Consider the following 144,179-nt stretch of genomic DNA (forward strand, 5'->3'; position numbering starts at 1 on the left):
TCAAGATAAATAGCAGAGCATAAGCTCAACCTGTTCTTCATGATGTGATTCTGTTGAACGTCTGGTTTGGATGATCTTTGCAACAAAGCTTCCAGATGGTCGTTAATGATACTCTGACTCTACTGTGTCTGACTTTGCTGCAATAATAAACCTACTGATATGAACATTCTCAAAGTCCTCACCTTCTTCTCTCAGCTCACTCCCTTTTTAAATGCACCTAAATTGTCTTGTGCAATTAAGCTGCATTAAGAAGTTGCATTTTAGAGTTTTTCCCTTAAACATTCAGAAGTCTGATTTTCAGAATCACAGAGTATTCAAGCATAAATCAAGTCAGTAGGTGTCGCAGATATAAATCTCCATTAATTTAAGTCTCAGTTTTGTGTAGATAATGATAGAAAAGGTCACTTTCCCCTCCAGCTTAAGAAAGAATTAAATGTAATTTGAGGAAATTCCACTAGAAAGGAAAAACACTTCTGTTAAGTCTAGCAACAATCACTTAAATATATTCTTTCCACTAGCTACACTGGCCATGGCCCAAATGGAAAGATATGTGATTTCTTTAACTACAAGGCAGGCTTTGTCTTATTTTATTGGGAGCTTGGTTTATTTTTTGTATTCTCAATACTTAAAGGGTTATGGAAAAATATGTTTGTGAGTTTGAGTTAGATGTATAGCTTTCACATCTAGCAAAGATGTTCCGATTCTAACTTGTCAAGGAATTTGATGGAGGAGGTAAAAAAAGCATACATGAAGAACACTCATCTGACCTAAAGAAAGATAAAGCTTATCTGTTTCATTTCCAGCCAGTGACTGATCTTGAGTTTGGGAAGTGACACAGATGTGTACTAATAGGGCATTTTATTTCATAGATATAACTCACTATGTCTTGACAGATCTTTCTTTTCAAGCCTAGTGTCTGTATCCTACAGAAAATCTTCTGGTACCTTCTGATGGAATAACAGTATGCTATTTATATGTTCATACTATTTTACCTTTTATTCCTTTGTTTTAAAGGATTATATTTCTCAATCAAGTGAAAGATTGATAAGAATGAAGAGATTGCATTGTGGTATGTGTAGTTACCAAACACATAGTAATTTCTGCACCTCTCTTATATTACAGAAAAAAATATGTACATGTTAATTATATAGTTAAAAGTCAGAGCAGAGCTTACAACCTATGAATACTGTTGGTGTACTCCCACAGTATTGTGACATAATTGATCAAAATAATGCTTAGGGTCCTCTCATTGCAGATTCATTTTGTATTCATTAGAGTATCACTGATCATAATGATTTCATTTGGTATTCAGAAATGTCATATGTTTCTCCATAGGTGTTCATGGACACTTAAAATAAATTACTTCTTTCCTCTCTTGAACTCTTTGATGATATGTTAATGCAAAATGCTTTTACACTAACACAGTCTCTCCCAGCCCACCTGGCACTACAGGGGCAGATCTTCTTCTATAGCATCTGAATTAGTAAAATAAAGATTTTCCCCTCCTGATAAAATGGAAGGTTGTACTATTTAAAAAGCATATGCAAAGGTACACAATATAAGAACAATTTCATTTTTCTATTTAAATAACAAAGATGTGAAAGAATTTGGGATTTTAAGAGGGATGTAGAAAATGCTAACTTTTCAGTACTACCTTTAAGAAATAATTTTATGTCAGAGGGGACCTATAGTTAAGACATATCAGAAGAAGAGCATTTTGGATTAAAAAAAAAAAATAGAATCAGAATTTGGGATCTTAGGCTATCTTTGACTTCAGCAAAAATCTGTTGTTATTTTTCTTAGTCTGTCTCCATTTGCACAGGCTAAAGGACTTCTAATTGACATGAAGTGAACTTCAGTATTTATGCATACTTTCCTGCCTGCCCTTCTCCTGGGTATGTATAGATCTAAGGTAGAATAAGCAGAGCTTAAATATTGTTCATAGGGTCTCTTAGGAACACTGATTTCTGTGTCAGAATGCTGCATATTCCCATCAGTATTGCCTTGTTGTTGCTGAAACTAAACTTTCAGGGCTGGATAGATGACAGAAGCTTGCCTTTTTTTGTCCTGTTGATTCTGGTTTGAGAAAGTAAGCTGAAACTCCTAGTTGCTTCTGGTATTTCATGGATAAGGATGGAACAGAATCAGTTAGGCTCAGTATTTTCATCCTGCTATGTTTAGTGAAGTTACCTGGGGTTGCTGTATATTTAAAAGGAAATGTGGAAGTATTTTCTGTACTTTCAAAAAGATTGAGGATTGTGTGTCTCTAATGAGTCTGTTGTAGTCATGCTTCCCAGTGTCTAAAAGTAGTAGGACAAAGAAAGTCCTCCTTAAGGTAGATTTAGTATTCAACACAGTAAAAATTCTCCAGACAATAAGTTCTTCGCTATATAAAAGCCAAATTCACTTTCACTCTCATAGTTTAGCTTCTTAAAAATAAAGCAATGTCTTGACTGTCAATGATGCAAACTGAAATGCAAGTCTCAGGAGGCAAATGCTTACAAACCAAAAGGGAACTGCACTGTAAAGCCACAACATCTTGCTTGATCTTTCAAATATCTCTGCCCTTATTTCAAGTGCCTCATGTGTCTTGAACGCAGATTCAGGCTACATTTTTCTGTTTCTTAAAACATTGACCCTTTTAAAATAGATATTATTGTAACAGGTTATTTAGTTGGACTTAGTACCATTTCCTTTCCTCTAGCACTACAAATGAAAAGAAAATGGTAGCATATAGGAAATGTGCTTTCCCTTCAGTGAAGAATTTTGCAATTTCTTGCATGTTCTTGCAGAAATTATTCTTTGTTTGCAAGGTATAATTAGAATGCACTTTAAAATCTAGTTGTTATACACTGCTGACTTAACAGGTCCCACAGGAAAGTCCTTTGTGAATCTCAAAAATCTCACTAAATCTTCCTTTTTTTCTCCATGTTTTTTCTCCATGGCTTCCTGAATAAACTTTCTGTCTCTTTTTTTTTTTTTTTTGTCTTTTTCTTTCCTTTCCCAAAAGCAAATGCCTTAAGTTAAACTCTTAAGTCCATGTTCAAATGACTAGAGTGGCTTTGTTATTAAAGTGCTGAATGATGAGCACCAGCATTAATATAAATCTATTCAGCATATTTTATTCTTAATCTTAAGAAGTTTCATATTCTTTCTAAACAATCTATCTATGAAGGGAGCATCCCTGGTATTAAATTTTGACTTCAACCTGAGTGCTGACTCTTTTTGAAAGTTAAGCCACTTGAGTTATTAGATAGAGTTATGGTCCCTGCTTCTTAGAACAGTGGTGATCTTAGGAACTTCAGAGCTAAAACAGATAATAGACAATGATTTTATTTTTTTAAAGTTTTTCTCCTGTTAATGATTTAACCTGTTAATTCTAGCTAATCTAGCCAGCTCGTTGACAGGATAACACTAGCTCCAGACGCACCTCAAATTATTTGCCTGTTACTCTCAGAAGCCCCACAGAAGTGCCTGAGAATGGTCACATAGAAATTAGGGCTTTTGCCACCACAAAGGTTGTGGGATCAATACCTCAGCTGAAGTACACCTACCCCAGTGCATGCAGCATGGGCAACAAAAAGGAGGAGCTGGAAGATGTTGTGCAGCAGGAAAACTATGACATAGCTGCCATAATGGAAACATGGTGGGATGGCTTGCACAACTAGAGTGATGCAATGGATGGCTATAAACTCTTCAGAAGGGATAGGCAAGGAAGGAGATGCAGTGGGGTGGCCTTGTACATTAGGGACAGTTTTGATTGTCTACAGTTTAATGGTGGTGATAATAGGGTTGAGTGTTTATGAGGAAGAATCAAGAGGAAGGGCAACAAGGCAGATATCATGGTGGGAGTTGGTTATAGACCACCCAACCAGGATGAAGAGGCAGATGAAGTATTCTGTAAGCAGCTGGGAGAAGTCTCATGATCATTAGCCCTTGTTCTCGTGGGAGACTTCAACTTAGCAGATGCCTGCTGGAAGTAAAATACAGCAGAGACGAAACAGTCTAGGAGGTTCCTGGAGTGCGTGGAAGATAACTTCCTCACACAGCTGGTGAGGGAGCCAACTAGGGAAGGCACCCCGCTGGACATCTTGTTTGTGAACAGAGAAGGCATGGTGGGTGATGTGACAGTTGGAGGCTGTCTTGGGTATAGTGATCATGAAATGATAGAGTTTTCAATTCTTGGAGAAGTAAGGAAAGGGGCTCAGCAGAACTGCTGCCTTGAACTTTTGGAGGGCAGACTTTGACCTGTTCGGGAGCCTGGTTGGGAGAGTCCCTTGGGAGGCAGTCATGAAAGGCAAAGGAGTCCAGGAAGGCTAGACATTCTTCAAGAAGGAAATCATACAGGTGCAGGAGCAGGCCATCCCCATGTGCTAAAAGGCAAGCCAGCGTGGGAGAAGACTGACCTGGATGGACAGAGAGCTTTGGCTGGAACTCAGGAATAAAAGGACAGTTTATGACCTTTGGAAGAAGGGACAGGCAACTCAGGAGGACTACAAGGATGTCGTGAGGTTATGCAGGGAGGGGATTAGAATGGCCAAAGCCCAACTAGAACTTAATCTGGCTACTGCTGTAAAAGAAAATTAAAAATGTTTCTACAAATAAATTAGCAACAAAAGGAGGGCTAAGGAGAATCTCCATCCTTTATTGGATGTGGGGCGAAAGTGTCCCATAGTGACAAAGGGTGAGGTACTTAATGCCTTCTTTGCCTCAGTCTTTAATAGTAAGACCAGTTGTTCTTGGGGTACCCAGCCCCCTGAGCTGGAAGACAGGGATGGGGGGGCAGAATGAAGCCCCCATAATCCAATGGGAAATGGTTAGTGACCTGCTACACCACGTAGACACACACAAGTCTATGGAGCCAGATAGGATCCACCCAAAGGTACTGAGGGAGCTGGCAGAAGTGCTCACCAAGCTGCTTTCCATCATTTACCAGCAGTCCTGTTCAATCAGGGAGGTCCCAGTTGACTGGAAGTTAGCAAACGTGATACCCATCTACAAGCAGAACTGGAAGGAGAATCTGGGGAGCTACAGGCGTGTCAGTCTGACCTCAGTGCCAGGGGAGGTTATGGAGCCTGCCATCATGCAGCACATATAGGACAACCAGGTGATTAGGCCCAGTCAACATGGGATTATGAAAGGCAGGTCCTGCTTGACTAACCTGATCTTCTATGACAACATGACTGGGTTAGTGGATGAGGGGAAGGCTGTGGATGTTGCCTACCTGGACTTTAGCAAGGCCTTTGACACCGTTTCCCACAGTATTCTCCTAGAGAAACTGGCTTCTCATGGCTTGGTTGAGCATACTTTTCACTGGGTAAAAAAACTAGTTGGATGGCCGGGCTCAAAGAGTTGTGGTAAATGGAGTCAAATACCGTTGGAGGCCAGTAACAAGTGGTGTTCCCTAGGGGTCAGTACTGGGGCCAGTTCTGTTTAATATTTTTAGCAATGATCTGGAGAAGGGGATTGAGTGCACCCTCAGTAAGTTTGCAGATGACACCAAGTTCGGTGGCAGTGTTGATGTGCTTGAGAGTAGGAAGGCTCTACAGAGGGATCTGGACAGGCTGGATCAATTGTCCAAGGCCAGTTGTATGAGATTCAACAAGGCTAAGTGCCGGGTCCTGTGCTTGGGTCACAACAACCTGTGCAACATTACAGGCTTGGGGAAGAGTGGCTGGAGAGCTGCCCAACAGAAAAGGACCTACAGGTGTTGATCGATATCTGGCTAAATATGAGCCGGCAGTGTGCTCAGGTAGTCGAGAAGGCCAATAGCATCCTGGGTTATATAAGAAATAGTGTGGCCTGCAGGACTAAGGAAGTGATTGTCCCCATGTACTGGGCACTGGTGAGGCTGCATCTCAAATACTGAGTTCAGTTTTGGGCCCCTCCCTACAAGAAAGACATTGAGGTGCTGGAGCGTGTCCAAAGAAGGGCAACGAAGCTGCTGAAGTGTGTACGGCACAAGTCTTATGAGGAGCAGCTGAGGGAACTGGGGTTGTGTAGCCTCGAGAAAAGGAGGCTGAGGGGAGACCTTATTGCTCACTACAACTACCTGAAAAGAGGCTGTAACGAGGTGGGGGTCAGTCTCTTCTCCCAAGTAACAAGCAATAGGACAAGAGGAAATGACCTCAAGTTGCGCCAGGGGAGGTTTAGATTGGATATTAGGAAAAATCTTTTCTTCACCAAAAGGGTTTTTAAGCATTGGAACAGGCTGCTCAGGGAAGTGGTTGAGTCCCCAGCCCTGGAGGTGTTCAAAAGACGTGTAGATGTGGTGCTTAGGGACATGGTTTCGTGGTGGACTTGTTGGTGTTAGGTTAACAGTAGGACTTGATGATCTTAAAGGTCTTTTCCAACCTAAATGATTGTGTGACACTAACTAAGGGACTTAGGCAAGAAAACTTCATTAAAAAGCTAGAATTTTGTTGAACTGATTACGTCACCTCGGACAATTGCTGCATAGAATTATTCTAGGCTACTAGGAAATAGACCCATGCAATGAATCTGCTTTTGTCCATTTAGTTACTGTTGAATGCAGCTATTATATGGAGGGTTACCTGCAGACCCGATACACTCTATTTTGAGTGCAACCTTAAGGGGAATCAGGTTAGGTTTAAGGCTTACAAATTGAGCTAGTATTGACATCAAGCACTGCCAACTCTATCTGCTCCTATAAAAAATCAGAAATCATCTGCTTAATCTATCTAAAGATGGGTTCTGACTCTGGAAGGTTAAAGCAATTTATACACTACTGTTTTCTCACTTTTCGTTACACTCTTGAAAACCCCCCCCACATATCTTGGTGTTTTAATCTGTCTGAGTCTGTGCAATGTTTAAATTGCCTTTGACCTTTGAGCAACTTATCAAAGCAAATGAATTCCAAAGGGAACATCAAACATGACTGTGAGATTTGTTATTTCTCTGAGAAACTCTAAACCCAGAGCCCTAAAGTTCATGTACCCTCACAGAGCTTACAGCTGTGGTGGCTTGGAGAATAAGATGGCAAAATGTCTATGGAAGTAAGGGGTTTTATGTGGTCCCAGAAGAATGAAGTTAAATTCAAATACTTCTAATTGTTCCCCAGAAGCAGAGAGCCATAAAGAAAGTTAGGTTGGAAGGGACCTCTGGAGGTCGTTCTGTGTAACCACCCACTCAGATCAAGACCAGCTGAGATCTGACTGTTCAGGGCCCTACCTCAATGACAATAAAATAACCAGAAAGAACGCATGAACTCATAGGGCCTCATGGAGTGTATTTCTCTGCCTCAGCTGTCCTAAAATCAAGTTCTGATTTTTCTGAATGATAAAAAACTGCACAATGTTATGGGTCCTTCCACTAGCACTCATATAGATTGCTAATACACCTGAAACAGACAAAAGATTACAAAAATTAACCGACACAAATTAAAAGATACCAAAGAGTGCTAGAAAGTGTTCAGAGGCAGTCCATTATAACAAATAATTACACATGGGATGTTTGTCTTTATTGTTAAGATTACCTTCTTTCCTCCCTTTGCACAGACTGTGTAGTATATTTATGTTTGGATAGTAGAGTTAGAAAAAGGCTGTTTGTACAATTCCTTGTCTTAATGACTGAAAATTTGCCCTCCATTAATGTTTTATTTTTCAGAAAGCTTTGGTTTTTATGTATGTTTTAGAAAAGCATTTTTCCTAAGTCTTGTGCAGTAACACTTCATGTAAAATGGACAATTCCTCTTTTCAGAAATTCAAGCAAAGGAAAAGCCTTTAAGGTATTTCTGTAATCCTGATCCTTAATACTGACTATTTGAATTAGAATGATAACTAGAACCTCTAAAAAATTGAAAATATTTTAAATAGCAGCCTATGATGATGTGTTTATTAGTATTTTTCTTATCGTTAAACTTATCACTGTCTTTTTTACAATAGCTTTCTTACTTCAGCACTGCTTTTATATACCAACTTGATACAACATGTTAAATGCAAAGGCTTAAATAAGTTTTTCTCAGAGTTTCTTGGAGTGTCTTTAACTTTACCTTTTTTTCCTTATTTGCTCTTGTCCAAAAACACAAATTTTGAGTCACATTTAATGTGAAGGTGTCTTTATTGCTGCTAAATCTGAAGATTCTTAAAAGCAATTCTGATGAAGAGTCACCATATCTGTTTACTGGGATCTGCTGTTGCATGGCACCTTGAAAACAGAACTCAGTATAATCTGGGATATCATGTTAAAACTAGAAGAGAGTTCTCCTTTGCCTGCTGCTTTTTGCACAGATCCTAAGTTGGCAATAACAAATTAGCAACTTGAGTAAAGAAGTTTAGGCACAATAATAATGAAATGGACAGTAGAATAAGACACTGGTTAATGAACCCTAAAAGAAACAGAACTGCAGCAGTTTTGCCTCCTGCATCCTGATGAATATTGCCTAAAACCATAGCTGTGGCAGACAAAAATTCCCTATGGGATCATTGTTGGGATCATCACTGTTGATCATTGTTGGGATCCTCATTCTGATCCATCAGTCAGAAATTGCACAAAAATAACTTCTTTGTATATTAGAGGAGGAGAGGGAGAAATAGGGAGAGTCCTATGCTAATAACTTTTGCCACTGAGTACAGACAGAGCTGAAAGAGAACCTCAAGTTAGCAGCCTGATTTGAAGAATGTAGAGAGCCTGAGGCTGCACTTGGATCTGAATTACTGGCTGTGATATTTTGTCTTCTCTGATATTTCAGCCAGCTCATCCTAATGATACAGAGTCATTTGTTTTTCCCACTCTGCTGTCATCTCCACCACGTTTCCTTTGGGATAACCAGAAAGCTAAAATTGAAGTGTTGCATTTACACAAAAAGGATTCCTTAGTCCTCCTACTTGATGCTTACATAACCCACATCAGCAATAGCTACTGGGTGACTACAATGTGACCACAAGGCCTACTAGGCAACAAAGTGATATTTCATTTAACTCTGCTCATTATTTCTTCCTGTTAATACTACAGGAATAACAGAGAGCTGTGCATGACTTCATACTGGGGTAAACACAACTACTCTGATACTTACAGCCGATAACCTTACTCCCCTTTTTCTCTGTAATACCATGGGACTTCATTCTGCAAAAACCCATGGAGGTCCTGGTATTGATGGTTGTTTAGCACCTCCTAAAATTTTTTGCACTCTTACAGAAATCATACCTTGATGAGAGGTGAACACAGGCACAATATAAGTAGGTGCAAAGGGATTTAACTTTTCCTTAATTGAAGTCCTGCCAGGTGACCACTGACACTCAATGCTATAATTCCCTGGTGGGAAGAAACCAAGCATCTACTAGAGAGTGATAATTGCTAAATATTGATGTCAAAGATGGCACTTCAGCCTGTGTGAGGAGAGTCAGTCTAAATTTGTATTTCACTCAGAATACAACTGGTTTTAGCTTACGTCTTTCTGAATAGCAGTACGCATGTTGATCCACTGAGAATTACTACAGAGGTTGTACGTTGTGGTTGCAGTTCATATTCTTCTGTGTCTGTGGAGTTCCCACTTAGTATGATATTCAAAAAGAGTCGCATATGTAAATACAGACATCTACCCACAGTGCTGCCACCTGTCCACACCACTTCTGGAACACTCACTGAAAGAATATTAATGGTAATATATCAATGGCGACAAAACCTGCTATGCTCCAGGATAAATGACACTTGTGCTATCAGAGCATATATTAATATAATTCAGTAGTTTGCATGATCAATAAAAGGTGTAAGCATATTTAAGCCATAGCTGGCATTACTTGTACTAGAGTTCATAGATTCTAATAATTATTATCCCATAAGCACACCAATACATGCTCTGTGGTCTAAGCAAGAGCCGGATATCAGCTGAAGGTCTGTTTACCCCAAAGATGCAGTCAGGCACTTATTTAATCTGTTTCTAGCTTGTGTGGTTACATCATTGTCAGAAATGTCTTTATATGACCTTTTAATTTTTTTTTTTTTTATTTCAAAGTGTTTAAGATAATGAAAATAATCTGCTGTAGCAAAACATTAATTTAGGGTTAAATGTCTGGTCAATCACCTAGAGACAAAGAGGCCTTTAGGCAAACATCCAACAGCATGTAGCTTATGACCTCTGGAAAAATCCAAATGCTTCCCTAATAATGAGATCAGTTACTAGCTTTGTGGATCTGAGATATTACCTTCCCTTAGTATCCCGTGCTAGTTTGCTGGCATTCCCTGTAATAGGTGATCAAATCTGTATCCTTCCACACCTGCCTTTTTAACCTTGTAACTAACTAAACCATTATAGACACAAGGGGAAAGGAAAGCAAGAAGCCCAAAGCTGCTACAAGGTCAGGGATCAAGTAAGCAGAAGCAGCTTGTTAACAGCATTCTCAAAGGGAAGCAAGTCACTAAGAAATTATTTGTGCACCAGTGAACTAAAGACACATGGTTTGTATACATCTGTTTGTCAAAGACCCTAGAAACTGCCTCAGTAATGTTGATGCTATAGGAGGCTGTAAAAGAACAGCCAGTTTAACAAAAGTTAGGAGCAGTTTTGGCATATTCATTCCTTTGATGCAGCTTTTCTGTCTGAAAGTAATGAGTTGTTGCAGTGACCTCAAAGTGCCAGAAAGCAGTAAACTGGGTGAATAAATGTCAGTGTCATACCTTCAATCACGAATCAGAACTGGATTTTGTTTTGTTTAATCACAGTATCATGGTTGGATCAACATGTACAGCAGGAGTAGTCATAGTCCAGTTCATTCTAGGAATGGATCTAGGAACAGATCAAGCTATAATACGAAAAGCTTTTCCCGTGCTTTCTAAGTTGTAGGGCCTGTTTTCAGACAGACAGAGAGGGTCTGGTTTTTGTAGTTCCACAGACCTTGTAAGCACATACCTGATGCTATGTGCCTGTATAAATGCTGAATTTCAGGCAGGAATAGTGTATATATATTCTCTGTTCTTAGCAAGTAGCAATCTTTAACACTGACTGGAACTAAGGGTACATAGAATTCAACTAATTTTTTTCTCCATCTTCTGTGGGCCTGCTTCTTAATATGGTATTACATGGTTTTGCCTCCTGCACAGTCGTGCTTTCAACATGTATTTTCTATATGAAATATGGCTGAGGGATTAGCTGCACTGTTAACACTCTACTGCAGCTGTGGTATTTTAAATCACTGCAGGGCTGGTCAAACAGGTAAAGATATGCATGTGTTCACACCCATACACATATGCAATGGGAAATGCTCTTTTTGGTGGGTGAGAAAACAGAGAGACAGGCATAGTGTCCCTGTCCATGCTGTCATTTACTAATTGGCTCATTACTGTACTAATACAAAATGATCGCCATGATCATTAAAAAAATGTTCCCAGTTTGTGTTTCTTTTGGCTGTCTGGGTTGTCTCCTTTTCTTGCGTCATAGGTAACTATTCCCACCAACTTGTCTGTGATTTTTTAGGATATGACTTATTAAAAATATTTATATTGTCTTTCCTTATAAACAAATACTACCAAGCTTATGTTAATTGGTTGATATTAGGGCAATACTGAGTGATTTTCCAGCAACGTTTCAGTGTTGCTCAATAATAAATTTTAGTAAGGGTTTATGACAATCTGCAACCTCAAAAATAGGATATTAAAAAGAGGGAAATGATTTGTGTGGCAAATCATGCAAATTCCCTCTTGCTTTCATTCTAAAATCCAAAGCTGACTATGCACAACTTTTCCCAAAGTAATTACTCACTCAGAGACTTTCATCCCCTAAACAGGGATTGATTGGCAAAACCAGGCCCTTTTCTAGCATCAGTGAGCACTTTGCTATTTTCCTTTAAACCTGCATGCTGTTTTTTTCTCGGAATTTCTTTCAAAACAGCTTCTTAACACGTATCCAGCTCTTTTTAATGGGTAGAAGGCAAATTCTTTTTGGGCATGTATGTATGTGAATGTAAATGCAATCTGAGCATCTGTGTGCCAGATTCAGCTATTTAACAGATGAGAGTTTTCTAGATTTCTTGCTGTGCTAGACACACTGACCCATGGGAACAGGAAACTTTTGCCACAGGACAAGTGCATATGGAGCCTTCCTCAGCGGGTTTCCTTAAACATGTTTTACACTCTGGAAAAAAACCAGTATGTTGCCTCTTCTCCAGCTGGGATGGAACAAGGTTTACCTGGAGCTGGGTGTTCAGGAGAGGGAAGCTGAAGTGGTGGGTATAATCCAAATCCAGATGATTGCCTTCAGAATAGCTGATGATTTGAGACATAGGAATGTGGAAACATTTGGCTTTGGAGAAAATATTTCCACCTTATCATTCTCCTTTTACCACTGATACCACTGGAGGATCATGATAGTGGTCTATTCTACAGACAGGAATAAATAAGATTGTCAGACATTTGCCTGAAGAGCATTTCCTAGGCATGTTGGGTCCAACAAGTCCATCTGTTCACACACTTCAAATAACTGTCCAAGCTGTTTGGAAGGATACAGCCCAAAAAATCTTGTGGTTCAAAGACTGTATGAGTGATCCTGATTGTCCCTAGGCAAAAAGGTAAGAAATGGGTGGTCAGCATTTCTGCCTTCAGAAGAATGCTGTATTTTTCTGTATGTGGACTCTGGCTTTGGTTCAGCTCGTTTCCACTGACAGAGATCCAAGAAACAAAGCAAGAATAAGTGAAGCAGACTGATAAGAATGTTTCAAGTTATAGATAGAACAAGAAATGGTTTTCCCATCCTGTAAAATATGCAGACTTTGGAGGGAAAAAAGAAAACCCAGACCAAAAAAAAGTATGCTTGCATTTAACACTAGAAGTAAAACAAGACTATTGTAAGGATTTTTTTGTTGTTGCTTTGTTTTGTTTTGTTTTGTTTTTAATAGAGAAAAAGATACAGCAATGCATCAGAATGCACAGAGTTTATTAGCATTGCATAATTGTGCTCAGGGAGTTGCTCTGCTCATGTTGGTATGTTTTCTTCACTGAACTTCACTGCTCCATATAGGCTTACTGGTAGGGTTGCTCCATGTTTACTTTAATGTATGCTTTTGCATAAAAGGTGAATAATTTGGTAACAGAAGATGACTTGCCCATGGTATGGAAGACAGAGTCTTACTCTAATTGGGTAGAGTAGATAACTGACCTGGTGTTCCCACAGATCCCAAGGCAGCTCTTAAGCTAGGGAAAAGGGGAGCTGGCTGCTCTTTTTGATTAAAATTTCCCCTGCTTACTTGATAAACTTATGACTGCCACTATCCTGTCATCGCAAAATATGGTGCTAGTGCACCAAATTCTTCTGATGAAGTTACATTGCAAAAAATTTTCTAACTTCATGCAAGACAAATTGCATTGCTGAAAGCTCAAGACAATTCTCCAGTGACACTGAATCCTTGCTCAAAGTAATGCATCATGTGTGAATGTAGTATTGGTAAACTAAATCCAATGAGATTTAGATGATTTTTGGGGAAGTATAAAGATTCCTCATGTGTTCCTATTCCTCATGCATTTATTTCTTCTTTTGTCTGGTTTTCCAGTGGTAGAATATTCCATATTTTTGGCAGTCCATTGCTGTCCATGACTGTATTTTTTAAAGTACTTGCAATAATTTTTAAGAAATAGAAGTTTATATTTGCAGTTCTACAGACTGCTGCTACAGCACACCTAGGTAGAAGTTAATGGGAGTCAGGCAAGACTGAATGAAAGCTGAAAAATTTCATGAAGTCTCACTGCAGTGAAGTCAGTTTGAATTACAGAAATAAAATTAAAGGTCAGAAATTAAACTTTGCCCTTCAGCTTTTTAGTTCCACAGTATTGGCTCTTGCAAGCCAATTAGCAGCACTGAGGGATCCCAGAGGAGTGATGGAAGCTCCAGTACTCTGGCACATTTAAAACCAGGCTGCAGAATATACCAGAAAATGTGTTTGTAAGAAGCAGAATCCATGGGCAGGAGGTGAGTTGGTTAAGCTAATGGAGCTTTTGTCTTCCTCTCTCTCTCACTTTCATCTTTAAATTCTGTGAATTCAAGGTATATGTCAACTTCATTGTGAAGGGTTTCATCCTCAAAAATGGCATTTGCCCTGACTACTAATCCATAGTGTGTTATAACAAAGTGTAACCACTAAGTAACCAAATCCACTTTTCTCTTACAGTCCTTCTAGGACAAAGACAGAACCCACTCATTTAAAAATAATGGGAGGCCTTTGACATATTTCTGGATACGTGAGACCACAATCAGGAGTTTCATCGAGACAGTGACGACATTTATTTCTCACTAAAGGCAAAAGGAGGCAAAAGTGGCTAGGAGATAAGAATAATTCCTCTCCTCGCTTTCATAAACATTTCAGGATGCCACTTGTCTGAAGACCATTCCACCCTGAAAAATGTTAGGGTAAGGTACCTAGTCCTCTTGTTATTTAAAATAAATAAATAAATAAAGGGTCTTCAGGGAAAAAAGTAATCAGAAAAAAAAGCTGGGATATTTTAGGGGCTGACTTGACAGTGTTGAGCAAATACAAATAATTATATCTTTTCAGCAACAGGCTCGGTTCAAAGTTTCACAGTGATACAGAGTGTGTCATTCATATTAAATTGAAGCACAACAGTTATTTATCTAAATGTAAGCTTGTTAAACTCTATAAACCCCCTCAGCTGACTATGCAATTAATGCAAATACCTATCTTAATGTAGGATGAACTGTCAAATAGAGGTGCAAAGTACTATACAGGAGGACAAGGCAGAAAAGGCAACAATTACATCTGTAAATTAAAGTCAGAGGAATCTGAACCATAATAAAATCTTTTTTTTTTTTTTTAAAGAAACAGCACTGACTAGGTAAAACTTAACAGCAAGCACAATACTTAATCAGCATTTAGCATTAAATAAAGATCCCAGAGAAAATTTCTAAGATCAGTGAATTCTAGAATGAAAGTAGGTGAAGAGCAGATAGAGGAAGAAAAAAAAACCATTTTGGTCAGATCAGGAATATTTTTATTTGTGTTTTCTCTACTGTGGTAGAATAAGCATTAGCAGGTGATTGCCCGTACCTATAAAACTATACAAAAGAGATAAATAGCAACTTACCTGTTACAAGGTTCATTATTTAATGCATAGAAGACAATAAAACTGCAAGAGGAGAATGCAAGCGCTGCTCTGACTCAGTCATGCTGGAGATGACTTTTCCTGGAGAACAAACCTCTCGTTGCACTTACCTACAACTGCCTCTAGTGACAAGTACGTAACCAAAAAGTCTTTCCTGCTTTACTGCAGCTTTCACGTTTTCCAGTAAAATAAATAGGTTGGTGTCATGGTTTAACCCCAGCTAGCAACTAAGCACCACGCAGCCGCTCACTCACTCCCCCACCGGTGGGATGGGGGAGAGAATCAGAAGGGCAAAAGGGGGAAACTAATGGGTTGAGATAAGAAGAGTTTAATAACTAAAGTAAAATAAAAATAGAACAGTAGTTATAGTAATAATAACAATAATAATAGAAACAAGTAATAATAGTACAATAGTAATTCAAAGCAAGCCATAACTGTAGAATTGCTCACCACCCGCCACCCGATGCCCAGCATGTCCCCCAAGCAGCGATCGCTGCCCCTTCCGTGGCCAACTCCCCCCCCTCATATACTGCACATGACGTCATGTGGTATGGAATAGCCCTTTGGCCAGTCTGGATCAGCTGTCCTGGCTGTGGCCCCTCCCATCTTCTTGTTCACCCGGCAGAGCATGGGAAACTGAAAAGTCCTTGACCAGTGTGAGCGCCACTTAGCGTCTACTTACCACTACTTAGCAAGAACCAAAGCATCAGTGTATCATCGACATTGTTCTCATCCTAAACCCAAAACACAGCCCCATACCGGCTACTAAGAAGAAAATTAACTCTATCCCAGCTGAAACCAGGACAGTTGGCTATCTCTGCTAATATATATTTGGAGATCTAGGAACTTTATCTTATTTGTCACAGAATAATTAGATTGGAAAACACCTTCTGATATCATCTAGTCCAAAGTCCTCCTTTTCAAGTGCCAACAATATTATTGACAGAGAAAAAGTTACAGATAAAATAATAATTGCTGCATATATAACTTGGCAAAAAGTTGGATATTATATTTTACTGAAAAGTCTACTCAAATTGGTAAGATCTATTTGATCTTGCTTGAAATTTGTTGAAATAAAAAACCCATTTTATTCAACAGGGTTTTGGTTTTACCTAGATAATTTCAAGATCTCTTTATTTAAATACGAAAAGATATCTACCAAATTTTTTATATAATGGAACTATAATATATTATAATATACCGATTCTGAATGGAGATGATTTTTATATGCTTAGTTTTTACTTTCTTCAATCAGGAGAATTCTGAGTGTGATTTAATCTCGGATATCAACAAAATTCCTTAGCTTTGACTCTCTACACTCTCCCTTTTCCCTTGAAATATGACCTTGGGAAGATTCTAGCTTCCTCCCAAACTACATTTTTGAAGTTCAGTTGCAGTTTGCCAAATGCAAGTCTTTCATCTAAAGCATTAAAATGCAGAAAATGTTTAAGTCAAACTTTCTGGTTTGGGATTTTCCCTCTGTATTACTTCCATTGAACCTGAAGTGCTTTTATCTCTGTCTATGGACTAGTTTTAATCTCATTGACTAAATTATTTTTTTATTATTATTTTATAATATGAAGCAGATTAGGTGTGTTCACCAACTAAAAATAGTTAAAATATCCTCCTTGAAGATTATTTTGAAATGAGAATAATGAGCTGCCTCTTAAGCAAAGTGAGTTTTGAATCTCACTGAACTTAAGGTTTCAAACCTTCTGCTAGGTACAAATCTCTGGAAGCCTGTGAGACACTGGTAGGACACTAGTATGATGTAACACAAAGTATCACAAGTAGTAGCTCAGTGACCGAATTCTGAGAAGCTGTGGTATTATAAGAGGAAAGGTTTCATAAAGAAAGATCACAAAAGAGAGAAGAAGGAAAAGATTCACAATGGTTCTTTAAAAGAGTTACACTTAGATAAATAGTCACCCAGAAAGACTGACTTCTAGGAAAGGGAGAGTTACTGAGAACTAGCTTTATACTTGTTATGACTCTCATGAGCTACAGAGCACTTTGGAGTGTGGCTTCAGCCCTGTTGACATTGTATATGTCTTAATATATAGAATCATAGAATCATAGAACCATTAAGGTTGGAAAGGACCTCTGAGATCATCAGGTCCAACCTGTTAACCTAACTGCCTGGTCCATCTCTAAACCATGTCCCTAAGCACCACATCCACACGTTTTTTGAATACTTCTAGGGACTGTGTATCACTTCCCTGGGCAGTCTGTTCCAATGCCTAACCACTCTCTCCGTGAAGAAATTTTTCCTAATATCTGATCTAAATCTCCCCTGGCACAACTTGAGCCCATTTCCTCTTGCCTTATCACCTGTTACTTGGGAGAAGAGACTGACCCCTACCTCACTACAACCTCCTTTCAGGTAGTTGTAGTGAGCAATAAGGTCTCCCCTCAGCCTCTTCTTCTCCAAACTAAACAACCCCAGCTCCCTCAGCCACTCCTTGTAAGACTTGTCCTCCATACCCTTCACCAGCTCCATTGTCCTTCTTTGGACACGCTCCAGCTATATTAATATCTAATACCAAAAAGGCTTAACTTTGTCTCGAGGATTAGTGAGGGAAAAAGGCATGTGAAAGGTGGTTTACATTCTTTAAGGCAAAGGAGGGAAAGAAAGCATATAGAAAAAAGTAAAGAGGAAAGATAGTCTAGAGTGACAGTCATGGAGTCAGAAATAATGGGTAAGGATGCTAAAAAAATACACAAAATTACATACTTGATGGTTATGCTTTATTCCTACTTTTTTTCCTTAATTTCTCTAGATTAAAAGGTACAATGACTTCTTTGTAAGAAGGTATCCCACACTCTCCATGATAATTTTTAACATTAGCTTGTATTTTTTAGAAGTTGCCAAGCCTGGTAACCCAACAGGGGCAAGGATACCATAGCTCCATGACCCCAGGTCCAGCCAATAATAAGGCTGAGGCACAGGCGTACACTACAGGTATACATATATATGTGGCTGGCCACACATACTAGACAGACATGCAGAGCACTCAGGTGAGCACAAAGAGCAACAACAGCATCATCCTGTTCCTCTCTCCGGATAAGCAAGATAGTGGTCCACTGGTGAAAATGTGTATATACATATGTGCAATGCCGACCCCATCAGCAGTGGGGCTTAAACACAAGTATCCTCTGTTGCTGGCACCTGAGCACACCAGCCCCTGAGGCCATAGACCTGCTCCAGTTCAGGTACAGACCATGTCACTTACATGCATATGCAAATGCACACACGTGCATGCATGTGCACACAAACACACACACATACACGCACACATACAGTTATACACCCATACCCCACCCCATCAAGCTGGCTGGGACACCCCTGGTCCCCCAGTAGCCAATCCTCCATGGTCTCGCTGTTAGAGACCCACTCAAACCCTTGCTCCTAGGCTACTTCACCAGCTTGATCTTAGCTAGCGATCACACTTGCATACCCCCACTCAATCTATTTCCTGGTACCATGGGCACAGGAGCCCTCCAACCCATTGTCTGACCATAGTTGCTGCATTCAGACCCCATACATACACATGCACTCAGAGTAGAGAACCCTCACTTGGGAAAAAGTTAGAAATGGAATGAAATAAGAAGACAGGACAGGCTGTGCTGAGCAGATGTAGAGCAAGCCAGACAAGTTTACTGATGTCTTCACACATGACCAGCCTCTTTTATCCAGTTGTGTCGCTATTTTGGCATGCTGGTTCTTCCCCAGAGATCACCCTTTCCCTACAGCTCATTCCCCAAAACATCCTGTAATAAGTCTTGTACAGTCCCAAGAGGCTCTTCCGCTGCATCCAATCATGTGTCCTCTACCTTCAGGCAGTGACTCCCCTCAGTCCCAAAGGTGACCTGTGGAGCTGTTCCTGCTGACTTACTATGATGTCCAGAATCTGATGGCTCCTGTGATAGGCCTGGAAGGAGCAAGGGTAGGCTATTATTCAGGGTCCTCCACCTGTCATTGCCTCTCCGTGTTATTTGCAGATAACTGGAGTCCAGGTTTTTATCATGTAACTGAACAATTTGCACATCCTATTGTGTGATATTGTCATCAGAATTAAAAGAAAAAAAAAATCACCCCACTATGTGGGTCATCCTACCTTCTAGTGCAATGTCTACTTCAAACATAGGGAACATGTCTCAAACAAATAAACAAATGACTCTCATACAAATAAAACCTTCCAAGATATTTTCTTTCACTTCTCAGCTTTTGTTGAGATCACATTAAAAATCATGATGTAAAAGAGTACTTAAATGTTTACTCTGAAGGTATTGTTGACTATCATAAGACTTTGACAATTGTGGTATAAATATTTGGACTCTAAGCGCTGCTTGCAAATCTATGAGAAGGAAATTGTAGAAATTATTACCTTTTACAGAAAAGGATATTTGGACTTTGCTGCTCAGAAAATAAGCAATAAAGCCCTGTGATACATTAATTTGTTGGATTACAATGTTGGTCAGCAAGATGTGCATAAACAGAAAATATTTTGAGCAGAAACTTGTGAGGCTGGACTCTATTTCAGTAAAATATTTTGGAGTAGGTCTAGTTGTACAGGGCCACTTTTAGCTCTGAACTAATGGGGCAATAATGATGTTGTCAACATGAAGATGATGTAAATGACCTACCATTTCTTCAACGAAACCCAAGTAACCCCACATAACTTCATATAGTTAGATAATTTGGGTTCTAAATGAGTATGTTTGAGGAACAGGTTTTTCCCTCAAGTAGTGCTTTAGGAAAATCTTGGTCATACAGTCTAGCAGCCCAGGAAACTCCAGCTCTTGATTGCAGCTTGAAGGGGATCTGTGATAGCTTTAATGTGCTTGGTTGGAAATTAATGTGGCAATGATGTTATCAAGAACAGAAAAGTTGATTATTGATTTAGCTGACCTGGTTGATTTGATTTGCAGCAGTTGAATTTAGAATATTGTTTGAAATATTTCTAAATCTTGGTTTACTCTACTGATTTTACCAAGCTGTCTATAAATGAGACTTAGATTTCAGTATGGTTAAAATAATAAAAGTGCAGGAAGATTCAGATCTCTTGTTTGCAAAAATTCTTTAAACTCCTGAATGGCAATTAATGACGTTGAAAAAAGATGGTCATACTAGTGCCATTTGGCTTTAATAGGTGTTGCCATCTTAAATAATAAGCTTTCATAAAATCACATTTTGCAGATGTCAAAGCTTCTCTAAAGGGAAGGTAGACATAGTTAATTTGTTTTATGATGTTGGCTACTTCTAGTCTGAACATTTTAAAAGGATTCATTTAAAAAAAAAAAATCCCTATAGGGATCTGTTTGTTTCGAATCCTTTTAATAATAAACTTGTATTATTTATGTTGATTAGTATTCAGAATGCACTCCTCAGAGTTGATTTTCAGCTGAGTTGTAATTGCAGTCAGCTGAAGAATGTAATAAAATTATTATAAGTTAGCTGTGATCATGACAGGACTGTTTTATAAGCACTAAAAAGTTCTTCATAAAATAAGAGATAGAATTGAAGTCAAATATGGAGCTTTTATAATACGAAGACCTGAATTTTACAGGCTTATCTGTATAACTATTATATTTTATCTACATAAGTTTCTTAATGAGAAGTCAACTCCAAACAAAATACCAAGAAAAGGATGAATCATTGTCTAATAGTCACAGATAAAATTGCTATTTAATTAGAATGCTAAAAAAAAATCATATGCTTTGTTTTTTATTTTATTTTTTTACCACCATGTCAGAGGTTACAAAAAGGTCATTAATGTTTTTTCATAGAGTTTAAACCAGTTTGGTTCTTTTGATCTGAGAATCTTGAAACAAATAGCCTTTTGTACTTGCATCCTAGCATTTGATATGCTCATTTATTAAGGACTGTTGATTATAAAGTGTCATGGTTTAAGTCCAGCCGGCAACTAAGCATTACACAGCCACTCACTCACTCCGCACAGTGGAGTGGGGGAGAAAATCAGAAGAGTAAAAGTGAGAAAACTTGTGGGTTGAGATAAAGACAGGTAATAAGTAAAGGTTTAGATAGGTTTAATAGGTAAAGCAAAAGCCACGTACACAAGCAAAGCAAAACAATGAATTCATTCCTAACTTCCCATTGGCAGTTTGGGGTTCAGCCAATCTCCTGGAAAGCAGGACTCCATCATGTGTAACTGTTACTCGGGAAGACAAATGCCATCACTCCCAACATCCCCCCCTTCCTTCTTCTTCCCCCAGTTTTATATGCTGAACATGATGTCATACGGTATGGAATAGCCCTTTAGTCAGTTGGGGTCAGCTGTCCCAGCTGTGTCCCCTCCCAACTTCTTGTGCACCCCCAGCCTACTTGCTGGTGGGGTAGTATAAGAAGCAGAAAAGTCCTTGACTCTGTGAAAGCACTGTTCAGCAGTGATGAAAACGTCCCTGTATTATCAACACTGTTTCCAGCACAAATCTACAATATAGCCCCATACTAGCCACTATGAAAAAAATTAACTCTGTCCCAGCCAAAACCAGCACATAAGGGAAGAAAGAAGAAAACCAAGCCTGACATTTGTATTATAGGTCAACAAAAGTTAATCAGCCAGTCAGTTTACAAAAACTGTATTGATTTCTACCATGCTGTCTAGCGTGAGGCCTCCAAATTGGAGAAATTAAGACAATCTAATGGCACAGATTCTACACAGAAAGATCTTAAATAAAACAAACTTTGGAGCAAAAGGCTGCATTACACATATCAATATCGATATAATCTATGTCTATACCTATATGAGGTAAATGAGTACTTTTTTTTTAATGCAGTTCATCCATCCAAGTTTTAATGTAAAGATTTAGCATATTTCACACTTTATGGAAAATGTCTTTGATATATTTATATCTTGCAGCTAAGCTTTTACATTTTAAATATTCATGTTTAAAATTTTATTTTAGCAAAATTGTTTTTTAGGTAATATTTTAAGATAATTTCAATTTTAAATTTATGTTATTTTTACCCCATTTTATAAACATGTAATAGGTTAGTCCATGTCATATGTAACATAACTCTGTTCTCTTGGTCAGTCAAAGGAGTATGCAAGAATGAGGACTGATGTATCCATAGTAACTGATAAAATATTTACAAGCGGGACCAATCTCATGAGGATGAGTGTGAGGGAGGTCTCTGATTAAATGTGAAGGGATTTTAGTTTTTAAATAGCTACAGTTTTACTTACTTCTCACAAAAACTGCTAGGGCTTCCCCCCATCACCTTTTTTTCCTCCCTCTAATAGGTGTAAAATGCAGCATCTGCATTAGTCAGCTCTGCATCCTCCTGTATCAGGCTCACCACCTTAGAGCTTCCCGAGGCAATTACTTGTCTATATGTCACAACTGATACTCCCAAGCAGTTTGACATTTCGTCTATTGAAATGACTATAGTATGTGTGTCTCTGAGCAAGATAAAAGCCTTTCATCTTACTAATGCAACAGTATCATGTCATTTTGGCAAATCAGATATGTCCTATTGTGAAAAGAGCTAAGTTTTCCACGGCATACCTTATGATTCCATGAAGGAAACCATGTATAAAGGGATGTGAGTGAATTATAGTAAAAGGAGCTACAGAAGCTACATCCATCCCCTATTTTAGAAATCTATTCTCAGATCCTTTCAGTCATAATTTTTGTGTACAAAAGGCACAGTCTGAGACAAATATGGCTCAAAGTCTGGGAATGATTCATCCCCTTCTGTATGACAACTATCATTCTATTTAATGCAAAAAAATAGGGAAGGGGACATTTATTTTAATGACATTTCAGTAATAGAAGCTGACTGATAAGAGCAAGGAAATAACCGAGGGTGCCGTTCCAGTGTTACGGGGCTATTGTTCCTAGGTCTGTGTGAGCTGTTTCATCCTCTTTACATTTTGACACAAACAAGTTTCACAAAATAATTTAAGGGGGGGCCTAAGTGTCTGTGCACTTGTTACATTTGACAATACAGAATGTTTGTCACAATAATAAACATATTCCTCCTCCAACGAAATCTCCTTAAGAATCACAGCTGAGCTGCAACTTCAACCCAACATGATGGTACTCTCTAAAAACACACAGAGTGTGAAGTCAGTAAGAAAAAAGTAGCTTTACATATTGATTTTTGCATGATATAGAATTAAAGCAGCCAAGTTAAAAAATAGTCAAGAGGGAAATACTAGAGTTCATAAAGGGTATGTCAGAAGTCTTAAACATTCTATAAATTGTGATGCTGCTTATAGGCTAGGAATGAGGATATGTCATTGACTTAAATGGATTACTTGATTTTTCTTTCAATGCATGAAAGAATGCAGGTCTCTCAAGTCGTGCCTAAAGGCTCATAAAAAATGTCTGACAGACAGGCGTAGGTCCAAATTTTAAAACCTGTACTCTTTCTTGTTTATATTTCAGATGTATAGGGACCTCAAAATACCCTGGATATTTCTTGCTTTGCCTCTTCTTTGGAAAAATAGAGGGAAATTGTTACAAAACTTGACATTTCAGTATCTGATCCAGAGTATGTCTGGATGTCTCATATAGGGCAAAGACAGTTGTCCATGTTGTAAAGAGGTGGAGTGGAGAAAGTGTTACCGCTAAATATTACTTCCTAATAAACTTTATAACACTTGGAACTCTTTTTTTCTGAATTTGCCAGAAGCGTGCCTTGTGTTATTCCTGTGTTTCTAATTTCAATGTCATTGCATTAATTGTTAGCATGAAACATCTAGCTATAAATTAAAATAACTTGGGATTGAGACAGTTGGGTTTTTTGTTGATTTGTTTTTGTTTGGTGTATGTGTGTTTGGTTTTGGTTTTCTTTCTTTAATGTCAGAAGAACAGCTGTTCACAGTTTTAGCTGTGCAACATCCCACCCTTTCCCCAGCAGTGACATGAATTCCTGGTGGCGAAATAAAGTTACCTTGGGGATTTGGAGTGTTCTTTTGGAAGAACATAGGCAACTATAAATGGACAAGATTCAAACATATATTAAGACCTCCAGATTGTTCAGTTACAAACACAGCCACTTGTTCAACTGTGGACAAAACCAGTACTTCCAGCTTTCTGATACCTAGTATATTCTCATTCTATAATTGACTGCCATCATAGTTTTATGATATAAGTAGATTGTAGATTTTCAGAAGGAAACTACAAGAGGAAGACCATATGATATAATCAGCCAGAAGTTTGTTCAGATTGTTGAGGACAGTTGTGAAAATGGCAATGAAAGGGGAGCAACTGGCACAAAAAAAATTGTTGAGAATATAGGAGGAGATGAAGGCAGAAGCAATGCTTTGAAAATGAGAAGACGCTTGTTCTACAGAGGAGACAGGTCAGAAGAACTAGAAATGGAAAAAGCATGATATAAAGGGAGGAGGATTTTGGCAACATAGTCTAGGACTGGTTACACAATCAAGTGAAAATGTGACAAGGAAACAGAATAGGGAGCATGACATGCTGGTGAACAGAGGGGAGAGGAGGAAAATGAAATATAGTAGAAGGCAAATAAAGACAAGAGAAAATGTAACAATTTTTATTTATTTTTGTCTCCAGAGTGATAGGACCAGAGCTGTACATGTGCTAACTCATCTTAGTTGTATTTTTGTATCTCATAGTATGAAAATGATAATTTCAGATAACAGTGAGCCACCTGCTACCTACCAAAAAATGTCTTTTACCCTTTCATCATCAGGTAAGTAAAACCTGGGAGAAGGGACACAGAGACTTGTAGAAAGAAAACATGTCTTGGAGAAGAAGAATGTTCAACTCAGTTTAACTCAACATACTCCTGTTTTAGTGGCATCCAAGGGGAGAATTGGGGAAAATGATTTAAAAGACCAGCTGGCTCCTTACATATTTCCAGCTCTTCTGTCTGCACAGACTTGAACTTGAAATCCACAGAAGCAAATTGAGGTTTTGCATCATCCTCGTTGGCATGCAAACTGTATGTAACAGCAGACTTCTAACAGAGGATAAGGCACATGAACCAGTGTTACACATGAGCAGGATTCATCTTGATTGAGCAAAATAAACTTGCATCAGCAGCACAGTGAACACACAGAGTAGTATTTTTTCACTTGAGTAATGGACTCTCACCTAAGAAATATCATGTGAGAGCAATGGCTAAATAATTTGTGTCTACAAAGGTCACGAAATAAAAGGTCTGACAGATGATTCCAGTAGTCATCTGTGTAAGCAGATGTCTCTACTATTTACAGTACACCTAAAGAACTTTCCTTAACTTTGGACAGTAGATATGTTATGGAGTTTATTAAGGCTGCTGAGAGACCCGTATTGTGGTAACAGCTACTGCAAATCTGGACACCTGTGTTGGAGCAGGCACTGCACTGCACTCTGTGTTATTTTTGACTTTGTAGGCTCATGAAGAGAGGGAAGGAAAAGATGTATTTTAAAGGTACCAAGGTACCCAGCTTCTATCTAAATCAATTCTTCAAGAAGGTGACCTTCTCTGCAAATGAATAATAACTAGAACCTTTTGATATTCCTGGATAACATATCAAGTTACTGTTAAAATCAAGTGAAAAAGACCTTAATTTACATGACAGTGTTAGTACCTCATATTTTATGGTATGATGTAGCAGTGTTGTAAAAGCACATTTCTAAGGATTTCTGCTGGCATGACTTTCCCCTTTCTGTGCCAGTAAAAACTATAGCATGTTTGCAAGCAGGAAAGATCCAGTGACCATGTTTGCTTCTGACTTCAGAGAACTGGATTCCTCACGCTGATTCCCATTCTCTTGGGTTCTTTCAAGTGAATGGAGACAACAACACCTCTTTAGGGATTTAAAGGAAGGTTAAAATAAAATTTTGGGATAAATATTTTCCAATAGCTCTTGCTGACCAGAAAGGGAAGGTGCAAGTTCCCAGTTTGGGATCAGGCATGAGAAGTAGAGGAACCTGGACCAGGACCTGTCACTTAGTGGAGGGAATGATAGATAAAATGTTGTATCAGATATCAAAATGAAGCTGGAGCTATTGCTATTTTTCCTTTTTAATGACTGTAATGAGCATGCACTACAGTGAAGCAGCAGTAGGAGAAGCGCAGGAAGTTGCAAGAGAGGGAATTAGAAGTAACTTAGTCTTAGGCCGGCAATGAATTTCGCACTGTAAGTTTCATCTTCAGATCATTTACATGACCTGGGTGACTATTTGCAGATGAATCTTTGTGCTACTGTCTAAGTTAAACAAGATTATGTTTGCTCTAGGTATGTGATGCTGATTTGTCCCGTTAATTTCTGTAGCCTTTTAAAACATGACTGCACTAGTGGATTTAGCATGGGTTTTGACACCCACTATCTTTTTAATCCTTTCTTTTTGTTGTTAATCACAGAAACTCAGGCAATGAAATCTGAAAATCATTCTTTCTGGCATTTGACTCTAGCAGATTCCTTGGGCCTTTTTTTTTTTTGTCAGCTTCATGTTTGTCTCTAGCTGTGACAAACTGGGATGCTGCTTCTGTTTTTCTGCTGGTTTCCCTTTCCTTTGATTCTGCTGAAGTCTTTCAGCATATTGATGGATTTTAGATTTTTCAAGGATGATTATATCCAGAATTAACCCCTTGATTACTGGAGAAATAGCTTTCTTTTTTTGTGAATCTATTCCTTTAAAGTTGCATTGGTAGTAATATTTTTACTTTGTACATGTATGTCATTGGGAAGTAGGAGACAGATAGTGAATTTTAGTCTTTATCCCATGCAAAACTTTCATTTAGAAAGCATAACAAAACAACCAACCAAACAGAAAACAGCTCACAAATTTTGGATCCAGATTAGGATTCAAGACTTCTGTAACTGTAGGACTTTTAAAATTCTGGCATTAGTTTTAAATCATCCTTGGATCTAAAGATGACAAATCAGTTTAACTGAACTTTTTCACATGCATCTTCTTCCTGAATGTAGTGTAAACCTAAGTGAAATCTCATTTTAAGATCTATTAAGGAATCTTTCAAGTCTAAGTCAGCAAAAGGGGACATACAAGGAAATTCATATAATCTAATCCTGCTCATGTATTATACTTTTGCACTTTACATTTCAGAGTCATACAAGACTTTCACAAAGCACCTTTTAGGCTTGTATTTATGAGAGCAATATGTTTACAGGATGCAGACGTGTATGAAAAGATTGTTCCTTACAATGCGCTCAAGTAACCCATCAGTGTCTGTCACACACTGGTAGTAAAAGTCGAATAAACATCAGTAAGTGAGAAAATAGAGTGCTTGTAGGCTTCATATTGCAGGACCACTTATATCTACATTGGCTGACACACTCAATACATTTAAGTGGTATATTGCAGTCTATCAACTTGCCCAGCTCTACGGCTTATCATTTTAAGCTCATCACATTCATTCTTCAATTTTAGTATTGCTTACAACAGTTCTTTCAATTAATTCTAGGGATATTTTTGCACATGTATTTGCACTAACTTTTCAGAATTACCAATAATGATTCACATGACATTACAATCAATATCTATTAGTCTTAATTTGTCAAGATTTCACATTAGCTCATGACAACTATTTTATTTACAAGTTAGCAATTCATGCATAATAAATGAACAATGAACCCTTCTATGACTGCAATTTCTCTGTCATTTATTCTGTAATAAGATAATTATTTGATATAATTAATGAAAAATGTAAATATTGTGTATTTATTAGCTTACTACACGACAAATGAAAAATAGCTTGCTTTGAGATTTTACAATGCACTTATATCATTTAAACACATTTGTGTTGGTACCCAAAAGTGTAATCATAGTATTTAAGAAATGAAATATAATGAATCATCCAGCTAATTCAAGCACAGATAAATGGAAATTACTGATAGTTTAGGGTACACTTTCAAAGCTGGGAGGAGGTTTAGCATCCAGATTCCAAGTGATTTTAATGGCAGTTGCATAGCGCACCACTTTGAAAAAGTTCCTCTCAGTCTAATGGGTTGCCATGAAAACCATCAAGAAAAAATTGTGGGACATCGAACCTCCTCCATCTTTTTGACATATTTCTCTATGGAAAGAGCAAGGACTGGAAGGGAAAAAAAAAACAACAGCGACAACAAAAAAACCCTTTTAATTTTAAGGTTTCTTCTCTTCTAAAATAAAAGACCCATGCTTACTTTTTACTGTATACCATGTTAATTTTTTGATGCCTGTCTCATTATTTGGGGTTGTACTAATTGCAATCAGTTTGTGGGTTTTCTGATGAGATTTTCTTAAAGTGGATGAGTCCTAACTGTATTCAAAATGTGTAGTGGATTGTTGGAAGCTTATTTACTGAACGAGAATACCAGTTATATTAAATTCAAATTTTTCAGTGGATATTTCCAACAGAAGCCAAAGTTACTGACAGAAAACTGCCTAGATACCTTGCAGCTTTGGGCTTTGGGTTCCTGGGAGTTCAGCATTGCTCTTAGCAAGCCTTAAATCACTGACTCCTTCCTCAGTAGCTTTTAGCTCCTGGTGTTTTGAGACTCAGTTGCTCCATGAAAACCTGTCTGGTCCCAAAACCAGTGTTCAAAACCACTGTATATCTAAGTTCTGAGGCTCCCCAAACTTCCTACCTGCCTGCAAATTATGACATTATTTTGAAAGAGAGAACTCACATGCACAAGTAATTTTCAGATTAAATTAATTAATTTTATTCCAGAATTTCAAACAAAATGCAGTGTCAGATCCCAGTGTGCTCTGCTTAGACTTTTATGGTGCTCATGCTTTTAATCCACCCATATGACAATGAAGATCTCTCCCCTGACTTGGGGAGCTGCCAACTGGAATGAATGAGATATTGCTACGTACAGAAGAAATCACAACTGTATTAGAGAATAGGATGTAGTTACATATGAAGCTAAAGACGAATGTCTGCATCCTACAGTTGCTGATAAATGGTAACAACAGCTCAGATGGAACAAAACTGGAAGGAGAAGCATTAACTTGCCTCTCCTGTCTTCATGTGGTAACGCTGTTCATCAGAAATGGGCTAAGCAGAACAGATTACACAGAAGTGTGATTTAAGAATGATTCTCTGAAAGGAATCTTGCAATGCCTTATCTTCAAAGAATTCCCCATTCTACTATTTTCGTGTGCGATGGCAGTTTACCCCACAATTAAAATCCTAAATACTTGCATGTATCTGGGAAGTGGAAGGGTGTGAGGTGGTACAAAAAGTAAACAGAATTCAGACGCTTTAAGTGTTAGAAATAATCTGGAAAAAAACATTTTGGAATGACTAAAGCAAAATTCATCCCTCCCTCACCAAACTTGTCATTCCACAAAATAATAATAATTAATAATAATAATAATAATAATAATAATAATAATAATAACAACAACAACAACAACAACAACAACAACAACAACAACAACAAGAATAATGTCAAATTTGTTAGACTAGAAAAAGAGGATTTTTTAATTACCCCCAAACCAGAATTGCAGAAGTACGAAATGTTCTAAAATGGCTACATATTCATCTAAACCTGTTGAAATAGCAAAAAGAGTTTTCCTGGGATTGTGAAAAATTAAACCTCTGTGCGTGAAAAAGAAATAATGTACAAAATGTTGCTAGTGTACAGACCAGTCCAAGACTGGTTTCAGTGAAAGGAAACCAGTCACTGGACGACCTTAGAAGTTAATGCAAGGGGCCCCATCAGCTATAGCTAGTTACTTTCCTGAAGCTCTATAACCTGAGAGGAGATCAGAGAGAGCTGGGTTCTCAGCTGGCTGCCTGAGCAGCCCTCCTGCTAGCAGCACTGAAAAAGGTATCAAAGATAAGCATCTATTACATGTCTCTCACTCTCTTCTAGCCCGTAAGGGAATGCCTGTGGAGATACTAGAATAATACTAAGCTATCATTCCATCTAGAACTGTAGTGAAAATTGAAACCAGTCATGAATTTGCCACTCAGATGGACAATTTATAAAACTACCAGTCTCGTTTAGGTAAGGACTTTAAATACATGTTTGTCTTATCTTTGCGAGATGAACTAGTTATCTGAAATAGTAAATTATTTTGTGGAAAGGGTATACTTGAATAGGTAGGAAGAGTGTACATCATTATTTAAGCATTAAGTCAGCCACTAAATAGTATAATGAGTACTTGTGTTACACTAACAGTTTCCACTCTAAGTACTGAAGAACAATTTGAATCAATAAGTGACTGCTAGGAATATGAAGGTCTTGAAGACTTTATATATATATGTGAGAACAATACACTATTTAGGAAAGTGTGATGTTGTGTAAATATGTAACTGTAAGAAAAGTACTTCTAAAGTATATTCATGGAGAGCACAACTTTTGATTTCGATAATCAGTGTTTTTAAAGGGCAGTAATTGTGAAGACTTCAGTTACAAACAGTCAAGATATATTTTTAATAAATAATATTTAGGCTTACATTCAGAAGTAACACATTTTTATCAAAAGCATGCAACTGAAAATATATTTCAAAAGAGAATAACTGATATCATGGCATTCATTGTTTAAATTCCAGCTGATTTGAGTTACAACTAAATAATGCTTGATTTCACGCGTCTTATTAATAACTGTGTCTTCCGTAACTCCATGATGTTCACTTTTCAGCTCTTCCTACACAGCCCTCTTTGTTCCTCCCGCCCCATCCTTTTTCACTTCCCTCCTGTTTTCTTTTTCCACTGCAGATCTCTTTAAAACTTAAATTACCAAGCTCTTCTCAACTCTTATTCACCTTTTCAATGTTCTCCTAATTCCCATTCTCCTGTAACCCAAGCCAAAGACCCGTAAAATAATGTATATTAAAATAAATGTTACTAGAAACAATCACGTGTGTCTTTTCATTTAGCTCAAATAGTAGTTTGAAGACTGAAAATAGCTAAGATAATATTGACTTTGAAAAATGAGTTGACAGAACCCATAAATCAGAAAAAGTACATCATACGTAAATGCTCAGTCCCTGTGCTTTTACATTGCATTCTTCTTCCTTCCTTTGAGTTCAACTTCCTGGAGTTAGATTCTCGATGGATTATAAGAACATGCCTTCCCTACTTCTGTGACAGATTAAGGCAATTTAAATGCTGTCGGTTGCATTTCCTTCCCCTTCTTTCTCCTGATATAGGTTCTAACCTGACCACACGAACCAAGAGAAAACTGTCCCTGTAGGATCAGTTCTTGCACCTAGTGAACTGTATTAGCTCACCATAAGGTGTATGGGTGGGGGACAGAGGTGTAGGGCTGGGGAACAAAGATGACGACCAAATGGCAGAGTCTCAGTACAGTTTGTGTTCAGCTGCTATCAAACTATAACCTCTTATTTGAATGTTCATGCTGCCTAACCTTCCACACACAGAAAGTCCCTCTCACTGATATTTAGAGATGATTTATGTCCAGCCTAACTACCCGTCCTGTATGTGCCTCTTACATATGTCAGTATGACATTTTCATACCTTCTGAGGGAATAAAATCGTCGCACTTCAGCTGTAAGACCAAACATGCTGAGGACATAATTTTTGAAAGTCCACCATCTGAAATGAATATGCTTAGCATCACCAGGGCTGCAAGACTTTAAATAGGACTTTGCAGCATGCAGCAACTTGCTATAAGGCAAGTTCTTCATCCTGATTGCCAGCTACTCATCAGAGACATACTCCATATAATTCTCAAAAATGATGAAAGAAAAAGTATCTGTCTCATTTGGTTTGCTTTTATGGGGGTTATCACATTTTGGCTATCCCCCAGAAGGTACAGACTGGATAAGAAAGAGCAGGGTGTGTGACTAAGGAAGGTAGGGTTTGATTCCACTGTCTCCATAGATACTAGCTATGAGTAAAATGGTGTGTGTCTTTACAAAGGCAAGGAGTTGCTATTCCTAGTAGCATTTGCAATCGAATTAATTCTGTCTGAGACTCAATTTTTTTTCCCATGAATTTCACCTACAACACTCTCTTTCACACCCATTCTAATCTTCTCTTTGCAAGTGCTTGGAAAGGGAACTAGTCTCCTCACACACCTGTAAATCATCTTTCAGATAAAAGGAACTCTGCAACAGGGTTAATGATATTGCAGAAACATGCTATATAGGTATAGTAGGACAGCAATTTTGTTTTACTTGTTTATTACACTGATGTAGGTATGCAGATGTCTGAATAACACCGTAACAATTTTTGAGCATCCAAATTATATATTTGTTTCGTTAGACTGCACAGATACTGCATTAATTACATCAAAACAAAATCAACAAAAAGCCTTACAGAACCATCTATTCCACTAACTAACCTTTGCATTTTCAAATTAAGTAATAAATATCTTTTTCTCTCACAACAACAGAATTAAATGCTATGGCATTCATTTAGCAGGGGAAAGGAACAGTAAAACAGAGTAATAAAGAGGAAAAATATAATTTCAGTTGATCCTTGTGGATAACTACTAAAATTTCAGTTCTGCTTGACCTGCAAACTAAGATCATATGTCTCATGAGAAAGGATATTGACTTGAGATTTGTAATAGTTCTATGTCTACTCAGGCTGGAAATCGCAGGTGCTTCAGATCCTACTATAGTGTGTTGACCCTTATGGGACCAATGAGATGGTCAGAGGCATAGTAAAGGTGGAGAGTACATATTTCTAAACAAAAGTAGATAACTGAATTTTCTTGAACATCAGAAAGTTTGGGATCCCACCTTTGATCTCAATTTTCAGTTGAATTCAGCAGACTTCTACTGAATGGTGACTTTAACAAGTAAAAATAAGGAAAACATCATAAGCTTTACAAGTAGAGTGTAAGCTCATTTCTTCTTTTACCTGCACTATTGGAAATGTTGAAAGCAAAACACATTTATGGTGAGAGATGAACAAGACTGGACAACTTCTGGGACAATAACTCCACCAAGGTCATGTAAACTTGATGATGCAGAGGCCAGTCTCCAAATTGCTGATGAAATAAAGGTGGGGTATATCAGGGCAAAGATGACCTAGACATGAGCTTGTTTCTCTCCTACGTGTCTACCACTGGCCATTATGAGGGGCAGGATATTGTGCTAGAGGGATATTTTGTCTGATTCCATAGAGCAGCTCTTCTGTAAAGTGGACAGAAGCTAAATACATAGAACTCTATTGGTCTCTCATGTTACTAACAATAAAAATTATCTTTATTAAAACCTGTGTGAGAAAAGGCCCAGACCTAAAATTTAACTGCTAATAAGATCTGCTGTACTCTCCATTTGCCTTTGAGATTTTTAGAGCCATATTCTAAAGCAAATTTGACCAGATTACTAGATATAAAAAGTTTCCCTGAATCTATATGTCTCTGTATACTAAATAAGACAGTATACTGGTAGCTGTCACCTTAGGGCTTCTGACCTGCAGCCAGCATGCCCTGAGAAAACATAAAAATGTTCTCATTTGCACAGTATATTTGTTTCTTTCTTTTTTGGTCCCAAATTCAGCCCAATGAACCATTAAGTGGAACAGACAGAGCAATGGAGCTGATGAACAACGAACTGAAACATGCCTAAGGCAACAAACAGGTTTTTAATTGCTTAACTTTTATTTCACTAATGTCTAGCTCTCTAGGTGATTGTGTGACAAGAGTTTTCACTATGCTCTTTATTTTGAATCAGGTATTTGTTGTAATCCTACTGATGCATTGAGCCATGATCTCGCAAGCAACAGCTTTGATCATTTCACCCCATGCTCCCCTCCTGCCTAAATTTTGATGTAATTTTTCGTCATGAGACTGGAATTTATTAGACATGTCCCTCCAACAAGAATTCTGGATACTGCTATAAGTTTATTGTGAATTTCTCCAACAAAAGCACTTTGTACAAACTATGAGCAACTGAACAGAGAGTAAAAAAAATAGAAGTTTAGAAGGGTAATGACTCTCTCAATGTTTTCATCTTAGAACAGATCAGAAAAAATCTTTTGGTGAAGAAGAAGAGGGAGTGCAGAAGTTTATCTCATGCACTGAAGGAAACGCAGGTGACCTCCAGTGACTTGTTCTGGAGCTGTAGATTAACATTGCTGTCCTCTGGTAGAGTTTGCATCAATACAACAAAGATGGTGGAGTGAATGTCACTACTCCTCCCCTTGGCTGACTCTGCTGTGGAGAGCAGCTTTGGGAAACACAGCAGATATACATGAAGAAACCTGAGAGTTAATTGTTCAGACAGGAGCCTGGTGAAGGCTGTGTACAAGACCTGTGCGGAGTTCATAGCTGCACAAAAGAGAATCCTCTTATTCTTTTTGTCTTCCTCTTTTGCCTCTTTTATTCACCATGGAGTGCACGACCTAAGAGCAATAGACATTTCATTTGTTTTACAGGGATCACATTTTAAGACCTTTTTTTTGGTATGTGTTTTGTGTTTGTTCCTCTCATCACTTCAACTGTTTCCTTTTCTTGTCTTGACTGATTATCTCAAAAAATGCTCACATGTTGGAATGAATGACACTTCATTTAGAGCTGTTGCTTCCCTGCCCTGCTTTGTGTAACGAATTTGTGTTTATAAATTCACAGAGAACAGGGGAAGACATTTTTCATTACTGTTCATGTAGTAAAAGCCTCCAGTTTTATTGTGAATTCTTGTCATAACCTAGGAAGCATTTGAAAATAGTAGAGGTATCAAAATGCTGAGTAACTGAAGATGGGGGAGGCTATATCTTCTCAATTTGTCACAGGCAGTAAAATCCCTTGAGTTAACTTTATATCTTATGTTTTGCTGGAAGGAATTATAACTAAACATTTACAACACCAGTCCTGCTCATACATACTCTTTGTACAGGGCTGCAAGACAATCATTTCTCATCAGGCTGCTTCCCCTTTTTCAGAATTTACTGACCTATCAACACTTTGCCTGGTGAAAAATGGCATTTGTGGATCAGAACCTAATAAGATTTTGGATCAAGCTAACATGTAGAATTCATATGCCACTATCCTTTACCAAGATTCTTTTTGAAAGTGAATGCTGCCCATTTCACTTCAGATACCATAAGTTTTATGCATCCTTCTGTAACCTTTTTGGAAGCTCATATGTTCAAAATTCAGTAGCTGTGTCTCAGGAACTTTCCTTGATTAAATAAATTAGCTCAGTGATCAAGCTCCTGACTCGTGTTAAAACTCAGGTTGCCAGCAATTATTCCTCCTGACAAAAAAAAGTTTATTTATCAATGTCTGCTTGTTACAGCGTTCAAATAAATCTGTTTCTAAGTGAAGTGTCTGATTTACTGCCCGAGACTATCTGAAAAACATGACCATTCAACTCAATGTCAGATTTACACCTCAGTTGAAAATACACTCAAGTGGGTGATGTTGCCTCTAGCCTTGACTGATAATGAACTGATCTGTGATTTGACATTAAACTCAATTATTGGAAAGGGGAAAAAAAAGGCACCTTTCACATACATTAGCAAAATTGTCACTGTATTTTATCTTCTGTTACATCAAAGAGACTTCAGGATTGCTTTTCTCAGGTTTTATTGTTAAAACATTTTAATTAAAAAAAGTTTGCAATTTATTTTCTGAATTGTTGATGGGAACCAGGTGCAAAAGCTAAGATTTGCATATGAAAGCAATAACTCTATGATATCTAGCTGTCAGCATTTTTTCAAAAGGAATGTAAACCTGCCAAAGACTCTTTAATGTTGTAGCACATGCTAGGGTCTTACTTCAGACTAAACTGTATAAAAAGAAAACATAGCTTAGTCTGCCCTGGTTGCCTTCCAAAAACTTAAGATAAAACTTGTACAGTTTAGCTTTTTTTGACTTGAATGTAATGATACTTTAAGTGCTCAAGGTAAGCAGTATAAATCCAATTGATGGTGTTTCACCATATTTAAATGGGTTTTTGCTTTAATTGTGCACCAAAGTACATGTGATTATAATGAGTTGTCATGCCTCATCCCTCTAGGTAAATGCCTCATCTGTGTAGGCACACTTGGCTGTATTCATTCGGCATGCATAACTTGGTGTGGTATATATATTGCTGAACAATAGGACAGACTCTCATAAGTGAATTCCCTGCTCATCATGATTGACTTATATGGAAGTATGGCAACTCTTGCTGGCTCAGCATCCATTCATCAGTGTTCACCTGCACTGTGTGTGTACAAAGATTGTTGCTGTCGGAGTACACATTGATCACCTTACCTTTTTTTTTGCATAAAATTTTAAATCTGCAATCTGTTCACTATATCCTACGCAGCTGAATGTTACTGTCAGGATTTTTTTTTTTTTCCTTATGCAGCCTTTTGCTAACACTATCATATATCTATAAGGAAAACAGTCTTGCATTCAAGTTTCTTTTCCAACATTGTAATTGAATGAAAGTGTACATGTTTTTTTCTAGAGCTGATGGCTGCATATATGCACAATCCCCCTCCTTCTTCCAGTGTGTTTTTGCCCTCTCCCTCTAATGGCTTCTGACATTTGCTGAATGTTGCATGCCACTAACCACTCACTGACCCTGCTGTACCTGAGTACCAAATCAGAGGAGCTGGGCTAGATGTCTCCCTTTCTTCTGTCTAAAGGAAGAAACATGAAACAGACATCTGTTCTGTACTGAAGTGCTAAACATACAGATAATAATACTTAAATGAGTAAGTAAATAAAAAAGATAATTCAAGCATTAAGTGCTGTCAGTTTTGACTGTTTTTGAAAGTGCTTATTTAACAGTCATTCTCGTTAGAATGTATTATCTCTCTGAGCAATAACAACTTTGCCTTTTCTGAAACCATCTAGGGAGCAAAAAGCTCTAGGACACTGAAAGCCATATCAACTAACAGAGTAACTTTCATTTAATTATTTGAAGGTCAGAACTTTCACTTACCTTTCCACTATATTAATTTCTTTTGTTTTTTTCCTTGGACATTTTTCAAGGTCAGCAATATGTTGACTATTTTAAGTTAACTGGTAACAGATGTACTCTTTTGAGTACATCTTACTTCCCCTCCTGAAATCTAAAAACTCAAACCAGCTTTAACAGTTCTAAATATAATACCCATTTTATAGCTCCTAATTTGCTGGCTTTCACAACAGGGTAGTTTTTTCATTAATTCTTTGCCTCAAGCCATTCTTCAACTATAATTCTGTTTTGCTTAACAGTGTTTAAAAGAGTCCCTCAGCACTGGCACAGACTTTACACAAACTGAGTCTCAGCTATTTCAAGTACAGATTCCTTCTTAATATTGATTATGGTTTTGTCCACCAGTAATTGTTTACTTTTGATCTCTAAAATTCACTAACTCTGAATCTCAACCTGTTCAACCCTTACCATGGATAATTCACTCCTCTACATAAGGAAACATTTCATGGGAAAGATGGAAACAGGAATGGCATAAATTCACTGTAACAGGGAAAACTCCAGAGCAAGAAGATAGATATGCCAGTTCTCAGGGAGTCTGAGGAAAGAAGGCACAGGAATATTAAAAAGTACATTTACCATAGTGCCTGTAAAAGAAACCCCTGTAGTTTTTAGGTACTACACTAATGTGCACCACTGAGCTTTTGAGTCTGAGGAGTGAGAGTAGTGTGTGTAACTTCAGGCACAGCCACAGTAAAAGAGACAACACAAAGCCTGTCCTCTCATGTCAAAAGAGAAGCTTCTATTGATTTCAGACAGAGATTAATCAAACCTAATGAGAAGAAATATAAATTTCTAATGAGAAAAATCATCTTGAAATATTATTGCAGAAGTGCCTTTCTTGTCTCAGGTATTGGTGTGAATACAAGGCCTCCATTGCTCAAGTATCAAATTGTTGGATCTATCTCAATAGATTTGTAATATGAGTCTGGCCTTTTATGAGTATAATCAAAAATTGACTTGAGATGTCTCCTGTGACAGCAGAGAGAGTTTTTCTCCCTTTTTTACAAGCACACTAATTAACTTGCAATGCTAAGCTTAGTTTGGCACCCTCATTCGTCTCCAAAAATTAGGCCCAGGCACTCATCTAGTGACTCTCCTTAAACTGGATCTGCTGTAAGAACACTTATGTCCTTCTGTCTAGCTTATTTTTATCTGCACAGCTGAAATATATCTGCATGACCTCCTACTAGGACTTCCAGCTGAGCTTCACAACTCAGTATGTTGTGGTTTTTACTTCTAAGCTGATACAGTTAAGTAAAAAGCAAAGCCATGAATCAAATGAATCAGGCCTCCTGCCTATTGTCAGTTACCCCGTGTGAATAAAGAGTGGTTAATGTTCAGATGTCTATAGACAAAACATGCTTGACTTTATATATCTGTTTACATTTACCTTGCCTACATAACAAAAAGTCTCAGTGGCTTCTGCTTGTTTGCTCATCTTTATGATAACAAATCTGTAGTCCTGCCAAAGTGTTCTGAATTCTGATGTCAGATGAGGAACAGACACATAAGCTGTTTGCACAAGATTTTTAGCTAATATTAGCTACTGATATTGAGCAAAGAGAAAAAAAAATGACTACCTGAACCCTAAGTAACCTAGAAGAAAATTCAGCTGAGTTTCTCAATTCTTGGCCTGACAGATTCTTACAGAAAATAATGGTAATGTTATGTCAGCCTTTGGGACAAGCAAGTGACATTGGAAGTGAAAACCAGTGACCAATGACAATGCAGTGACCACACGAGTCACACAATCAGTGTTTAAGGGAATTATATTTAGCCTGTAAGATTTTGCCTGTTTTGCCAAAGTTATTCAGTCTATCAGCTACCCCATTGCTTGACTGTGGCTAACAAGTGCTCATATTGTATTATTAGTGATGTAATCTGGTTCACAAAATCATGAAGCTTTCCTGCTTCATATGAAGGTTTATTGGTTTTGAAAGATGCCTAGAAAAACCCTAGCCCTTAGCTGGTTCAGTATCAGAGTACAGTGGAATTTAAACTCACCTTCTGTTTTGCCCTGTCATTAGCAGATGAGGAATATACAAAGACACATCTCAAAGATCAATACACTGTGGCCTCAGTGCCCTAAAGCATTGGTCTATAGAGCACTAATTATTTCTTTGTTATCAGTCCTCTTCCACCAAAAGACCACTGATTAGATGAGTTTTCCCAAGACAAATTATTATACTGAATAAGACGTCTGCTACTGCACAACATATACTTGTCCTTAATAAGCTCCAATTAATTGTAATCAACAGCTACAATGAGTAAGATGGAAAAAACATTGTCATATCTGTGTCTGCCAGATACTGATCCAAACTGAACAAAATCAGGTGTCTCTCAAAAAACAATGTCACCAATACTAAAATTATTATTCTTCTTGTCTTTGGAACGTAAGTTCTCACCATAAAAAAACTTCCTTAATAATAGATGAAATAATAGTAAGTAACAATAAAAGTTGACTTTTCCTCAGAGCCTGATATAGCTGCAGCTGATGTGAGTGGAAGGAGCCACTAGCTTTTGGGGACCCTGGACCTAGATCTGAGAGGACTCAGATCTTGATTCTTCACTGTGATGGGCTACAGTAGGTGAAAAAAAATGGTTACTTGGAAACATTCAGAAATGCTAGGGCAAAGCAAAAAAGAGAAAGAGACTGGGTGATGAAAGCAATGTCACAGCCCATCTTATTAGTCCATCAAGGAAATTAAGGATGGGTTAAGAGAGAAACCTACAGGTATTTGAAATACAGAACGACTGCCTTCAACACTCCCCCAGGAGGGACTGAATTTAGGTCTATGCCCTTTCAGTCATACACAGGAATGAAGCAAAGGTACAAAACACAGTCATTTTAAAAAGAGCTAAAAAGCTGATTTGGGGGAAAATATAGTAAATTCACAAAAACGTGGGAAAAAACTGAGACCTTTCCCCAGTAAAATAGATTTTACTAAGTGTATATTTGATCTCTGTGGAACAATAACATTTATCTCTTTTGAGGGATTTTTGGAGGGCAATTGGATGGTCATTTTTTAAGGCATTTTCTGACTTCCATTGTTATACTTGCAACAGTAATTCACAAGCCAGGAACAGCTTGTATAATGTCACATTGTTTTTAATGTGTAGCCCATGGCACTTGTTGAAAGGAGGGAAATGCTACATGGATGACTCATACCATGCTCAAATATACATGCAACCATGTTTAATAGGCATGAAAGAAGCTTAGTACCTTTGACAGTATTATAGTTTAACATTGCCTACACTATGTATTATTCAGGTTACTATACAACTCCTTGTTTTCAGAGTCCATATTCTTGATTATTAAAATGTATGCTGTAATCAAAGTCTATGGTAGATGATGGGAGATCCAAAGGAGAATTTAAGATTGAGTAACTGAAACACATTCTTCGCAGGTATTGTAGAAGTTACAGAAAGGGAATGGCACATTAGTCCAGGCTGCTGTCAGTACAAGATTGTTCCCTACAGCATATTTTCCCCTGCTTTGCGTAGCAGAATTGTAAATATTCCTAGAGATGGAGCATTTTTCCACCATTTCCCAAGGGACATTATTTCACAACTGAATAGTGCTTACTGTCAAGTTTGTTGGTTTTGTTCTGTTAAATTGTCAAAATGCATATTTGCACATCTTCATTTATCTATTTAGCAGGCCATAAAAACAATAATATCTCAACATGCATTTGAAGGAACAATATCAGAAATGTTATATATTAATTTTCCAAAATTAAAAGCAGTATGTGAATTACTTAGCTTACAGCACTGAAGTATCTCTGCTCTGCCACTGTTTGTACTCAGGAAATACACAATAAAAGTAAGGAATCATTTGAATTTGTCCTGACCTTCCCTAGGCATTGGTCATCTCCAAAATTTCATATCTCTTCTCAAGAATAAACAGTTATTTAAGTTAATGCAAGATTTCTACCTTAGCTTGTGGCAAAGTTATCTGATTTTTAAGAAACAGAGGGACTGAATGATATGTCAGTATCCAAAATGCAGCATTTTGTGGAATTAATATTCATAGTACGATTTTTCAGACATTAATTATTTTTATTGTTAACTTCAAATGTCTAACATTGCTGATGTAGGTGTCAATAAAAATAGAAGGTGAGAAGGGAACATTAAACATGATTTCTCAAGTTCAGGGTTGGAGGGTTTTTTTGAGTAAACAGCTGTTACCTCTCATATTTTTAACCAGAAGATGTGTATTTCTTAGGGGATCCTTACCAGGGAGGAGTTCTGATGACAGCAGAGGAAGTAGGAGACTCGATTTTGTTCCATGTGACTTCTTGTTTTCCCTTTGAGAGAATATAAAATAGAAGACAAAGCGCAATGTTTTCAAATTGCAACCACACTTCTCTTCAGCGGGAGGACATAGAATTGTTAAGATCCACTGTATAAATAAGAGGAATTTCCATGTGTTTTAAATTACTCTTTATAGGTCTTTTTTTCAGCTGTCATGTTTGTCTGTATAATTAGGACTCCTCTTCTTGTGACAGCTGAAAGTCCATAGGTAAGCCCATGAACTTTTGAGAATGTGGAGACATTTGAGGAATTTGCCATTTAAATCCTACCCTTGAACTAATATATCATAGCTTTTGCATTCACCTACAACATTCCTGGGCACACTTGCTGCTCAGGACTACGTAAGACATTCAGTGTAAAAACTGAAATTCATGTTTTCCCTGCCTTTTCCTCACTTTGGCATGAAAATAGGCACTGAATATTAAGAGAAAAGTAAAATAACCACAAATATGAGAAAACTTGGCTGTGGGCGGTTTTCTCGCTACTGAAGGAGGGATATACGTAATCTAATTTCTATGGGTTTCTAAAATTTATCATAGAAAATAATAACTATATTCTCACCAATAAACTTGATTTAACACAGGAAAGTATGTTCAAACAGTGCAAGTTTCTGCCATTGGGGATACTGGCCAACATGGACAGCAACAAGGATCTTTTATATCTGTCAGTTCTAAGCTGAAAATTTCTCCAGAGCAAACTCTCACTGGGGATTGAAAGACTGAAGCATCTTGCATGAGTGAGCTGGTACACAGAACACTGCTGGGCTCATATGGCAAAGAAGAAATCCAGGCAAAAAGAAAATTTTAAAAAATCCCATAAATTAATCCACTAGTAATAACGGTTTAAAGCCATAGTTCTGTCTGTGGCAGCCAGTATGCTATACTAAGTTTCTTACTTAGTTTCATAATTTATAACACACTTATCATCAAATACACAAAATCAATACACAAAAGAATTATCAATACAGAAAAACACTTCACAAAGAACAGTTCTATGAAAGCAGAACACTTACAGGTTCCTCTGTAGGGTAACTTTCCTTTCTTATGCAACACATAGATGTGTACATCTGTCTTGTTCTGTAAAGATTGTTGGGTAGTCTGCCTTTCCAGTGAACAATACATAAGTGTGACACATACAGCAGCTGAAAAAGTATGCACATAGTAACATACTTTTACTATAAAGCAACAGTGTACTGGTAAACATTACAGGTAAATATTGCAATTATTCCACGTTCTCTCCTAGGTAGCATATCAAGATGGATATGTAGTTAGCTAAGTCACAGTCTGAAGGATAAATGCAGAGGAGAAAACACTGAAGTATTTAGAAGCTGATAATTTTCAGTGAGATAGAGCCAAAGGTGGTCTACGTACAGCAAGGTAGCATGGAGTTTGGGTGGAAGATGAGGCAAGATCATAGATTGTGTCCAAGTGAAGTGATAATAAGAAAGCAAGAGAGAGACCAATGAATAAGGCATGGAATAACAGCTTTGGGTAAGTATCAAGTGGGACAAATCAAAAACTGTTGGTGGCATTGCCTTCACCAGATAGAGCAAATCCCTACTTACTTTCGAGTTTTACTTCAGCAGACTTATCAAGTTCCCAGTTACCCAAGAAACTTTTGTGGCCAGGTTACCCTACTTGCAACTGGGTCCAAACCTTTAGTCATGAACCTGAGCGTAATGCAGTCCTTGTTTCCCTCTGCTACATATTAGAAAAGGTAGGTCCACATGCACCAGAGTTTACTACTCCTGAGGTCAAATTGGAGTAGATTTGTACAGATGATGCTTTAGGGAACCCTCTCCAACATGTCAACATGCATTTTTAGGAATTAAAAAAGATTCAGGCTCTAGAGGAGCAAGTGTGAAGAATTTCCCGTTTATTTGAACATTAATAACCACAACAGTTTATACAGTTACTTTGTAACTTGGTTCTAAGGTCAGCTGATATACGATTTCAGAGGCAATTACAGTAAATGAAACTGCAGAATATCCCCATGGGGTAGTCTGAAGATACTTTTGCAAGGTGCTTTTCTTTTTTTTCTTTTTTTTTTTTTTCATTCCTCCTAACCCTAGAGCTGCCACATCTAGCAGCTGCTTTCTCTTTGACAATTCGTCACTCCTGAAAAATGTTTGCAAGCACTTTGGATAATTTCCAATTCATTCTTGCAGGAAATGAGGATTTGCTTCCTCACTTGGGATACCTGCTGCTAGGTTTATTCACTAATAAGCATGATAAATGTTTTAGCCTTTGATCAGTGCTAAATTAACAAGTAAGCTCCATAGAAAAGAAGTCTTTGAGGCTCAGGGGCTCAAGACGGTGAACGAGTTGGAAATATGATTGATTGTGTTGCTGTGAGAAATTTCCATAAAAAAAACTTTTATCATGCTGTTATGTTCTGAACAATTAAATCAAAAGTGAAAGATATATACCCTCCAAAGAAGACAAGAGGAAGGAGGAAGAAGACCAAACTTCACAGGACTTTGTTTCAACCTGTATAGGCTGATTCTCCTGGAACATTTTTTGGGTTTCTTTTTTAATTATTTTTTTGTCTGTCTTAATTACTTAGAGGAGTATTTTGCCACACTGCTCATTTTTATTGAAGGCCTACACATCTTCTTTCTTTTTCCATTGTACTGGGTCTGGCTGAGATGGAGTTAATTTTCCTCATATTGTCCCATATGGTACTGTGCTTTAGATTTGTGACCAAAACAGTGTTGATAACTCACCAATGTTTTAGATACTGCTGAACCCTTCTCGCACAGCATCAAGGCATTATATATTTTTCACTCAGTTTCTCCCAGGGCATAGGCTGGAGATGGGCAAGAGGTGTGCAAGAGAAATTTGGTATTTAACTTACCTGCTCAAATTTCATACTATTGTGACTGCAGTATCATAATCACTTATATGGGAAAGCTTTAGCATATCAAGTTTTGATACTGATAGCAATCTATTAGTCACAGCAGGAGATTTGAAGTGAATCAAGAAAAATTTCCTGAAAACCAAAAATAAAGGCAACCTCAGGCTAACATTTTCAGAAAGTATCACCCACTCCTCTGCAGACTGTGGCAATGTCCTCAGAGGATGCTGAATTAATCTTCTTGGAAGACAATGCCCTTCGCATCAAAGGTACATACAGAAATACTATTGTGAAATGGTAACCCCCAGCTTCTTATATCACAGAGATGTCTCTAGTTTTCTTTTTTCCTGTATATACACAATGGCCCAGTAACCTTGCCATTGGTGCAAGTATTCCTAATGTCTCTTTTTCTTCAAATAAAATCCTAGCAGCTAACATCCCTGTCTTCACTGCTGCCATTCAGTAAGCTAACACTGCAAGGCGTAGACCACAGCCTGGTTCCACATCCTTATGAGTGGGTATTTCCATTATTTTCATACCATCTTACCACCTCCCTGCACTAATTGGACTGGCATTACAAAGGACCTGGCCTAAAACCATACTTCATTACAAATGTCACTTCCCTTGAGGCCAGCTGTCAGAGGTTACCGTGGGAGGCATCTTGTAGCAGGTAAATCTGTGCACATCTTTGCTCACGGTTTCTTCTTAGAATATAAGACTATCTTGGGAACAGAGACATTTGGCTTTCTTCCAGTCTTTGTTAACACTTGTACTTTGTTTCAAGTCTTTGTTTTTTCCTTTATTGTCAAAAAACCCAGCTTTTCTTGACTTTGGCAGCAAGCTTAAGAGTTTTTTAGTGTCAGTGTTTAGGTTCAGAGTGGTATGAATCTGTTTTGTCCATCCTTTTTGCTTTTTTGTCCTGTAAACAACACAATGTTGCCCTGAAAACTCTTTTTTTTCTGCAATACCATTCTTAGGAGAAAGCAAATATGCTTTTGCACAGAATCTCACCCTGTACCTTGTTTTTTATACAGCAGTCTTTGAAACTCATAACATGAATATTTCACTGTCTGTATTAAGTCATGGTTGCATGTTATCTCAGGTAAAGTAAAATATATTGTCCATGGATATATGTAAAAAGCACTGGGACAGGTCTGGGGGATGATTCCTATTGTCTTCGCAGTCTCATTGGCATTTTGTGCAAGAGATGATACTATTATTTTGCACAAACTTCATTTATTAGAATATGTAAAGATAAGAGGAGAAAACTCCTTCTTATTTTCACTGTGTGAAAATCTGTGTCCTACCAATGTCTTTGTAGAAGAGAACTGCAGTTTTTCAGTGGAAAACAACTCCAAGTTTTACAGGAATGAACCACATCACTGCTTTAAAGTGAGGTCTGTCAGATCAGCAGCACTATTGACTCAATATTGAAATGCACTGCCAGAAAACAGGAGTGGATATGGAGGGGAAAAAAAAAAGCCGAGATTGGAAACACCAGACTTAGGGGTGCTTATTTCCTAAAACAACACCATATGTGGAGATCTGTACGATAGGTCAGATATTCAGAAGGTTAGGTCAATATAATTTCACTGACATGAAGGCAAGGATGCATAGTCAAGCTGGAGGAAGACCTGACTGTGTTTCTCAAATGGAAAAGAAAATCAGGTGTGTACAAGTTATACAACAGACTTCAGTGAAAGCTTAATAATCTCTCACATTTTTGTGTCTTCAGAAACTCATTATTATACCTCGGAAAATGCAGCTTCAGCTTTTCTTGCTTCTTCACTTCAGAAAACTTCTTGTCAGTGCAGCAAGCTGTGTATGCTGCCAAGCTGCAGTCTCTAGTCAATCATCTGTTTGTAGGCTTCCTTTACTCTGCATACCAAAAAGCCCATTTCTCTTGCATTTGCCACATGCTTGCTACTCAAGTCACTTTGGTCATGCATATTTTTTCTTTAATTTTGCCAAAGCCATTGAAATTGCATATGTGCAGTTGGATACTGTACTTGACACTCATGAAAATATACTTCAGTTTCTTTTCATTTCCTAGGATTACATGAATGAAGCTCATTAGCTTGTGCTGGCATTCTTTTAAGTTAGCTTCATAAAACTTCAAAAAAAAATCTCTTGAAGCTTTTAAAATAACAACAGTATCAGATCTGACAAGACCTTTTAAATATATCAAGTCATGCTGTTTTGTATGCAGGAAAGTTATACAGTATTCAGCATCCAAAATATTCAAAAACAAATTAAACAGGATGAAAGTTTTGTTTTGTTTTCAGTAGAGACCAGAGATTCTTGGAAGAAGGCACCTTGGCTAAGTGATAAGACTAATTTATGACTGCTTTAACAGGGACTTCATAGCAGTGCTATTTGTTCACCTAATTTGTCCCTTTGAAAATTCATTTTCACTGTCTTGTTTTCCTTGGGATGATAAGGGTGAAGCCTTCTTGGACTTATCTAAGAAAAATAGTTCCACAACACCAGTTGATGTAATTTTCGACTGCACAAAGAGAATATATTTCAGTGACAAGTTGTCAGAAATGGAGTAAGCAACCCAATGTCTCCTTTACTTGGGACCATCTTCTGCAGTTTAGCACTTTCCACAGAATTTTGACTCCTTTCAAGTGAATGGTCAAAAACCTACTGACTTCAGGGTGTTCAAGATTTCTTAAAGAGAGCTGATATATTAGCAGACAAGAATATATTATGTATTTAATAATGAAATAACTAAGTGTTCTTTGGAGAATTTAACAACATTGAGCTATTGAATCTAATGAATAATCTATAGAATGGATCCCTTTTCCTCCACTGTCCAAATAAATTTTTTAATTTTTAATGCTGAAACAGTTTCAACACAAAGGACTTGTGTCCTCCTTATAAGGTGTGAGAACTATGTGTTCAGCTCCTTTTAAACAGAATTACACCCAGATTTTGTAGGAACAGGAAAAATGCTCTCTTCACTGAACCTTGGTATATAAAGAAGAAGGAGGCATGGCCACTCTCTCTTCTGCATTTGTTTTATGAGGAAGGGCTAGCTGATATTCATAACTCAAGGCAAGGATGTCAGGTTGTGCCTCCCAACTCAGAGTGGAAATATCACAAGGATGATGCTGAAATCTAAGAGATAGGCTCATTTTAATATAAACTTCCCTTCAGCTGTTTCTAATGGCTAGTTCAGGCATGTGCCAGTGCAGCTTGATTTTATTGCCTTGATTGTTTCATGTGAATCCTGCTCTTGCCAAACATTGTACTTAAGAGACTATATATACAAAAAAAATAATGTGTGTAAATTTACATTCTGCAATGCTTAGCCTGTTAATATTTCAGGAGTCTGTGGATCTAAACTCATTTTATGCACCAGTGCAACCTTGGGAGGTGAGAGGCAGCCTCTTATACCTCACAGGTCCAGCTGAGGAGGTAAAGCTCTGACAAATGTACCAACCAAACTCTACTGTATCTCTGCCAAACATGTGCAAAGAGGCTAAAAGTTAGGTGACATTTTGGTGGTATTTCTCATGGAAAGAGCAAATGTTGCTTTCCTGAAACAAAGGACATCCATTGCTCAAATCCAGGATCTCCAAAGTAATTTTTTTCAGTCACTTTATTACCATTATTATTATTTTTACGATGGGCTAGACAAATTAGCTATCCCAGTCTCAGAATGCATGCAGCAATGTTTTACTCTGAATGATTAATGGTGATTAGGGCTCTGAACAGACAAAGGTAGGTTATTGTATGTAGAAAATGTCAGGATAGCTTTTCCATGGACAGCAACACCAGCTGTACTGAATATATGATAATGCCTGGATGAATCTTCATCTCAGGTGCAACTTTTATTTTCTTTGGGTACGTTAGCAGCACTCAGATTTGAAGAGCACTGTGTTGTCCAGAGTTAGGGTCTATGACATAAATGAATAAAGTAAGGTATTAAGAACAAGAGACAGTGTGTGTCAAATCCCAGCCATTTGTTTTTTCCTTGCTATTTGAAGACTAGTAGAGATATATCTGGATACATTCAGAAGGAAATAGGAGTGTTCAGGTTTGAAAAGGCCTTGTGAGCATACTTGAAGAAAGGGAGAAAATAGCACCCATCAATGTTGAATTAATTTGATAAAGCAACATCAGTAGATTTTATAAGGCCAGAAACTTCTCTGCAAAATAATCATGAACACTTGGAAGTGTCAAAGCGACATTTGTATTGCTAATTGTTGCTTTCACCTTGAGACCCATATGTTTCTGGCAATAGCAGTAGAATCTGTCAAACATGAAGAAAGTTTACAATGTTCAGTTTGAAAGGACAATGTTAACAATTTATAAATGTTAATACCTATTGATTCTCTTTCATAAGATAATGTGTATTGCAGAGCATAGCTATTTTACACTACAAAGTTCTAAGCATTATTGGGAACTCTTTGGAGTGGATTGGCTTTGCTGAATACTAAGTACTGAAAAACATTGAAGAGAAAATGGACCTTGTACACTATCATGTATCTTTAGCTACAGCCGATAAATTCTTGAAGTGGGAACTGGAGATTTTTTCAGTAAATGCATTTTTTTAATATATTTATCACATTCCTTTTTGTTGTAAGTCATTGGTCCAATATTAATCACCCTCTGTTTGACTGAGTTGCACCAGTTTGTCAGAGATGTGTAAATGTGCATGTGTGAAAGGAACAAAGTTTTCCATTGTAGATGTGTTAACAGGCAACTAGATTATGATGATTAATTCAGCCTGATCTGGATTTATGAAGTGACAGTGAATATAATCTTAAGATTTATGCACTGTCCATGTATTATCTCTTGTGAACAGTTTTATGGTGAGATAATTGGCCAATAACTCAGCTCTCTGATAACCCAAGGAGATTAACTTTCAGTGTAATAAAGGACATTAAAAACCACAGGAAAAAATGCAGTCTTTTATTTAAAAGTATATAGAATATGGGGGTAGTTGTAAAAATGTGTGATTATTTTTCCCATGAGAATGGAGTACAGTAATATATTCTTTTTTTTCCCCATCCAAAATGCCCAACAATGGAAAACTGAGTGACTGAGTAAACATCAAGTTACAGATAAGTTCTATACCCTTCTGACTACTATTTGGATGACTTCTTCATTCAGGAATGGTAGTCAGATTTGCTTCTTTGTAAAGAAACTACAGGACTGACAGCACACAATAAATCATGTCTAACAACATGCTGAAAAACTGGCAAGAGACAGCTTGTACAGTGACAAATACAGCTGACAACAAGCATATACATCTGTTTGGAAGGATTTATGAGAAAAGAATATAAACAAGGAGATGTGACTTAGCTTTACAACAGACATTTGAAAGTCTTATTTCTTACTAATAGCAAAAATGCAAGGAATATAAAAAAAATCAGGCTAACAAATAAATTTTTGTCATTTTAAACACAACTATATTATGAAAAGAAAGTGTAGATTAACATTTTGATTATCAGATTCTATTGCAAATGCCAGATGAACTAATAAGAGTGTGATTCTAAAGCATACTGATTAAAGGAGAGTCTCGTGCAGCTATTTTTAACACATACTTTCAGGTATAAATCAGTTTTGAATCCTGTCTCCAAAGCTTGAAGTAAAATAATAACGAAAGTTCATCCATTATTCTTTGATGTAAAATGAAGTATCAAACCATTAGTTCACTAAAAAAAAAAGTTATATTTTAATAAATGACTTTACAAGAAAGGTCATCAGATTCAAACTCTTTCATAATTAACTACTCAGCTATCTGAGTGAAATAATCAAGGTGCTGGAATAAAAATTATCATGGCTGAATTCTACTGAAATTATTAAGATTTACTTGATATCATATGTATTAAACACTAGCAATGGTTTAGGTAAAGATAAACTTCTCTGTAAGTTTATTATTTTTTTCTCAAAGTAAATGTGTTAGATAAAATTTAATTCTATGTTTACAGTATAAAAATTCTCATTGACACTAGTAGATCTGTTGATGTGTGGCCTTTCTGAACAGCTAAAATATATTGAAAAATGTAGAAATAGAAAGAAACCTAAAAATATCAAAAATCATCAAGAAGTTTCCACAGATAAATGAACATAGGTATTTATATTGTTTTGAGAGTAACAGATGAAAAAAAAAAATGCTTAAGTCAATGTTTTATTAAACTGCAGCTCATAGCTACAAGACTTCACTGAGGAGAACAGTTCTGATTAATAGATAAATAAAAATGTTTGAGGATTAAAATGAAAAATAAGAATTTTCATAGCACAACTAGAACAGTTGAAACATACAGAAATGATAAAAAGCACTACTGCCAGTTTAAGATGAAGTTTCCCTTATGGACTGGTTGCTGACTGTATCTTCAAAGATTTTTGCACTTATTGTTGGAAAGAGCATTCTGTACGTGAAATAGCCCACTGCTCTCTCCAGATATGATATTTCCTCTGGTTTTATAACTCCGAAGCAAAAGCTCAGCTAGCCAGGGACAATGATCTAGTACATCCCCTGCAAAAAAATCATCTCTTCAAGTTCAGCATATGGGTTGGAGCTAGCAGAGACGGGCTTACTGTTAAAGCTTCTGCCAAGCAAGGCTGTACGTGGGAAGACAGTATTCCCTTTTTTCTGTTTGTTACCTTTCAAAAACACCATTTAGTCAAAATCTCTTTATATATTTGCATTTTTTAAGAACTTCTGAAAGACAGATATAATTCTATAAAAGATAGTGGTGGTGTACTATAGTTGAATAAAAAATTAAGGATGCTGCAATGGTGGTTTCGAAACTTCAGTTGTGTAATCCACAAAACCAATAACATAGAAATGTTGAAAACATCAGAGCCAAGCTCATCATATTGAGAAGTTTGCAGAAGACGATTTAAAAGACACTAGGATAAAATGAGGCACCTTGTGTAGTCTGCAAGAGCCTCACTGTATGGAGGCAAGGTGAGGAAGGAAGGTTATTCTTATGAATTTTCATCAGTTACGTCTGCGTTCAACCTTATCACACTCCTCATGACACTTTTATTGTGACTTCCTCCAGGTTTTGTCAATGTAGCCAAATCAGTCAAATGTTATGTACAGTTAATTATGTGTAAATGCTTAATTAATCTAACCATGTCACTAAAATAAGTCATAATCTTGGAAAATCCCTTTACAAAGTTTGTCAAGGAAAAAAATGTATTAAATGCCTGCGCAAATGTTTATGTTCACAACATCAGCTGTTGTTCTTTTTTTATTTTTTAATGACATAGTAAAAGAATTTAATGCTTATTTGACATTCACATCTAATTTCAGATGGAAAATATGATGTATTTATTGTAAATTTCAAAAGAAACTGAAAAACAATGTAAAACCTGTTGGTTGTTTTTAAATTTCATGCAATTCACAGGAAAGACTTCTTCGGACATTTCACAAATGCAAATAGCTGGATAATGAAGGTTTACACACGAACTCACCTACTTAAATAAAAGGAATTTTCTTTCTACCCTTGTAAAATCAAATAAATAGGTCTTCATCCTTGCAGATATTCAAAATGCAACTGGACAAGGCACTGAGCAACCTGATCTAAGTTGCTCCTGCTCTGAGCAAAGCATTGGACCAGATGACAACCTTAAGACCCTCTCAATCTAGAGTTATCCTGTCATTCTAGATTCTTTATAGGCTTTCCTTTCCTTTCCTTTCCTTTCCTTTCCTTTCCTTTCCTTTCCTTTCCTTTCCTTTCCTTTCCTTTCCTTTCCTTTCCTTTCCTTTCCTTTCCTTTCCTTTCCTTTCCTTTCCTTGCCTTTCCTTGCCTTTCCTTGCCTTTCCTTGCCTTTCCTTGCCTTTCCTTGCCTTTCCTTGCCTTTCCTTGCCTTGCCTTGCCTTGCCTTGCCTTGCCTTGCCTTGCCTTGCCTTGCCTTGCCTTGCCTTGCCTTGCCTTTCCTTGCCTTGCCTTTCCTTGCCTTGCCTTTCCTTTCCTTGCCTTGCCTTGCCTTGCCTTTCCTTGCCTTGCCTTGCCTTGCCTTGCCTTGCCTTGCCTTGCCTTGCCTTGCCTTGCCTTGCCTTTCCTTTCCTTGCCTTTCCTTTCCTTGCCTTTCCTTTCCTTGCCTTTCTTTTCCTTGCCTTTCCTTTCCTTGCCTTTCCTTGCCTTTCCTTTCCTTGCCTTTCCTTTCCTTGCCTTTCCTTTCCCTGCCTTTCCTTTCCTTGCCTTTCCTTTCCTTTCCTTTCCTTTCCTTTCCTTTCCTTTCCTTTCCTTTCCTTTCCTTTCCTTTCCTTTCCTTTCCTTTCCTTTCCTTTCCTTTCCTTTTCCTTTCCTTTCCTTTTCCTTTCCTTTCCTTTCCTTTCCTTTCCTTTCCTTTCCTTTCCTTTCCTTTCCTTTCCTTTCCTTTTCCTTTCCTTTCCTTTCCTTTCCTTGCCTTTCCTTGCCTTTCCTTGCCTTTCCTTGCCTTTCCTTGCCTTTCCTTGCCTTTCCTTGCCTTTCCTTGCCTTTCCTTGCCTTTCCTTGCCTTTCCTTTCCTTTCCTTGCCTTTCCTTTCCTTTCCTTTCCTTGCCTTGCCTTGCCTTGCCTTGCCTTGCCTTCCCTTCCCTTCCCTTCCCTTCCCTTCCCTTCCCTTCCCTTCCCTTCCCTTCCCTTCCCTTCCCTTCCCTTCCCTTCCCTTCCCTTCCCTTCCCTTCCCTTCCCTTCCCTTCCCTTCCCTTCCCTTCCCTTCCCTTCCCTTCCCTTCTCTTACCTTCTCTTACCTTGTCTTTTCCTTAATCATAGAATCATAGCATCATAGAATCGTCAAGGTGGGAAAAGACGCCCAAGATCATCAAGTCCAACCATTAACATATCACTACCAAGTCCACCACTAAACCATGTCCTCAAGCACCACGTCTACCTGTCTTTTAAATACCTCCAGGGATGGAGACTCAACCACTTCCCTGGGCAGCCTGTTCCAATGCCTGACCACCCTTTTGGTGAAGAAGTTTTTCCTAATATCCAACCTAAACTTACCCTGGCACAGATTGAGGCCATTTCCTCTCATCCTATCACTTGTTACTTGGGAGAAGAGACCAAACCCCACCTCACTACAACCTCCTTTCAGGTAGTTGTAGAGAGCAATAAGGTCTCCCCTCAGCCTCCTCTTCTCCAGACTAAACAAACCCAGCTCCCTCAGCCGCTCCTCATAAGACTTGTGCTCTAGACCCTTCACCAACTTCGCTGCCCTCCTCTGGACATGCTCCAGCACCTCAATGTCCTTCTTGTAGGGAGGGGCCCAAAACTGAACCCAGTTCTCAAGGTGCGGCCTCACCAGTGCCGAGTACAGGGGCACTGTCACCTCCCTGGTCCAGCTGGCCACACTATTCCTGATACAAGCCAGGAGGCCATTGGCCCTCTTGCCCACCTGAGCACACTGCTGGCTCATGTTCAGGCGGCTGTCAACCAACACCCCCAGGTCCTTTTCTGCCAGGCAGCTCTCCAGCCACTCCTCCCCCAGCCTGTAGCGTTGCCTGCAGTTGTTGTGACCCAAGTGCAGGACCCGGCACTGAGCCTTTTTGATTCTCATGCAGCTGGCCCCAGCCCAACAATCCAGCCTGCCCAGGTCCCTCTGTAGGGCCTTCCTACCCTCCAGCAGATCGACACTTCCACCCAACTTGGTGTCATCTGCAAACTTACTGAGGGTGCACTCAATCCCCTCATCCAGATCATCAATGAAGATGTTAAACATGACCGGCCCCAGTACTGAGCCCTGGGGAACACCACTCGTGACCGGCCGCCAACTGGATTTGACTCCATTCACCACCACTCTCTGAGCTCGGCCGTCCAGCCAGTTTTTTACCCAGCGCAGAGTGCACTGGTCCAAGCCGGGAGCAGCCAGCTTCTCCAGGAGAATGCTGTGGGAGACAGTGTCAAAGGCCTTCCTAAAGTCCAAGTAGACAACATCCACAGCCTTCCCCTCATCCACTAAGCGGGTCACCTTGTCGTAGAAGGAGACCAGGTTAGTGAAGCAGGACCTCCCTTTCATAAACCCATGCTGGCTGAGCCTGATCCACCGGTTGTCCCACATGTGCCACGTAATGGCACTCAAGATGATCTGCTCCATGACTTTTCCTGGCGCCGAGGTCAGGCTGACAGGACTGTAGCTCCCTGGATCCTCCTTCCGACCCTTCTTGTAGAGGGGCGTCACATTAGCTGACTTCCAGTCATCTGGGACCTCCCCGGTTGACCAGGACTGCTGGTAAATGATGGAAAGTGGCTTGGCCAGCTCCTCTGCCAGCTCCCTCAGTATCCTTGGGTGGATCCCATCTGGCCCCATGGACTTGTGAGCATTCAGGTGGAGGAGCAGGTCAGTGACTGCCACCTCTTTGACAACTGCGGCTTCATTCTGCATCCTATCTCCATCTCCCAGCTCAGCGGCCTGAAAACCCCGAGGATGACCAGTGTGACTATTAAAGACTGAGGCAAAGAAGGCATGAAGTACCTCAGCCTTCTCCTCATCCTTCGTGGCAATGTTTCTCTCCACATCCAACAAAGGAGGGAGATTCTCCCTGGCCCTCCCATTGTCCCCGGTATATTTATAAAAACATTTTTTGTTTACCTTGAAGGGCGGTGGCCAGTTTAAGTTCTAGCTGGGCCTTTGCCTTTCTGATCTTCTCCCTGCATAACCTCACAACATCCTTGTAGTCCTCCGGAGCCACCTGCCCCTTCTTCCAAAGGTGGTAAGCTCTCCTTTTTTTCCTGAGTTCCAGCCAAAGCTCTCTGTTCAGCCAGGCCGGTCTTCTCCCCCGCCTGCTCCACTTACGGCACATGGGGACGGCCTGCTCCTGTGCCTTTAAGACTTCCTTCTTGAATAACATCCAGCCTTCCTGGACTCCTTTGCCCTTCAGGACTGCCTCCCAAGGGACTCTCCCAACCAGACTCCTAAACAGGCCAAAGTCTGCCCTTCTAAAGTTCATTGTAGTGGTTTTGCTGGCCCCTTCCTTGCTTCTCCAAGAATTGAAAACTCTATCATTTCATGGTTGCTGAGCCCAAGACAGCCTCCGACCACCACATCGCCCACCAGGCCTTCTCTGTTCCTAAACAGCAGGTCCAGCGGGGCACCTCCCCTGGTTGGCTCACTTACCGGCTGCATTAGGAAGTTATCTTCCACACACTCCAGGAACCTCTGAGACTGCTTTCTCTCTGCTGTGTTGCATTTCCAGCAGATATCTGGTAAGTTGAAGTCTCCCACGAGAACAAGGACTAGAGATTGTGAGACTTCAGCCAACCGCTTGTGGAACACTTCATCTGTTTCCTCATCCTGGTTGGGTGGTCTATAATAGACTCCCACCAGGATATCTTCCTTATTAGCCTTCCCTCCGATCTTTACCCATAAGTAATCAACCTTATCATTACCTTTGTTGAGCTCTAGACAGTCAAAACACTCTCTAATGTACAAGGCTACCCCACCACCGCTCCTTCCTTGCCTATCCCTTCTAAAGAGCTTGTAGCCATCCATTGCAGTGCTCCAGTTGTGTGAGTCATCCCACCATGTTTCCATGATGGCGACCACATCATAGTTTTCCTGCCGCGCAATGGCTTCCAGCTCCTCCTGCTCATTGCCCGTGCTGCGTGCATTGGTGTAAATGCACTTCAGTTGGGCTATCGATCTCTTCTCCAACACAGGCATGCCACCCCTGCACTCATCCCTAGCAAGCCTGGTTTTATGCCCTTCCGCCTTCGCATCTAGTTTAAAGCTCTCTCAATGAGGCCTGCTAACTCCTGAGCCAGAATCCTTTTCCTGCTTTGCGACAGGTGAGCCCCATCTGTCTCCAGAGGCCTGGTGCCATGTAAACTGTCCCATGACTGAAAAACCCAAAATTCCACCGCTGGCACCAGCCTCTGAGCCACATGTTAATGAGATGGGTCTTTCTGTTCCTTTCCGTATGCCTCCCGCCTGCTGAAGGGATGGAGGAAAACGCTACCTGCGCTTCTGACCCTTCAAGTAATTGCCCCGGTTCTCTAAAGTCCCTTTTGATCGTCTTTGTGCCTCTATCAGCTACCTCATCACTGTCAGCCTGAAGAACCAATAGTGGGTAATAATCGGACAATTTTACCAGCCTAGGGAGCTTCCTGGTAATGTCTCTTATCCTTGCCCCAGGGAGGCAGCAGACTTCCCTATGGGATGGGCCCGGTCGGCATATTGGGCCCTCTGCTCCCCTCAGAAGGGAGTCGCCTATGGCAATTGCCCTTCTTTTTTTCTTACCAGTGGCCATTGTAATGCATGGGGCTCACTGGTTCCCGCTAGTCAACCCCTTGGATGGATCACTGTCCGTATCTTCATCCTCCTGGCCCTCAAGTTCCAGACCCTCATACCTATTGTGCAAGGGCACCTGGGGGGGCGAGGTAGGCCGGGAGAGGATTTGCCTGCTGCGCCGAGCAGGGATCTGCATCCATCCTCCTCTGTCTCTTAGGTCCCCTCCTTCTGCCTGGTGGCATGAGGTTGAGGGAGCCTCTCCTTCTCTTGATGCTTCCATCTGGTGTGCTCGCCTCAGGGATGGTAGGGAGTGGCTTCCCCAGTCTATCTCCCTCTCGCATTCCCTGATACTCCTTAATCTTGCTACTTCTTCTTTCAGCTCTGCCACCATGCTGAGCAGATCTTCCACCTGCTCGTACCTCACGCAGGTGTTGTCTCAGCAGCCCTCCATCGCCAGAGCAAGGCTCTGGCACTCCCTGCAGCCAGAGACCTGTGTGGCTGCCTGTGTTGGTGGGAGCTCCGTCTGCGTCGCAACATCCCTTCTGGCGATGGCTCTTGTCTGAGTGGAAACCATGGCTAAGTCTCTTCCGGGAGGGCGTAGACCACAAGGAGAGCTCGCCAGCTGCCTGCTCACTCTGCCTGCGTGAACTGCCGCGCAAACTGCCACACCACGTCCTTTCTGATGCGCCACTCCCTGTTCGCCTGTCCTGTTCGCCATGCTCCTGGTCTTTTGCGCTCCCTAGGGGCCTGTTTAAAACTCCCGTGGTTGCCCCGGCAATGCCCAAGCCCCGTCTGCCTCGCTCGCAAGAACAGCCAGTTTTTCTTTGGTGCGAGGGCCCCACCAGGCTCTTTATTGGGTTCCCCAGCACAGGAAACCCCCTTTTCCAGCCCAATCTAATGCCCAGTTGCAGGACTTACCGTTGCTTAGGATCAGTTTGTATGGAATATTTTCAAATTCATCACAACATTCATCAATTTTTCATTGAGAATGGGTATAAAAGTATAACTTCTGAAGTCTTTTCAGCAATCATTAAAATAATAATCAGGCAGTTCATAAGTACAGACTTGCACAAATGAAGGGAAATATTAATAGGACATGTCTGTGGTTCAGTATAGCATGTAAGGAAAAATCAAATACTGTTTCAGTTACTGAGCTATTTTCATGGATGAAGACTCATCTTTAACTTGTGACATTAAAAGTGCTTTGTTTAATACACATAGTTATTTATAATATAGGACAAAGTAACCAATGTCTAGACATATTCTTATTCCTTACTGTAACATTCTATTAAAATAATATCGTTTCCCAGACCAACAATCATGGCCAGTCCTGTGGCTTGCAATCCTGACTGCAGAAGTCCTCAGTGAGAAGCTGGTATGAAATAAACTTCAGTGTCAATTTAACGAAGCAAGTGGCAATCTGTGGGAATGATTTTTTTGTATTGTTACAATCTGATCCTATTGCCTTTTTCTCCTACCGACTAGGAGCAGAATGTCAACTTCCAGCAATATTAAGTAATAATCAAAAGGATGCATTGAAAAATTTCCCCTGTAGTGAGGATTAAGAACTTTGTGTAAGTTCATCTGGTGTCAGTACACATCACAATGAGAAACAAATTCCTAGACTTCCGTTCAGACACCATTGCTTAGCGATAGCAAAAGCAGCACACCAGCAATGCTAATTACACTAATAATCCTACTAAGTAGGATAATATATATACACTCTAATGAAGCTGTAACATACATCAAAACTCAGAGGGAAGGATAGTATGACATACTGGAAAATGTAGCTGAAAGGATAGAATGTAACTCCATCTGTCTTAGGAAATTCTTGGGTATTTAGAGAATTAGATCAAAAATGTCTTAGTATCAAATTTTACTAGGTAGGGGTTGTGCTCATTTGTGAAAAAGTCATCTGCTGAATTTATTGAATAAAGTCAGAGGTAACTTTGATCCAAAAGTCCAATCTGTATTTCTTCAGATAGTGTGAGAAGCTAATGAAGAAAATATTTTCCAGAAGAATTCCTGCAGTTTCTGATACTGTACTGCTAGATGGGCACCTGTCCCAAGACCTGAAGACCTTTAAAGATCTAGAAGATCCACAGAAGTCACTGTCATTGCTGCAATCTCTCAACAGTCAGTAGTACTTCAACTGAAGAAGCATTACTCTTGTCTTACCTTCCTCTCCCTACCAGTTCATTTAATTTCCTCTCTTCAATCCTAGTGTGCATTTGGAGGCCACAAAGTAGAATTTTCAGGAACAGGATTGGGCAGGTAAATATTGCAGTGGTTGCTGATCCTGCTTTCTCTTTGGAAGACTTCACTACAGGAAGATCAGAAAGAAATGGCTCCAGTATTTGTAGCCAAAATATGAATTTTGGGAGCTAAATAACACCAAATATCAATCATCATTACCTCAGCAGCATAGCCAAGACAGAGGAATAAGAACTCTTTGGGGGCAGGAGATGGGGACACCACTGAACGGCAGAGAGAAATCTGTAATATAGGGAATGCTAATACAGTTAGGAATTGGTATGTGTGTGCCTCTGACTCTGTTTTTTACAGGCAGCACTGGAGCTGTAAATAACAGAAAGACACAAACTTTAGAAATAGTTATCCATGGCATTTAGGCGGGGAGGGGAGGAGAAAACATTTGCCATTTTGAAGCCGTGTGTGGCTTTGAAATTATACTTTACATAAAATCAAATGCTGGGCAGGGAAGTGCATTTAAAGGAGGCCACTTTTTTTTCTTTAAAGAATGATTTAAGGACAAATTTTATGTTTTTTAGAATACAAAAAAAAATTGAAGACATTTTCTATCTTCAAAAGGGAGCTTATCTATGATATTTTTCTGTCTTTGAGAAATGTCAGAAAAACTGTTATTTTATGGTATGATATGGCATGGCATGGGTACTACAGCTTCGTTACTGAAGCTCTTACAGTGGGGATCCAGAAAGGTTGTGTTTTGTTTTGTTTTTTTAAATAGGCTAAATCTTGGGATCCCCAGTATGGAAAATAATCATTGGTATTTTTCTGTATTCACATTTCTAATGAGTGAAAATCTGCTGCTTATTGTTAATTTAGTATCACTTTTGGACAAATTTTTGTGTGTGTATGTGTTACCATATTTTGAAAACAAAATAAGTGGAAAAGAAACAGATACAAAAACTCTAATGGTCTCATCAGTCATCTGAGGGCCAGATTCTCTGCAGCAGCAACTGAATGCTTATTAACTGCCATTATTTCTCCAAAGGCAGCATGGAACTTACTGGCCCCTTGAGGATCAACTGGTTGGACTGTGCAGTAGGTCTTGGCATGGCTTATGGGGTTCACAGATGTTTTAAAAAAATACAGACAGCTTTCTGTTAACTCTTTTGAGCTGTCAGCAGTTGTGGTTCAAAATATACTCCTGCGCTAGAGGCAGAGCTAAATTCCCAGATTAAAATGAGAAATGTGTTTAAATATTCAAATTTGGCTTGTTCCTTGTCATTCACTGGAATAAATTACTGTACAATGTAACTTTTTATAGTTTATCTTGGAATTAATACTGTCTTCATGTTAGACAATTAAAAACATTCTATTCAACAGGAAAGGTTCTTTGAGCCCTTTTAAACTCTTTTCCTAGCCTATGTTATCTAATCCAGTTTTTGACCTTCCACTGTTCTTCCAGTGCAAACTCCATTACAGTAGTATCTGCCCAAGCAGCATGCAACAGAAACAGAAGCTAGTATTGATTGCTGAAGCAATCAATTTTGAAAGATACACCTAGATGAAGAAGCTGTTTATTATACTATTTTATCTGATTTGCAGTAAATTTTGAATGCAAAAAAATAGTTGTCCTTGAATACTGAGATGTTCCCATTTATTCTCTACTTATATTTTTAAAAATCATACAGAAAACCTTGAAAACCTATAAAACTACATCTGAGTTCATACTAATTGAGTTTAGACCATATGATAAAAGGAATTTGAAAAATTGAAAGTCAACTAATGTAGGATTGAAATCTAATTCAGTATTTGGGGGGAAAACCTTGAACAGTTGATGACTGTAGATGGCGTGGGAATAAAAATCCTTCCCATCAGAGAAAGACTGTTAATACAGTAAAACAGAACTAAACAAAACAACTTCTGATATACCTCTTTTAAGCCCCGTGTTTGTCCTTGGCATGCTGAAATACACAAAACCATGAACTGGCCCTTTACATTAAATCTGTGACCTGAAGCATCCAAAGAAATATGTTATAACTGTACCAATGTATTTTGGTGTTGTAGTTCTGATGAAATAAGGGAAGATTCAAGAGCCACTCAACATCATCTTTGCTAACAGTCAATAAAGAACACCTTTGTGAATTCTCTCCTGTTCACCTCTTAGATCTGAGAAATTATTGTGGCCAATAGACTGATATATGGATTATTTTTTTTCTATATCTGTCCTCTTAAGGCATTCTCCTGTTAATATTTGTTAATATGTCTTGATATTAAAGACATATCATAGGTATAAAGTCAAACATATATTTCTAACTAATCAGTACCTGAGTACGCTAAATGACAAATCAGCTCTCTGTCACTTCTAAAGGTCAAACAACATCATAAAACAAAATCTTTACTTAAAATATGTTTGATTTTATTCATAAAATCTGTGACTGAAAGGTATTTGCAATAAATTTCTTTTATGCAGTACATTATTTTGTCAACTTTATTACAAGTTCCAGTTAAAGGCTACTTGCATGTACAAGAGAGGTACATATTCCTTATGAGGAAGACAGCTGCTTATCTCCTGAAACAGAGTTCAAGTGTTGCTAGAGTCATAATCATTACCAAAGCTCAGAAGGTTTTCTGTATGGTAACAGAGGATTATCTGTGGAAGAGATGATAGGAGAAATGTAACTTCTGTGGAAGAGAAGACAGAAAGGCTGACTATCGGGTTTCCACTCTAGCAGATGCTTCTGATATAAAAAAAGAGAGAGAAAGCATCTGTGACAAGAAATAAGTTTGGTTGAACTTTGTGTAATGTTGCTGTTTTCATGGTTGTGGAGTTGCAAAATAACTTTTGTACCAAGTAACCAAACAAGTCAAAGTCAAAAACTTGAGTCAAAGAAAAAAGATTAAGCAGAACAAACCCTCTCAGTCTGAGCCACAGTAGTCATTTTTGATCTTCTACTGACTTTCCCCCTAACTCCTTCCTTTCATTGTTTTGTTTCAGTTAAGAACCTATGAAAAATTCTAGACTGAAGTGATGGGGACTGAAGTCAGTGAACAGTGGTAGAGTGGTCCTCTTAACATTGTCCACAAAGATGCTTTTATGCTTTACTTTCTTAATGGACTTTCCCTAAAAAGTGTGGATAATTCAGCTCAATCAGTGAAATCAGTGGAAAAAAAAAAAAAAAAAAAAAGAAAAAATAGGCTCTGCATTTTGGAAGTATTCTGATAGATGTATCATGATAGATCATAGCACAATCTTCAAAATAACATTTTAATTTAGAACAGTGAGGCACTCTGGACCAATCCCTTTAAAACATTCCCCTTTCTTGTTTCAGAGCTATACTAATAAGAGCTCTCTTAAAGCTTGATGGCAGCAATATTTTCAAATCACTTCTCTAATTTGTAGATGGAGCTCAGAAGTTGTTCCTACTTTCTGAGCTTGTATTTGTTAATTCAAGTCTCTCATTTATATACCTTGTTGTGTCGTTTCATTAAGGGAGATAATAAATACCCTGCACAGGTTTGGTTGCATGGGACTTGACTCTGCAATGCATCAAACAGGAACTGGTTATATATAGGTAAAACTAAGTCCTGAATATGAGTGCTGTAAATCATTCCAGCATAGTATAAAATTTTCATAAATTCTCGTATGATATGTACACAATCACTGGACATTAGCTGAATTATGAGTTGATATTTTTTGGCTTGATTTTCAGCTTAAAGTGGTAGCATAAGTAAAAAAAAAAATATTCCTTCCTACTTCTGAAGGAGGTATGAACTGTGTCACATGATAATCGGAATGGTAAAGTCGGAGAAGATAATTCTACGCTGGGTTAAGAACTGACAGAAATAAACTCTATGCTGGGTTAAAAACTGGCTGCATGGCCGAGCCCAGAGAGTGGTGGTGAATGGAGTCAAATCCAGTTGGCGGCCGGTCACGAGTGGTGTTCCCCAGGGCTCAGTACTGGGGCCGGTCATGTTTAACATCTTCATTGATGATCTGGATGAGGGGATTGAGTGCACCCTCAGTAAGTTTGCAGATGACACCAAGTTGGGTGGAAGTGTCGATCTGCTGGAGGGTAGGAAGGCCCTACAGAGGGACCTGGGCAGGCTGGATTGTTGGGCTGGGGCCAGCTGCATGAGAATCAAAAAGGCTCAGTGCCGGGTCCTGCACTTGGGTCACAACAACTGCAGGCAACGCTACAGGCTGGGGGAGGAGTGGCTGGAGAGCTGCCTGGCAGAAAAGGACCTGGGGGTGTTGGTGGACAGCCGCCTGAACACAAGCCAGCAGTGTGCTCAGGTGGCCAAGAGGGCCAATGGCATCCTGGCTTGTACCAGGAATAGTGTGGCCAGCTGGACCAGGGAGGTGACAGTGCCCCTGTACTCGGCACTGGTGAGGCCGCACCTTGAGAACTGGGTTCAGTTTTGGGCCCCTCCCTACAAGAAGGACATTGAGGTGCTGGAGCATGTCCAGAGGAGGGCAGCGAAGTTGGTGAAGTGTCTAGAGCACAAGTCTTATGAGGAGCAGCTGAGGGAGCTGGGTTTGTTTAGTCTGGAGAAGAGGAGGCTGAGGGGTGACCTTATTGCTCTCTACAACTACCTGAAAGGAGGTTGTAGTGAGGTGGGGTTTGGTCTCTTCTCCCAAGTAACAAGTGATAGGACGAGAGGGAACGGCCTCAATCTGTGCCAGGGTAAGTTTAGGTTGGATATTAGGAAAAACTTCTTCACCGAAAGAGTGGAACAGGCTGCCCAGGGAAGTGGTTGAGTCTCCATCCCTGCAGGTATTTAAAGAACGGATAGATGTGGTGCTCGAGGACATGGTATAGATGGACTTGGCGGTGATAGGTTAACGGTTGGACTCGATGATCTTAAGGGTCTTTTCCAACCTTGACGATTCTATGATTCTATGATTCCATGATCATTTTTTCTTTAAGGGTCCAGAGAAGCACTAGAAATGTGCATGCTTTTCTGGCCACAATCTGAGTCTAATCCTGGACTTCTATGCAGCTTTTTGTCTGTGCTCTATTAGGGCATAAGGGTATGTTAACCATTCACACCATTCTACTTTTAGATGAAAAAGGACAGATGAAGGGTTCTTCTGTACATCAGACAGTTCAGACCGTAAAATATGCTGTAAAATGATAGTATGCAGGAGCCTTGTTATTTGATGAGCTGGTATATATTGAAGGTGACACCATTGCAAATGTATTCTGTGGTACTGGAGTAGTTTGGGCTCATTGAGTATGGGATATGGTTAGGCATTCATTCTTAACTCGGAATTTATTTTCCTTTTTGAATATGTTTCTTATAAACTGGAACACCTTTTTGTGCTGCACAGCCCATAGCAAGGCCAGAAAAAGTCAAATGTTGATGCAGATGCCTCTGCTGCAGCAGAACAAACCGAATGGGCACCAGGACTGCCTATCTGCCAGGCTCGCACACTGGCCACTGTGGGAATTACTGTAGGCAGGAAAGAGGAGAAAGTTGAGGGCAGTGAAGGGGAGGAGAGAAAGCGACGATGGAGAATCTGGCAATGAAAAGGAAAATGTGGGTCTGTCAGGGAGTGCAAAACAAAATGCCACCTGAGCCCTTCATCCTCCCTGCATATTTCCCAGTTCATGCAGCAACAGTTCCCACACATGATCAGAGGGGGGGTGCAAGGTCAAGGGAGCCATGTGCTCTGCAGGCAGAGTGCCAAATGAGTGCATCACAGCTGCTGGGGAAATGCGCTATCATTTTTTAGATGTATATGTTATCTCTTTAAAAGCCTAAATCTGCTTTCAGATGCATGTCGCTAAATGGTTTGAAAACAAGAAAAAAATACAGTCAGCTTAGTACTGCATGTGTCATTTGGACTTGTCTTTGTTTAGACTGCTATCAGTTTCCGCAATGGCTCTTATCCTTCCCCTCTGTCTCGTTGTATGCACATTGAGAGAGGAAGGTTAGGAAAGCAGAACCTATTCCTACATATGCATATGCATTTATAAACTCAAGATTTCTGGGAACCAAAAGAGTGGGATCCATTTCAGCAAATATTCCAGGATGTAATATAGTCCTCACTGCTGCATATCGATGGTGGACAAAAAAAACCCCACCCTCTCAGGGCAATCTGACTGTCCATGGCTGGTACATTTCAAGCAGAATTAAGGAGAGGATTCTAATAGATTTCAGATAACTCCTTCTCAAACCAGAGCTTACTGTCTTGCTCCTATTTATGGCATTCCTCCGCTCATTTGCATCAAAAATATGTCACCTGTTCTGTAGGTCCTGAATTGCTAAAGTGATTTTAAGTGCTCCTAGCCACAGTTTGTAAATAACTTCAGCTCTGTGACATCCTTTAGTCACTAGATTGCGTATCCTGTATTCATAAGCACATCAGACTGACATCTTTGTTTGTCTTTGATACCTTGATTTATGAACATGCTTTATGAAAGGCTGTCCAGGTAGGAAGCACCTTTACCTATTCACTGCTTGCTTCCCTGATAAAATATTTATAAGACAAGAAAACCTGGAGGGAAATATCTGGATTTCTCACAAGATAGCTGCAGTGAAAAAAATGAATAAATAAAGTTGGTAGAATTATGAGCATGCTGTAATATCCATTTTGTCTGAGCTATTAATTTGAAAATGTTCTCATTTCTAGGAATGTTGTTGTCATTGTTATAACCAGAACAACTTCACAGGCAATGCAGCAGAGTTAAAACATATTAATTCATCTATGCTTAAAAAAGGGCATTATTAGCCATTGCTGAATTGGGCCCCTGCTTGGCAGCTTGCAGACAAATAGGAGGGCATGAAATGCATGCATTTATGTGACCTTATATTAAGCACTATTTGTCTTTGTTTTAACCCTTGCCTAGTGTCTATATTGTATATGATTGTTTTTGTTGGTTTTGTGGGTTTGTTTTATTGAAATTTGATTGGATTTTTTAAATCTGCTTATTTTCAAAAGGGATAAGAGATCAGCATTTTGGGAAAAGTTTTTAGGAGGCTCTGTGGGAAAGAAGAACAGGCTACTCGCTAATCTCTCTGTAGGACACTATCCCAGCCACAGGTTCTGCCGACTTTGATCTTCCCTAGGTATGGCAGCTTTGAATGCTGCCAGCTCTGCACTGACACCTAACCTCACTGATGACCTTCAGCAATAAGCCCTGTATGTTGAACTGTGTGGTTTGAAGGGTGAGCAAGTCCAGAAGGAATACTTTACTTTTCCCCAGCACTTTTTCCTATCTACCTTGAAAGGAAGGGAAGAAAAAGAGAACGGCAGAGGCAGAGAAAGAAAATATACATTTGTTTCATTTATTATTCTTCATAATAGTCTTCCTTCTGATCCCCCTGGTTTGAGGGATGTAAGGTCATATTGTTTTGCACTCCTATAACATCAGTAATCAAAGTATGTCAGTCTTGCAAGTACAAGTCAGTTACCTCTCCCAACACAGAGATCAGATAATCTGTGAAAGTGTTGGGGGCCTTTCTGACACTGGCTTTCTTGTTAAAAGGGCAAGTCTTCTAAAAGGTTTGTTTTGCTAGTAACTAGTTTTCTGTGTTCCTGAAGATGTGACCTGTTTCTGCATAAGTCTGGAGTCATTTTAAGGACCTGGCCTGGATAATCCTCTGCAATGATCCTTTTCAATGTATAGGAACTATAAGCAGGTGAAGCAGCTCTTGGTCCAAGCATGAGGGCATTCTGTGTGTTTTAGCTCTACTATGTTGAAGCTGCTTGCCTCAGCGACTCTGCCACAAAATTATGGAAATTTATTTCAGAACTGTTGTATTTTTTCCCCCACTTCAACAGTTCTCCTCCTTGTAATCTTCAAATTAGACATTTACAAGGTACCCAGCGCCCAGACTCCATTTCTTTGTACATTGCAATACATATTTATATCCCATAGATTGCAGAGTTCATGGTAAGATCATACTTTTATCATCTTTATTCTTCCTAAAACAAGATAGAAATTCTGTGCACTGGTTTAAAACAAAGCTGAAGTCATTTCCATACACAGACATAACATAGTTTCATAAAAACTGTATTTTTTACTTTTATTCAGAATATCTAATTGTCTAATATAAAACAATCCTAGGCAGAAAAAGCTAGTTATTTCTAACCAAAGGTGGCAATGCATGGCACGTACACAATCCATTTCTTTTGCTTACAGGTAACTGATTATTTGCTTATTTAACAAAGCAAGAGTAACTAAGATGGAATATGTTGCACCCTGGGGGCTTTAATACTGTACCACAAAGAAATATCAAAGAAATTTAAATGTGTTCTCACTAACCACAACGACCCAGATTCCAGTACTACGCTGAATCATTCTGATCCAGTTCCATTAGGGTGACCTTGCCATGACTTTGTCTTTCCTGCCAGGGAAAATGCTTCCAAGAGGAAGACCTGCTACAGGTGGCATTCAGGGAATTGCTATTTGTTCCTGTCTGACCACTGTAATCACTGCAGTTGAGAAGAGCCTCTGAAGGATGGCCTCCTTCCTGGCAAGGGCTGAAGGTGCACAAACATGTTCAGAAGCAAAGGCAAAGATTCAGTAAATCACTGAATATGCACCTTCACTGTAACAGAAGAGGTGCGTGAAGCATGACAGGTTGGCCCTCAGCACCTCTGTATAGCTCACTACTCCTGCACTGCATCTCTGTCTTGAGCATGTTGCACTGCTCTGTGCTTCTCTGCCTGTTGCATTCCAAAGCATCTCCAGTAATAAGGTGATGTCAAGTCCCAAAACAGTAACAAGTGTGAAAAAAGGAGACATATGTTTTGGCCTTCTTGATCAATAGCACATTGACACAGAATACAAGGACAATGCTGTTCAAAGTAGACCTACCCCTGCTTTCCCCAGAGCACACAGTGTTATGAGGCCACTGCCATATAATTAGGATTAATTTGATTGATCTCAGTTATGCTTGATTCATAGGTAAAGGCCATTTAGTATGTATGTATTTATTAACTTGTAGATACTTAAACAGCCCCTCACTCCATAACTTGGGTAAGGTATGCACCACAGAAGTGTTAAGTTGACCCAATAGCTCTTTGCCACCAAAAGAGAGAGGTAGTCCTGTTCCCCTTGCTCAGAATGCTCAGTGGTCCTGATATCCTTTTGACCCCAATGTGAACAGATTCAGTTCATCAAACTGGCAGAAAAATAAACCAGTAAAAAAGGGAGAGCAATAGTTTTCTGACAGTTCAATGTGCTGTATCCGTCATGCATGGGTCTGGCAAGTTAAAAGAGATGGCGGAAGAGAGAGAATAAGACAGCTGAGAAATGAAAAAAATTCAGAGAGAGTGAGCTGATGAGTCAGTTAAAACATACAGTGAAATCAGACCATTAGGCTGAAGGGTGTTCACAGGGTGACTACTAACAGTCCATCTATGGGACATTTAATTCTTAGAATTTTTGAGTTAAAAAACAAATTTGTTTTGTGAATATTCTTTTCTAGTGGAAAGGGTCACTTTGTGAATACACAGAAATGATCAGGTGAGAAGCTGAAATGAAGATATCTGCATCCATGTGAACACCATTCATCTAAAAATCAGGCTGGAAAACTTGCCTACAATGTTTTGAAAGTATATAGTGCCAGCCAACCATAAAAATAGCTTTCTGTATCTCTTCCTTGCATTTAATTTTGATTTGAGCCATATTCAAAAGAAGCATGTGTAACTGAAGTAAATATGCAGCTAGATGCCAAGCTAGTACTGTCATTTAATATCTGATCTACACTGCAATCACCCACTGCAAGATGCTTCTGAAAGCAAATGAATTCAAAGGACTAGATCTTTAGATGGTTGTCTGTCGACATAGCTCCAAGCCTAGCCTAAAGATCTGAGTAGATTTCTCCCATCTGTTATTTACAATCACATATTTTTCCATTACAGGCTGACTTTTTTCCCAAATATAAAGCTTTCTGTAGCAAATAGCAGACAGAAGGTAATACTTTCAGAAGTATTTGAGTGACTGACATTCCCCAGGGTGTGTATGCACGGTAGAGATTTTCATGCACCCTGAGGGACAAGAAGCTAGAACTGACTGGTCTGTGTTATGGGGCTGTGCTTGGGGACTGCACCATGGGAAGGCAGCTCCAGAGACATCCACAGACCTGTCCTGTGCTGGGAGGGCTCACTGATCTGATGCCTGTTAAAGGAGAGGTGTCTGCCTCACCCTCTCTAGTGTAGTGCAGTACAGTGCTACTTGTAGTAAAACTCCCAGTCATTCAGACATTGAAAAATTATCCTTTTTCCTCAGATGTTCTACTTAAGAACCTTTTCCATGGTACAAATTTCACTAAAGCTTTACCTTCTCTTTTCAATTTATTTCCTTGCTGAAATTAAGATTTGATTCAGGAAAAAAAATGGAGTTCAGTACAGATACTTTGGTTAAAATCTTTTGAGCAAAATTCCAATGAATCATTTTGAACGTTATACAACATAAAAAAAATCAGTATTTATTTGCCTGCTCCTTTGGTCAGTCCACGTAGGTTCTGCCACAATAAACAGCCAAAGGAAACACTTTCCAAATGAAAACTGACATATTCTCCAGTTCCCTTTGACATACAACTGCTCAGCCAGTTTCTGGCTGCACTTTTTCAAAACTCTCTCCATATGCTGCAGGGGTGGCCAGCAAGTGAATTTTGAGCTATATGCAGCTGATGAATGGTTCAAGAGAAGTTCCAGGGCTGGGGTTGTGTTATGTGCCTGGTGACAGCTCTGGAGTGGCACTCTGATGGCTGAGCAAACTCTTGGAGGCAACAGGGTTTTTAGAGACTGACATTGCTGGATTTGCCTGGAAGTCACCTATACATCCAGCCTAGCTCCACCGCTCAGATGAGCTTACCTCTACCAATAACAATTTAAGATTTTCTTTTCCTATGATTTTTGCACAAAAGTGCATCTTTTGCTTGAATAAGGATCAGAAGTCTCAGGCCAATGCACTCCCTGTGCACACTAAAATCAATGAGTGTTCAGTGAGTGTTAGATCATACATGATAACATGTTATCCCACTCATCATTAAGACAGCTAGTTTTAGTAACAATAAAAGCAGGTAATAAGGTTTTCATGTAGATCGTAAAGTTGCCACTTGCAATATCCACAGATGGATACTAAAACTGAGGACTTTGAAACAGAGTCCCCAAGTCATCACATCAGATTAAGACAATGGCAAGTTTCAATCAGCTGGTAAGACTCAGAGCCCCCCATCTGAGTTTCTGTTATATCAGCAATACATATATGTAATAAATTAAATGGGTCTGGGAACAGCATCACAGAATGGTCAAGGCTGGAAGAGATCTCTGGAGGTCATGTTACTGAACCCCATGCTCAAGCAGGGTCATCTAAAGCCAGCTGGAAAAGACCATGTCCGAGATGGCTTTTGAACATTTCCAAGGATGAAGACTCCACAACAACCCTGGGCAGCATGTGCCAGTGCTTGACCACCCCCAGAGCGAAAAAGTGTTTCCTGATGTTCAGAGGGAACCTCCTGTGCTTTGGTTTGTGCCCATTGCCTCTGGTCCTGTCACTGGGCACCACTGGAAAGAGTTTGGCTCCATCTTCTTTACACCCTCCCTTCAGCTATTTGTACACATTGATGAGATCCCCCCTCAGCCTTCTCTTCTCCAGGCTGAACACTCCCAGCTCTTGCAGCTTTTACTCATAGAAGAGATGTTCAAGTCCCTTAATCATCTCTGTGGCCCTTCACTGGACTCTCTTTAGTATATCTGTATCTCTTGTGTACTGGGGAGCCCAGAACTGACACAGTACTTCAAGTGTGGCCTTATCAGTGTTGAGGAGAGGGTAAGGACCAGCTCCCTCAACCTGCTGGAAACACTCCTCCAAATGCAGCCCAGGATACTGTTGGCCTTCCTTTCCACAAGGGCGCATTACTGATTCATGCTTAATTTGGTGTCTACCAGAACACCCAGGTCATTTTCTGTGAAGCTGCTTCCCAGCCAGTTGGACCCCAGCATATATTGGTGCATAGGGTTATTCTTCCCCAGGTGCAGGATTTTGCACTTCACTTTCTTGAACTTCATGGAGTTCCTGTCAGACCATTTGTCCAGCCTGTTGAGGTCCCTCTGGATGGCAGCACAACTCTCAAGTGCATCAGGTGCTCCTCTCAATTTTGTGTTAGCAGCACACTTGCTGAGAGTACAATCTGCTCCATCATCCAGATCACTAATGAAGACGTTGGACAGGATTGGACCCAGTATTGACCCCTAGGGTACAGTGTTAGTTACTGGCCTCCAACTAGACTTTGTACTACCCTCTGGGTCTGGCCATCCAGCTGGTTTTCAATTCACCTCACTGTCTGCTCATCCAGCCCATTCTTCATCAGGTACTCTATGAAGATTTTCTGGGAGACGGTGTCAAAAGCCTTGCTGAAGTCAAGGCAGGTAATATCAACTGCTCTCCCCTCATCCACCAAGTAGGTCATTTCATAGGATTATCAAGTTGGTGAGGCATGACTTCCCCGTTGTGAATCCATGCTGACTACTTCTGATCATCTCCATAGCCTTCAAGAGTCTGGAAGTGGTTTCCAGGACTAGTTGTTCCATCATCTTCTCAGGGATTCAGGTGAGGCTGACAAGCCTGTAGTTTTCTGGGTTCTCCTTCTTGCCCTTTTTGAAGACAGAAGTGACATTTTTTTTCCTCCAGTCCTCAGGCACCTCTCCCAGTTGCCATGATCATTGAAAGATTACCAAGAGTGGCCTTGCAATGACATCTCCTAGCTCCCTCAACATTCGGTGCATCCTATAAGGGCCCAAGGACTTATGTATGTTCAGTTTGCTTAAGTATTCTCTGACTTGATCCTCTCCCATCAAAAGTAAGTCTTCCTTGCTCCACACTTTACCCCCGGCTTCCAGGACCTTGGATTCCTGAAGGGTGGTCTTGCTAGTAAGGGCTGAGGCAAAGAAGACATGCAGTACCTCACCCTTTTCCATGTCCTGTATCAGCAGGACCCCTGCCCCATTCAGCAGTGGGCCAACATTTTGCCTAGTCTTCCTTTTGCTACATGTGTACTTATAGATACCCTTCTTGTTGCCTTCGACATCCCACACGGGATGCGCTTTGCCTTTCCTAACCATATCTCTGTATGCTCAGACAGCATTTCTGTATTTCTTTCGGATTTCCTGTACTGGCTTCCACCTTCTGTATACTGAATCCCAAGGTTATGATCTCATGTTTTGCCCTGTTCCCTCCTTTCATTAACCTGAACTCCACTATCTTATGGTCACTGCAGACAAGGCTGCCTTTGACCTTTACATGTCCAACAAGCCATTACTGGTTTGTGAGTACAAGGTCCAGCAAAGCACCTCTCCTTGTTGGCTCCTCTATCACTCGGATCAGGAAGTTGTCATCAGGAAACTCCTGGATTGCTTACAGCCTGCTGTGTTGTTCTTACAGCAAATATCAAGGAGGTTGAAGTCCCCCATGAAGATCGGGTCCTGTGAATGTGATGCTACTTTAAGCTGTCTGTAGAAGGCCTGATCAACTTCTTCTTCCTGGTCAGGTGGCCTATAGCAAATATCTACTACCATGTTACGCATGCTGGTCTGCTTTTTAATCTTTACTCATAAACTCTCAGTTGGCTCATCATCCATCCCAAGACAGACCTCCATGCGCTCTAACTGTTCTCTCACATAAAGGGCAACTGTAGCTCCTCATTTTCCCACCTTGTCCTTCCTAAAAAGCTTGTGTGCCTCCACTGCAGCACTCCAGTAATGTGAGCCGTCCCACCACACCTCCACAGTCCCAGCAAGATCATAGCTCACAACAGCACACAGATGTTTAATTCCTCCTATTTGTTTCCCATGATATCCTTGATACCCAGCTAGCATGGGACACCCCATTCCTATGCCCCTGTAGCCTCTAAAACGGTGTAGTTGTATGCGTATTCCTTATTGGTAACGTTCCTTGCAGTGCTCTAAATCCAGAGCAATGTCCAGCGGCAGCAAGGAGTACTTGGGAGCACAAGCCAAAATAAAGTACAGACTCTTCTGGGAGTTTAACATAGATGATGGTATTCCTGGGCACTGTCTTAATTTACTAATGTAGATATAGCCTCAGATTAATTTTAATCTGAATGAGGCAAAAGGGAAATTGCTGATTATTGTTTTTAATTGTTACTTTAAAAGATAATCAAGAGCGTACAAGGTCTTATTGCTCTGAAGAAGACCAGCAGTAACACAACTTTGCCTTTCAGACACTCCTATTTATACACATCCTCAGACTACGTACTGTCTAACCCTGAGGACAACATAATCTCTTGTTTTGCATAGAGGCAACAATATTGCAGTAAGGAAATTCTTGTTCTGAGATGGTATTTGCTTTAAAGATCAAAATATTTCTTATAAGGGAGACAAGGAAATTAAAACTGTGGGAAAGTAAAAGTATTGGCAGTTGTGTAGACTTATACTTGTTTAAGTTCTTTTTAATTGTTTATTGTAATATATGTTAACTTTTCCATCCCTGTCTAACCAGATTATAGATGCATAGTCTTCTCTCTGTTCATTTGTTGAAAATAATACTAACTTATTTTCAGGTGAGTTTAGAGGATCCCTTCATGGTTACACATCTCATCAAATCCCATCATTTAAGGCACAGAGGAAGCAGCCAGCTGTGTAAGACACAAAGCTGCAACGGTGGCCACTCTTGCTTTGGCCTGTGTCAGAGCCCTGAAAAGCTGATCTGGTTGCAGGTTGGGATATGAGAGCGCTTCCACTCAGGTCTCTGTCTTAAGGCTATCCCTTTCCCCTCTGTGTCTCTGCTTTCTCCCACCTCGATCCTCAAGCTCTCAAAGCATAATTTTGTCTATCCTACTGAGAGGCTTTGAATGGCTCTGTCAGTTGTTATCAGTTTATAAACGAAGTGAGGGGAACTATGCTGTTATTCTGCCACCTGTGGACGTAGTACAATATAGATTATCAAAAATACCAGAAAAAAAATTGAATTACTATGTCATTGTACATCTGTAGTTCCATATTATCCCAATGATGTAAACTGTGTAAAATGTGTGAAGAACTTAGAACAGTCTTCGTTTAACCACCTGAGAGACGAGAGCATGATGCTCAGCTGCCAGATATGAGCATCTTGCCAGAGTGCTATATTCACTAAACCTCATTTTTTTTTTTTTCTTCCTGGTTCTGCAGACCTCATTGTAGTTTCAAAGTGGCTCAGCTTAATGAAAAGGAGGAAGATGCTGTCACTCAAGTTGTTCCATTCAATGGAATGTTCCAAGTAATGATTTGCAACATCCTATGCACTGTTACTAGTAGAGAACATATTTTAATCCTATTATCTTATTTTATAGCCACTAGAATATTATACAGAAATGCTGGCAGAACCAGTGGTGATGAATATGTCTGTGATTGTTCTGTTGTTTGGCAAGTTTAGTCCTGCCTGGAATTGGTGGTCTGTGTCTGAACACACCCACATGATTGACCCTCAAGAGGCATGGTTTCTAAATCAAATATGGAATGAAGTGGTGACAAATCTTCAGCCTCTCAGGATGGTGAAGATGCCTCCAGATATGCCCAATAGCAAATGTGTGAGCATTCAGCCAGATTTTGTGGCTGAAATGGTCACAGAAGCCTTTCTAGTTACCTAAGGAGTTAGGTGGATCACTAGGGTGGGCCAGGGGCTGGATTGCACTCTAGATCCCAAATTCTGCTGATAGGCCATGTTGAGCAATAGAGCACTTTCTGTATCTCACTTCTATGCCCCATTACATATAAAGATTCAATAGCTTCTGTCGTGGTTTAACCCCAGTCAGCAACTAAGCACCACACAGCTGCTCACTCATCCTCCACCCCAGTGGGGTGGGGGAGAGGATCGGGAAAAAAAAAAGTAAAACCCATGGGTTGAGATAAAGACAGTTTAATAGGACAGCAGAGGAAGTGAAAATACTACTACTACTACTACTACTATTACTACTACTACTAGCATAAACAAACCAAGTGATGCACAATGCAATTGCTCACCATCCACTAACGAATACCCAGCCCGTCTCCAAGCAGCGATCGCTGCCCCCTGGCCAACTCCCCCCACTTTATACACTGAGCATGACGTCGCACGGTATGGAATAGCCCTTTGGCCAGTTTGGGTCAGCTGTCCTGGCTGTGCCCCCTCCCAGCTTCTTGTGCACCTGGCAGATCAAGGGAAGCTGAAAAGTCCTTGACTAGTGTAAGCACTACTTAGCAACAACTAAAACATCAGTGTGTTATCAACATTATTCTCATCCTAAATCCAAACCACAGCACTATACCAGCTACTAGGAAGAAAATTAACTCTATCCCAGAAAAAACCAGGACACTTCTTATAGAAGGAATAGAACTGCCTAATCCATTACAATTTCTGTCATTTTTATAATAATTCTGGGTTTGAAAACCTCTCAGCCATGTTTCATAATGTGAGGGGGGTAATAACAACTGAACAAACAACTGAATTTCTTACTTTTTACTAGGGCTGATCAAGGAGCCTTATCTACTGGTAGCACCAAGCCACACATAATCTAGGATTTTAATGCTCCAATACTCACCATGATGCCTCAGCACCTCTAAAACAGCTGCAGTCAGTTGAGATGCTCTAGAAAGCAGTCCCTGGGTTTAAATGCAAGAAGCAAGTGACAAGGAGTTGCCTCCAAGAAGGCCTTTAGAGCTGGAACACACTTTCTCAACTGCAGTCATACAACCAGAGTTTATTGGCATTCACAGAGTATCCTGCTCACTCTCTAGCATTCATTAGGGACCTGCCAGGGCAGAGGAAAACTATATAGATAATATGGTTGCATAGGAAAAATAGTCTTTTCTTTCCTAAAATAATCTTTGCTATTACATGTATTTCTATCTGACAAAATAGCATATAGACATTCTGAGCTGTGGAAAGGATTACACATCAGTCTATGTACCCAACAGAGTACTTTTTAATTGAAATTTTTACATGTGATCCTTTTCTCTCAAGTAAACTGCTAACATAAACTGACTAGGATTTCATTATCTGGCCCCCAATGTATGTCTTTTTTATTTCTGCAATGCAAACATTAGCATTCAAAGGGTAAGCACCTAAAGCTACCTGACAGGAAGAGAAATTCTTCTAACAGGAAGGTTTTGCACATCCGAAGGAATTTATTTTTTTAAAAATTTATTTCTTTGTGTGAGTATCACTTTTCCTTTGTTTTCCTTCCTACCTGCTACCTTCAGCTGTTTCCAAAAAAGCAGTCAGGAAGATGATAGGAGTGCCACAGTTCCCTACAGTACGTGACTGTTTAACCTTAAGTCGCTTCAGCTGTGCAAACTGTGGATGTAACTTTGAAAAAACATTTTGAATGTTACAACAAAATTACTTCATGATGTTTATACATTTTTCATAATGCTGTTTCCAGTAGAACTCATTCCTGTATTTCTTATAGCAACAGTATGAAGAAGCAGGCTTTTAAAAGGATGGGGTTTTGCTGATGCTGCTTGCTCTGTGTGTAGTTAGCTAAGAGACTGTGCTGTAGCTTAATACAACAGAGTAATAACAGTGATACTTTAGGAAGTCTCAAGAAGCAGAGGTGCATCTCCTTGTACATGACTGTTCTTAGGGAGGAGGGCATGTGTGCATGTGTGAGGGAGCACAAGAGCACTACAGCAGATGGAAATGGAGTAAGACAGCCAAGCAGAGGACTTAGACAATGTGCCACAGAGCTCAATAAATCTATACAGTTTCTTTATGCTCCGCAAGGTCATAGATGACGCTGACACAGGTCTCCTAGCAACCCACTCTACTAACCTACTTTTGTCCCAATCACTGGAGAATGGGTTTAATGCTCTGAGCTGTGTTTCAACATGTGGAGGAAAGAATCAAATTGATGCTGGGTAACTGCTGATGTGCAAAATGTTAAAAAGCATTTTTCTGGTCTGTCTCCCCTCTATATTGGTTGCACACGGAAGGCTTCTTTATTAAAGAACAACAGCATTAAAGAATTCCTAAGTTTCACGGGCATACTAATTTCATTAGAAAATGTAGAAATATAATGCATAAAGTCATACATGTATTTATTTAGGGAGGAGTCTAATACAAGCTTCCAGTTAAGAAGGATCTACCCCAAACAGGAGATGCTTCTTACATTTAAAAGAAAAGTGGAAACTAAGAAATACAAAATTAAAAATTACCTAAATGAAACGGTTTTTATTAGGTTATAGATCATGTAATCAATTAGTTAAAACCCCTTAGACAGCCATAGTAACTATTAAAAAAAAGTCTACATTTGGAATACCTACTGTATATGAGCTCCTTCTGTAGCTTATGAGTAATATGCATATGGTGGATAGGACACAGCTACATCTTCTCAAAGTAATAATGCATTTTTGTTTTCTTCTTCAAAAATTGTACATAGGCCCATTCCAAAACACATGTCAAATGATACAGCAGAGTAAATCAAGCAAAGCAAGTAACTCGTTCAATGAATTTAGCCTTTTTCTCTGTTTGAGGAAAGGTCCAAATTCTAATTACCCATAATTTTGATTTATATGACCATTCCTTACGATTTTATTCATCAAATTTCCTGTCCCTGATGCACAAGATTCATTCTTTGCTAGTTAGTTGTAGATATTTATAAGAATCAGGTGAAACTGCTTTTCTGTGCTTTGATAATACGTATTCTCAACCAGCCATAAGGCATAAGATTTGAAAAAGGACCAAACCTCTTCATTTTACATGTAGCAAGTGCATATTTTCACAACACATGTACTGTATGAACCTCAGTTCTGCTCTGCCTTCAGTAGGACTTTCATTTCAGACAGACGTAGCAATACGCAAGGGGGATATGCCATTGCTTCCCCATATTCAACAACACTTACAGGTTTTAGTGTCTAAAAAAAAAACCCCATGCTAACATTTTCCCTGGCCACTGCCAGAAAAACATCGCTGTCCTGTTGAATGTGTCACTTGATCAGAGACTACTGAATATTATGGTGATCTTCTTGAGAGACTCTTACTGAGCCAGGATGAAGGTTTTCACTTGCACTGACACAGCACTGGTCTCCTCTACGTTTCCCCTGTCCTCTATGAAAGACACTATCATTACCATGAGAGAACCAGTTCCTTACTGCTAAATACAGTAATTGCCTAACTGTTGGCTGTCATCCATCAGCACACACAGCAGAGTGGGGGATATAAAGGGGAAGGAATTAAAAGATTACCAGATTATAAACCATATATGTGCTGCCCTGGCCCCTGAGTGAAGTGAATATATCACAAGGATTCTCCTAAACTGTTTTCACTGTCAGTGGCATTGAGAGGCTACAACAAAAGCAAGGGTCACCAGCCTAGTTGGAAAATCCATTCATACCTGTTTCCCATATAGGATTCAGAGAGTGGAGAGCCATGCAGGTTGCCAGTACAGTAACCCTCTCACAGTGGGGTATGGCCCCTCTGGATTACTTTGCCTCAGCAGTGCGGAACACTCCTTATGCGGAAAGAGTCTGAGTTAACATAAAAAACCCTGTCACTTCAATTTTACCCTGGAGCGTATTTATACTAGTGGTTGCTGATGTTGTTTGAGGTGTGTTTTTCTGGTTTGCCCAGCTGTCATTCATAATCCTAGAATGATGGTACCGTGTAGATTGGAAGGGAGCTTTGGAAGTCTGTAGCCCAGTCTCCCACTCAGAGCAGGAGAGCTGAAGAGCAGGTTTTTCAAGGTCTTGTTCAGTCAGGTTTTGAGTATCCCAAAGGGCAGACATTTCACAGCCTGTCTGGAAACCTGTTCCAGTGTTTGACCATCCTCATGGTGATTTTTTTTTTTTCCTTACAAGAAATAGAGGTTTCCCACATTGTAACTTAATGGAAAAGTCTCAATTCTTGCTGAGGACTGATAAGTCCCACTATTTCAGGAAATTTTCTAGGAGTGACAGCTACCTCCATGCAGGATACATGTGTGGATGCTCTTGTTTCATGATAGTGGGAAAATGATAACTGGTTGAAAGCTGAGCCTGAGCATGGCTGAGATGTGTTGACTAAGAGGTTTCCCAAGTAACAAGGGTGATTTGAGAGTTGTTAAGTCTTTGTACCTGATACAAAAAAACAAAACAAAAACAAAAACAAAACAAAACCCACAACAACAACAAAAACTAACAACCAAAAAAGACCCCAGTAAATATGCTACAGAAACTTGCAGAAAAGAAGCAAAAATTAAACCTTAGAGGAATGCAGGTCACAGTGCAACCCTGAGAAAAAGCAAGGGAGAGGGGTCCTGAGCAGAGTCAGAGTTCAAAACATCTTTGAAACAATCTCCTCTTACTTAATTCTAGAAAATAAGATGATTTAGACATTCACTGTTAAGTAAACAGAACTGTACCAAACAATGCATCCACTTCCATCCCCAGTCTCTCCCACATGACTCTGGTCTCAGACAGCTCCTTAAGCCTCAAGGAACTGCATTGCACAGCTTTTCTTTAAGACAGTTTGGTGCTGTTAAAATACTTACCACTGCTGCTCTAATATCTTGCTTTCTATGTTATTTTGGCTTCCGAAAGTCAGGTTTCCAGTCCTACAGGTATTTGATTTGCCTTCTTTAGATTTATTTTCAAACAATACAATTATTCAGATTAATAGTATCTGTATATTAGCCAACAGTGCATTACTGAATGCATGCAGGAAAACATGTCTTTTGAAACCAAAAGACTGAAGGTAAGGAAGTTTCACTTACTTTCAGCTTAGCTACTCTGCAGTTTTGTATCAGTAAGGTCCAGATGAACTCTGTGGTAATACAGATACAAAGATCTTGACTATTCTTACACACCAGCTCCCTCCTATACTGTTATGGCTGAGAAGTGGGCACAACTGTATAAACGTAAGCATGAGAAAATAGGAGGTATTCTGAAATTACATGTATCGAAGTCTCTTTCCACAGGATTCTCTCATTGTAAACTGAAATAATACTTTAAACAGCCTATAGAGTTTGTTGCCTAAGCTCCAGTCCTACCTGCAGCTTTTTCAACACTCATTATGTTCATTTGCATACACTGGTTTAATACAAATTGATTATGGCACTGTGAGTATCATTTTGATTCCAGTTAAACTGAAGCACATGCAGAGTAACTAATTCATTAGCCCTCGCTAGTGTAATTGAGATCATAATTTATGTCTGTGTTAAATGATATTAATGTTCTCAGTTTGTACAGTCAATCCTTATGTAAATAATAAGCAATATACTAGAGCTGGAACAATCTCACCTAGAGGAAGCAGTGAAAGAAGACTTTTTAACAGTGTGCCTGCTGTATGTTTACTTCAGGTATGTGTATATTTCTGTATATATCTATATACACATGGATATGAAAAAACAGGTATGTGGGTGTATATCCCACTTCCCTGTGTAAATTAAATGATAGACAGGCAAGCATGTTTCTCAGTGAAAACAGGCTAAACTATCCCCATTTATCTCACTTCATATAATAAGCAAAGAACATAGACTTAAACAGCTACAGGTCATCTGGCTTGTAATAACTTCTTACCCTGTGGTAACTTGTGCAACTATAAGCCAGATACAGATAGACGGACACTCACAAGAAAAGACTGAAGAAAGTTTGTGTATTGATGGGCGGAAGAGCTACATTTCACAAAACAATGCTATGTAAAAGATTAGCTGTACCTAGGTCTGCCATGCCTCTGAAATCTTTTTTGATCCTTAGGGAAGACAATAGGTTAATAGTCAGATTTTACCTCTTCTCAGGCTGAGAAGAGGAAGCCAGTTTCCAGTATTTAAAGGAATTAAGTGGCTGGTGCGAGAGATAAGCAATCCTTACTAAAGCACTGCCAATTGTTTATTATGTCTTCTGTAGCTGTGAAAGGGATCCTCCTTAGAAGCATAGAATAAGGATCCTTTAGGTAGTCTTGGTAACAGCTCGAATGTATTTCCCATACCTGCTATTACTTTCCTTTTCTCTTTTTATCACCTGAGCTCCGATGCTTTAGGAAGGCAGCATTTGTCAACACATCGGTTTGTCTGTGAATAAGAGGGATATTGTGGACAATATAGGAATCCAAATGCATCTGCAACCATTGTCAGAATCCAAAACTTTCCTGTAGAGCTGAGTATCTCTGAAAATGTTCTGTAAATATTAGCTAAAATGAAAACAAACCTTCAACGGTGTTTATACCCTCTTACTTCTTGGTTTCTGCAAATGTTAGAGAAAGCAGTTTCTCTGGGAAGAACATCTATGAAGAAAAGCTAATTTTAAACAAATATTAGAGATATTTTCTTAAACAAGTTTGTTGGGGGTTTTTTAATCATTATACCTACATTGAATAATGAGGCTAAAAAAATTTTTTCCCGTTTGAATGGGTGCACTGTATTAGCAGTGATGGAGAATTTCATGTAAGCATCTCAAGCAAGTTGGCAAATAGTAATTAATTTAACCTTGCAATGCAGTCAATAGTCCCTATCATATAGTTCAACAGTAAGTGAATCCAGGGCATGATTTAGTTAAACTCTATGAGAACTTTCTGTAAAACAAATTGTGGTCCTCCATCTGTGAGCCAAAAATGGATGTCCATCCTTCCAATCAGCAGTGCTGAACTTCACTTGATAGTCTCACAGATTATCCCATTATATAGTAGGTAAATATTACTAAAACATTATACAATTTTCAGATACATCCTAAAGACAGCACCTTTCACAATTATTCCAACTAACAGTAGAGTATGGATCAAAATTCCTTTTTCCCAATTATACATTATGCATGTGACCAAGAGCAACACACATCTGTGAACATACACAAAGCTACCTACAAATACTCATGACTACATAACCACACACTTTATACACAATATCTATATATGGAAAGAGTGTCTATGTACACAACTATCCATACATCTCAGTAAGAATCTTTGCTCAGTAAGGAATTCACACACATGCAAAAAATGCTTCTGTAAATTCTGGGCCACCAAATATATATTACCATTTTTCCACTTCATATAACTAGTCCATTAAGAAATTCTGTAGTGTAATTTTTTTAAAGGAATATTATATTAATACTTGAATGAAAACTGAGTATACTGGCATTCTGTTAATGTGCATGTACTTAAAACAACACAAATATTTGAAATATAATGAGCACCAGAATTTGGGGGGGGATGGGGAGGGGCGGAAGGGAGCTCATTTGTGTGAGAAGAGCACAATGAAATTGACAATCTGCAGAGTGTACATGCATGTGTGTTGCTTTTATAAGACAAGAGTACCCTAAGATAACATTTTGTATAATGTAGTAGCTTGGGAAAGGTGATTAAGATCCCAGTGGCTACTCTGGCTCTCTATCCTCAACACACACATGGTGTTATCTAGCTCATTCAGAAAAGAAAAAGCAAAGCTGTGTGTAGCAAGTTAAGCTTGATTTTGATCTATAACCCAAATTAGCTTCAGAGTGTGTTAATTTTTTTTCTAATCCTCACAGGAGTGGCCAGGAGAAGTGAATTTCTACAAAACTAAGCACAAACCTTGGATTTTGCTCAGCTGCTAAAGCACCACCTGTAGATAGGAGGTATGGCCAGATGACAGCACGTTTTGGTCACAGCCCCATTCTAGCTGCCTACTATGCTGCAAAATTGGAAATTCCTGACTCTCTAACTACTGAGAAAATGGAGATTCTCTTGATGCTATGAGAACTAATTAATGGTGTATAATTATGTTTTTTTTTTTCCTTTTTGTATTGAAAGTGTGCTTGTTAAATTAGATGTGCAAAATTATGGCTTAAACTGAGGCTCTATTTAATTGAACTATATCTACATAAACCAGGGTTAAAGGTGAATTATATATGCTTATTTTGTTTCCTTGAGTTGGTTTAACCAAGACGATTTAAAACCATATCCTTAGTCAAGCCAATACATCAATAAAGCTTGGGTTCATAATGTGTTGACTATATGATTTCCTTGTAATTACTGATACTGTTTCTTGCTTTTAGTGTGTTGCTAAATCTTCACAAATATCACCTTTAAGGAAAGAATAAATAAAAATAAACCTAGAAAAATAAGGAACCAAAGAAATTTTACTTTAGGATGACTCGTTGCTATTGTGAGTATTACACCTAGATATCCATTTTAAATATTCAGAAAATTTTAGGCAGCACCCCACACATAATCCCCCATGTCCAAACTGCCTGCAAATGGCATTTTGGCAGCTGAGTAAAATCCAAGATTTTTGCTCACTTATGTTGGACTTGCACTTCACTTCTGGCCACTCCTACGACAATTACAAGAGATTCAGTAGTAGATGGTTGCTCCAGAGCTCTTACCATTCCAATAATTATTTTATAGTAGACTGCAAAATATTTCAAACTAAACAGAAACAGGTTTTTGGATGAAAATCACTGGTAAAGTTTTGTCTGTCTATGTTATGTGACTAGCTAATTTCCAGTCTGAAAGAATTAAATGCAGAATTATAGTTTAAGTTGTAGTCATTTATCTGCTGAATTCAAGAGGGCATAGGTGATGGTACCCTGATAAGCTAAATATCTGATAATTCATGTACGAATGATTTCTGTAGCAAGAGCTTTTTACCATGTTAAGTAATACCTAAATCAGCCTTTTCTTGATGGTATCAAGCATGCTGTACTGATAATACACAGGAATGAAAATACACAATTTAACAACACATACAGTACAAAATGTCACATCTTAATGTGATTTGGAACGGATCCTCAAAATGTCCTTGGCAACTCAATGCATAAAAAACCCTAGTATTTTGGTGCCAAATCAGTCACAATTTTGGCTGTGGATTCTATTTTCAGTGATCCACTCACGTTGGTCTGCTCAGACACTTCAAAACAATCATGAATTAGATGTCAAACTACATTATATATGAGATCAATGCATAAAAACTATTTTTTTAGATGCAGACAACCAAAATGATCAAATATGCTGCTAGAAGTTTTTAAATACCGTGTTTGCTAGATTGTTGTTTAAATTGTTTGCAAATTCAAATCAATTTTGCTATTACATCCAGCCCCCCACTGGGAAAAATGTATAAAATACTAAAAATATTTGACATTCTAAATGTATAACTTTTTTTTCACTCAGAAATTTGATTTGATTTTATTTTAAGTGTAAAACCACCCCAAAACTAGACAAAAGCTTTTGTATATCCTGATATTGTTGTTTCATTTGTATGCTTCCCAGGGTGGACAGGAGGAGGCAATAATCTCCAGTTGGCACAATATTATTTTTTTCTGACATTTCTGCTTCACTCCAGAAAACCAAATACTTGCATAATTACTTCTGGATGATATTTTCCTTTACTCTTATATATTTATTCGTATACAAACAAAAAATGCCTGTTTTTTGTGGTTTGACTTTGGATCTAGAAGTAGATAGAGAAATAACCTAAAAAACAGTTGGGAAATGGGACTTCTAAACAACAGAATTTTCAAAACAGTTATTGTATCCTCACTTGCATATTTAAAACCTGAGTGCTTTCTGCTTCTATAGTATAGATTCCTACTGTGACCATCCTCTCTACTGAGCAACTGAGGAAGCCACAGCAGATTATTTTAACTTTGTTCAGATTTATTTAACGAGAATCTGGTGCACTGCATGGGTGAGTAAGCACTGTATTGCCAAACATACGTATTCTGCTCCAACCTCTCACAGAACCTTTAGGACCTTAGGCACTCATAAGTTGTGAGGCTTTGTAAAGTCAGAAAAATGCTAAGGTGATTCCAGATGTAATCTAGATTATCAGGAGACAAAATGACACTCCTGTGAAAGTGATTTTGGTATTTCCACTTCTTTTCTGAAACTAGAGATCTCATTATTTTCTGGGCTAGAAGAAGGATGTTTGCTTGGTCACTGATTTCCTTTCTCTTTGATCCTCTTCAGGTCTTTTTGCAAGCAAGATCAATAGGATGCAGTTCCATTCCAATACTAGTTTCCCTAATTGTTAATAAGCAACTTGACAGCAGATAAGCTTAGGTAGTCTAAGGAGAGAGTCTGTAAACACAAAGCTCTGGACAATTCTCAAGAATTATTTTGTACTAAGTTAGGGAATCTGTAAGCATTTAAAGTTATCACTTTCAGGTTCTCTTTCTAACCCTGGTCTGTATATAATAGCGATTTGTTTTCAAGAAAAGTCCCACGCCAGTGATAGCAATAGTGGCAGAATCATGTCCTTTTATCTGTGATTATCTTAGTTTGCAGCATGCTCATAAAAATTGCCCAAGAAGAAATAACCTCTTTTTTTTTTGCTATTTCAGAGATTTTTTAGGATGACAGCAAAAATCAGAGACCATTGTAGGAGAATGAACAGAAATCAGGTTCATAAACAGAATATGGCAGTTCTCAGCCTGCGCTCTTCTCAGTAAAACATCAGTAATGACTTCAGGGTTGATCCAAACCCCTGGGAAAAATATATAGCATCAAAGCAGGTGGTGGTTCAGTCTTTAAAGAATTGACTGCCTTTGGTGATTTTGAAGAATACTTTGATGATGATAAATATCCAGCACACATGAAGACTCATCAAGTGTTGAATATAGTTAACTTATTAAAAAAAAACAAAAAACAAAAAACAAAAAGCAAAAAAAAAAACCCAGCCTTTCTGGATATCTTACAGAAATGGCTTTTTGTTAATAGAAAACCTTTGTTGTTACCACATGCTTTAAACTTCACTCAGAGAGTGAGTGAACAGATAACAACCGAGAATTAAAAATCAAAACAGCATTTTAGAACAAATATCTACTTAGCATTATATAGAGACAAAAACTAATTTGATATTAAGCTTTGTCTGTGCAGGCTTAATTTAACTGATTTTACATGAATTAGCCCCCATGTCGATACCTTAGAGGTCCATTTAAATGTGCTTTTTCAAGTTTAAAATTATTAGGAGTTTATCTTGATTAGGCATAGGGTTGAGTTTAATCAAATTAAGATATTCTTGGGGCAAAATAAAACTGGTTATAAAAGAGTTTGATTAAGTTGGTTTAAAAACAAATTTAAAACCACCTCAAACCAGACATAAGCCACAAACAGAGACATTCCCAAATAGGTTAATGTTACCACGTGGGCAGAAATACGTTGCCAAATATTCCAGGAGATATCTCATACACCAAGAATTTCATAACACATTCTCCCTGTTTGCAGAAGCAACTTGTGTTTATGTACAGAGGTTCCTCATTTTAAATACAAGTACTGTGTTTTGTTTGCTTAACAGAGCAATTGTGCTCTAGCTGCCTAAAAGTTTCATTTAAAGTCTACTATAAGCAATGGAAGCCTTTCCACACAATTCCAGGATCTTGTGGGTCAGGCCTTCAACTGCAGGTAAAAAGAAAAATATTCTGCTTCTGGAGGAGTAATGAGATACAAAATAAGTTTGGTCAGTGTTTTTGTCCCAGATCTTTAAAAAAAAAAAAAAGTTGAATGAAAACCCAATAAAATAAAAAAATAATCTTCACCAACCTTTGGAAAGTCTTTAGATAAAACAAAATATATTTTGATACATCACTGGATACAGAAGTATAATGCGAAAACATCTTTTCTGTGTTTTTTTTCTCCCTTCTTTCAAGTCATAAAGCTTTTCACTACATTTTGTTTCATGAAACATATCTTCTGTACAGAAATGAACTTCTGGGACAGTTTATGTCTCTACTGTCTGTTAGTCATATCTAAAAGTAGATGCAGACAGACCATGTGAAATATTTAAACCAACTGAGCACAGAGGCAGATTATGAGTTCAAATGCAAGTTCCTGACAAGGCATTTGCTTTAATACATGTTAGTTTGTTAGCTGATACATTGGTTATGTGTACAAGTGGAGAGCACAAACTCCAATCTAATATAAAATTTTTGACATATTTTCTGCAAAGTGAGGATCAAGAGGACTGTATATGAAAGTGTGAACAGCAGCAAAAAAAATGATTGATTTTGAGTCACCAATATAATCCATATGACGTCTCTGTAAAAGTGAATATCTCACCCTGGGATTATGTGTACATGTGGATACTTCAGGAGAAAAATCCCCAGAAAACGTGAAAAGTGGTGAAAGTGCAAACCACAAATCCATGTTTGCATCTGGTCTGCAATTTCTGTACATTAGGAGCATCCCAGCCAGCCAAATTTAGCTCAAGAAACTGGTATCTCAGCATTCACAGTCCTCAGTTCAGTCACTGGGCCTCTGTTAAAGTAGCAAGGGCTCCTTCAAGACTTGTGGATCTCCAAGACACAGGACATGCCCTTATTGTCACAGAGGTCAGTGCACATTATAACCAACCGTCTGTGGAACAGTTATTGAGAAGTTGTATTTCTATTTTGAAAGAGCTAGTTCAACCTATAACAAGTTGCTTTATCTCCAGAGCCTTCTGACTTCTGACGTCATCTGTTACATCTATAGTAATTTATTGCATTAGGAATCTGATGGTATTTATACTTAGCTGCTTAATGTTTACCTTGAAGGTACTGTGCCATCAACCCTCAACCTAAACTAAGTTCTTCTAGTGGTAGATTTGGGGTGTGAAGCACCAGGCTCATGTCACAGATGTCAGCAGGCTAAGGGGGAACTTGGGACTCCCTGTTAAGTAGAAAACAAGTCCAAGTGAGTGAACCAGAGATCACAAAGCAATGAGAGAGAAGCAAAACTTTATGATAATAGCATTTTATGGGTGCCAGTGTCATCAAAAAAGTTGAGCTATGTAACTACCACATAAGCTCACAGTTAGCTTCCACAGGAATGGAAATCTTGCTACAAGTCACTAATGGTCTCTTCTAGTACTTATTTACCAATTAAGCCTGTAATTAATCACTTTGGGAAGATCTGTGAAGCATCAGTTAAGTTATCCAAACATGGTTTGGGATTTTCAGTTGACAGTTTCTTCTCAGAATAACAACTCATAAAAAGGGGAAAAAAGAATGATTATCCAGAATCTGAAGCAAGGTTAACAGTTGTTACTGGACATTTCTTTGCATAGATAGATGTATTACCAAACTTTTCTCAGCCTAACCTTGCAGTGTTCTTTGTAAATACCTCCACGCATTGGGATCTCTGAACACCTAACTAAATCTCTTCATACCAGTATAGTTCATTCAACAAACAGCAAATTCAAGAACTTGAGGAGACAATGGTACATTTAGGAGCCTAACTGTTTTGTTTTTTTTTTTCAAAGCTACCTCTATAAAGTGCTTGGTCTCTTATCACTTTTTCTGTCTCCTTTCTTTTTTCCCCTCTGAAATTTGGAAAAGTGCACTCTGTGCTGGGTTAAAAACTGGCTGCATGGCTGAGCCCAGAGAGTGGTGGTGAATGGAGTCAAATCCAGTTGGCGGCCGGTCACGAGTGGTGTTCCCCAGGGCTCAGTGTTGGGACCAGTCCTGCTTAATATCTTCACTGATGATCTGGATGAGGGGATTGAGTGCACCCTCAGTAAGTTTGAAGATGACACCAAATTGGGTGGGAGTGCCGATCTGCTGGAGGGTAGGAAGGACCTACAGAGGGACCTGGGCAGGCTGGATTGTTGGGCTGGGGCCAGCTGCATGAGAATCAAAAAGGCTCAGTGCCGGGTCCTGCACTTGGGTCACAACAACTGCAGGCAACGCTACAGGCTGGGGGAGGAGTGGCTGGAGAGCTGCCTGTCATAAAAGGACCTGGGGGTGTTGGTGGACAGCCGCCTGAACATGAGCCAGCAGTGTGCTCAGGTGGGCAAGAGGGCCAATGGCCTCCTGGCTTGTATCAGGAATAGTGTGGCCAGCAGGACCAGGGAGGTGACAGTGCCCCTGTACTCGGCACTGGTGAGGCTGCACCTTGAGAACTGTGTTCAGTTTTGGGCCCCTCCCTACAAGAAGGACATTGAGGTGCTGGAGCATGTCCAGAGGAGGGCAGCGAAGTTGGTGAAGAGTCTAGAGCACAAGTCTTATGAGGAGCGGCTGAGGGAGCTGGGTTTGTTTAGTCTGGAGAAGAGGAGGCTGAGGGGAGACCTTATTGCTCTCTACAACTACCTGAAAGGAGGTTGTAGTGAGGTGGGGTTTGGTCTCTTCTCCCAAGTAACAAGTGATAGGACGAGAGGGAACGGCCTCAATCTGTGCCAGGGTAAGTTTAGGTTGGATATTAGGAAAAACTTCTTCACCAAAAGGGTGGTCAGGCATTGGAACAGGCTGCCCAGGGAAGTGGTTGAGTCTCCATCCCTGGAGGTATTTAAAGAACGGATAGATGTGGTGCTTGAGGACATGGTTTAGTGGTGGACTTGGTAGTGATAGGTTAATGGTTGGACTCAATGATCTTGGGGGTCTTTTCCAATCTTAATGATTCTATGATTCTATTCTATGATTTGTTCCACGGTAGTCTGTTGCTAAAGCCAGATACCTCAGTGACTGTTTGAAGCGTTGTTAAGTAAAGAAATAATTTGTAACTAAACCATCAGGCATTCCCTAATTTCCCAAAGAAGAAAAAAAGACAAACTTTAGTCCTAAATTGTCTTTGGTGAATATGGAAATAATTCAAAAGAAAACACATTCAGTTTGAGATTTATGATGAGCCAAAGTTCATTAGCTTATTAGCAGGGGAAATAAGTTTTCAGAGGGTTCATGAATCTATAAAAAACATAAACTGTGGCACCTAATTTACCTTGTTCTAAATAGCATTACAGGTTACCTTGCCTTAATTAGGATGCACCACTGAGCATTCAGGTGCTGTCTTTAGTGGCAGTACAGGATAAACCTAGGCTGATTTTAATTTAATTTAAAGAAATACAAATTGCTGGAAAATAATAACATTCCTAATTAGTTTTAAGACTAAATTTGCTTTGGAAGTATAGGTTCACTATAAAAAGTGTTTGCTTTTTAAAGGCAGCAACTAAAGCAGAGACATACAATGTATTTAGAGTTAATAATTCTTTAAGACCTAACTACTCAGATAAAATAGAAGTAGTAGACTTGAAATATTTTATCACTTCTAGAGCTGTGAAAAATGTATCACTAGAAAAGTCATTTAAATATTAAACTCTGCTAGCATGAGACAGTTTGTACAGCTCAATCTGCCTGTATATGTGTATGAAGATTGTGGGGCTCTGGAAGGCATCTTATTAAGGGTTGCCTTTAATGAAGGCAAGAGAACAATCACTCTCCATTCAGTCAGCTATTGTGTGTTCAATCGACATGTGGACTTCCTTTTACAAAGGTACCTCAAGTCTTCAGTAGCAAAAACACATCATAACACCTAGCACATTAGCGTTCAGTATCTGACCTAAGTGATTCTATTCCTGGTTTTATAGAGATTAACATATCAATATTACCAAAAGGAATCTGAATATAGATATTGGATTGCCTTCAATAATATCTCTGAGATACACTGAAACTGTGAAGACAGTAAAATCAAAAGGACTCACATCTGGTTTTGCATATGCAAACATAGTTTTGTTTTGATCTGTGTATACTTCACTGAAGACAAGGTGATGTTGCAAATGATAGGCTTGTAAGTGTCACCGCTTTTTTTTATGTTTAAGGCAAGATTTCAACATATCTTCATGTCTTTTTTATCACCCTACATTTCTTTTTTATAGGTCTTCATACCCAATTTTGTAAATGTAACTGACTGGAGTGAAGCTGGAGAAACTGTGCAGACTTTGGTTTGCGAGCAGAATTTGAAGAATTTTTTTTCTCGCATTTATTTTCTTTGTGTACATACATCTGTCTAGCATGAAATACTGAATTGTTTTATCACAGAGTAAATGCCATTAGGTTTCATTACAACTGAAAACACTGGTGCTAAATTCATCAAGATCTATTAAGGGACTGATATAACCCTTACCTTGAAGAATTAAAATTACACGGAAATGGCAGCTCAGTGCAAAATTGAAAGAGTTTTTGTTAATTGTCAGGTAACATGAGCCTGGAACTACCATGCAAAGGCAGAGTACTTTCTCTCCTACTGTCTAACCTTGTTTAGAGATAATAGCAAACAGTCACAGTTGCAGCTAGGAGACTTCAGTTCTGTCTATAATACTGTTACCACTAGGGTTTTCTTTCGACTTCACTAAACCTTTCTGCAGCATTTTTTCATCCCTAGATTCTGTTAATTATCCTAATTTGGTAGAGTGTTTAAAATCCTTAATTGGGTATCATCATATAAAACCTGATTATTTTATTGCAAGTGGAGCTGGTACACACTCCTTTGTTCAGGTCGCCTAGTTCCACCTATTATTAAAGAACAATGAAAATCTTGCTACTTTCACAGTTCAGAGCATGCTTTGTGAATTAGAGGCAAGGCTTTTTTCCTAGCAAAACTCTCTTGTCCTATATAATTCCATTCAATTTCAGCAGAAACACAAACTGTCAAAAAGAAATAGGAAGCCTTGCTTGTGCTTGTGCTGTCAGAAAAACATAAGCAGCACTCCAAGCTAACTTAAGCAACTATCTTAATTTAGATAAGTCTGAAATACTATAAAAGTAAAGCAGGTAATACTGTAGGGAGAACATGCAAGGTTTCATTCCTGGCTTCCTTCTATATCTTTTTTAAGTTAGTGTCCCTTCCCCTCTGCAGGTGGGAAAATGCTGAACTGTAGATGTTTCTTGGACACTTATAATCAAAAAAACACTCCTTCTTTTCTGAATTTAATATGCCTTTAAGTTCATTAAATGTTTTCATGTTTCTTTCTTATCTTGTGCAGTAGGCAGATAGAGAAAGCTGCAGTTACCATTCTCTGCCTCTTTTAAATTTCAGAGGCAAACATTAACAAAGGGGTTTTTCAGGCCCCTGAGCTGGGAGATGGAGATAGGATGCAGAATGAAGCCGCAGTTGTTGAAGAGGTGACAGTCACTGACCTGCTTCTCCACCTGGATGCACACAAGTCCATGGGGCCAGATGGGATCCACCCAAGGATACTGAGGGAGCTGGCAGAGGAGCTGGCCAAGCCACTTTCCATCATTTACCAGCAGTCCTGGTCAACCGGGGAGGTCCCAGATGACTAGAAACTAGCAAACGTGACGCCCCTCTACAAGAAGGGTCGGAAGGAGGATCCCGGGAACTACAGGCCTGTCAGCCTGATCTCGGTGCCGGGGAAGGTCATGGAGCAGATCATCTTGAGTGCCATTATGCAGCACGTGCAGGACAACCGGTGGATCAGGCTCAGCCAGCATGGGTTTATGAAAGGGAGGTCCTGCTTCACTAACCTGGTCTCCTTCTACGACAAGGTGACCCGCTTAGTGGATGAGGGGAAGGCTGTGGATGTTGTCTACTTGGACTTTAGGAAGGCCTTTGACACTGTCTCCCACAGCATTCTCCTGGAGAAGCTGGCTGCTCCCGGCTTGGACCAGTGCACTCTGCGCTGGGTAAAAAACTGGCTGGACGGCCGAGCTCAGAGAGTGGTGGTGAATGGAGTCAAATCCAGTTGGCGGCTGGTCATGAGTGGTGTTCCCCAGGGCTCAGTACTGGGGCCGGTCATGTTTAACATCTTTATCGATGATCTGGATGAGGGGATTGAGTGCACCCTCAGTAAGTTTGCAGATGACACCAAATTGGGTGGGAGTGTCGATCTGCTGGAGGGTAGGAAGGACCTACAGAGGGACCTGGGCAGGCTGGATTGTTGGGCTGGGGCCAGCTGCATGAGAATCAAAAAGGCTCAGTGCCGGGTCCTGCACTTGGGTCACAACAACTGCAGGCAACGCTACAGGCTGGGGGAGGAGTGGCTGGAGAGCTGCCTGGCAGAAAAGGACCTGGGGGTGTTGGTGGACAGCCGCCTGAACACAAGCCAGCAGTGTGCTCAGGTGGCCAAGAGGGCCAATGGCCTCCTGGCTTGTATCAGGAATAGTGTGGCCAGCAGGACCAGGGAGGTGACAGTGCCCCTGTACTCGGCACTGGTGAGGCCGCACCTTGAGAACTGGGTTCAGTTTTGGGCCCCTCCCTACAAGAAGGACATTGAGGTGCTGGAGCATGTCCAGAGGAGGGCAGCAAAGTTGGTGAAGGGTCTAGAGCACAAGTCTTATGAGGAGCGGCTGAGAGAGCTGGGTTTGTTTAGTCTGGAGAAGAGGAGGCTGAGGGGAGACCTTATTGCTCTCTACAACTACCTGAAAGGAGGTTGTAGTGAGGTGGGGTTTGGTCTCTTCTCCCAAGTAACAAGTGATAGGACGAGAGGGAACGGCCTCAATCTGTGCCAGGGTAAGTTTAGGTTGGATATTAGGAAAAACTTCTTCACCAAAAGGGTGGTCAGGCATTGGAACAGGCTGCCCAGGGAAGTGGTTGAGTCTCCATCCCTGGAGGTATTTAAAGAACAGATGGATGTGGTGCTTGAGGACATGGTTTAGTGGTGGACTTGGTAGTGATATGTTAATGGTTGGACTTGATGATCTTGGGGGTCTTTTCCAACCTTGACGATTCTATGATTCTATGATTCTATGATTCTATGATTAAATTATTCAGTTCCTGAGAAATGCAGGGATTGGCTTTAGCAAGTCTGTTTACCTATTAGTAGAAATAGCATGTCATCTCATTGGCTCATTATTGTATTTAGCAGTATCAAACCTTTATAAAAAAACAACAAAGCAAAACACACAAAAGAGTGAAAAAAGAAAACAAGTAAAATACTGTTTTGCTTTTAGTCAGTAGAATTCTATCTTAGTTATAAATGTGGTTTAACAGGGGCAAAAGTAGAAATCTAAAAGTTTGTTTGCAAGAGCTTTTTGTATGACTTAAAGTATTTTTTTCTTTATTTTTTTTCCCTTTAAATGCTCAGTTCATTTCAAAGAGTTCTGCATATCTTTCTAATTAGATGGCTATAGATATTGAAAACACACAGAGTAAAGTGTTAGTGTAAACATATTAATTAGTATACATGTTATATATGTCAGCATAACATATTAAAAACAAAAAAACAGATACCACAAAAGAAATATTTCACTTAATTTGATAGAATCTGAGCATTGTTATTTTACTAGTTCTGTTCTTATTTTGCTTAAACATCACCAATAAAAAGCATGAAAATGCCTTCCTTCTGATTTTTCAGAAGACTGAAGATTTCAAATTAAGAATAATAACAAATACCTTTAATATACTAATAGTTTTTTTGTGATTTATGGAAAATTATTGGAAATTGTTCCTCCTTCCAGATATTTAAATCTTCACATAAACCAAATAATGAAATACCAATGATCAATATTTTTCTTTGCAGACCTTCCTCCTTATTGTGAATAGCATTCAGAAAGTTTCCTAGAATTGGTGATTTGATCAGTGTTTGGTTTTTTGTTTTGTTTTTTTTTCCATTAAAAGTGTGATTAAAGATAGGTAAGAAGTCTGGTTTTCATGAAGCAGTTGTGAATATGAAAAATATTTATACTTTTTGAGATAGGTTTCGTGGAATCATAGAACCACAGAACAGCCCAGGTTGGAAGGGACCTTGAAAGATCATCTGATCCAACTTTTCATGGGAAAGGGAGCCTAGATGAGATTATCTAGCACCCTGTCCAATAGCATCTTGAAAATCTTCCGTGATGGGGACTCTACCACATCCCTGGGGAGGTTTTTCCAGTGATTGATTGTTCTCAGTGTAAAAAATCTATTTCTTATATTGAGATGAAACCTCTCCTCATGCAAATTGTAACCATTACCCTTTGTCTTTACCCATGTGGCTCCTTGTGAAGATAGAGCCTCCACCCCCTTTGTAGCTGCTCTTTAACTACTGGAATACCATGATGAGGTCCTTCCTAAGCATTCTCTTCTCCAGGGAGAAAAGACCTAATTCCTTCAGTCTTTTCCCATAAGGTAGGTTCTCTAGCCCTTTGATCATCTTCCTGCTCCTCCTTTGACCCTCTCAAGTGTGCCCATGTCTTTTTTTTAATTGTGGGGACCAGAACTAGACACGGTACTCCAGGTGGAGCCTGACAAGTGCTAAGAAGAGTGGGATGATCACATCTCTGTCTCTGCTAGTAATGCCCCTGAGGATGCAGGTCAGGATCCAGTTTGCCTTGGTTGCTGCAGCAGTGTACTGCTGACTCATGATTAGCTTGTTGTCCACTAGGACCCCCAGGTCCCTTTCAGCAAGGCCATACAGATCCTAGCCTGTACTGGGCTCTTTGGTTATGTCATCCCAGATGCAGGACTTTGCACTTGTCTTTGTTAAACTTCATGCTGCCCACTCTTCCAGCCTGTCCAGGTCTCTGAAAGATGGCTCTCCCTTCTGACGTGTCCACCTTGCCACCCAGTTTAGTGTTGTCAGCAAACTTGGTGAGGGTGCTTTCAGTCCCATCATCCAGACCATTTATGAAAATTTGAACAGTGTGGGGCCCAGTACCGATCCCTGGGGGACCCCGCTTGTGACAGGCTGCCAGCCTGAGTAAAGACCATTGATCACCACCCTCTGAGTGCAGCCTGTGAGAAAATTTCCTACTCATCTTGCAGACCACCCATCCAGTCTGTATGTTGACAATTTGTCCAGGAGGAGGCTGCGGGAAATGGTGTTGAATGTTTTGCTGAAGTCCAGGTAATCAACATCCACTTCTCTCCCCATGTCAACAGAAGGTGTTATTTTGTTGTAGAAGGTGATGTTAGTCTGGCATGATTTGCCTCTGGTAAATCCATGTTGGCTTTTCCCAGTCACCTGCTTCATTTGATTTGTAATAGTTTCAATTGGTTTGTAATAGTTTGGTTTTTGTGGTTTTTTTACAGCAGAGAATGAAAACATTTATAATGTAAAAGAGGTTCATTGGGAGCACATCTTTTATTCAACATATATTTTAGGAATTAAGAATTTGGAAGCTTTCTATCGTAAAAATTTCCTACATTTTCTCTGTGTTCAAGACGATTTTCAAATTAGCAAAAAGAAGTACCGGTTAGTATTTTGTTTAGATTGTTCTCAAACTACAAATATTATGTTACAAACAAGCTTCAATAAAGGGCAGGGAGGGAGCAGTTCTATCTATGAGCAAACCATCTGCAAACTACACTACAGTAGGTGATGAAATACATACGACTTGCCAACTTGGCACCTTTTTTCAAAATAATAACCAATGCTTTCTGGAATATTGTATATGGCAACAGAAGAGATAAGAACTATGTTCCTGCTTCTCACCAGTTTTTCAGTGACTTTACAAGTTTTCTAGAATTTCTCTCTCATTGTTAAAGGAAATCTTCCCTCTGGCTGACATAGTCATCCCCTTAGATTACATTCCTTCTTGGTTTATACAGCTTCCCATGCAACAGGTTCCTGAACATGCCTTCATTGCAGCTCTTCCCCATGCAGCATTATTTAAAACCTTCACATCTCCCAAGCATGGGGCTTCCCATGTGTGGTGGGACACAGAGGTTTTGGGCACGGCAATAATCAGTATTGCCACAGCTAAGCTCCTTGATGGAGCTGGCAGCTCTGACAACAGCTTAATTTTATGTACCAACAGGATGGTAACATTAATCTTCAGTGTGTGAGCTGTAGTTTCCACTTGGATGTTTTATATGATGTGGAGAGGAACTGGGGTTTGTGATTTGTTTGCTTGCCCTCTCCCACTTGCAGCAGACCTGCACCTGTGAGAATAGGGTTTACTTGGCAAAAAAGTCTTCTGCAGACATGATGGCATACTTTTCTCAAGTAATTGCCTGCTGAAGCCAATTTAGATGAAAATAGAAATGTTATATTTGTTGAAAATGGTAAACTATCGATGTTCATTCTGCATCTTAGAATAAAGGGTAGAATTAGTGAAAATTATGTACATGGGCATCTATATACTGCTCTATCTCACTATGAGTCTTTTTATAGGTTACTATACTCATGCACAATATAAGTGAGAACAGGTTTTGTTGGGATTAGGAAGGCCAAGGCACAGATTGAACAGAAATTGGCAAGGGATGTGAAGAATAATAAGGGGTTCTATAAGTACATGAGTCAGAAAAGAAAGGCCAAGGAGAGTGTTCTCCCTCTGATAAACATGAATGGGGAACTGGTAACAACAGATATGGAGAAGGCTGAGGTGCCCAACGAGTTCTTCATCTCAGTCTTCAGTGGCAGCCAGGCTTCCTGCACCTACCAAGTACTGGAACCTCTAGGAGAGGGCTGGGGGAGCGAAGGCCCTCCCACTGTAAGTGAAGAGCAAGTTTGAGACCACCTGATAAAACTAAACAAACAGAAGTCTATGGGACCTGATGACATACATCCCAGGGTCCTAAGGAAACTGGCTGATGTAGTTGCAAGACCACTCTCTATCATATTTGAAAAGTTATGGTGGTCAGGTGAGGACCCCGGTGACTGGAAAAAGGGTAACATCACCCCTATTTTTAAAAAGGGTAGGAAGGAGGACCCAGGGAATTACAGACTGGTGAGCCTCACCTCTAGGCCTGGGAAGATCATGGAACAGAGCCTCATGGAAGCAATGTTAAGGCACGTGCAAGACAAGGAGGTGATCCAAGTGAGCCAGCATGGATTCACTAAGGGCAAATCGTGCCTGACCAATCTGGTGGCCTTCTATGATGGAGTGACTGCAACAGTCTAAGGGAAGACCGATCAATGTCATCTACCTAGACTGCTGTAAAGCCTTTGACACAGTCCCACATGGCATCCTTATTTCTAAATTAAAGAGATATGGATTTGAAGGGTGGACTATTCAATGGATAAGAAATTGGCTGGATGGACGCATCCAGAGAGTTGCGGTCAATGGCTCTATGTCCAGGTGGAGATCAGTGACAAGTGATGTCCCTCAGAGCTTTGTCTTGGGACCGGTGCTTTTCCATATCTTTATCAATGACATAGACAGTAGGACAGAGTGCACCCTCAGCAAGTCTGCAGATGACACAAAGCTGAGTGGTGCAGGTGACAAACCTGAAGGACGGGATGCCACCCAGGGGGACCTGGACAAGCTTGAGAAGTGGGCCCGTATGAACCAAATGAGGTTCAACAAGTCCAAGTGTAAGGTCCTGCACATGGGGGTCGAGGCAATCCCAGACATGAATACAGACTGGGAGAAGAACTCATTGAGAGCAGCCACGCAGAGAAGGACTTGGGGGTCCTGGTGGATGAAAAGCTGGATATGAGCCAGCAATGTGCACTAGCAGCCCAGAAAGCCAACTGTATCCTGGGCTGCATCAGAAGAGGCGTGGCCAGCAGGGTGAGGGGGGTGATTCTGCCCTTGTGAGACCCCACCTGGCGTACTGCATCCAGCTCTGGAGCCCTCAGCACAAGAAAGATGTGGACCTTTTACAACAGGCCCAGAGGAGGGCCACAAAAATGATCAAAGGGCTGGAGCACCTCTGCTATGAAGATAGGCTGAGGAAGTTGGGGTTGTTCAGCCTGGAGAAGAGAAGGCTCCTGGAGACCTTATACTGGCCTTCCAATACTTAAAGGGGGCTTATATAAAAGAAGGGGAGAGACTCATTATAAGGGCAGATAGCAATAGGACAAGGGGGAATGGTTTCAAACTGAAAGAGGGGAAATTTAGATTAGATGTTAGGAAAAAATTCTTTACTCAGAGGGTGGTGAGGCACTGGAACAGGTTGCCCAGAGAGGCTGTGAATGCCACATCCCTGGCAATGTTCAAGGCCAGGTTGGACAGGGCGCTGAGCAACCTGGTCTAGTAGGTGGCGTCTCTGCTCATGGCAGGGGGGTTGGAGTTAGATGATCTTTAAGGTCCTTTCCAGCCCCAACCATTCTGTGATTCTATGATTCTATCTGAGAAGCATGGCTGTCCATGGGCTGCAGCTTCCTTTAGGGCATCTCCAGTTGCTGTGGTGTAGGGTCCTTCAGGGGCTGCAGGGTGGTTATCTGCTCTGATGTTGTCCTCCATGGGCTGCAGGGGAATCTCTGCTGTGGCACCTGAAGCACTTCCTCCCCTCCTTCTTCTCTGGTCTTGGTGTCTGCAGGGATGTTTCTCTCACATTATTTCTCACTTCTCTCTCTCATGGCTGATGTGCAGCATTTTTTACCCTTTCTTAAATATGTTGTCACAGAGGCACCTCCATTTTCGCTGAGGGGCTCAACAGTGTCCTGTGGTGTGTCCACTGGAGCTGGCGGGAACCAGCTGTGTCTGGCACAGGGAAGCGCCTGGCCTCTCCTCACAAAGGCCACCCCTGCAGCACACCTCCCACCCCTCCAAAACCTGGGCACTGACACCCAATACAGATATGTTCATATGTGATGCAATGGAAAAAAAATTATTTGTCGGCATACTGGAAAGCAAACAAAATAAATGGAAGACTCCAGAACTATAGTTAGCCATTGGACTTTTTGGCTTTGTGGCATTAATGTGATTTATTTGCTGGTTCAGACAGTGAAAGCATATTTTACTGCATATCCCACAGAACCCAGCTTCACTACATACCACCCTAAATATTTAGCTATGTTTTTTAAAGCTAACGCTAACAGTTTTCAGTGTTTTCCTAGCCTGAAAATAAGTGTGCTGAATATTTGCCATTTCTGGGAGAGTTTATTGTAGGAACTGTTACACTAGTTATTAAATTGTGAATATGTAGCAATTATGCTCATGCTTCATATCAGCAAGGTGGTACTTTGTGCAAACATAGTTTTCAGCAGTAGAGTTTTGTCATTAATACTCCTTTCTCAAAAGGCCAAGGTGACATGCTGACCAGGGTCAACTTGAGCTTCATAGTTTCTGTAGCACTTAAGGCTAGCCCAGACCAACGATGATTACAAATGAGTCTGAATGTCCAACAACAGAAGATCCTTTGGGCAATGAATTTTGATTGTTCTGCTCATAAGAGACTGCAAACTATATGAAAAGAGAAACTTTAAATGTCCCCTGATCCTATTAGAGGGTCATTATTCCAGGTCATGAATGCATTGCACTGGTGATGTACTATAATAAATGCTGACAACTATAAAGTACCGATTATGGAGAGAGGCAAGCAACAGCCAAGGTTATATACCTAATGATTCATTTACAAAATAGTGCAGGAAGAATTATTGTAATTGAAAGTTGATATATATACAAAGAAAAGGGTATCTTTTTGTTCACATCTTGTGTATAAGTTTATTCCTTCACGTAAATGAAAGAACCTTCTGTAGAATTTGGGTTAAGAATTTATTTGTTCTTGCATATCTTTTGGAGAAGGAGCTGCCATAAGGTCCATAAGGATCAGCAACGGTTAGCTGTTTTAAGGTAATATCTGTGCCTTCCTTTATAATATTATTAGTTTAGAAATATAAGTATTTTTCCTTTTATTACACTAATGTCCCAGTGTGATTAATGTTTTAAAAAAGTGACTTTAGACAGAGCACCACCAAATCAGCCTGAAAGTGCTTCAGAAATGCTCTGTAAGCACCACATCTCTAAAGGGTACAGAAGCTAAAGAAAGCTATAGCCAAGAGTATAGTAGAGGGATCACCCTCTTCATCATAGGGTACCTACAAACACATTTTAAATGTAGAACTCTTTAAAACAGCACAGCTATCCATTCTAATATTTTGTCTCCAAGGACAGATATTTTAACTTATTATTTTTCTTGGAGCACTTTCTAATTTACTGACAATATCCGGAATCATGTTATGAAAACATTCCTCATTCTCTATTAGATGTTAAAGGAAAAAACAGCTGTATTAGAAGCAGACCAAATCCTGGGCTTTTTCACTACCAAACCAAAACACAGGAAAATTTTGGTATTAGAATTAGAAGTTGAATGCAAGGCTGTATTCTGATTGCAGAACAGGTGTAACTTTGCTTCTAGTTACAGTGACAGCCAATATCCACATAAATAGCTTTACTACCTGTAAATGAACAGTCCCCCTCAAGTTTTTCCTTATCTGACTGGATGAGGTCAGAACATAGCCTATCTCCCTCTCAGGCCTTAAAGTAGAGCTCAGGTGTAAGTCCAGTGATGCCTGTACTTTTAGCTGACATTTGGCCTATGGACCTATTAAAAAAAACTAAACATCTTTGTTGTTATTAATGATTTATTTTTTTTTTTTTCCAGATCAGCACCAGCAACATAACTTGTGTGGAAGGCTCTAAGCTGAGTTTTACAAAGAACTTTTAGATTTGTCTCCTGCTTTATCTTGCTATGTCAGAGTGGGATGTAGCTTAATTTCTACCATCTAGTTCATTGTGAAAGGGCCTCCAGTTAGAATATCAGGTACCATATATATTTTCTTAAAGCCTTTTCTTGAGATAGCTTGATAAATAGGTTTCTGAAGTGTTACTTTGGAGGATAACGAGTAGCATCATGATTGTCATCTTGTACAAAACCATCCAGAAAATTGGCTTTCAGGATCAAGTCTAATAAATGAGTCTGTAGAGGTATAACAAGTGCACTTTTAGAGCTCATGGGAAATGCAACAAGATTACTAGGTCTCATCAAAAAATGATGTGTGCAAGTGGGAGCAATCACTATCCTAAGAGGAGGTCTTTGCAAATGTTGTTATCTGAGATGTGGACACAGATACCAATAAATTGTGATGCTTATTGAACTGGAGAGAGAAAAAAGGTTACTTTCTGTTGGAAGCAACCTAAGTGTGCTCCTTGAAGATGACAAGAAAGAGTTTATAATATGTTTATGAGGATTGTAAGTTTATTTCTCCCAAACTAGATCTAGCCTTGAACAGAAACATTCTCTTGGTATCTGAGGATATCCCAGATGTTGATGCTCATGTGAATTATCTGGATAGGTAGAAGAGAGCTATGCAAAGAGCAACCAACTGCAGGGATGTCTGTATGTTACAGTTTGGCTGTGAGCAGAAACATTGGGGTAAATAAGGAAAGTACAGCAAACTACCAGAACTTTTTGTGTTTCCTGGTGATATTTTTACTGATCTTATTTTAAAAGGAAGACATGCATTTTGGAAAGCCTTTCTTTCTCTTTCTTTCTTGTGACTGTATAAGAGACAAGCAGTAGAAAAATTCATTTTGATTTCCTACTTAAACTCAGATGTACAGATACCAAAGGGGAATCAGAAATCAGATGAGGGAAAGAAGTGTATAGGTAACATATGTTCTTTCTCCCAGCTGCCTCATTCTCTGCTTCTTCCCCACAGATGTTTCATTTTCTTTTCAACTAGCATCTGTGAGAAAATGAACATTACAAAATTGCACATATTCTCCCTCCTGTGTTTCAAGTGCTGGGAAAATGTGAAGAATGGCATTGTAAAAATAAAGTCAAATATGGACCTGGATTGGAATTTAATCAATATTTCTGTCTGGTTTACAATGACTAGAGGCTTAATCACTTAGAATAAAAAACAAAATGAAAATATACAGAAGTGGAAAAATTAGTCAGCTAGTGAATAAGCATGTTGTTATATTGTCAAGCACTTTTTTTTTTTTAATGTTTACTCTGCATTTCTTTGAGATAATTCAGTCTCTGGTGCTAAGCTTTTTGTCCAGCAATAATAATTTGATACTGGAGCAAACCTGATCAAGAACACTGGCGAGCATCAGTTGCACAGTTCCACTAACATCCATATCTGTAAAGAATGGACTGACATCATTTAAAGACTCATTTTGGTCCTCTCATTTTCATTCAGGAAATTCTGCACAGGAACATATAGTGCAAGCACAGTAAATTCAGTGCATCCATAATACGTCAGTCCTGCTGTTTATGTGATATACTGTTGAGTTGTGCATGCACAGTAAGTCCAAAAGATCCAGAATGTGTGACATTTACCGCAAAGTTGCTGTATCTGTGGCTTCCAGAGTTTGTAAGAGATTACTTCTTCAAGTAACAATTGAATCTAACATTTTCAACAGGAAAAAGAGGATGTGGTCAGTTTCTCCCAAGTGATCAGCCAAAACTTTAAGACAGAAAATTTCTCTTGATCTTCTGTAGAGCAGAAGTCCACAAAGAGGTGATTTTTATAAAGTAGTGCTCAACAGAAAAGAGGTCCTTTTAAATTAAACTCCAGTCACACTTCCTGTGAAACTAGCAGTTGAACTAGTAACTAACTGACCTCTGAGTGGTTTGGATAACTGCATGAGAGTAAAGATCATTTCACTTCAATTCTGTATTTACTTTGAGCTTTGCTTTAGTAACTTTTTGCTCCACAAGACACAGGGACAAATGTCGCGGCTGTCTCTGAGTGACCCAAGTTGACAGTAACTCATACTATTCCCGACCTGCAGTGAGACTGAAACTGCATGCTGCAATCTGCCCGTATTTGTTTTGGGGTTTTGTGCTTAAAAGGATTATTAGCAAGTAGAAGGTAGCAATCATATCTAACAGTAAGGATGAAACGTAGGAAAGAAGATCTCTATATACAGTCACATAAACCACACACTCAACTCCATTTTTCCTTGTCTGGTATCTTTTTATTGTTCCTTTGCAATAAATGGCAATCTCATGCAACCTGCGTTCTCCTTTTCATCATTGTTCTATTATTGTCAGCTTCTGATTGCTATGATGTACATTAGCTTGGGACACAGCATAGAAAGCAGACATCAGAATGGACAGCTTTCAATATGTATGTGCCTCACCTTGACTTCCACTATTCAAGCACAGATGTTCAGCTAGCACAAATGCTCTCCGGCTACTGAACATGAAGGCAATGACTCCCCCTTGGCCTTCTTTCTCTACGTTGTTCATAAGATCCTATCAATACAAACTTGTCAGTGCAATTCATCATTCATCCTTGTTGTCCTATCTTGGTGACGCTTGCGTTCTCTAGGCTACCACTGCAGGCTATCTGTTTCAGCCTTGCAGAAAAAAAGCATTTCTCAAACGTAATAAAAGAAGTAACAGCACAAAAGAGTCTGCTAATGGCCAAACCTTTCTGTCAGTCCACTTTCCACAGGCTGCTCTGCTGGGTTTGAAATATAAAGACAGCTAACAGAGATGTGCAAGCTGATGCTGGTGTTATGGTTATTGCTTCGCCTGGTACCTCAAGTACTGTCCTGCAGAATGACTGCCTAAAGGTAAGCATAACGCTTACCGACCTGCAAATGCCAATGCAAGGCATGCAGCTTCCTTTCTCTGATTTCATTGGCACTGTTAAAGAATACAGCACAGGTAGAAATACAGAGTATTTACCATTCCGACTGTCCCCAGGCACTCTAACTCCCTTTCTGGTCTTTGGAATTAATTTACTAGTGAGCTGAATAAAGAATAAGGGCACAAAGCTTGGGCAATCCAGTGGCGTCGACAGTGAAACTGCTGAGAAGGAGGAACACATTTATTTCCTGGGCATCAAAGATATGTTCCCACTGTTCTCTGTGAGTACCCAAACAGTGTTCTATATATGAATACTGAGTAATCTTTCCTTTGAAACCTAACACCTTTGCACCAGTCATTTAGGTGTACAAGACACAGCCAATCCATCTGTAGTTCAGAGCATTACCACAGGGCATTTGTACTACGAAGAATTAATTTGTGGCGGGATCCATTAGGGTCTAAAGCAATACCTCAAATAAGTCACATTATTATTTCTTCTCTCTTCTGCTTTTATCTTCTCTCCAACCAATCCTCATGCTTCAGGGCATATGCTGATTACCAGCTGGGCAAGGGGAAAAAAAAGATTCCCAGTTGTGTAGATTTATGTGATTAGATGAATTGTGAAATTGTGCAGTTCCTCTAAAATATCCAGCAGAACTAGGAAGGGGATGCTAGATTAGATGAACTGCTGATCTGGTTTTGCAAATTCTCTGGAATGGGTTCTAATACTGAGAATAATTTGCTCTTGATATTAAGAACAACTTGTCTGGATCTATTCTAATAAAAATAACTGGAAGTTTCCCTCTGGGTTTTGTTGCTCATGTTTGGTTTTGGTTTTTGGTTTTTTTTTTTGTTTTTTTTAATTAGGCATTTGCCTGTTGGTTCTCTCCAAGTTATTCAGATGAGGTAGGCAGTCTGATGATTGCCAACACAACTTTTTAGCCTGTGCTCTTTCTCCAACACAGAAAAGCTGGCAGGAGACAGCAGTGGTGGCCTGAATCTATTCATTGATTTTAAAGGACTTTGGATCTGGCCGGTGGGCATGGATCTGTCAGGATCCTAATTTAACTGATGTGTACCATTATAAAAGGCTTCATCACTGGAGGGCAGTGGATGAGCCCCCAGCTTGGTGTACTAGAGAGTGGATAAGATGCAGATTTTATATTCTTCCATGCACACAGTGGTTACAAGCCCCTTGTACAAGCTTCAGATCTTCCTTGAGGTTCAATATAAAGTAGGACAGAATTTTCCCCATTCTATTACTCTTTTCCTATTTTTATGAAAAAGCAGCAACATTAATGCAAAAGACAAAAATACGTTGTGTATTTGTTTGAAAGAGCATGAAAGAAATAAATGTCTGTCAATTTATCTCCTCTGCCATGCCTCTTCATATTCTATTAACAGCAAATCCTTCCATGCCAGCTGCCTGCCTCCTTACCCTGGTTCACATGGGATATGTTTAGAGAATGGAGAGCTTGCCTCTACATTGCTTTTCAGTCAGTGTTTTATGTGGCATTGCCAGTTAGATTATTCCCCAGTGAGACATGCTAGCACTGGTACAGTTCCCAATAAACACTCAAATTGAATTTTTGTGGGTAAACCTGCCAACAGTAAATCACTCTTTGATACCTTCAGGTGCAAACAAGCTGTAATACTTCAGCTCTGGAACATTTTTTTTTTAGTCCATGTGGGCCTGAGTGAGATGCCTGCTGAGTAATGTTTTTTTCTCAGTGAAGTACGTGCTGTTCCTTCAAATATAAACTCTTCTGGCAGTGCAACAATAGAAGTTCTTTAAGTAACTGATCTGCTACAAACAGTGATGCAGGCCACTTGTTTGGAAATACTGAAACCTTGTTAGAGTCAATATATGCAAACAGCTAAGTGAAATAATTAAATGGCTGAACTAAATGTGTATATTAATGTCCCTACAACACAGGTGTAATAATTATGCTTCTGTGAGCACACAATGTTTGTTAGGGTTGCCTGTCTCCGGTGAATCCCATATATTATTCATTTGGCCATGTTCTATGCCCATCAAAGTAGAACCCTCTCCCCCATCCCCTTTAAGCCAAAAGGACAAATTCACTTGCCTGATGACAAGAGGATTCAATGGTAATATCCTGTTCAAACTTGGCCTGGTGTGCTGGGCAAAATTATCTGAGAGAAGACGGGTTGCTGCAGAGAGAAAGCCAAGTTTAGTCATTGCCAGGGGCTCCGAGGGAATTCTGCTGCCTGACATCACTTTTGGGACGCACTGATTCAGCTCCCTGAGCACACCTTGGAAAGTGCTGTCCACTTTAATACTGCCTCAGTCCTTCATAGGCCCCAGTGGAATAAAAAGGTATCAAGCACCATTGCAGTTCTGCCTCTCAGATTTTGAGAAGGTCATCCAAAGATGGTGGTGCATTTGGTTAATGCTCTACAGCAAATACTCTGGCAGAGTAAGCACATCTTTTCCACTGTGGCATTTTCCTATGAGAGCCATAGTCCTGGCAGAAATACCCATTCAGAAAACAATAGAACAACAACTATAGTTGTCTTATGTATTATGGGATGTGGCTGAAGTTGTGGTGTGGAGAAGGGCTGCATTTAAGGCTTGATTGGATGACTTAAGACCCCAGACATGAAGCTGTGATGGCTGTGTGGAGAGGGAACAGAGCTATCAAAGCTGTTTGGTATTTCTGTAACAGCAAGAAGTGCGGTATGTGTTACAACAAAGCTGCTGAGGGGCAAATGCAGATCACCTTTCCAAAGATGTGAAAGATTCCCATGCTGCTGACTCAAATATTTTATGTTAAGGTTATCTTATTTCTTTAATGCTTACCAAATTTGTAATAAAAATGAGACAAAGTGGCTGTAGGTTTTATGGTTATTGTTTCCTTGTATTTTCTGGTGATTGCTTTCCCTAAAATAAGAAAACACTGTCTGAAAGGCCCACCAATAATCTTTTCTTTCTTCTCCAATTCATCCATCATTCTGTTTACAATAGAAATATTTTTTTTGAAGAAGAAGTTCTTTCAGCAAATTCCACAAGTGTCTGTGTGTAAAAATACTCAGAGCAATATTAGCACTCTTGTTAGGAGCAACACTTTTTTGACTTGTTGGTGCTTTAGAGATTCATCTATTTGACTAACTAACAAATGGCAAGAAATTTTATTGGGGCATTATCAAAAATAGATATGAACTTTCTGAATTTCTATATATCATATAACCGGGTTACTGTGTACTTAATACCACCTACCACCATAATATGAAACCTGCTATAAAATTTTGCTTTTTAAGTTAATCGTTATAAAGTACAAACAAAATTATTCCAAAAACAGAGATAATTTTTCCTTTTTGAAAAAACATGAAAAATACTTCGAGAATGCAAGTAACTGAATTTAACCAAACTGTATGCATGCTTCTTTCACATTCATTTTCTAGTTATGTTCTAATTTATATTCTGCAAGAATTATTTACATTTTTAACATTAACTATTCAACATTTCATACTTTTTCTACTTCTGGCTCCACCTTTTCAAAGGATAGGCAAAAGACATACTTTTACTTTATATTTTATTGGTGTTGATCTGGCCTATGGATGTAGCTCTGCTGATTAATAGGGAATGTTACTATACACCTAATCTGATGTAGCTTCCCTATGAACATGTGCCCCATGATGTTTGATCACTGCCTTTTCTCTCTGGTAGTACCTGAGAAGTTGCTAATGTCTTAGGACAGGTTGTTAATTTTGATGCCTTAATTCAGCATGTTTTCAGTTGTGTTGTATGTTTCATATAAATATTAGCTCTTTCTCTCAAAAAAAATGTTCATTAATCATTGAGGTTGAACTGGTGTTAAAGCATATTGAGGAAGGAAAAAAATACAGAAAAATGCTGTGATTAAAAACTCTTTCTGCCTATTCAGTTTATATAAATCTCTTGGGATATTATTTTACTAACCTTCTAGTAATCACAAGGCTAGCCAGCCTAGCTATGTTTTGAACTCTTAATTTATTCAGAATGTAAACAAAAATGTCAAAAAGAAGACAACACAAACAATTAATCTCAGGGGTATTTTCTTACATCATAAAATAATGTTTGTCTGTCTTACTTTTAAGGTTACCTACATGCACATTCCAGCAAGTGAAAATGAAAAAAAAAAAATGTTTAACTCACAAATATGTTTGACTTTAAAATCTGATGTTTTTTCACCCATCCTCTCTTAGAATATAAATAGCACCTACTGACAGAAGTTGCAACTGACACAGCTTCAATACTGTATAAACTAGGAATGGCCACAAAAGATCTACAAAGAACATCTATTGTAAAATCTTCACTCTCTTTCTCTTTGGTGCCATAATGCATGAAAGTTTCAAGTAGCATTTAAGTAAATCTAGAAGTGCTCAAACAGAAATGGAAAGAGTCAGAAATCATCAGATATTTGCCAAGCTCCACTACAAAGTGAGGTTGAGAAATTGCTATAATTGAAGCCAAGCAAGGCCAGACTTGACATCCATCTATTAAGGATCAATTAGGAATAATTAAATCATGACGCATGGCAGAGTAGATTAACTCTTCCAACCAGGTGATAATAACATCATTTCCCCTTTAACCCACACAGCCAATATTGGGGCTCTGTTTCCATTAGGAGAGCAAATTGATTATATGAGCCTGGAATATTCTTTGCTGAAATCGAATTTATTTACAGGAGAGTGCATCCAGTCCTGTTGGTTTGAAAAAAGTAGAAATAAACAATGGCAGGAAGTCTTCTTGCAAGCAAATCTCCAAGCCTACCTTTTTAGCATGTTTCTTTTCCACAAAGCAAGATTGCACACTTGCCTCCTTGCTGCCACGGGCAAACCCAGTTATCTTTTGGTTTTCAGATGTCTTTGAACACATTCAGATGAAAACACTGCCTCTCCTGTGCATAGTTTGTCAGCTGTTCCCCACCATGCAACTCTAGACAGCACAACATCCTTACATCAAACAGCAGACTACTGTGCAGGGACATTCAAGCTGGTGAGCTGTCATGATGCACTGCTAAGTGACTGTACAAGGTCATGCTGACAGCACAGTCATGTTCACTAAACCTTCCAGCAATCCCAGGTTGAGTGTCTGCATTCAGTACTTTGGCTACTGGGGTTAGCTCATACAAATCTTGTTCAGAAGCATTTGCTTCCATGGTACCACTAATATTCTGTGAGCATCAGTCCACACCTGTGCAGTGCACCTGTTGTTTTGGTTACATTTTAAAAAGGGCTTCACCTTCCTTCCACTTACTTGAAATAGAGACTGTTCATGTGGGTTTTAACATGTTCATCTGCTGTTCGTAAAGACCAAAAATCTAATTATGGCAGATATTAATGCCTAGCATAGTAACATTTAAGAGATAATAGAAAACTGCATTGTTAAACAAAAATATTGATCCTTAAACATTGCTTGGTGGGTAAGGAGTAGTCTGAGATTCAGTAGTTACAGCTTCTGTTTCAGGCTCCAGAATAGACTCCTGCATGGTGATAGTGAGTTAAATTAATCTCTCTGAGCCTTAGTGTCCATAGGTCAAACAACTAAAACAATACACCACCTTTTGCAGATACTCAAGCTGTGGCTGGTCTTATTTGGTATGAATCTGATTCAAGACTTAAGGAAGTCAAACAAAAGATATCCATTGACTTTCCCAACAAAGTAGTCACACTTTTATGCACCAAGTAATACTTTTTTTCTGTGAGGGGGGTAGAGGGTGCAATTTCTGCCCAAACAACCTGAGGTGATAGATGCTCTACAGATCTGGGGCGGGAGAGGGCGGGTAGGAAGAGGGAATGCCATCAAAAATATTAATTGGAAAAATCACCTTTTATAATTAGACATATTTTCCAAATCTTCAGATGATGAATTGTGAGTGCTGGGAGGAGAATTGATGTAGGAAAGTTTAACATGCAGGTTATTTATTAGGAAGTCTGGACTAGTGGATATGCAAACTTTGGGCAAAAAGCACTTTTTCTCTCTCCTTCCCTTCCCCCTCCCCAAGGTTTCTGTTTAAAGTACAAGGCATAATAGGGCTCTGTTCTGTACACTTTGAACAATATGCTAACTTTCGTGCACATGCATAAAATGCACAAAGGGATCCTCACATGATACACAGCTGGGTCTTGTGAATGCTACACAAATTACAAAGCGAATGAATGCGCTATAAAAAAATTATATTATCTACCATATCAAGTAAAGTTTATTACAAAAGTAATCCTGTATATACCTGTAATAAATCCTGTAATAAAATATTAATTTTTTATTCAAAGTAATATTTAAAGATGTTTATCCAAACTCTTTTTACAGTATACCCAGTCTATCAAAATTGAGGTGAAACTTATGCAAACACCAATGCATATGAACATATCTATCGAACAAGATTCAATGTGTGTGAACTTTCACGCACAACTGTTTTCCAAATCAGATCAGGAGAGATAAGTGCAAAATACCCCCTCATACACAAAACATAGGCTAATCAATTCGTTGCACAGCTCCTGACCACCAGCCTTCCTCAAAAGCCTGGGAGTGTTCCTTTGTGCCTTAAAAGGTATACAATACATGCTCTGTCTGAGTTTGAGCTTAATGAGCTCTTATTGTTCTGTAAAATAGAAACAAATGAAGAGGGTGAAGAAAAATCACATGCAGGCAAGTGAAACTTGAAATGAAAGAGAAATAAGAATTGCTACCCACATGCAGGACAACTGTGGATATCATGGTAGTGATTCAGTCACTTGTTTTTTTTGTATTGATTAAGTAACTATTAGTTAAATTCCACAGGTCAGGAAGATGAAGCAAGGTTGCATGAATTCCTTCAGAACTATAAAATCAGTTTGAAGTTGAGACGCATACTGCCTGTCAATACTACAAGATAAAGGCTGCTATTAAGAAAAGGTAACACTGCAGAAACAAAATTGCTTTAAATTTGTTTTCTTTGGGGTAACAGGGAGTGGCTAGAGGATGTATAATGCTCTGAGTATATTCTCCATTGATGTAAACTTGAGAAAGCATGCCTGTTCAGACTGGCAGGGAATATGCATATTAAAAGTAAAGGGTTAGGGGAGTGAACAGTATTGCTCCCTAATAGCTTTTCATAAACATTGAACCCATATCCAAGGTGCAGTTATATATATTATTTTATTTAAGAAAAAATCTGCAAAATCTTTCTGATTAAGGTACACATTGTGCTGGAGTCTTGTTGAAATTGCAGTGCCCTACATTGTGCTGGAGACACCAGATAAGCAAACTTCTATTATAATGTATCGAGAAGTGAAAGACTGTTAAGAAAATTTTTTAAAATGCATAACTTCTTATTTCTGTCTCAGATATTAATTTCTGTAACAATATGGCTAAAGATTATTCTGCAGCCTTCCTTTTAGTAAAGTAGAAAGTAAAAGTAAACAGAATAAAATTATTTCTGCTGGGGAGAACTTGTCTTCTGCTGGAGACAAGCAGAAAGAAAGGAATAGTCACACGCAATAGACGAATATTACACTCAGATACCCTGCTGATAGAGGTTCTTATTCAAACTGGATTTTAAATAAGTAGCACAAAAGTACAGAGTAATAAATAAAATTTGCTTCTGCAAGTCATAACCACTTTGTTCTCTTAACCTTACTGGGTTTAAAATTGCTCCAATGCTCATGAATATATGCCTTGATTTCTGTAAAGACTCCTGGCAGACTGAGTCCTTTTAGAACATTGTTAGCTCATCTGCTCCTATTTTTTTAATTCTTTTTCAGGCTGAGAAATAGACCGGAGGAGAGATCTGCATGCACGCATTACTTTTTAACTGTGCAGTCCCAGAAACAGGAGATCCTAGTGATCATACTCCAAGAAGGAAAGATTAGTCTGTGTCTCATTTTGACTATATTGACGTGATCAATAATAGCCGTGCCTGTCTGCAAAATGTGCACATATAAATACTGTATAAATATTGTTAAATAAAAGACTGCTGCATTAAATAATATGACCTTGCTGCCTTTTAGTTGCAATCTTAGAGTGCAAACTTGTTTTAATTAGCAGTCAGCAAGCAGACTGTAACTTCACTGAAGGAGCATTGAAGAATCACTGCCTATTAACAACCCAGCGGTAAGTAAGCCAGTACAAATACTTATAACCAAATAGTGTGCATTTCAGGAGTGGAGAGGATTAGCTATTGGGCACACAACACAGTGGAGGAAATTGCTTTATTCCCAGTACTGCTGGGTACCAGGAGGCAATCACTGTGCCTCTAGCCCATTAACAGCATTCAGAGTGTTGCTTCCCATAGAAGGGGTTATTGGCTAACCACTGGGTGACCAATTAAATGCTATGAATAAGTCCCAAACCAAACAGCATGGGGCCTGTTTGTGGCACAGTGGTATCATTACTAAAGTGAAAAACTTGATGAGAAAGGAACATATTTAATTATAGAACTATACAAATGGCTAATTAGGACCATAAAGTGAAATGAATGACTTTCCAGTGGATTTTTGAATGTTACTGATAACTGCTCAGCTTCTTTGGAGACCATGAAAGTGATCTACAGTGCTAGTCTGCATGTTATGGTAATGGATGGATCTTCATTACTGGGGACATGTTTGACCTGGTTGCTCAGGTAGCGTGGGCAGTCCTAGATTCCTCTCCCCGCAAGGGTTCTGCCGGTGCAGCCCTTGGTCTGCTGTGGGTTCTGCTTGCTTTCATCCCCCTTCTCACCCGTTTAGAGGCAAAAGCATTACCTGCAATAGAAACTCTCTCTCACTTTGAAATCAAGCATCTCACTAATTTTGCAGCAGCTCAGACCCATGCTTGGTTTTGGCCTTTAAAATCACTAATGGGTTTGAAAGAAATCTTTCCCCTTCATATCCCTCCCCAGGATCCTACAAACTTCTGCACCAATACCAGTTATTTTAATCTTTACCTCACAAAGTAGAAATTCCTTTAAATTACTTAGTCTGGTTTCCAAAAGAGACCCCAGAGCTCAATGATTTCTTAACGAGTAGTGAACTTTTCATTTCTTCGCTACATGTATCCTCAAAATGAGGAGAGGAATGTTTCTACTTCATGAAAATAGAGGGACCTGATTTTTTAACTGAGCTTTTTTTCCAGCTGCGTAGGCACTCTGAGGCCTAGAGAGGATGCTTATCCTTGTAAACGACCCATCCAATTATTTATTGACTCGATTAGTGGCAACAGTAAAAGGGAGTCTGAATGTTGGTTAGTATCGTGTGCATACTGTACTGCAGTGTAAACATTATGTGTTATGATGTATTCATACTAACACAAAGTAGTAAAGACAGAGCAAAGCCCAGTCATCAGAATGCCTTAAGCTGACAAAATCTTTGCAAATAACAGGCTTCACCTGTACCAGAGTCATGCTGAGATCTGGTTTGACAGTGCCCCTAGGTACAGTGATGACAGGGATCTTGCTTGTTCAGCATATAAGAAGACCATGGAAGGCCTGGGAGCAGAGAAGGTTGTGTGCGTACATCCCTATCCAGAAAAAGAACTAGTTACATCTCTGTTGTTTTACTTTTGGTGAGCTTTGTCTGCATTTCTCAGTCTCCAAAAGAAAACTGTCCCTCCTCCCTGATTTCCAGACTTTTTCACCCTAAATGATCAATGCTAAGGGCTTGCAAGATTTAACATTACTCTCAATGCTTTATGGCCTCACTTTTCATGTCATCTATCATCATATAAGTATACACTAACTTTTCTGTCCTAACGTGTGCAGATATTAATGTAGTTCCTTGTTGGCAAATGGAAAATCAATTAATGTGTTCCAATAAAGAGCATTCTCAAATAGTTCAACTTGCTTAAGATGCCTTCCTAGCCTAATTAAGTGATGTGACTCTGTGGGTCCTATTGTGAATCTCCACTATGCACCATGGAGATGATAAAATACTACACTGAAGCTTAATTTGAAGTTTGGCTAACCCATCCTATGAATCTATTTCAAAGTGACATTAATTACTTCCTTAGCTTTGGCACCTCATCAAATACAAGACTAGTGTCTAGAGTATAATAATATTGGTTGAGTTTAGTTTTTTGGGGGGTTTTTGGTTTTGGTTTTGGTTTTGGCTTTGTTTCTTTCACCAAGGGGAGTCTTGCAAACAGCTGGTTGTGGAATTGTTGTTTTATGAGCCTGTAAAAGAAAATAATCTCAGTAACAGGAGACTTACTGACTTTACCTACAATGTCCAAAGCCCTTGGTGCAAGAATTAAGAAACTTTTCAAAAGCAGCAGAAAACAGTCAGCAGAATCCATATGATTCACCTTTCTTTACAGACAACAACTTTCAGGATATTTCAGATTCTGAATGCATCAAGTTTTTATCCTGAAAAATCTACCATGTTGCAGTTTGGCAAAAGATATACAAAATCATTATTTCCTTGTACAGGGTGAAGAATATATTTCTTTGTAATTTTTATATGGAGTAAATCAAGAAGCTGGTGTGTGATTGATTAGTACATGACGATATTGGCCAAGGAAGAACCAGAAAGAAACTAATTTATCATTAATCTTTCTATGGGCTGGAAACAATACACTTCCGAATCTGAAGTTTATCTACAGATGCTTATATTACATGATGAAAAAGCTTCTTTTCATTGAATCAAGTTATTTTCTCCATGTTTTCCTTCTGAAGGCAGGATAACGTTGAAAAATAGTTTTGCACATTAATCATAACTGCTATTTTTCTCTAGATCATACTATGCAGCAGCAGTCACAGTGTAAGTTTTTCATTATTGACCTGAAACTGTGGCAAAAGATCCATCTTTAGAGCTGAAATATTGTTTACAAATATGCCTTCTATTGATTTCATTTATTAATTGATATCTGGTGAGAAGAAGACAATAAAACTGTGAAGTAATTAAATTTCATAGAAAGTGTGGGAATATTTCACCTTACCATTAACACAGGAAACACTATTCTAATAGTGTTATTGTGACCAAGGGAAGATGTGTACAAAATGGTAAGTGATCAGCTACTCAAAAATTAAAATTTCAGCTATAGCATGGGGAATACTTTTGTTTATTTCTACTTTAAGGAGAGATCAAAACCAGTGAGTTGTTCTGAATCTTCTCATAAACTTTTCATTGCTAATATGTTATACATGAGGAATAAGGCTGGTAAAGTCTGTTGTCATTATCCTTATGGAGAGGTTCCTTCTGCCCATTCATAGAAAATTAGTATGAATCTGTTCTGAAATGGACTGTGCCGATGTCTCTTTCAGACTATCAGAAATATTTAATTTTTATTATGAGACAAGAAAGGGCTTCTTTTTATGTTGAACAACTGTAGCAATAGAACAGATTGTATACAGTACAAATTCTTAAAAGAAACAATGGCAACAAACATAGCAATATGATCTGGCATTCTACATTAATCTGAATATATAGACATAATTTGTCAATGTGCTATTGTGCACGTGCTAATGCATTATGAAAATAAAGCATGCTACTGTAAGTGCCCAAGCTAACATTGGAATATTAAGATTTTTAGCCATTATGAACACTAATCAGAATTTTTTCATCCTTTTGGATCACTAACACAGCCTCATGATATTTTGTGTTTTGAAATATTATTAGCACACATTATGTTTATACTTTTATTTGCAATGTACCTCAAGCTAACAATGCCTTAGCTAGACAGTCTCCTGATATTTATGGCCAGTTCTCCCTTAGTTTTTGTAATCTATGAATGGGATGGAAGAAGTCATATAAAATATTCAGGTAATGAATACAACAGGTACATGAAAACTTAAAATAAAATTGGGGCTTAATTAAAATAATATTTCTAAAAAGTACAGCATGGACAGCATCGACCCATAATAGAGATACCATGTAGCACTTATATCTTGATCTCATATCTAAGGCTAAAATGTCTTAATATGTTGCTCATATTCTATTTTATATTTGTTCCAAAGCATTCCATATCACAGTAAGAAAATGCTCTAATTTGCATTATCCCAGTGTGAAGCTGCCTATGTGCTGAAGACTGAGAAGGTCATTTTCTTCAAGCCTGAATTTCTGGTGAGATCCACTGTTCAAACTCAGATATGAAGTATTTAATTTCCACTATTTTTAAGACATGGGATCTTTAAAGTGACATCTTTTCAATCTTGTACCATTCAACCATGCTTCAGTGAATTTTTATCAGTCAATAGGGAAAAAAAAAACACGTTGCCTTTGAGTAGAGAACAAAACAGAAACTGCAGGACAGAGAGACCTTGCTTGACAAATCAGAGGCAACTTTGAAAAGATCAGAATTGAAACTGATGTTCAATTTTACACAATTGGCCTTTGGAGTAACATTTAATTAGTAGACAAGAGAGGAAATCTATTAGGTCTTTGTGAAGAAAAAAAACCGTGAGTTTTGTGGATTTAGCTTCACTATTGGAGATGTTAACATTTTGCTGAGGGACTCAAGTAGTTGCTGTATCCTCTGTTGCCAGTGGCTTTGCAAAGCTTCATGTGATCTTCCATTTATTGTGCTGGTATTTCTTAGGAGGGAAATCATTATGTTGGAGCTGAGGTAGCATCAGACTTTGACAATTTTTTTTTCTGTTTCATCACTGCAGCATGCTTTTGCCTTATATAATAACAAAATAATTTACAGCAATGTACTGTATTTATAGGCCTTAAATATCTACTCATGAGAATACAGATTTCAATCTAGTCTCTTACGAAGTTTCTGTGCTAATAGGAAAGCAGGAACTGTTTTGCTTGTGCTAATCCATGGAAAAAGCAAAATGAGTTCTCACCATACAAACATTTATCTCAGTGGAGGCATTAGCAGTGGGGAGCAGATAAACAAAGTGTTGCATCCAGGATATTACATCCATGGCCAGTGAGGAGATTGACTTTTCTCCTTTGAATCTCTGTGGGAGTTTTATCTTTGGACAGAGATATGAGATGCTGATTCATTTGATTCCTGCCAGCTTTTTGAGTGGTGTGCTGGGGAAAGTGGCATAAGAAAGTTTACATAAGCAAAATTCATTCCTGTAGATCAGCTTCTTTTCCTTCTCCTGAGTTTGCTGATCCTGAGGGGAGATCTTCCATAGGATCTCTGGGAAAAGGAGAAACTACACCATGCAAGGGGAAGGATTGCCCTCATCTTCTTTTCAGCTCAAGACAAATGGATTTTTAACCCTTTTCCCCTGAAGGGGCCAAAGAGACAATGAAGTCTTATTACTTGGCCTCATCAGCATGAATCATGTATGTGGCCATGCTAATCCTTCCTCACCTGTACAGAGACTGTCAGAGCTGCTGGACAAACCTGTGTTTCTCTTGAGCCAGAGAGAAGTTTGGAAGAACAGCCAGGATCCATGTGCATGCATAAAGTCAGTGAGAGGGACTCCTGATTTTGTGTAGGCGAAGAGCTAGGTGTCTGTTCTTCAGTAAAAATAAAGAGTTGAGTGTTTTAATCTACATGCTGTGATGCTGTTAAAGCTTGATTTCTGGCTCTACTTAGAGCACTGCAATCGTGTTAAAGGACTGATGACAGGCATGAAGTAACTAAATGCTCAAAGTGTACTGTGAGCAGCTATCAACAAAAGAAGCCCTGAATTAAATCCCTGCCCCTAGACTTGAGCTGATCTCTCAGTCCTCACTGAGGAAGCTTCTCTGCTCTGCTTTATTCTCGTCCCTTTCGGCACACATTTTATGAGAGAAAAGGGGAAGAGGAAGCAAGAAGGGGAGGGGGCAGAAGGATGAGCTCACTTGCTGCCAACCACTTTATGTCTCTCCAGCTATTGTTCTAATAAGCTTTTTCCCATTATGCCTTCATAAATATCGAAATCACAGTCATTTATTAGAAGACAAATAGCTGACTATGTGCTTCTGTATGTTTTGTATGTCATCTGAAACATTTTGAATACGATGAATGATAAAAAAGGGTTCTTGCCTGACTGTCTCCTCAAAGAGACATCAAAGAACAGCATTAAGGCTGCACTGGAAATGTGATGGCATTTTGCTACTTGGATGCCTGTTTCAGGAAAGATTCATTGAAATCCTGGTCTGCCAATCTCGTTGGAGGAGAGAAAGGGGATATCAAGAGAAACAAATGTTGAATTAGTCAGTTGAATAAACCTTTTGAGAGGATAGTGAATCTTTAAAGAGCCACACTTTAGTATTCAGAATGGAGTCCCAAGTAATCAGTGTCATTTCTTGGTGAAAATTTGACAAAAATATAACCTGGTCTGAAATCCTCACCAGGACTCAGCTTCCACAGAGCTCTTTTACTAAAGACAGAGCTAGTCATATATGAACAGAAGGTTGGTATCTGGTTCAAATCCCAACACTCCATCTGTCAGCTTAAATATTAAGAAATTGGTAATGCGAGGTCAGTGGGGGTACGTCATATAAAGCATAAAACAGTGCTGTGTTTCAGATGATTTCCAGAAGGAAAATGCAAGGGAAGAATTGGAGACCATCTCTAAAAAAGTTGTCAGATTTTGTCTGACGAGGCTATTTCAGTCTACCAATGTTTATTGTGAGTTTGTTTTGCTAAATCTACCGTGTGGTCTTAATATTTGCCTCAAAATACTGACATAGCGAAGATAATAGCAGAGTTACCTAGTACTTGCTGCTCTTCTGGATATTCAAGCAAAACTCCAAATTTGGTAAAGTTTTGCCTGAAGAAAGGCTAGTAGATCAAATTTGTTCTTATCTTAGTGGACGGAAGATTGCCACAAATCATATTTACAAATTTTTTTGCCTTTGTTAGTGAACACTTGCCGTGCCAGCCTCCTCATGACTGTTCCTCCTGCTTCGTATGATGAAAATACTTGCCACCCTTGTCCTATTCAGTTGAATAACCCAACCTGTGTACTATTCTTTTTCTTTACCATGTCCATCAATTTTCTCCTCTTAAATTAGAATAAAAAGGTTGGCAAGCGTCCAGATGCTTTCTTAAGAACATTCATGTAAACTGAGTCTGCACTGTTGAAACAAAGATGTGGCTACATTGACATACAGTAGTGAATTTTATCTCCCCCAAAACACAATGTAGTGGGCTGACCTTGGCTAGCCACCAGGTGCCCACCAAGCTGCTCTAGAACACCCCTCCTCAACTGGATAGAGATAAAAAAATATGATGAAAGGCTTGTGGGCCAAGATAAGGACAGGGAGATCACTCAGCAGTTACTGTCGTGGGCAAAACAGACTTGGCTTGGGGAAATTAATTTAATTTATTACCAAACAAATCAGAGTAGGATAATACAAAATAAGAACAAATCTTAAAACAAATCTTTGCCCCACCCCTCCCTTCTTCTTGGGCTCAACTTCACTGCCGAATTCTCTACCTCCACCCCACCAGCGGTGCAAAGGGATGGGGAATAGACAATCCTCACGCATTGTCTCTGCTGCTCCTTCCTCCTCACACTCTTTCCCTGCTCCAATGTGGGGTCCCACCCATGAGAGACAGTCCTCCATTAACTTCTCCAACGTGGATCCTTCCCACATGTTCCAGTTCTTCAAAAGTGTTCCAGTGTGGGTCGTCTCCACAGGGTTCAGCTGTTCAGGAATAGGCTGCTCCAGCATGGATCTCCCACAGGGCCATGGGTCATGCCAGAAAACCTGCTCCAGTGTGGGCTCCTTTCCATGGGGTCACAGGTCCTACCAGGAGCCTGCTCCATTATGGACTCTCCATGGGGTCACAGCCTCTTTCAGGCTTATCCACCTGCTCTGGCATGAGGTCATCCATGGGTTGTAGGTGGATATCTGCTCCACCGTGGACCTCAATGGGCAGCAGGGGGACAACCTGTGTCATGATGGTCTTCATCATGGGCTGCAGGGAAATCTCTGCTGTGGCACCTGGAGCACCTCATCCCCCTCATTCTTCACTGACCTTGGTATCTGCATAATTGTTTCTCTCAGATATTCTCACTCCTCTCTCCCAGCTGCTGTTGCACAGCAGTCTTTTCCCCTTCTTAAATATGTTATTACAGAGGTGCTATCACCATTGCCAGTGGGCTCAGCCTTGGCCAGTGGAGGGTACATCTTGGAGCCAGCTGGAACTGGATCTGTCTAGCATAGGGGAAGCTTCTGACATCTTCTCACAGAAGCCACTGCTGTAGCCCCCCCACTACCAAAACCTTGCCACGTAAACCCCATACACATAGTTCTTTTCAGCCAGCAGAGACCAATGGAGGTCATCTTAACAGTGTTAAACCCTTCAGGTTCATATTGAGAGGGCTGGAGAAGTTGCTGGAAAGGAGTTATGAGTAAAACTCTAGTAGCTGCCAAATTGCTGTAATTAGGTTGAATTATTGGGAATAAGCAAAGAAATTACAAAGAAAAACCTAATAGATAGAAGAATGCAGATTGGTCTAAATATTGGTATGTTGGGAAGAAAATAAAATAAATAGACATAGTCTTTTGAAGCTTGGTTTACACAAGCACACATGATTTACTGTGTGGGCATTTGCTAGTAATCAGATGAATGTAAGATAGCTGAGAAAATATATCAGTAAAGCACTAGACCTTAACGTCTGAGCCCTGTTGAGAAGTGAGAAACGCTAGCTCAGACACAGTTAACGTAGTAATGCAAATAGATGCCTTCTACACAGAAACCTGATCAAGGCTGGCCACCTTGGAGTAAAGGTCAAGAAGCGCACAACTCTCATTTGGACAGTGGCACCAAAACACTGCAGATTTTTAGGATGTTTAAAATATTGAAGTTATGGGTTGGTCTGATGAGATTAGCTCTCACAGAACAATGTAACTACTTGCCTCTTAGCTAAATGGCTGCATACCTTTGGCCACGTGTAGTTGGGTCTGTGATCATATTATTGTTTTTCTGGACCTACAATTTCCCCAGATTATTTTAATAAAGCCTGTTAGCAACACTTTTGTGACCATAACTGAGCTTCTAATACCAGATATTTATGAAATGGTTTGTACTTTTGCATTGAGTACATATAGGAAGGCTTTTCTTCTGCACTTTAGACTTGTTTAAAAAATACACATTATGTTCATTGTCTTCATACCTGAGATCCCTTCCATTCTTAATATGCTGAAAAATGAATCCTTTTTCTATTTCCAGTAACATGCTCTTCATGTTTAAAGATACAGACCAAAAGTTGAGACTTGGGGCGGGGGGGGGGGGGGGGCGGCGGGGAGGTGAAACTGCAAAGTAAAGCAGGCTTTCATGCCAAGTTATCATGGTTTTAGTGATGGTACTACTATGTGATGATATGTGAGGCAAAAGATCTTCTGTCAAGTAAATTCAAATTACGTTCATTAATTTCCAATTGAGTCTTCAAGCTTTTCAGCATCTTTTTCTGCTGGCTTTCTTTGGAGGGGACAGTCTTCTCGGATGGTTCATTTTCTGACACCAGACAGAAGTTGTCTTCAGTAGTCTGAGAGGGAAGGAATCTTCAAAGAGAAGCACAACAACCTTTTCTCCCTGTGTGTACACAAGCCCCTTCAAACGACACTCAGTGATTGACATCTTCCTTTGTGTACTACAGTATCTTGTCAAAAGTGATGGAAACATACTGTGTGGTTTTCTGAATTCCCTTTGAAAATCTATTTTTGACTTTAAGTTCTAAGTAGCACAGTCAGCCTACGATATCCCATCTAATACTGTTACAGTTCAGCCTGAGAGTAATCACAGCAACTCTTAAGGTAAGTTGAATAGCAAGGGTAGCAAAAATTAGATCTTGCATCAGTCTACCATTCTGTCAATTTTCACAGTGATTGCTTGAGAAGCGCTTTTATTTTTGGCCTTTAAAAATCTATGTATCAGTGTTTATTATTGATAGATATATATGAAATGTGTTTTAATATTGAATACTTTTTTGAAAAATATTTTTATATAATTTCATGTCAAGCAAATTTTCTGTTTGGTGTTGATACAGTTTTGTTTCATGTCAGAGTGATATTGGCCTATTGCCGTTTGTTTGTTGAACGGTGGTGGTGGTGCTGTTTCATTTCTTGGCACCTGTGATAGGTACAAATATTAAGAGGGTTTGTGTTGCAAGTTAAGGCACTGATAACTTAAAGGGTAGTTATTGTTGTGTCCAAATGTCTCAGAATCTGCTTGCTCTGGCCAATATTTCTACATGAAGAAAGTATTGGGATTTCCGTCAAAATATTTGACATATGACATTTGGACTGAAAAGGACAAGGTATCTTATTGCTTCCTTAAACTTTCATTAAGGTACTATTATTTCACCCTAAATCTTTATTTTAAATAGCATATTTGTACCCTATACAGTGGGATTTGAGTGCCTAGCCATGAAATAATATTATTGGCTAAATAAAAGGGTGGTTTTTAAGGCAACTTTAGGGAATGGGTTGTCTAAAACAAAGGAAAATTTACCTTTGAACAAGAAAACATGCGGTTTCAAGACACTGTGCCTGTTAAGGGAAGCTTAATGGCAGTCCATAACATTTACATTTCACAAAGAAATTATTCAATTTGCTGTATCCTCAAATCTAGGCTGGAAGGTAGAGCTTCTGGCCTGGAAAACTGAGGTTTTTCTAATTGTGGAAAAATGCCTTATCCACTGCAACACACTGGGGCTTTGAGTTGTTTTCAAATGAGAAGAGTTACCTTCAATTCAGTGCAGCATCAGTATGGTCAGAAACCTTCCAGTTAGAGGAGACAAGACTGATCCCACAGAGTAGCACAGTCCTTATGAATTCTGGCAGTTGCAGGCATTATGAGATTTTTCTCATGGAGTATGGGCTATTAATTCAGGAGCTTTATTCAAATTTACCAAATCTTTAGTTCCTGGTTCCTGAAGGAAAAGAGAAGAAACCATGGGGTACTTCATTTGCATTAAATACGCTGGTGTAGACATACAAACAGCTCTGTAAAATACATTTTAGTAACAAGTCCCTCAGGGATCTGTAACAAGTATCAGCAAAGGTGCTGCATTCATCTGAACGCATGTATTTGAGGATTACACTAACTAGTGATAGCCTATGATGTACTGTGGACTATGTCAAAGGCAGTAAATGGACCTATAACACTTCTTTCAACATGAACTGAAGAAGAAAGAGCTTTAATTGGCCTCAGCTATCAGCCAAGACTAGTTAAACTTATAGTCTGTGTGCTCTACCAGTCTGGTAGCAGCAGTAAGATACAGGCAAAAGGTCGGTGGACAAGGCACAATACCTTCACCAAAGTCATGCTAGGAAACCTTTGTGAAGGAAAACATGTCACTGGTCATTTTCCTCTGTGCTTATGACAATAGGACCCTGCACACAAATAATAAAAGCCATACAACAAAGAAAAACTAATAGACCAGTTTCAGCACATGTCAATCTCCAGGACTGCAATCGTGGATGACTACTTGGGAAAGAAGTGACACAAACAAGACTTGTAGAATTGGGTCATCAAGAAGCCAATGCATTAAGGATGCAAGCATTTAGTTACATGTGCGGTTATAGCAGTTAATCACAGCAAATTTGGCATGACTAAGTTCTGAAAGGTTTTATCCCCTGAAAACATACATTAGATGAAGATCTGGAGTAGTACAACTATATTAATGTCTTCAGGTACATCCTGCAAGTAATTTCTGGCTAATGAGAAAGATATATTGCCAGTAATTGAAAGATTGCATCACTATTTGTTATTATTCATGTCTGTCCTCATGTTCTTTGCACCTGAATGCAAATGAAAAAGTAATATATGAATCAATTAAAGTATAAATCAATTAAAGTATAAATCGTATCATGCCTAGCAAAATGTGTAAATATAAACAAAATGAAGGTATTTGGAGAGGCTATGTACTATATCAAGATGAAGAAATATATTACTGTTTAGACGCAGTAGAAAACATATGAAATACTGTCATAAATGTGAAATATATAAGGAAATTTGCATACATTATCATCTGCAAATTAGCATGTGTAAAAGTAAAATGAACTCAATTTTGAAAGCTGTGATTTTCATATTAAGAGCCGGCATTCTAGTTCTGCACTGAAAATGTCAATGCAACAGTAGATCCAAAACAGGAAAGGAGAGTGAAAGCTGGAGTCCAAAGAAATGCAGTCAGTGTTTGTTATTAAGGATGTTCTGTTCTTTTTATGAACTGCCTTAGATCCCTAAGTCAGATGTGTTCTAGAACATAATAATTTTTTATTTGCTTTATTATGTTACTATCAAGGTACATCCCTAGGAAACAAATATACCAACAAGTGGTATATGCTTGTTCTATCACTCTCCCAGGCTAAGGAGTTACAGTTTTTCAGTAGCCCTTAATTTCCATTTTGCCTGGGAAAAAATGATTACCAGATGGCACATGGCTATTTTTACATGTTGTATGGCAAGTTTCCAGCTGATAATTATGACATTACTGCAACAGTCTATGTTTTGTGTTATGAATATTTGGCACTTAGCTTAGTAACCACTCTTTAGAAGTGGTTACTTCTCCCGCTCTCTTTCCTCCCCCACCTTTCTCTCCTCTCTTCCCCTCTTTGCCTCTGTCATGATCAGCTAAGACAGAAACAAAATTCAGGAAGCACTGTCTGAGAAAGTAATAATCTTTTCCTGAGTCTGTAATTCAGTCAGAAAAAGACAGACAACATGCAACTAAAAATCCCTTCCATTAATCCCTTCTCACTACCAAAAATTATAACTCCTGATTTTCCATAATTTGTTTATATTTTCATGCCTTAGAGTCTATCAAGGGTAAATCAGGAAAAATCGTCTCATTCATTGAACATCAGAAGAGCCATGTACCTCAGTAGTCAATTTGCTGCTGATGCTTTCAGACCTGTCATATAACATCTATGTTACAGCTTTCAGTCATCTATTTTATTGGGTATCTTGCTTTAAAGCCTCCCAGGGAGGCTGTGTGAGACAGGGAGAAACTGAAAGCAAGGGTAATTGTAATTACAGTCATTTTGTACTATTATGTAGTAGTAATAAATCTAGAATTGCAGTGTAACACTCCAGAGTAGAGCTGAGTCTTAAAGCATGATGGAATTAATAGCTGTACTTTGTTAGTGCACCAACTTACATATGTGGAAACAGCAAACTTCAGAGGTGAGGAGGGAAAACTTCATAATATTATTTTATTCCAAGTATTTCCAGATTACCTTGCCCATTTTGATTACCTAAACTCCTCTGAGGATCATAAAATTTACCTTGAATTTCTTAGAATCCTGCCTTTGTCATCCTTTCAACACTCTTCAAAAAAGAATATGTTTTTATTTATCCATAAATGCAATAAAAATGTTCATATATACAGTGGTATGTGTAATCGAGAGATGGGGAGGGGAAGCAAAAAAAGAAAATGGAAAGTTAGTATGTTTCAGGACTGTTGCTATGGAATGTTTTTAAATAGTTAATTAAGATTCATAAATGTTTGCTAGCTTGTTTCCCAGTTTCAATGATAATAATAAAATGCTATATGGCTTAAATGAGAATTAGTCCCTTGTGTATAAAGAAGGACTTGGTGGAAAGCTGTGCATTTCCAAACTGTATTTCGCTGCTTAGACAAACTGAATGTGAATCATGCATAATTTGGCACTGTTGTTTCTTTATTTATTTGCTTTTAGCACAAACTTTAGGCTAATTAATCATGTAGAGTATCCTTTGCTATTCCCCACCCCAAATAAATTAACAATTTGTTTTCTTGGAGACAAAGTGCAGTAGTTTTCTCTGAGTGAACTGAAAGTACAAAGCAAAGCCAAACAGGAAAAATACCAGTTGAAGACCAGCTTAATTCCCCTTTACTCAAAAAAAAAAAAAAAAAACAAAACAAAACCAAAAACAAAAACAAAAGCAATTCAAAGGACCAATGCTCCACACTTCTCTTAACTACCTGGTCTTCGAGGGGGGAGCATGATCCAGTAGCAGACTGCATATGCTCAATCCAGTTCATACATGCATTGGCCAGAGGTAGAGAATAATTCTGAGGCAAATAAGGAGCTCTACTTAAAGAAAGCAAGAAAAAGCAAGTTTCAGAATGAGACAATCTTTCTGAACATTAAAAAGAAAAAACTCTGGTGAATAATATGAAGAGGCTATGCAGCCAGTTTCCTCTTCTCATTAAAAAAACCTGGTGTCTGTATAAATTGAAGCTACAATGCAAGTATCCGCAGAAAACTGGGAGCTTTATTAACAACTTAACTAAGTTATGAGAACAAAATGAAAATAATAGGCAAAATGTAATCACAGAACAATGATTCTAAATTCTTGTGCTAATGAAAATTTTAAAGTAAAAGCAATTACACATGCTAGACATCTTATGTCAATGCCTTTAATGATGGATCTCATTACAATTGAATGTGGCTTTAATCCTCTTGTCTCTTGCTGCACTGATTTTGAAGATTAGCATTCTGGGAGACTGAGTCATCAGGTTATTCCGAACAAGTTTTGCAATCATTGACTTCGAGCGGAGTTCTGATCAGTGTAGTACAAGGTTAAGATAATCCTTGCTCTTCTTGACATTTTGCCTCTCATTTTCTGTTAGGGAGACAATCAGCTGGCTGTGAAAGATTTAACAAGTGAAGGTGTTTTAAAGTATTCTCTAAAACCAAGTTAATGGCACAAAATAATGGGGAACCAACCTATTATAAGGCCTAATTTAAGCATGCTTTGCCAAATTAAAGTGTAGCCTTTCACCTGTAGTGCTGAACATCCTATCCACATTTGTCTTTTAATTTAACTTCTGCAGGACAGCTCAGTTTGAAATGTCTAAATACCTGAAGCTGAAGGCAGTTTTGGGCGCCACAGTACAAAGTACAAAAAGGATACAAAGCTACTAGAGAGTGTCCAGAGGAGAGCCATAAAGATGGTGAAGGGTTTGGAGGGCAAGCCGTATGAGGAGCAGCTGAAGTCACTTGGGCCGTTCAGCCTGGAGGAGACTGAGGGGAGACCTCATTGCGGTCTACAGCTTCCTCACAAGGGAAGGAGGAGGGGCAGGTGCTGATCCCTTCTCCCTGATGGCCAATGATAGGACCCGAGGGAACGGCAGGAAGATATGCCTGAGGAGGTTTAGGTTGGGCTTTAGGAAAAGGTTCTTCAGCCAGAGGGTAGTGGAGCACTGGAACAGGCTCCCTTGGGAGGCAGTCACAGCGCCAAGCCTGACAACATTCAAGAAGCATTTGGACAACGCCCTCAGGCATATGGTATGATTTTGGGAGTTGTCCCATGAAGGGACAGGAGTTGGGCTCAGTGATCCTTGTGGGTCCCTTCCAACTCAGGATATTCTATGATTCTATGACTGGTACCAGACCATATTTTTTCTCCAGTAGCATGCTGCCTTACTGGACACATGTGAAGGAAGTTCATGTGGTTCTAGTTTTCCAAGTGTGAGAGACTGACATAGCGAGGATTTATGTAATATCTCCTCAGTTTACCAAGATTTGTTTTCCAAATTGAAGGCCACTCCTCATGCTGGTATTTTAAAGTTGAATCTACTTTTGTTCGTGCTTCTGCTGGACTGTGATGGTAAAAGGCATTAAGAAAACTGGGTGCCAGGAATTACATACGGAGTGGATCACTCATGTCTGAAAGTCCCAGAGAGAGAGATTCTGCAGGTGGACCTTAGTCGAGGCTTCCTGTTATTCTTAAAAACTACTCTTGCCATGTTAGTTTTTAATTTCAGTAAAAAGTATCCATGTCTTTACCTGCACTAATCTGACAAATTTATATAAATATTGCCCCAGCTAAGCTTCATGTCTTTGTATGTCTACTGAGCCAATACGTTATTTACAAAGAACAAGCAATGAAACATCTAGAACAATAAAAAATACCTTAATACAAGAAAGTTACTTTCATGAGAACCTTTCATCTCTTGGCTTTGCTATATTCATCTTAGTGTGTTTCATGAGGTGTTGATTTCTTCTACGCATTGCTTCTCGCTGCATTCACATCCCAATCTTTTGCCAGAGAGATTTTGCACATTCCAGCTTTTTTTGTTTGTTTTTTTGTTACCTCTCTTTTCTGTGTGGTTGTTTGGTTGATTTCTTTCCTTGGAGGTGGGTCAGTTTTCTTGATTCTTTTTTTCTTTGTCTTCAATAAAAGAGTTCTTGGTATCTATTTTTCAACTAAGTATCAGTAACTGCACCATTTATGTGCTTCTTATAGATAACTGTCTATGTAAATTAGTTCCTTACACTCATTTAGCAGGCATCATGATAAGGTAGACAAAGGGATGTGTTGTATTCATACTCTCAATTCTTACATTTAAGTAACCAGATATTATTCAAAAAGACTCATGAGAATAAAAACTATTCTAATGACATATTCCATATAGGAATATGCAGCTACTGCTCTGTATAATTAAACAACAAGATCATTACATATAAATGCAGATTAAAAACTATGCTCTGACATATGAGTATGTTTTGCAAAATCTGGAATGGATACTTTGCTTAGAAAAAACATCAAAGACAAGTTTGAATCAAAGCCTCCTTTTCCTGCAAATTAACTTCTTCAAAGCTTCAATTATTCTTTGGTTCTTTCCACTCTTATGTTTTCTAGTCCGAGATCCAGAATTAGAAATTTGAAGATCTAGAGAAGAACTAGATACTGACAATAATATCTTTATTTTACAGATTTTTTCTTCTCTAGAAATAACTAAATTATTAATATTTTTTTAAAAGTTATTGAAAGGGAGAAAAATGGTATTTAGGATAAAATTTTAAAAAGAATACATTCTGCAAGAAAAACTCAATGGAAAACAATCAGTGCTAATAACATTCAGTTCATTATATCTGCTCTAGCTCACAAGAATTTCTTATTAATAAAACTTTTTTGTTAATGAAGATCATTTGCATTGAAAAAGATTGCTTTAAAAATATTTTGTTAAGGTGTTGAAAAATCTTTAAAACTTTTAAAATATTTGAGTTTCATACTTTCATAAAAGGGTCCTGTTAAAAATGGTTTCCTATTTTAGAAATATATATTCATTACATTTAAAGAAAGCTGAACAAAATTACTTTTTACACAAAAAATCCTTAAAAATCAGACAAAGTGCCCTATTTACATTTTTGGTCACCCAGAACTTTCAGGTGTTCAACTTTTCAACTGAACTGGAAAAAAGTTTTTTTAAGAAAATCCTACAGAGCGTATATACTGACTTCTGTATATCATACTTCTATCTTTTCACTGTGGGGATATTCATAATATTAAATTCACAGCCACTGCCTCTCTGCCATGATTGATCCATTGTCTGTAACTGATGCAATTACCATTGTCAAGTCTGACAGTTTTAACAGAGTGGGATTCATCAAATTTTTAAACACAATATCTTGACTTCTAATACCAGTTTCCTCATTCAGCATTTAGGGCAGTTTTATTTATGGTGCAGAACAACACTTGTATGATAAAAAAACACAGGACTTTCTTTTTCTTTTAAACAGATAGGCACAGAACATCTGTAGGGAAAAGCTCTATATGATTTGGTGAGGGAGGTGCATATATTTAATGAGTGTACACATATAGTATACTATTTTTCTTTGATTGTCTCTTCCAGAATTTTCTGCTTCCTGAAGCATCAAGTGTGCTGACGTTAGAAAATTTAACAACAAAACCAAGAACATAACCAAGCCAAATATTAAATCCATGTAACTGAGACACATGTGTATTAACCTTTATATCTCTCTTCTACTGTTCTATACTCACTCTCCACCTTTTATTATCTTGGTCTCCGTGTGGTTAGTTGATTAAATAGCATTTAATAAATATTTTCAAATGGTATATGCCATTTAAAAACAATTAACAATTTTTTCCCTGATTTCTTTGATCTATTATGTTAGAACACAATCTGTTAACATCAGAATTACAAATACCACTGTCATTATATCCATTTTAAGTTTTGCTTTGTTTTTGCATGCAGTCATTTTGTTTGTTGCGTTATTATTTTCAATATTCACAAACCTGTTTTAAACAACTTAGAACGGACAGCAGAGAACCTGCCTTCTTTAATTGCCTGTTTCCAAATCTTACACACATTTGGTGGTATGTAATTCAAGACTGAGTTGGGGTACCAGAGGACAGCAAAAGCTGCTGGTTGGGAATGGAGTGTAAAACCTCTGTGCATTTTTGATGCTTACTTTACATCGAACATGGATTACTTCAACTCCACCACTGAAATTTCAGGAATGTCTTTATACTTGTATCACTGTGTGTCTCTCCATGCACAAGTATGTATACACACATGCAAATACACACAGAGGTATATACATGTATGTGTCTCCACCAGTTATCCTTTCTAATTGTGCTTCTGTGTGTGCTTACTTTCATATACCACTTAAAATTGCAGTGGAATTACTATTGTTGTAAAGTGTTATCACAACTACCAAAACCAACTAACTTTATGGCAGAAATCTGGGCAGAGTGCCATATTTGTTTTAATACATTGCTGCTAATTCTAAAGCTCGCATTTGTCCTTTAACTGTCTTTGAAATGTGCTGTCACTAGGAAAGACGATTGTAAGTCCTCGTCTTCCTGCTGGTGCACATATGGGTTTTTCAGTTTAGGCAGCATGTAGAAAACCCACTTTATTGTCAGTTAGTCTACCAGCTTTTCATACTTTTGCATTTCTAAGACTGAAAAATGGGGCAGTTTCTGAAATGAGCATTGCCAGTAAACCACACAAAATACATCCCTAAAAAGTTAAGGGCCCGGCTCGAAGTTGCAAAGAAATGGGTGGCTTATACAGCTTAGTAAAGCATGAGTGTAACTACGAATGAGCTATTTCTTATAACCAGCACAGACGCTGGCCCGAACAGTCTGCATCTACAAAGATATATAAACACATGCAGACTGAAATTGCGCATGGTTGTCATCACTTTCACCTTTATTTACACACCTACATGTACAAGGTATGCTATAATGTGTAGCGAGCCAAAGCTACTCTCATGCAAGTGGATGTATATCTTATTATGAGCATAGAGGAGATACCATTTCAGGCTGGTCTAGACTGAGCAGGGTGCAAAGAGGAGCAAAGCAGATCCTAAAGCAAAGACTGCTGTTGGCTGGCTTCTTTCCTCTTTGCTAGGTGTCTAACAACTGTTGAAAGGAGTAAGGGCTTGACTCTCAGCACCAGCATGCCAGAGAAGTGTGAAGTGGAGCATCCTACCACTTGGAGTCATGCTGCCTTTCTAAACCTTGCCCAATATGGGGAGAAAAGCTTGACACCTTGGCACCAGCCCAGTTTTAATCCGTGGGAAGGGTACAAATGCTTCTTTGAGGGAGCAAGAGACATCATCACTGGAAATAAGAGGAAAGGGAGGGATGAAACTGGACAAAGAGTGACTAGAAGGAGTAAGATAGTGAAAATACAAGAAAGCTTTTGTGGTGGTAACAAGAAGAGGTGGGGACATTCACAGAAGTGAGGAATATAAAGAAAAAAATAAGACTTGCTATAATTATTTGTTACGTATATCCTTGGATTTTTGTAGGTTTTCCAACTGTGAATTTATCACAGGCAACCATGTGTGCATATTCAGCCATATACTTATATAGTTAAGTATATAAATAAATAGATAAATAAATGTGTGCATGAATATCTCTGTGTGAGTGTCTGTGCCTGTGTATGTATGTATGCATCTGTGCGTGTGTGCACATGTATACATATTTTTGTTGTTTCACTGATTGGGTTGACAATAATATTTGTTCTATTTTGCGTGAGGCTGTATATATTCACAAGCCTGACTGGAAAATAATTATTATTTCTTTATTAGGGTTTTGTTTAGATTTTGACTACCATGTTTTTTAAAAGCAGGCCTATCCTTGCTGCTTCTTTTCTTGCCCTCAGTTCTCCGGGCAATCTGAGTGATCAATTATTCTGAATTCTGTTACTCAAAATGCTGAAATATGAGATAGACAAAGACATTGTTACTGTCATGGCAGCCAGGTGAAGTCCCCAGGGACTGAAAAAAGGGAAACATCACACCCATTTTTAAAAAGGAGGATGCTGGAAACACTGACCAATTGGCCTCACCTCTGTGCCCAGCAAGATCAAGGAACAGATCCTCCTGGAAGATATGTCAATGCATGTGGAAGACTGGGAGGTGCTTAGAGATAGCCAGCATGGCTTCACTGGGGAAAATCATGCCTGACTAATCTAGTGGCCTTCTACATTGGAGTGACTGCATTAGTGAACCACAGAATGGCTACTGGTGTCATCTACCTGGACTTCTGTAAGGTCTTTGATATGGTCCCCCACAACATTTTTACCTCTACATTGGAGTGATATGGGTTTGATGAGTGAATTATTCGATTGATAGGGAATTAGCTGGATGGCCACATCCAAAAAGATACAGTCAATGTCTCCATATCTCAAAGTGGAAACCAGAAAGGGGTGGTGTCCCTCAGGGGTCCACACTGGGACCAATACTATTTCATATCTTCATCAATGACATGGACAGTGGGATTGAGTGCACCCTCAGCAAGTCTGCAGATGACATCAAGCTAAGTGGTGCAGTTGATATGCTTGAGGGAAGGGATGCTATCCAGAGGGACCTTGACAGGCTTGAGGAGTGGGCCCATGTGAACATCATGGAGTTCAACAAAGCCAAATGCAAGGTCCTGCACCTGGGTTAGGGCAATCCCCAATATCAGTACAGGCTGTGTGATGAAAGGATTGAGAGCAGCCCTGTAGAGAAAGACTTGGGGGCAGCGGTAGATGAAAATTAGGTATGAGCCGGCAACATGTGCTCTCGCAGCCCAGAAAGCCAACCGTATCCTGGGCTGCACAAAAAGAAGTGTGGCCAGCAGGTTAAGAGAAGTGAATCTGCCCCTCTACTCTGCTCTCATGAGGCCCCACCTAGAGTATTGCATCCATGTCTGGGGTCCCCAGTACAAGAAAGACATGGACTTGTTAGGGTGAGTCCAGAGGAGGGCCACAAAAATTATCAGAGAGCTTGAACACCTCTCCTATGAAGAAAGGCTGAAGGTTGGGGTCATTCAGCCTGGAGAAGACAAGGCTCCAGGAAGACCTTATTGCAGTCTTTCAATACTTAAGGGGGGTTTCTAAGAAAGATGGAGAAAGACCTTTTACCAAGGCCTGTAGTGACAGGACAAGGAACAACGGTTTCAAACTGAAAGGGGGTAGATTTAGAATGGACATAGTGAAGAAGTTTTTTTTTATTATGAGGGTGGTGAGACACTGAAACAAGTTGCCCAGAGAAGTTGTGGATGCCCCATCCCTGGAAGTGTTCAAGGTCAGGTTGTATGGGGCTTTGAGCAACCAGATCTAGTGGCAGGGGGTTTGGACTAGATGATCCTTAAAGGTATCTTCCAACCCAAATCATTCTATGATTCTGTGGTTACTATTGTTGATCTATAAGCCACTGAGCGCAGTGTGTCTGCATGAACCACACTGACCATAAACAGGGCTAAGAAATAATCCCAGATTGGTGACCCATGTGCCACGTAACATCATTTGGCAGATACCAAATCCAATTCCTCCACTCACACTTGGGTTACAGATTCATGGAGGAGAGGAAAAGCCATAGCACAAATAAATGAACTGCTGGTTTATGACTGTGAGGCAAAAAACAAAGCCATTGCTCTTACCTAGATAATTGTCAGAACTGTCCAAGTGAAATTAGGAAGAACTATAACTTCTAGCACACATTTTTCTTCATCTTAGGTCACACATAACAGAGTTTCTTAGGATATTTATTTTTTGTTTTGCTTTACTAACTTTTAATTTTCTTTTTTCCATTTCTGCTGCTGTTTTTATTTTCTCTATTTTGTCTCGTACTTTAGCCTACTGAACTCTTGGCTTGCTGTGTTATGCCTTTAGCCTCCGCTAAGTTTCAGTATTGAGCTTAAGTGGAGATATTTTGTGATCATTTTGGTTTTCAGGATAACAAAAACATGAGGAAATTAGTTGGAATTTTCCACAATAGAAATATTTATTGAAAGATTTGGTCTTTGTCTTTAGGTTAAATTTACATCATTGAACATTTCTTTTCACAATGGTCTTACACAGGCTTTGACCAAACTTTGAATGCAACCATGACTGATTCTTAGGGATATTTGTAATGTCTGTCTTCACAGTGATTTTAATAATAATAAAAAATATATAGATCTCAATGTTCTTGTAACATCTTATACCTGAAGACCTGATGGTGTGGAATGAGTACTCAAAAGTCCAAGGAAGAAAATAAAACAATTATTCACCTTTGCAAAAGAAATGCAGATGGCAAGTCTACATTAGTGTTTCAGTTCAGAGTAAAAGAAATTTTGAAGTGGATTTCTGAGAAGTCCTCACTTAAAATTTCTCAGTTCACATAAAGTAGTCTTGGTGCATATGGGCAGGGTATCTTTCCAATACAGCTGAACTGATAGATACACGCTTGAAACACATCTAATAGTTTCCAAACAATAATGGGAATTTAGCCCATGGAGCCAAATATATCGAGTCTGAAATAAAAACTCCCTAAAACACATTTAGTACAGATATCAGATCCTCAGCACCAACTTTTTCCTGCTATCAGTCTACTAATGTAGTTATGATCTTATCATACCACGATTATATCAATAATTGAAGGCATATCACTCTGTGAACACTGTAGTTATTTCTATTTCTTGCAATGACAGAGCTAATATGTTTCCATAAATATATTCAATATCCCATATAGCTTTGATAATTTTCATCATCAATTATAGAAATTATAATTTTGGACTTAGAAACAAAATGGAACATTTTTAGAGTTGACATTTGGTTCACTAATTCTTTTACTTAATCCATGCCTTTCCAGTGTGAGAACAGAGCCTTTACAAAGTTTGCATCAGTATGCAATGTTGCTATGGAATGTATTCAACAATTGGGAAAGAGATGGCTGTTTTACATTTAAAAACAATAGGAGACAATTGTAGGCCTCATTAGCAGCAACAGCCTATAAATCTTAGCTGGGTCCTGGGAGTACAAAATGTATTCAAAACAGAGAAAGGTCATGTTTGCTGAAAACTGTGAGTTTTAAAAATAGATGCATGGATTAAAAACAAAATCATCCCAGGTTGAGAATTTAAGTAGCATGAGTAATTTTTTAAAAAACTTCAGCAGCATTCTCAAGAGCCATTCTAATTCATTTGTGATTCTATATAGTGTGTTTGGAAAGGCAGAAAACTGTTCATTTGTGATGAATGAAGGGAGATAAAAGACGCACCAAAGCCTTTGCAAGTGCATGCAATGTTTGGCATAGTGGCTGGCAATCAGAGCTAGAAATCCCCTGTAGAAAATGGCACCTTCACTGTAGTCTTCAAAAAGGTGTTTTAGTTCCAGAGAGAGACGAAGTTTAAGAAAATAGACCTCAATCACTCTTTCCTGATGGTTCATTTAGATGTTTTCACCCTGAACATGCAGGGCTGTACATATCTGGTTTTAAATCACTAGTTTTACATGATCGCACAGGTAGTTCAAATAAATAATTTTAACCAGGTAGGAGGAGGCCATACATTAACTCCCAATAGTTAGTACAAAGATGTCTACCATTTCATGAATGGTAGAATCATAGAATCATTAATGTTGGAAAAGACCCCCAAGATCATCAAGTCCAACCATTAACATATCACTACCAAGTCCACCACTAAACCATGTCCTCAAGCACCACGTCTACCTGTCTTTTAAATACCTCCAGGGATGGAGACTCAACCACTTCCCTGGGCAGCCTGTTCCAATGCCTGACCACCCTTTCGGTGAAGAAGTTTTTCCTAATATCCAACCTAAACTTACCCTGGCGCAGCTTGAGGCCGTTCCCTCTCGTCCTATCACTTGTTACTTGGGAGAAGAGACCAAACCCCACCTCACTACAACCTCCTTTCAGGTAGTTGTAGAGAGCAATAAGGTCTCCCCTCAGCCTCCTCTTCTCCAGACTAAACAAACCCAGCTCCCTCAGCCGCTCCTCATAAGACTTGTGCTCTAGACCCTTCACCAACTTCGCTGCCCTCCTCTGGACATGCTCCAGCACCTCAATGTCCTTCTTGTAGGGAGGGGCCAAAAACTGAACCCAGTTCTCAAGGTGCGGCCTCACCAGTGCCGAGTACAGGGGCACTGTCACCTCCCTGGTCCAGCTGGCCACACTATTCCTGATACAAGCCAGGAGGCCATTGGCCCTCTTGCCCACCTGAGCACACTGCTGGCTCATGTTCAGGCGGCTGTCAACCAACACCCCCAGGTCCTTTTCTGCCAGGCAGCTCTCCAGCCACTCTTCCCCAAGCCTGTAGCGTTGCCTGCAGTTGTTGTGACCCAAGTGCAGGACCCGGCACTGAGCCTTTTTGATTCTCATGCAGCTGGCCCCAGCCCAACAATCCAGCCTGCCCAGGTCCCTCTGTAGGGCCTTCCTACCCTCCAGCAGATCGACACTCCCACCCAATTTGGTGTCATCTGCAAACTTACTGAGGGTGCACTCAATCCCCTCATCCAGATCATCAATGAAGATATTATACAGGACCGGCCCCAACACTGAGCCCTGGGGAACACCACTCATGACAAGTTGCCAACTGGATTTGACTCCATTCACCACCACTCTCTGGGCTCAGCCGTCCAGCCAGTTTTTTACCCAGCGCAGAGTGCACTGGTCCAAGCCGGGAGCAGCCAGCTTCTCCAGGAGAATGCTGTGGGAGACAGTGTCAAAGGCCTTCCTAAAGTCCAAGTAGACAACATCCACAGCCTTCCCCTCATCCACTAAGCGGGTCACCTTGTCGTAGAAGGAGACCAGGTTAGTGAAGCAGGACTTCCCTTTCATAAACCCATGCTGGCTGAGCCTGATCCCCTGATTGTCCCACATGTGCCACGTAATGGCACTCAAGATGATCTGCTCCATGACTTTTCCTGGCACCGAGGTCAGGCTGACAGGACTGTAGCTCCCTGGATCCTCCTTCCGACCCTTCTTGTAGAGGGGCGTCACATTACCTGACTTCCAGTCATCTGGGACCTCCCCGGTTGACCAGGACTGCTGGTAAATGATGGAAAGTGGCTTGGCGAGCTCCTCTGCCAGCTCCCTCAGTATCCTCGGGTGGATCCCATCTGGCCCCATGGACTTGTGAGCATTCAGGTGGAGGAGCAGGTCAGTGACTGCCACCTCTTTGACAACTGCGGCTTCATTCTGCATCCTATCTCCATCTCCCAGATCAGCGGCCTGAAAACCCCGAGGATGACCAGTGTGACTATTAAAGACTGAGGCAAAGAAGGCATGAAGTACCTCAGCCTTCTCCTCATCCTTCGTGGCAATGTTTCTCTCCACATCCAACAAAGGAGGGAGATTCTCCCTGGCCCTCCCATTGTCCCCGGTATATTTATAAAAACATTTTTTGTTACCTTGAAGGGCGGTGGCCAGTTTAAGTTCTAGCTGGGCCTTTGCCTTTCTGATCTTCTCCCTGCATAACCTCACAACATCCTTGTAGTTCTCCTGAGTCCCCTGCCCCTTCTTCCAAAGGTGGTAAGCTCTCCTTTTTTTCCTGAGTTCCAGCCAAAGCTCTCTGTTCAGCCAGGCCAGTCTTCTCCCCCGCCTGCTCCACTTACGGCACATGGGGATGGCCTGCTCCTGTGCCTTTAAGACTTCCTTCTTGAATACCATCCAGCCTTCCTGAACTCCTTTGCCCTTCAGGACTGCCTCCCAAGGGACTCTCCCAACCAGACTCCTAAACAGGCCAAAGTCTGCCCTTCTAAAGTTCATTGTAGTGGTTTTGCTGGCCCCCTTCCTTGCTTCTCCAAGAATTGAAAACTCTATCGTTTCATGGTTGCTGAGCCCAAGACAGCCTCTGACCACCACATCGCCCACCAGGCCTTCTCTGTTTGTAAACAGCAGGTCCAGCGGGGCACCTCCCCTGGTTGGCTCACTTACCAGCTGCATCAGGAAGTTATCTTCCACACACTCCAGGAACCTCTGAGACTGCTTTCTCTCTGCTGTGTTGCATTTCCAGCAGATATCTGGTAAGTTGAAGTCTCCCACGAGAACAAGGACTAGAGATTGTGAGACTTCAGCCAACCGCTTGTGGAACACTTCATCTGTTTCCTCATCCTGGTTGGGTGGTCTATAATAGACTCCCACCAGGATATCTTCCTTATTAGCCTTCCCTCCGATCTTTACCCATAAGTAATCAACCTTATCATTACCTTTGTTGAGCTCTAGACAGTCAAAACACTCTCTAATGTACAAGGCTACCCCACCACCTCTCCTTCCTTGCCTATCCCTTCTGAAGAGCTTGTAGCCATCCATTGCAGTGCTCCAGTTGTGTGAGTCATCCCACCATGTTTCCATGATGGCGACCACATCATAGTTTTCCTGCCGCGCAATGGCTTCCAGCTCCTCCTGCTCATTGCCCGTGCTGCGTGCATTGGTGTAAATGCACTTCAGTTGGGCTATCGATCTCTTCTCCAACACAGGCATGCCACCCCTGCACTCATCCCTAGCAAGCCTGGTTTTATGCCCTTCCGCCTTCGCATCTAGTTTAAAGCTCTCTCAATGAGGCCTGCTAACTCCTGAGCCAGAATCCTTTTCCTGCTTTGCGACAGGTGAGCCCCATCTGTCTCCAGAGGCCTGGTGCCATGTAAACTGTCCCATGACTGAAAAACCCAAAATTCCACCGCTGGCACCAGCCTCTGAGCCACATGTTAATGAGATGGGTCTTTCTGTTCCTTTCCGTATGCCTCCCGCCTGCTGAAGGGATGGAGGAAAACGCTACCTGCGCTTCTGACCCTTCAAGTAATTGCCCCGGTTCTCTAAAGTCCCTTTTGATCGTCTTTGTGCCTCTATCAGCTACCTCATCACTGTCAACCTGAAGAACCAATAGTGGGTAATAATCGGACAATTTTACCAGCCTAGGGAGCTTCCTGGTAATGTCTCTTATCCTTGCCCCAGGGAGGCAGCAGACTTCCCTATGGGATGGGCCCGGTCGGCATATTGGGCCCTCTGCTCCCCTCAGAAGGGAGTCGCCTATGGCAATTGCCCTTCTTTTTTTCTTACCAGTGGCCATTGTAATGCATGGGGCTCACTGGTTCCCGCTAGTCAACCCCTTGGATGGATCACTGTCCGTATCTTCATCCTCCTGGCCCTCAAGTTCCAGACCCTCATACCTATTGTGCAAGGGCACCTGGGGGGGCGAGGTAGGCCGGGAGAGGATTTGCCTGCTGCGCCGAGCAGGGATCTGCATCCATCCTCCTCTGTCTCTTAGGTCCCCTCCTTCTGCCTGGTGGCATGAGGTTGAGGGAGCCTCTCCTTCTCTTGATGCTTCCATCTGGTGTGCTCGCCTCAGGGATGGTAGGGAGTGGCTTCCCCAGTCTATCTCCCTCTCGCATTCCCTGATACTCCTTAATCTTGCTACTTCTTCTTTCAGCTCTGCCACCATGCTGAGCAGATCTTCCACCTGCTCGTACCTCACGCAGGTGTTGTCTCAGCAGCCCTCCATCGCCAGAGCAAGGCTCTGGCACTCCCTGCAGCCAGAGACCTGGGTGGCTGCCTGTGTTGGTGGGAGCTCCGTCTGCGTCGCAACATCCCTTCTGGCGATGGCTCTTGTCTGAGTGGAAACCATGGCTAAGTCTCTTCCGGGAGGGCGTAGACCACAAGGAGAGCTCGCCAGCTGCCTGCTCACTCTGCCTGCGTGAACTGCCGCGCAAACTGCCACACCACGTCCTTTCTGATGCGCCACTCCCTGTTCGCCTGTCCTGTTCACCATGCTCCTGGTCGCTCACGCTCCTGGTTGCTTGCGCTCCCCGTTGCTGCTGCCACGTGCCTCGCTGACTGAATAGTCCCTTTAGTTTTATTGTCCTGCTCATAGGTAAAATAGACTTGTAGGAAGAGGAAAAATTCCAGAATTCTGTTCAACATAAAGTGGAATCTGCTTCCTACTTACCTGCATACTTAGATAAAAGATAGGGCACCAAACATAATTCATAAATCACTAATAATTATAGAAGAAGTGACAATTTTTAAGTCAAATTCCAAGACTTTAAAGTGGATCTTAACACATGCAAAAAATGCTTATAAAATATTTTAACAATATCTTTTAGGAAAGCTTGAATGCCTGGACACCCACAGGAATATTAATGGGACTAATGTTTTTCTCCTATATAAATGAATATTTGTATATTTTGTTCTTCCTCATTGTGAGCCTGAGCCAAAGTCCACCCAATTCAATGGGAAATTTTTTTTTAATCTGTCTCTAAGGACTTAATCCTGTTGTTACTGCAGCCAAGAAGCCTTTCATTTTAATATTTGTAAGACCATTATTTGCCTACACTACTGTATTTTCAAGAGTTAATCTTTTTTGATCTGCTGTTGATATAATCATGATCAAATCCAAGTTTACATTTGACTGAGGACCTCTGAAAGTATTAAATTTCAAGTGAAAATCCCTTGGTTCATTCTGATATTTTCTCAGAGCAAAATGTAACTTCTAAATTATTTCAAGTTTTTAGTCATTCCTGACTCATTTTTCATTACCATTTCTATATTTGCATGGTAGACATTCCTTTTTAAGGCTACTTTAGAGAATGGTGAGTGCTTTTGAGGGTTGTCTCAATAGTAATAGGGACAGCTGAACTCCTGATACAAAGACAGACTATTGTTTCTTTACCTGGCCACTTGAGTGGTGATAGTTTCCATTTTAAAGGACACAGATTATATATGGGCTTAGAAATGACTGCTGTCAGATATTTTTTGTCAATTTCTCCGATCCACAACCACCACATGAATCTTTTAGCTAAGAGTGGCAAAGGGTAAAAGGTGAGTAACTGAAGCACACTATTCCAATTAAAATGAATGCAAACTAGGTGACTAAACACCCTGTGTAGCTTGCTGCATTTCCAGACCCCTTAGCATTTGCATGTAACACAGACAACATTGATTCTCCTCATTTCTTGCACAAACATTGCAAGCAATATTGTACAGCATCAGGAAAGCCCAAGAGCTCTGACTGACATGATGCTATGTAAAACCAAGATAGCTGAATTTATCAGCCACAAACGTTACAAAGTATTCAGCATACAGAAAAGAAAATTAAACCTGTAAGTTAAACACCACTCTAATTTTTTTTAACATCCAGCTGTCTTCTCTTTTAGAACCACATTATAAGACAACATTCTGTTTGTTTGTTAGTTTGTAAGAAATAGTCTTATCCTTGACTGGGAACTAAGGAGTTACTGTTGCTTTTCCCAAGATGCTTAGGGCCATTTTTCAATTATTAATAGGGTATTTATTTATTCACATTCTCAATTCTAGGTGTCCTTAACCAAATTCAAATATATGGATGAAAAGACATACAGTACTTATATACAAGCAGAGACAGATGGTGATTTTAAGCTACTTCCTATGTTAAAAAGCAATCACTGTAAATTTGATCTAAATTCTGAAGCTTGGTCGCTGTTCTAAAGCTTACTCTGGACTGAAGTTCACTGGATTTCACAAACACTCTGTCTCTGTCTCCATTTTCATAGCACTCTGCTTACAGTTCCTAGTCAAGTCTTCAGAAATCTTTGGCCAACACCCAAGACTGTAAACAGTGACACATTTGATTAATGTAACAAGACTAATGTTTGGCATTACCATTCTTTTTTTTTCCTCCCTCCGACATTGCTCCTCTTCCATAAACAAGATCTTCTTCTGAAGATCTATGACCAAGTTATGTATTCAGAAGGCTAACACATTTTGGCTTAGGTAAAGTTGATTAACAGCAAGTCCCACTAAACCAAAACAGCTACTCCTACTGCAGAGTAAGTGCATAGAGCCTTGTTTACTGGTTTTAAAGCGTCAAAAATATATCTTCGTATTGACAGTCCTGATATAAGACAGGCCTGGAATAGAAGTACAGTCACCAGTACCTACTGGCAGTAATGGGTCACTTAAGATACCACTTCCTCACCTAAATTCTTCCAATAACTCTTCTCAAGGTGGCACATCAGTCTTCTCTAGAGGTGTACCTGAGGGGTAAGATGTAAAATAGCTAACCATTTGTTCAGGGACTTCAAAATGTCAGGTTCAAGATTTAGGGCAGATATGAGGCATCAATGCTGATGTGGGATGCAGGAGTCAGACATCTCATACTTCACCAGCTAAAAATTAAAACCAAAATGGTTACATTTTCTTGCCTACAAGTTAGTCTTAAGTAAAGCAACAAGATGGCATTAAGATTATGTTTAACTTTAACAATCACTTGATTACTTCAAAACCTTTGTTGGAATCCATCTCTCTTGAGGAAGGAGGCATTAAGCTGTTTCTTTTGCAAAAGCAGTGCTTTGCAAAGGTGCATTTAGGTATAGATATCTTTGTCTAGATATTTACTGCAGTTATGACTGTTAAAGATAAGTTACTGTTTCCTCCGTTCTTCCATAACTCCCTCCAAATAATGGCATCAGTGATCTGTCTCTGAAATTTCTGTGTGGAGAATGTCTCTTGTGCAAGTAAATTATTCCTTCCATCTTTTAACAGCACATTCATATGACTTTGACTGATTGATACTTATAACCAGTGTTATAATTGTAGCAAACCAGCGATTGCAGAAATTAGAAAAGTTGTCTCACTGTTTTTCTTAACTGCAAAATGCAATGACAGTCTCAGGGCAACCACTGTAAACAAGAACTGGAGATAAATTAAGGTATTTGTGACAGCTGCATTCTTCCTGTCTCTTCTAGTATGACAAACTAAAGCTTCTGTATGTGCTGGCTGGCAGAAAACATAAATTTACTTTTTTCCCTTAGACTACAACCTTGTATGTAAAACTAGAACCAAGATCATCTGGAGTGCTGATACTGTAAGAAGATGAAGCACTAAACTGATGCACTAAACTGTGTATAAGCCGATTTTTTTCATTCCACATGGTTACTGACTTGGCTGCCAGCAAGAAGACGTTAAAAGCACATAAGGATGAAATATATCAAAATTATTAGAAATGGATCTGAGTGGAAAAGCTGAGATTTGCATCTAGATGTTAACTCCTTGTGCTTGGAAGATGTCGTCTTAAACAATCTACTAAACGTCCCTCTCAACTACTGTAATGCACAATAGTAACTAAAAATCTTAACAAAGGAGCATCTTTCCTTATACATAAACTATTTGTCAATAAAAGATCCTCAGAAAAAGCTGCAAAATGCTCTGTAAAAGTGAATTGCAGGTAGCCCTTTGTGCAGTTCTGTTTTCTTTGGAATGGTGACCTAACAAAAGTAAGTACGGACAGCAATGGTGATGTTTCTATAAAACCATGCATTAACATCAGCATAAACTGTTAGGGCAGGCTTCCAAAAGACTTAATTCTCCATTTTGATACACAAGCAAGCATTCAGATTTTTACAAACACCAACCCTGGCCAACAGAAGGAGATGGTATGGTACTGCCACACTTGAGAGAAGAAGTGAGATTTTCTAACTTCTCTGAATGAATTGGATCCCAAAGTTTATAAGTCCTTTTTAAAACATAATGTTACATTCTGTCCCCTGTTTTCCTTCTGGATTATTCTGCCCATCTTGTCTCTGTGCTCCAGTGAGTTGTGCCTGTTTGTCCAAACTTTTGGGAGAATAGGTAGCCTGATGTGAGCTTCTGGATACTGCCTAGCACTTAATTGTGACCCCAAGACTTCCATTTTCCACATCTGCTAGTTCTGTCCCTTGGATCCCATATGTATGTCCCAGCTTCATCACATCAGAAAGTATGAGAGTTGGATACAGATGTTACTGCAGAACGTAATTCACTGGTGTCACCAACCATGCTGGCATAGAAGTTTCCTTTGATGGAGCTTAAAGCTCTGTGGTCGAACATCTGAGAGAAGAAGAGGGGAACTGAATTTCCGTAGTGTACAGTTCTGGCCATGAAATTGAGCCATTACTGCTCTTCAGTGCAGAGTGAATTCAGCACAGACTTGGGCTAATGAAGCAAAGTTCCACATCACTCTACTACAGTTTTTCACTCCTCCAGCAAGAGATGTGCACACAGCACCACACAGAGTGCATACAACACCACGGAGAGTGATGCCAAGGCATCTAACTGTGGGGAAACCCCATCTGGAACACACTGAAAAAGTGTTGCTACCCCTGCTCTCCCTGCCCTGTAAAGCAGTTGGCTGGAGTTCTTCTATAAGCTACGCAGGGTGCTCCAACCTGTGCCTACGGCAGGAACATTTGTTTTATCCTCTGAAAGATGAGGGTGCATTTTTATTCACTGTGCTGATTTTCTTTCTTTTTCTCAAACCTAAGCCTTTTTGAGAGATTTGCAGTCAGTGCCACCGCCACTCAATGACTTTGGGTGCCAGGAGGCAATATTTGTTCTTTTGCACAAATGTACCTTTCATATTAATAGCACTTCTCATTTTCTCTGTGAGTGATTCCAAACATCTTAAATCAAGAAAAATATAAAATGTTCAGAGGCAAATAGAAAGAACTACGGCTCAGGTGCAGTAATAATCCAGATAGCAATTTTAAACTGAATGAGTTAAAAAGTCAAGTTATTATGGCATTATAGAAGTGGACACTGTATTTTTCAGTGTGACACGAGACAGAAATAAGAAAATACACAGTTGTTTTTTATAAAATCCCCAATGTTTCAGAATTGAAGCAAACTGATTTCTTGTTTTAATGAAGGAAATTCTCAATGGATGAAAAAAAAAAAAAAAATCACTTGAATTATATTCCTTTTGGTTGAAGTTTACCAAATCAACTTTTTAATTTCTGGACTTGGTTGCAAAATGAGACATACATCAGCAATCTCTAAATAGAGCACCTGTCTGAATACAGACTAGGAATTTGAATCTGAACCTAAAGTTTTGACCAAGACAGTAAACACAGTCTGGGAATATGAGTGATATTTTTGCTTGCAAAGTATAGGGAAAGGAAACAGAGTGCACTACACAGAAATTTGAGAGAGACATTTCAGAGAGAAATTTCCACCTTCAAAGGTCATTACAGATTTTTTTCCATTGCGGGAAAAGAAAAAAATGTCTTCTTTATTTTTATTTAAGGGAAAGCAATGAAAAAAAGCACAAGTCAGTCTTCCATGGGATAAAGACACTGCTTTCTCTGTGAAAG

The sequence above is a fragment of the Nipponia nippon genome, unplaced genomic scaffold (genome assembly GCF_047370975.1).
Source record: "Nipponia nippon isolate SJK-2023a ecotype South Korea unplaced genomic scaffold, ASM4737097v1 scaffold_8, whole genome shotgun sequence".
NCBI classification, from domain to species: domain Eukaryota; kingdom Metazoa; phylum Chordata; class Aves; order Pelecaniformes; family Threskiornithidae; genus Nipponia; species Nipponia nippon.